The sequence below is a fragment of the Notamacropus eugenii genome, chromosome 3, assembly GCF_028372415.1.
Source record: "Notamacropus eugenii isolate mMacEug1 chromosome 3, mMacEug1.pri_v2, whole genome shotgun sequence".
In the NCBI taxonomy this organism is placed as follows: domain Eukaryota; kingdom Metazoa; phylum Chordata; class Mammalia; order Diprotodontia; family Macropodidae; genus Notamacropus; species Notamacropus eugenii.
The window spans coordinates 346,620,302-346,764,480 of NC_092874.1; the positions used below are offsets into that span (position 1 = coordinate 346,620,302).

The window sequence follows — 144,179 nt, forward strand, 5'->3', positions numbered from 1 at the left end:
GGAGAGGGAAAGTGGGAGAGAGAGGAGGGATGGAGAACTTAAATATCTGCCATTCTGCTCAGGGAGCACATGACATGAATCTGATCTCTCAGTTGGGTTCAGCTGCCAAATGTCTCCCACAATGTGAATGTCTTGCTGTACTGAATGTGATTCGAGAATCTCTCCTTTCATTGTACCTACAATCTGTTCATTCTGCTTAGGCTGACAGTGCTCATGACAACAGCCGTAGCTAGCTTTCCTAGCATTCCTGGTCTAATAAAAAGTGCCCTGCTGTATACCCTCTGACTTCCTTGTGTCTCTCTCTTGTCTCATGGTGAAACAGGAAGAATAGTTGTAGAGTGTGATCACACTCCAATATAAGCACATATAAGTGTGAAGCCATTTTTCCAAGAGTTTTTTCCTCCTAATCATCGTTTTGTCAGCTAAGTCTATTCATTTTTTTTTGAGAAGTCTCATTCTTTGCTTCTCACTTGATCAATGGCTACACTTAGTTGTAATGAAAATAAAATTTATAGCTATTTACATTAACCATCTCAACTACGTTCTCTAAATAGAGACCTTAGCCCCTTTCCAGCCACATACAATTGGTTAGAGACACTGTTCTGGACCTCAAGAGCAGTTTAAGGGATGTGCTTCCTAAAAATAATCTAGTCTCTCCACACCTGCCAAAGTGATATTCCTAAAGAGTGGGTCTGACCATGCCACACATCTTTCCTCCAGTGGCTCCCTATTACCTCCAGTATCAAACATAACGACCAATGTTCAGCATTAAAACCTTCACTATTTGACCCCTTTCTATCTTTCCAGTCTTGGACTCTACTTCCTTCCACATACTATATGACACAATTACACTGGCCTACTTGCTGTCCCTTGTACATGAACACTATAATTCAACTGTTACCATGCCTTTGCTATCTCCCATTTCTGAAATGTTCTCCCTTCTTACTTCTGCCTCTTAGCATATTTTCTCAAGATTCAGCTAAAATATTATCTTCTGCAGGCTTTTCCTGGTCCCTTCTTCCAGCTGTTATAGACCTTCCCCTCTCATTATACATCTACTCAGTGTTTATCTTGCATCCACTTATTTACAAGTTATCTTTCCATCAGAACGCAAATTCCTTGAGGGCAGGGACTAATACTTTTGCCTTTCTTTTTATCCTGAACTCTCAGCCTAGTGCCTGGCACAGGCTGTTCAGTCATGTCCTTTTCTGTGACCCCATGGACCATACTATTCACATTTTCTTGGCAAAGATACTAGAGTGGTTTGCCATTTCCTCTTGGCCTGGTCTTACTGTATCCAGTGTCTGAAGGCAGATTTGAACTCAGGTCTTTCAAACTACAGGCGCAGCACTTCAACCACTGGACCACCTAGCTGCTTTGATACTTAGTAAGAGCTTAATAAAACTTTGCTGAATGACCGCAATCCCCACTTGACTTCAAGGACCAGGTCAAATGCTGCATCCTAAAAAGCCCTTCACAATCTTCCTCAATTTGTTGGTGCTCTCCTACCTTTTTAATATTATTTTACATTTACTTTGTATATATTTTTCAGTGTAGAAATCGTTTCTGCTCAATAGAACATAAGCTCCTTGAAGGCTTGGAATATTTAATTTTTACCTTTGTATCCCCACTGCCTAACACTGTGCTTGAAACATACATAGTAACAGCTTAATACATACTTGTTGAATTGAATTGAGACAAGATGGGTTTTGCAGACAATAGAGATGATTACTATTTTTCATATGTCACTGTGCTGATAGCATCAATCATCAAAAGACAGTAAACTCTCCCAAAAGACATACATAATCACTCCATTTTGCAGAAGATTAATAGTCAGTCCCTTCTGGAACCTCCATTTTAGGAAGGGGCAGCAGGGGCAGAGTGATCTTTCAAGATGAGAAAGCTGCTGAGTTGTGATGGAGAAATACTAGAGTCAGAAATGGAACCCAAAAAGAAAATTTAGAATATGGCTGGCCTGGGTACTTTCCTTAAAAACAGAGGTTCTGGGCAGAAATGACCAATTAGAAGAGGGGACTACAGGGTAAGAAGTTAAAATGTAAGTTCCTTAAGGACAAGAACTGTTTTTGTCTTTGTACCTAGAACAGTGATTTCCAGAGAGTATGCTTAATAAAAGTTTGTTGAAATGATCTGAAAACATTGTACAAATCTCTTTTTATATTTATGTTATTCAAATTTTGAAGTGAAGCAGTGGATGAATATTCCCTGGGTTATAGCTGACCAATTCCTATGTTTAAAATTAGAGCACTTAAAAGCTTTCCATAGGACAAACACCAACATTCAAGAGATTATTCAATTTACTTTTTGTTATCAGAATTAAACGGTACTCATTTTAAATGGTCTTTAAATGATGTTTAATCCTCGAAGGAAAGGTACTATTATCATGCTTGAAGTACAATATCTTCTTATAACACTTGATTTGTAGGCTAAAGAAGCATTTCCATAGTCAAAAAGTAGAAACTTTAGAAACAGTTATTAATACAGTAAGATTTTAGCATGAAAGCATGAGTTAGCATGTAACTTGAAACATATTGTTTCCTTTAAAACCACATGCCAAGAACTAACACACTTTAATTGAGTTAGAGCACCTGTGTAGGAATGGTGACATCACAGTGCCTAGAAAAGGATGTTATAATCATACATGACGTCAACATGGCAGATTCCAGACTGTAATCTCAGTGTAAGTGATTAGGCGACTTTGGCAACAAACCGTTGAACCAGGTATCCTAGCTACTTTAAAAATACCTTAGGATAAACAGCTGGAAAAGCGTGTGACATCTACTTTTTCTTAAATACCATAAATTTACTTCAGAGAAGGCTCTTTCAAAGAACAATCTTGAAGGCTCTTGGCCACTAAGGGATGCCACCCTGGAATTATCTGCTTCTCATCTCAATCACTTGATCACTGCCTTCAAGAGACAATAGGCAATGAACATCTTAACCATATTTTGCCATTTTATGTATGAAGCAAACTGTTAATTCACCTATATTTATTCCCAACTGGATATAGAGATAAACAAGAAATATTTCCCCATCCCCCAATTACAGAAAACAAAAAAGCAAGCTTTAATTTTCAGTTGAAATATTTTTTTAAAAAAGAATCTTACTTCCCATGAAAAGCACTTAAAGAGATGTTACTATCTTGTTTTCTTACTTAAAGGCATAATCCACAATTCCAGAGAAGACTTATTTGCATACAAAATGGCTGATGCTGAAAGGGCCACACAAAGTATTAAAATATCAGACCCTCACCATCATAAGCAAAAGTATCTGCAGTATAAGCATGAGAGAAATTCAAAAATAACTACAGAAAGATGACATAAAACTAAACTTACCAAGAACATTTCACCCACACTATCTAGAAGCAAAAGGCAGTTATATAAACATACTACTTAAAAATTTAAAAGTGCATAAAATTCTGATTTTATTTGTTAATTTACATAGAAAAAAACCCATCACTTTTCCTCAGGCAAAGTAAACCACACACCCATTTTAAAATATTCTTTTTTCTTAGGCACCCTCTAGTGTTTGAAAATTGTCAAATCTAACACACAGAGAAACTGAAAGAAAATAATGATAATATTTTCAACAAGTTTTCCCTCAAACACACAAAAAGATTACAATTCCATTCAAGTGGCACAAAATCAATCAGAGAAAATATTCAACCATAATTAATATAACTCTTTTTAAGAAGTTACACACTTCTACCCCACACCCCCGCCCCCCAAAAAAGGAATTTAGGTTGATCTTCAAAATATCCTATTAATGACTTTAAGGGGGTTATTGGTAAGTAGAATATCTTTCCCCAAAGGGTCAAATTTTCAAATTACCCCATTTTGGAATTCATAAAACTGACCTAAACAATTAACTTTGCTATAAAAATTTTGAGTACACTGATAAAATATGTTGTAAAAAGGAGGTGAAAAATGTTGCTCTGGGAACTAAAACTTAAAAGAATTCTGAATCAGTACAATGCCTGGCTCTGAAGAAAACAACAGAAAGAAACACTTGGAGTTTTACAGACTTGGCACTATAGGAAGTCCAGTGAATTATTTTCATTTAAATAAAAAAAGGTTAAAATGGAGGGGAAAATTAGTATCAATTTTCATTCATTTATTTTCTCAGCTGAAACCTTTAAAATGTCTGTTTCCCCACTGAGGAAAAAGGATTTGCACTAGTATGTCACTATTACTGAAATAAGGGTTTTATCTCTAATTCTAAGAGAAAACAACTCCATCTTGTATGTAGGACTAGAAGAAAACACAAGTATCAAGATGTTTTTCTAAAAGGTTAGGAGTAAAATACTTAAAATGTGAACATGAGTTCAATGGATCTTGTAACTAAAAAAAAAAAATCAAAACCTTTTAAACTGTATTAAAACAAATAGACTGGGTTTTTATTATTGTGCAGCCGATTATTGAACATGGCTTCTCTGTACTGAACATACTGCTTCCTGCTTAAAGACATTATCTGCAACTGTTACACATTTGCAGAAAAAAAAGTTATACTGTCTAAAAAGAATTAAATAAAACTTACTGAATTTACAGTGGTCTCAACTTTAAGATATTTACATACATGTAACAGGACACAGCATTTATAAAGTGCAACATATATTTTTTGGCTCAATGTATAAAATTATGTCACTGGGAATTACTACAGTCATCTTTCCCTAGACAAATTTAATGAAAAGCTATTTTGAAAGTAAGCCATCAAATGATAGATTATGAGAAACACTGAAAAGTTGCTTAGTGAGTATATAAAAAGAAATTACAAATAAAACCAGTATGGGAGAGGTAGAATAGATTTAACGTAAATAAAAACCAAATAAATACTATGTAATAACAAAAAAAATCTTTTCATGGAGTGAAAAAAAACCAGCCTTTTAAACATTTTCCTGCTTTCAGAGTTTTACAATGAAATTAGAACTCAGATTTAAAGTCTTAGTAAAGATTTTCCAAATGTTATTAATTACTGGTACTGCTTTTGGCCAAAGCTTCTCTGATCTGACGATCCAGTTCACTTATTATCCGATCCTCATGATTATACACACCCGTTCTCATCAAAGTATCTCTTTCTTCTATTAGACGAGTCAGATAATCATCCAAATCTTCTTCAAAAGCTTTTCCACCCGGGCTCTCCTTTTTTCCACTTGCAATCTCTCTGGAATTCTGGAACTGTTCTGAGTCTTGTTTCCTTAACCTGATAAAACAGAAACAAATTCCACTTTGATAGGAAGCCACTTCTCTATTTTGGTATCGAGAAACTACATTCCAAATTATTTGATAGTAAAACAAGTCATAGTAAATCAAGCTGTTAGCAAAGGCTGAAAAAAAGGAAAGGTTAAGGAACGTCAGAGTCTCTCTCTGGCTTATCTAATTTCTGGAGGACACATCCTTTGCCTGGATATCACTTTTCCTTGTAATAGGTATTTTCATACCTGTCTTTCCCCCTGAGAGCAGGCTTCTGTTTCATATCTTTCATCTCTGGCATCTAGCACAGCACTGTGTACACAGAAGGCATTTAATATATATATTCAACTAAAATGACAGAGTACCTTGCTACTACATTATTTCTGTAAGTCATACTTTATGTTACAATCATTAATTTTTAAAAGTTGGGAGGGGGTCCTAGAAGATAGTAACAAAATTATATACCTTCTGCTTGAATACTTCTAATGACAGAGATCTTGGTGCTTTAGTCCATTTCATTTTTGGACAGCTCTTATGCTTACTCTATATATCAGTCCTAAGTCAGTCCAGTGGAGGAACATCTCATACCTGTATTACATTTTGACATAATAACCCATCAGAGGATCAAAAGTTTTGAGCTACGAAGGACCTTAGGGCTTATCTAGTTCAAGTCCTCCACTTTATAGATGAAGAAATCAAAGCTTAGTGAGAAGCAACGTGCCAAAGGTCACGTAGGAAGCAGAGAATCATGGGATTCTCTGACTCCAGATGTCCTGTGATTGTAAAATCCAGCACTTTTTCTACTATAGGCAGCTGGGTGGTACAGTGGGTACAGCACTGGATCTGGAGTCAGGAAGAACCTGAGTTCAAAACTTACTGGTTGAGTGACTCTGGGTAAGTCATTTAACCGCTGTTTGCCTCAGTTTCCTCATCTGTAAAATGGGGATAATAATAGCACCTACCTCCCAGGATTGTTGTGAGGATCAAATGAAAAACTAATTGCAAAGAACTGAGTACGATGCCTGACACACAATAAGAGCTATACAAACATTAACTACCATGTTATTATTATTACCACATGACCCTGTCTCAGTTATTTCAGGACACTTATCATCACCATTCACTTTGTCTCAGGCTAAAAAACTAGATCCTTCAACTACTATATGTTTTCCTGACCTTTCTTATACTGGTAGCTCTCCTCTGCACGTACTCTAATCTCCTAACTCTTCAAATATAATACTCAAATATAATACTCAATACTTCACATGTGGTCTGACCAGGGCAGAATCTATTACCCTCCTTTGAAATGGGCATTATATTATTACAAATGAAGCCCTTTTCTAAAGAAAACACAAAAAGTTGTACTGTGTAGTATCACAGCTGTGGTTACTGTTACTGTCACTATTTTTCAAATGAAATGCTGTCACATCAAGTCTTCTTTCTCTTAAATTTAAATAACTTTTTCAAAAAATTTAAACACAGGAACGATTTATACTATCCTATTAAACTTGTCTTGTTGGTTTCACCGAACATTCTGTGTTGAGATCTTTTAGAATCTTGGTTCTGTTGTCATTTTCAGTTGTTTTAGCTACAAATTTGACAAGCAAGTTCTCTATCTTTTCTTCAGAGTCACAGTTAAAAATATTTCATAGGACAGGGCAAAGAAGCTCTGTGGCCTACCCTAAGCTGACCACTGCATCAACTTGCACCCAGGCTGATATCCACCTACCTATTAGTCACCTCTCTTTTGGTTAGGGTGTCCAATCAGCATTAAATTCATCTAACTGTGCTATCATCTAAAGTATATTGCTTCAGCTTGGTCTTCTACAATATAATCAGATATTTTATTACATGAAATGAAGATAAATCATATCCAAAGCATTCCCATAGCTACCTAGCTAGTAACCATATTAAGAAAAGAAATAAAGTTGGTTTGATATAACGTTAGTGAACTCATGATGACTCTTAGTTATTATTTCTTTCTTTGGTAACATTAAAAATAGTCAAGAAGCAATTAACATACCCAAATGTTGAAACATATGACATTTAAAAAACTGCTTACCATCTAAATAGCTTATAATTTATGTAATTCAAAGTTACTTTAGCATAAAGTATCCCTTATAAGCAGTTTCTCATTTCAAGAGTCAATAGTTAGATCATACCTGTTGAGTTCATTTCTTATATCTAATAGTTCTTGTCGCTCAGTTTTCATCGTGTCTTTCTCTTCTGCTGCCAGATAACGTAATCTCATGTGTTCTAGTTCTTCCTGTTGTTTTTTAAGACGGGCCATTTGACTCTCTTGCTCACGCTAAAAAAAAAAAAAATTATTAAATACTTAATATTAAAAGTAAGCACATTTTAATTAGTCTTTAACTTGGAATTATAAACTTTTTTTTTTTTTTGCAATTCACATAGTAGTTAAGCCCCTCTGACTTTAAGATCAAACCACCCATAATGTCATTTCTTTGAGTAGAAAAACAGGTGAGTACTATTACAGGATTTTTGTGATAGGTTATGAGTCCCATTTGGTTATCTGTAGTTAGCTAGAGTGTTCCACTGACTATTGGAATGCCTCTAGTATACTATGTTGGCCCACTGTGGCAAATTTTTGGTAGAACATGGATGAGAACTGTATAGAGAATGCATGGGCTGTGATTTATGTCATTGACACAAACTCCAGAGATGATGAAATCACGTATTTATTTATGTATTTACTCAAATGAGTCAGTGAAATGGCAGGCCCATTTATATGTTCTCGTTGTAGAAGCTACAATATAATCTTCATAAATACAATTCTACGAATAAACATGATAAACAATAAAAAGCAACATCAAGCAGCACTGCCTACATTTCCTAATGCAAAAGAAAGCAAATTTACTTAGCTGGTACTCTAAAATACTTGATGATTGAACTCCTGAATTTCTAAGAGTTTAATTCAATAAGAATTCACAGAATAATCAGTAGCACAGATTCTGATCTTAAGCACTTTTATCCCTACTTTGAAGTCTTTCTAGGTCTTCTCTTTTCATGCTATACTGTCTCACTTGGTGATATCATCAGCTTCCCTGGATTTAATTATTATCTTTATGCAGACCAATTCCTAGATCTATGTATCCAGACTGAACCTCTCTTCTCAGGTTATCCTGCATCAAAAAAGGTGTCTTTCAATATCTCAAATTCGATAGCATCTCAAACTCACTACGTTTGCAAAAGAACTGATTTCCCTCCAAACTTTCCCTTTTGCAAACTTACATATTGCAGACACCATCATCTACTAAGTGTACAACCTCAGAGTCATCCTCAACTCCACACTCTCTCTCACACCATTTATCTAATTTGGTGCCAAGTCTTCTCATTTCTACCTTCATAACTCTCCTCTATTTTCCCTTCTTTCCCCCACATAAACATCACCTCCAGTTCAGGCCTTTACATCTCTAACCTGGACTACTGGAATACCTTTCTGCTTCAAATCTCTCCCCAGTTCAATACACGTTACATTCACTCAACTGTCAAAGTGATTTCTGTAAAGCACACAGGTAGAGCAGGTCACTCTTCTTTCCTTTTCTCTCTCCCCTCAGTCTATATACTCCAGGGGCTTCCTGTTAATTTCAGGATCAAATACTTTGGCCTTTAAAACAGCTTTCACAGCCTGGCACCTTTCTACCCTTGTCTTCTTAGAACCTGACTCCTCTCTATGTTCTCTGTTACCCAGTGACAGTGGCTTCCTCACTGCTCCTCAGACAAGTCCATCTCTCAACTCGATACATTTTTCAGTCTGTCCCCCATGCCTATAATTCTTTCCCTCCTCCTATCCATCTCTTGCCTTCTGCATGCCTTTCCTGGTCCCCTTTAACACTAATGCCTTTCCCTTGAGGTTTTCCCTATTTAATCCCTTATGTATCATATTTATACATAGTTTTTGTACATTCTCCTTCCAATTAGATGGTGAATCCCTTTCTTTGTACCCCTAAAGCTTAGCATAGTGCTTGGAACTTAAATGTTTCCTGACCTCTTTGAGATAAAAACCCAATAGTGGTATATCAACATATCTCAAACTGAACTCATTATCATTCCCCTAAAGCCCTTCCCTCTTTCTAGTTTTACTACTAAGGCACCACTATCCTCCCAATCATGCAGGCTTGAAACCTATATGTCACCTTCAAGTCCTCATTCTTTCCTCACTCCTATCCAACCAGCTGTCAAGTCCTGTTGTTTCTACCTGCATATTTCTCCTGTGCACGCGAGCATGTAAATGCACGCACACACACACGCATGCGCACACGCACACACAAGCACACACTATCTCTTTCTCTCCCACCACTTCTCCTCTGCCACTATCATCACCCTCCCTGGTGAAGGCCCTCATCATCTCATGCCTCAACTACTACGATAGCCTGCTGGTTGCTCTCCTTGCCTCAAGTCTCTCCCCACTCCAGTCCATCCTCCATTCAGCTACCAAAGGGATCTTCCTAAAGCACAGGTCAAAGACCTTCCCCTTCCCCCTCTTTCAATAAGCCTTAGTAACTCCACATAATCTCCAGGATCAAATTTAAAATATTCTGTTTGGCTTTTAAAGCCCCTCATAATCTGGCCCCTTCCTACCTTCTGGTTCTCTTATACTTTATTCCCTTCCACATGTACTCTGTAATCTGGTCAAACTAGCTTCCTTTGTATTTCTCCCAATTCCAGGCTTTTTCAACTGGCTGTCCCCCATGCCTGGAGTAATCTCCTTCCTCATTTCATTTACTGGCTTTTTACAAGGATCAGCTAAAATCCTACTCTCTCTGTCTTTCCCTAGTCCCTTTTATTTAATGCTAATGCCTTCCTTCTGAGATCACCTCCAATTTATCCAGAATAGACCGCATTTGTAGAGTTGTTCATATAATGTCTTCCCCATCAGAATGTGATCTCAGGATTCTGCTCAAGGGTTAGAGCAGCTTTTGCTTTTCACTGTACCCCCCGTGCTTAGCATAGAGCCTAGCACAGAGAAACTTCTTATGAATGCTTACTGGGGTCTTCTATAGATGAAAAAAGTAATTAATTTTCTTTTTACTATAACAGCTACAGGTAGAGGGATGTGGAATTAAAAGGAGTAAAGACACTGAAGTCCTCTTTCTATTCTCATACATTGATATATTTCATATACTTCAGCATCTAAAACATTGTACTGTGAAAAACTGGACTACAGGATTATATTCCTAATTCCTGTTAATTGATTTACCAGTTCTGTTGCAAAATTAAAAAAAAATAATCCTTTACTAGTTCTTCTATGAGACAGGAAGATGATAAAGTATTTGATTATATGACAATATGATATGAAATTCTTTAGCTAAAATCAGTCCCCAAGACCATCTACTAAATGAATGTCTAAAACAGTAAAAGGCTACCTATGAAATCAAGATTTCTGAAGCGAAGTTTTATACCAGCATCATGACTTACTTAAGATGACCACAAAACCACATTTTTAACGTCTTCCTTAAGTAAACCAAAAATCAAAATTAAACTAAAGAATGAAAATTTCTAAAATGTTTTGAAGACATTTTAGTTTATATTTTGAGAGTACTGCAGTTCTGGATAAGTATGCATAAAAATTAAAATGACTCAATTTATGTCTTCTATATTAAAATCTCACATTTTCTAAAGCACTTTGTAGTTCACTTCACAACTCTATGAAGTGGATAAATATTTTTATTTCCATTTTATAGATTTAGGACAATGGCTCATGGGGGCTAGGTGGCTTTTCAACATCATACAGCTATTAAGTGCCAGAGCTGGAATTCTGTCTGACATCTTCTGATTCCAAGTCCATTGTTCGTCCTACTTTATCACGTTACCACTTTCATCTCAATACAACTTTCTTGTAACAAGCTTTGTTTTTACTGCCGTTGAAATGACTAAATGTCAAAAGCAAAATCCATTGCTCTTTTTTAACTTTAGAAATTCACAAGCTAACAAGTTTGTGGAAGTGAAATTATTCTTTAAGTAGTTTATGAAAAGCAGACTTACCAATTTTAGTAATCCATGCTTTTCATGACGATATGAAATAAAAATGTGTATTATACTAATGCATGAATACAGTTATATGGGAAAAGTAGGGGGGAGATCTTAACAATAGCTTAATAATGCTACTATGAAAAAAATTATAGATAAAATTGCTTTGCCTTTCTACAAACCATAAGTGAAAACAAAGAAACCACAACAAAACTGGATACTTTTGTAGTACTGTCCACTTCCTAAATGCATCTCACTGGTGATATGCAAATGGAAGATACTCAATGAATATTAACTCAACTGAACCACTGGTTTGGTTCTTAGTATTAAATTCTATTAATCTTTGAGAAACTTATTTTGTCACTGGTTGAGGATTCTTCACCTAACCCAAATTGAATTACTTAATTTTAAAACAATTTCCTAATAATTAGATATTTTTCACCTTTCTCTAAAACTTATTGGGAATGATTTAAATGATTTAAAATTCTTATCACATTTAAAAAGAAAATAAAATTAAAAACTAGCAAAAGAAAGCCTCCCTGCTGCCAGGTGTTCTGGGTAAAAAGCTCTTCCATCAAGGGAGCACAAGCTTTATTTTGCCATTGCCGCCTATAAATCTGGAAGGAAGATGTAAACATACATATATACTAGACTAAACAATAGCTAAAAAGTGGCCACTACTCACTCTTCTACTCACAGATACCAAGCAAGTCTGTGGGAAAAACTTAGAACTGAAGCTAAGGAACTCAAGTCAAGTTTTCTGAAAATAACCCAGAGCTGACAAGTCAGTAGGAGGGCCTGGATGGTTTCAAGACACAGTTTTTAACCAAGACTTGGCCTTCCAACCGTTTTTTTTTCTCCAAACAAAGATTTATATCCTGTCCTTGGCTAAATTACTTATAAATTAATCAAATTAATTACTCTCAGTGGATAAGCAAGAGACTGGACAAGATAGCACCCATGTCAGCCAATGAAGTCTGTGTTTTTTAAACTTAATATATCAGCTTGTTTTTAAACAGTCTATAGTGAACATATATGGCAAAGAGCTTACATTTTTTTCCTGTTTCCTTTCTCAGAAAATATACTTCAACATACACACATATAATGGAAATGTTGAATTTTCTACATTAGAAAGGTAAAACTACTTATTTCTTTCAAAAGTGATTCACTTGAAAGAAAAAAGCATAGTTGCCCCTTTTTCACATGTAGCTAGGCCAATAAGATTCTAACAGGCACCCATAACACTTTTAGATATCTAAAGAATTGTTCAGTGCACTGAAGAAGTAACATACATATAGCCCATCACAGAATAGGAGGCACTGGGGAAACATTCTTTGCTTATTTTATTATGTTAATTGAGAGGTATATTTTGATTAAAAAAAACTTGAAAACACATCAAAGCTATTTCTACATGATCTCCTACCGTAGGGGGTAAAAAGAGAAAACTAAACTGCCTCTGAAGTTTTCAACAACTTATGTCACTTGTAACCATGTTACACTTCACCCCATGATAACAAACAGAATGTCTGGGTATCATTTATTTAATTTCAAAGTTAGAAAATATTTTTTGTGTTTCACTTATTTTTATGCTGTCACAGCTGTAGTTTAACTTAACAAAGAACAAAGAAATCTGATAATTTGGAAATAGTGACTTTTACGGTGGCAAAGCAGAGGAAAAGAGAATTTTTCTAAATACTTAGCTAGTAGATTATGCTTTTTTAATTCACAAATTGACTGTACTAGGTCACCTTTGAGTAATGGAAAGCTCTGTTTAAACATTTCTTTGGCAATGGGCATAAAGCATTAGATCTCATTTCTACAACTTGCCAGCTGGGTTTTGTCATTAACATTTATTAACCATCTACGATAGGGCTTTCAACGTCTAATCCGCACGATACAAATGTTTTGTATGGTCCTCCAGAGGGCTTTGGTGTGACAAATTACTGGCATGGATTACATCCCCGTGGCTATTCACCAGAGGCAACGCAAAATTAACATGGTACTAATCCAATTTAAACAAGAAATTGTACAAACTATCCTCTGAACAAAAACAGATCAGGAATTCCAATTTTATATTCAATCCACGATAAATGTGTTTTTAATCAAGAGTTTTTGGAAAAATTCTAAAGTGATTTTCACACCAATGAAAAGTGACAGCCTGTCCAAGTCCAAACTTAAACTTTCACCTATACAACATCATAATTTGTAACGCCCTGGTGCAGTTCACTGAGTTTCTTTACCCTTTTCCTAGAGTGGTGCTTCTCAAGCTGTGATCTAACACTTAGGTTACAGTACAATAGTGGAGAATAGACTGTTAAACAGTCATGAACTTTTCAGATTTTTTAAAACAACATAATTATTTTTTTCTTATGTTTTAAATTCTAAAGGTATGTTAAAAATTAGAGCAACTGATACATATAGGGTTATGAATGCTACTCAAAGGTGAAATTTTTTCCATGGATATTAGTTAAAAACATACATCATTATTTTAATTGCCATTAAATTAGGGCTTATAAATAAATTAATATTGTTGCACATTCCTCCAAAGTAAATTAACAAAGGAGGCAATGTAGCAGACTGAATGCTTGATTTAGAGTCAGATGGCCTGGCCCCCTATGTGTGAACTCAGGCAAGACAGCAACCATCTCTGGGCCTCAGTTTCTTCATCTCTAAAATGAAGGGGTTGGTTGGACTAAGGTGACCTATAATCCTTTAACACCTATTTTAATTACACTGATCAAAACTGCCACTTTATATTGACAGCACTCTTTTACTCCCTTACCATCACAATAGGTAGCACAAAAATACAAGTTACTTCTGTGAATTACTCTATTAAGAGATTAGTAACTCTCCAACTGCTCTGCACAACATTACTCAGCTCTTTGAATGGCTGTCTCCACTCCCTTACCACGTATTCTTTTCTTAACAATACAATCTGGCTTTCATCTTGGTCAGATTCAATAATAGGGCCTTTTCTTGGTTTCCTCCTTATTATTACAGCTATATCTGACACGCCTCCCCTATTTCCCCTTCCCCTTTCTAGATTTCTGTGACACTACAGCTGTCCAGGTTTCCTTCTATTTGCTAGACATTCTTTCTCTGGCTTTTCTGCTAGCTAGTTCTTCTTCTACTACCACCTGCACGTGTGTATCACCTTATAATTCACATGTTTTATTTAACCTCACATTAAATTTATTTATTCTCACTGTTCAAACTGTTTATTAATAATTCTCAAATCTATAATTTTATTCTTTCTAGCTTCTTAGCTGCAGTTGAATAGAGGACATTTCTTGAAATTAGTAGAGCTGAAAGAAAATGGATCTTTTCACTCCCAAACCACAGGCTTCCCAATTTCCTATTATTATTGTACCAAAATTCTCTAGGTTTCTTAAACCTTCCAAAAAAAATTATTTCAACTTTTCTCTTTCATCCTGAACATCTATTAACCTTGTCCTATTTTTTTAACGGTAATTTTTCATAGGTGCTTCTCAGCTTTTCTAGCCGTAGTAAGTAATTTCCTAGTACAGGCCCTTAGCACTTCTTGCCTAGAACAATCCAACAGCTTTAAAGTTGGTCACTTTGCATCTACTCATTCCTCACTAATGCAAAATTACTACGCTACAGGACTGTACTAAGATTTTTTGAACAATTTATAACCATACTCTTATGAATGCTATCCTAAATATTATTTCTTGCCTTCTCAATGGGAGGGGGAGGAAAGAGAGAGGGAGGAGGAAGAGAATTTGGAACTGAAAATAAACATTTTTAAAAACTTAAAAAAGAATGCTATCCCAGCAATGAAGTTTTTTCTTATTAAGAAAAAAAATTGACTATTACCCTCAATGTCATTAAATTATTTTGTCTTAGGTCAGTAATAACTTATTAAGCAAGACAAAGAACTCACAATGGTTCTCTACTCCATCGAAGCTCTGCTTCTCAGCAGCGCAGCATCTGAGACCATCAGGTAACATTTCTTTAACTTCCTTTGTCATTCTTGCAAAACGGGCTGATTATTGATTAACCCTATTTATGACTCTTCTCTCTTGTTCCATCAGTCCCTTCAGTACTGAGGTAGTCAGTTGGCAATATTTTATAAATTTTCCCATCTAAATAGTAGGCTCCTTGAAGGCAACTTAGCTTTTTCTTTTTTAAACAGCTTCCCATCATGGTACTTTGTAAATGCTGTTCAACAAAGTCTTTACTCATACTTAATACAGTATAACATTTTACATGTTAAATGCTATTTGATGATCATGAGGAAAGATTAGGGGGAAACAGAACAAAACAAAATAGCTTATATATTAGAACAAAAATATAGATACTGGACAAAAGCCAAGTTTAGGATAGGTTAAAAATGAATCATGACTAACTTTTAAGATGTTAAAATGTTTAGATCACCTAGATTAGCCTCAAAATAAAGAACCATGTTTGTACCTTATATCTCCCTCTACTTCACTGGGTATAACTTTGCCTATATGTTCCTTTGAAAGCTTTCCATCAGTAACTGTGTTTGGATATTTTTGTCTCATAATTGTAAACAGACCACAAATGTCTCTCTGACAGATGTCCCTACTCGAAGGCTCTTTGTCTCACATCACCCTTTTTCAGTAGTAGGAAGGAAAAAAAGCAAAAGAAAACAAACCAAGAAAAACTACGAGGTTTTCACACTTTACTTTTTCCCAACTACAGAACAATCTCGTTTATGTCCTTTACTCTATCCCAGTGAATTGACATATATCCCTATGAATTAAACATGTTATATTCTTAAATGGAAGACTATTTAACAATGCTTTTTTTCACATTAAAAAAAAAGACCCCAATACTCTCACTGGAAAAGAAACTCATTAAAAAAGGGGAGATGAACAGCAGTTAGTTGTAAGTAAAAGTGGAAGAAGAAAATACAACTTGGTGAATGGCCATTAAAATATATTCCCAACATCCCATAGGTGAGAGTAGAGAAAGATGGCTAACCAGTTAAAAATAGAAGCACCAAGTGGTTTTAGTTTCAAGTAAGGAAAGTAGCACTCTATACTTTAAAAGAAGAAAAAAATTCCTATACATAAAAATAAACTCTCAAATTTTAGAAGTTTGGACAAGAACTAATACCAAATGTATGAGTCTAAAAAAGTAAAAAGAAAAATTAAACATTAAAATAAAGACAAAGTTCAGCGAACGACACACCTGCTTTAATCTTGCAAGTTCTTTCAGAGCTCGACTCCATTGCTGCTTGTAATGTAGTTTAGACTTAGTTGCTGATTCCAACTTTCTTTCAAGTTCAACCTAATAGTAATTAAAATCATATCAAATGAAACGCTACGCCATAGTATACAATCACTGAAAGATAATATACACAAAGAGTCTGCCTAAAGAAAAGAGTTTATGTAGTGTAACAAATGACATAATCTAAAACTGTTACATAATTTAGTGTAAATATTATGGCACACGAACATTTTCTTGTTTAAAATATAGTCTTATTTTTATGGTCTAACAGTCTATACACAAAGGACCTAGATTAGTACAAGCCTCCAGACAGTTACCATAAATGTGTTTAATATATGTATATTATATAAAGATCTTTTGTGTGGTAAAAAAAAAATCCTTTTTTTCTATTAAAAAAACAGTTTGGTTAGCATTCCAGTTTAGCTGGCACTCTGAATTCTTAGAAACAAATTATTCCTTTGGATAAAAGCCTCCATGTGAAATCTGGTTCTATAATATAAAAGAAAATTAAGAGGGCTGGCATAGATTATTTTTATAATTGTATTTTGTAAAATCCTAGACCAGACAAAACAGTATGAATGTTTTATCAAAAGTCAGGTTACTAAGGAAAAGTGTAGTCAAAGGTACTTGAAGAATGCTCTAAAGTAAATACAAACAAAAAGGGAAAATGTCTTTGACAATATGCATGGCTTTTATTTTCAACTGTTTCTCAAACATATAAAGAAAAACACTAAAATTGTTTAATAAAAAATGATTATTTTTACTTGCAGCAGGCAATCTGTTGTGCATGAACTGGAGCCAACTTGGCTATGCTTTTGGAATGTACTTTCTCAAAGTTTCAAACCACGTACCAAGCAAATTAATGAAGCCAAAAGACAGTTTTACTATTTAAGTGATAATGTAAAAATGTGTCTGTTAGAGTAAAATAGTGATTTAACAAGCCAGCTTTTAATGCAAAATAATCCAATCTTTCCCACACCACTCCCAACGTTTTTACAGAATTAAGACTCTTCACTATCCAAAAAAATCAATCTTCAGAAAATTCATCTGTAAATCATATGATGGGAAAAGCCTAATGTCAAATTCTGGTTAATATTAACTATTTTGTTACCTATACACAAACATATTCACATACACACTTATCAGAAGTAATATACTCATTATTTTGTTATGGGTCTTTATGGTTAACAAATTTATAATACTTTATATTTCAAATTAAAATTTATTCATCCATGGTGAGTAATAAAATACTGGAGAAAGCACCATAAGGAAAAAAAGATTGATTTTTTTGGTTTGTCTCTCCTTCTTTAAAATGTGCAGAATAAGACTGGTCTCTTTTGGCTTCTAAAGGATTTACAATGAAATTTTGAGTACTCATAGACTTCTTATTCTATTCTGCAATTCACCAGAAAGGGTAAGTTCATATACAATTTCATTAAAACTTTAGTAGACAGTTCAATGATTGGTTCTTTTTTTCTGGCCTATTAAACAATTACACAGTTCTGCATATGCTATTAATCAAACAACAAGTGTTTATTATTAAACACCTAATATGTGCCAGACACTGTGCGAGGTGTTGGAAGATACCAATACAAAAACAAGAAAATTAGTACCCTCAAAGAACTTAAGATTTTACCAGGGGAATACACATCCAGAGGCAAATGAAAAAGAGATACAAATCAAATAGTTGGTTAGGGCCACTCACACCTGGAACAGACCTCTTCAAAAAGGTGGTACATGAGCTGAGCCTTGAAGGGAAGGGGACACAGAGGATGAGGGTACATTCCAGGCACGCAAGGGCATGGATAGAAGACAGATCATCATGTACTAGGAAATGCAAACAGACCAGACTAGTCTGAATATACAGTGCATGAGCAAGGGTAATATGTAATCAGTCAGGAAATGTAGGTTGGAGTAAGACTGTAAAGGGTTTTGAAATGTCAAACAAAGAGTCTGTATTTTATCTTAGAGGAAATAGGGAACCACTGGAACTCCTTGAGTAGGGGAGTGATTGTCACATCTGTATGTGAGAGGTGGGTGGAGTGGGGAAAGGCTGAAAGCTAGGAAACCTCGATCAGAAGTGATTTCTAATAGTCCAGGTAAGAAATGATGAGGGCCTGAATTAGGGTGGTGAATGTAAGAGATTCAGAGAAGGCAGAAATGATGAGACTGCACAACTGATGGAATATAAGTGAGGATGAGGGAAATGAGGAGTAAGTGAGAAAGAAGAGCCAAGAGTAGTTCCTAGGCTGTGAATCTGGATGACTAAAAGAAGAATGGGTGTTTCCTTCAACAAAATAAAGCAGTTACCATCTGCCCCGCAGCTGAGCTTTCCTACATGTTCTGTCCTCCTATATTTTCTGGCTCTGAGAATAGGGACTGGACTGATTTTCTATTTGTATCCCCAGGGCATTTAATGTTTAGTTTCATATCACCAACTGCCCATTCAACCTCTCCAAATGGTTATCCCATAAGCATCACAAACTCAACATCCAAAAAAAGCTCATTATCTCTCCTCCCCTAACCCTTTCTCTCGTAACTTCTTTGCTTATGCTGAGGGAACCATCATCATTCTTTTTAGTCACTCAGATCCACATCCTCAAATTCTTCCTTAACTCTTTCTTATTCACTCCCACTCAGTTGCCTGATATTGTTCTCCAAAAATTATCTTGGCATCAGTCTCATTCTCTTTATCACAAAGCAATTCACCTTAACACCTTTTACCTGGATACATGCAATAGTCTCCTAACTGGTCTGTGATCTATAATCCACCTCCCATAAAACTTCCAAATTAATATACCTAAAATAGAGGTATGTATGATCGTGTCACTTTCCTTCTCAAGAAAATACAAAAGCTTCCTCTTGAAGCTGGAATATAAGAGAAATTTCCTCTATTTGTCTTTCACGCCCTTCACAATCTGGCTCCAGGGGTACCTTTTTGTACATTATTCTTATTCATACACACTCAAATGAAACTCTTCCCCTCCCCCCCAAATTATTTTATATGTATTGTATGTCTAATTTCCTATGATTGTGACATATAGTATTCCCCCAAGAGAAGATATATTTCTTGAGAGCAGGCAACTGGTTTTTGTCTTTGTATATCCATCATCTGGCATGGTCCTTGATACACAGTAGGAATAGATTATCCCTAAGATTCTTTTCTGCTCTAACAGTTTGTGAATCTAGCTTTATATCTTACTATCCCCTCAGCTCCAAACAAATTAGGCAACGGTTGGCACCCATCATTTGCCTTTTGCTTCTTACATTTTCCCCCCTGCGTGAAATGTCCTTTCCCCATTCTCTACCTGTTCAATTCTGTCTGCTTCACAATACTGAACACAATACTTCTCCATTCATAATCTCTGCTTCTCTGAACTCCTAAAGTGCTGTACATCTCATACATCACTTCCAAATTCTAACTTTTCAAATAGTTATAACTAGACTGGGAGCCATTTAAGGCAAGGGTCGAGTTGTGTTCATCTTTGTATCCCCAATAATTATTAGAGTACAGTACCTTGTAAGAAAATGGTGTTAAATAAACATTTCTGAACAAATGAACCAATTAAAAATATCAGTTTATAATAAAAAGACAGTAAGAATTTCAAGAAGGCAGAACTTCTTGGAGTTTCCAAATGACCTACTAGATTACATGAAATTTAAATATTACATAAAGGAAACTGTTCCTCTAAAACTCAGGTCACCTAAATAGTGTCTATTTAAGGTAAAAAGTTCTAGGATTTGAGAAAAGCTGGTTACCAGTGTCACAACTTTTACCCAAACATCTTTTCACTATTCTGCTAATTCAGACCTAGAAAAGTGTCATTATTGGAAGGAAACATCTGATTTTAAAATGCATTGATAATTCTCCATGTTTAAAAAAAGCATGCCATGATATTTAAATAGAGAAGATTGATTAAAAAAAAAAAACCATCCTTAACATGTGGGCTCAGTGACAAAGATGTTGAGGATTTACACTATCTGGCACTGTGCCCCAATGAGCAGAATGGGAATGAGAAGAGAGGTGTGAAATGAGCACCAGTCAGGTCGATATCACTCTCTCCCTCACCTCCAGTAGCTTGACGACAAACTTCCCTTTAATGGGCAAAAAGTCATTTTTGAGCTGGAGGGTCATGATCTTGGCTGTGGGCTGGCCCTAGGAGAGGGCTTGTTTTGTTTTTCAAGAGGAAAACATAAAGAAGGTTCTACTCTTTTATCTGAATAATAACCACCCTTGCAGGAGCAAACACAACCATCATTACTAATTCTACAAACTATGTTAGAATTAGGGGTTTAAAATGTGAGGGGAAGAAAAGACCAGTGGCAGAAAGGGTACTTTAAATGGGCTTCCCATTTCTACATAAACTCTAGCTGCTTATATTATTACTCTCAAGTCAGTTTTTTAATTGATAAAGAATTATATTTTTAATAACAAGGAATATGAAGCATAGATTACATAAAACCTTAAGATCAAACCTAGATATAACCTGACCACTTAGTTATATAACCTATAGCACCACCTAGAGGTAAAAAAATCTTGAAAACTAACATAAAGGAAACAGCAATTAAACAACTAAGAGAAAATTCACAGTAGCTGGGAGTTACTGAATTTTAGATCTTGATAGTGGCTCCAAATAGTCCAATCTCCTTATTTTCCAGGTTAATCAACATTTGTATAGAATGCTACGTCAGCCCTTAGAGAGACAAGTACTGATGTTCTTTGCCCTTAAGTTTACATAAGTGACAATTTAAGGTACAAGATGAAACTTAATATTCCTAAAGATCTCAGTATCTGGCACCAGACCATGATTTCTACAAATCAGTTTCTGAATATTTTCTGAAAGAACTGGCTATATAACATTTACATGTAGAAAGGAATTTATATCTACTTATATCTTCTAACACTTTGAAGGAATCTATTACCTTTCTCACTAAACCTGAAGTTGGAAGATTTTTCAAAACAGCTAACTTTTAAAATTAGTCATAATCTAATATTTACATAGACGCAAGCATCTGGAAGGGGAAAGGTCAAAGTCCAACCTGTTGTGAGTAAACATATATGCATTTTGTTAAACAAACAAACAAAAGCCTTAATCCAGGAATCCCTTTGTGGAATTTCTCACAAGACAAAAGTGATAAGCCTCTCTAGCATTACATCCCTTTCCCTGTTGGAAACAATATGCCTCTTGCCTGACTTGTAAACTCTTGCTTCCATAGACCTGTCGTATCTCAAATCACTTTCTTAGCTGTAAACCCCTTCCACGTGAAAATCTATCTTTTATTCTCATTCCTCCGTAGCTCAGTTCCCACTTTCCACCAAGCTGCCTCTCTTACTTGAAGACCTAAAATGAAATCTTGCCTTAGACATTTACTAGCGGTGTGACTTTGGGGAAAGTCACTGAAGCATCTAAGTTTCAGTTTCATCCTCTGTAAAATGGGATATTACCTTTTTCAGTGTTATTCTAAAAAACAAATAAGATAATGCATGCAAACCACTATGCAAACATTCAAAAACTGTCAGCTATGTTTATTATCAAATTATGCCCTACTTTATGCTAATCAGATACCCTTACATCCTCAAGATTTTTGAAACTTAATCCCCTACACTACCACTCTCACTGAAACCTGGCTTCCCTAAAACACAACTTTTCCCATAGTCCTCTCCAATGAAGGTCATTCCTTCTCCCATTCCATTCCCTAGCATTTACTAGAATAGAAGGAGTTGGCCTGATCAATGTTTCCCTCCTCTTTTTCTGGAACAAGTCTACTTTTTGAAGTAGGGGGCAGCTAGGTGGTGCAGTGGGTACAGCACCAGTGCAGGAGTCAGGAGGACCTGAGTTCAAATCTCACCTTAGACACTTGACATTCACTAGCTGGGTGACCTTGGGCAAGTCACTTAACCCCAATTGCCTCATCCTGGGTCATCTCCAGTCATTCTGATGAAGATCTAGTCACTGGATTTAGATGGCTCTGGAGGAGAAGTGAGGCTGCACAGCCCTCCCTCACTCAAAACAAAGTCAAGTGCAAGTCATGTCATTATTTCTCTGATGCCATGGCCTTCTTCAGCAACGAAGAACAAACACACACTTTTTGAAGTTCATATCATACACTTATGCCACCTTCTCTACATCCCAATTATTGTCCTCTGGGACAATCACTTACCTCCATTTACTACCATAACAACCAGCTTACAATTTCTCTTCCATCCTGTCATCATGCTTGGCAACTTCAACATTTACCCTGATAATCTAACACTCAGAACTCAAGATGCCTTAATTTCTTCAAATTAAAGAATTCCCATCTGCATTTTACTTTCAGCATACACGGATACTTTTCCATCATCACTCAAAAATGCTATACTTCCAAACCCTGAACTCTTGTCCAACTTTCTGTCTCCTCCATTCTTTCAGACCAACAGAACATTACTGGCATCTCTGTCCCTTCAACCACCCCCTAATCTCCCACTCCATCAATTCCCTTAAAGCTCTTGTTTGCTCATCCAGGTTGATCCACACTCAGTCTTCAATTCTTACCTCTCAGCACTATGCAGTCCCTTAGCCTTCCAATATTCTGCCACGTTCGTGTTGCTGACCCCAGATTATGATTACCACCGTTAAACTGTTAGTTTCGTTCTTACGAAAATCATGACAATTCACCAGAAGCATGTCCCTTAGAAATCTCTATTATCTAATTTCTACCAGGCCCTCACTACAGCTCTGAAATGCTTTTTATTCACATTAAGTTTCGAGTGAACTACCCATAAAGACTAATCCAGACTTCTTCCATACTCCACAAACTCTCAGTTCTTCTTGATCTCAGCAGGCAACCTGACCTCTTATAAGATATACTAAGAAAATCAAGGTCATCAGTCAAAAGTTCCCTTCAACTTCCTTCCTTCTCACTTCAAAATATCTGTCACTAGACTCTCATCACTACCTCAAAGTATGCATCGTGACCCATCTGTGCCTCCTGTGACAAGGGAAAAGCTACTCCTTTTGATTTCCAAGGCTAACCTTTTCCTCTCTGGGTTGTGCATGTGTTGTTAATCTTACCTCCTCCCACCCACTGTGGGACTTTGGCCCATTCTTATACTTATTTCTTCTCCTTATTATAAAGTCTTCCTATCCACTGGCTCCTTACCTTCTACATTCAATTATGTTGAGATAAAGAGAGAGAGAGAGAAAGGGAGGAAAGGAGGGAGGGAGCGGGAGAGGAAGAGGAAGAGAGAGAGAAAGAAAGAAAACAGAAAGAAAGAAAAGAAAAGAAAGTTAAATTCTTACTAACCCTTGAGAATTACAGTTCCCTTTTCCTATCTTACAAAGATAAATTTCTTAAGGGAACAATTTATACATTCAATGTCTCACCCCACTCGTTTGGGGTTATACAAGTTGGCTTCGACTTTTCACCACTCCTAAAAGTTTAGAATGAACTTCTAATCAGCAACTTTAATGGTTTTTTTTAAATTCAGTCTTCTTCCTTTAATCCTCCAGCATTTAACAATTCTTATTGCTAATTGAAACTACTTTAAAAAAAAAAACCTACAGAATAATAGTGAGCATTCAATTCAGGTCGAATTACATTTTACACTGCATCATATTTGTCTTTGTATAGTGTCACACATGATTTTGTTATAATTATTGTAAACTCCTCAAAAGCAAGGATTTTGTTTTTTCATCTTTATATCCCTACTATCATTACAGTGCTTTATGTATAAAATATGTATTACATATAAGATGAATTTAATTTAATTTGTAAAGGACTCAGCAGCACACTTTTATGATTCTCTCCAAAAATTTTTAAGTCTCAAACCATGAGCACAAAGAATGCATGATCTTCTTTTATTTTATGAATGCTACACCCATTTGATGGGGAAATAAGACACTTAAAGTATCTACAGCTGTTAAACCATAACTTGAACAAGCAAGTTTAATTTGCAGCAAAATAGGGATTAATCAGGTAATTCATAGTCAGATATGCAAAATTCTAAATGTCTTAAGGTCCTGAATATATAACTGCAAAAGTAATCTTCTTACATATTCCACTGAAATAGTGCCAGTGTGGTCTGCAGTATTTGGAGTCAAAGGATAGCAATTTAAGTCCTACCTCTCTGTGCTTCAGTCTCCTCACCTATAAAATAAGAGGGTTTGTACCTAATAGCTCCTAATGTCCCATCCAGTTCTAGATGTATGTTCCAGTCATTAGCATGTATAAATTATTTATTGACTAGCATTCTTCAACTAGCTTAATTATTCCCAGTGATCTAGTAGTAAGTTAACTAAGATACCTTTTCCAGTGTAAGAAGATTAATTTCTGACTGCAGACGGATTTCTGGCTTGCTGTTTTGTTGGTCCTTGAAAAGCTGGAATTCTTTTTCCAAAGTTTTATATTTAATTTCAGCATCATAAAGCTGTAGTAAAAAGATAACAACAAACAACAAAAAACCTCAAACAATAAAATCCACGTAATCTAATAATAATATACAAGTAAAATATTACAAAACTCAGATCGGTCACAGCTTGTTTTAACTTGGTAAGTGAATTTCCTTTAAAAAGCAGACAAATCTTTTTTTTCAAGTATGGCGCTTCTTAGGGAGTGTTAAGATAATTTTCAGTCAGATTCAGAACTTTAAAAATTCACTCTTAACAAGGTGTAGCACTGGTATCTTCTTGAGGTTCCTGATTTAACTGAACACACTTCTTAGATACAGACTAGACCTCTTCATGAGAACGAGGGAAGACTCTGCGGTGTTATCATTTCTATGAATTTGATGACGAGAATGACTGGGTATGACAGTAAGCAAAGCAAACCAAAAGATCATATAAATCTGTAAATTATGAAAATTAGCAAGGTGAGGTGAAGAGAGTGATGGATTTGGAGACAGCAAGATTCGACCTGAATCTTATCTCTAATATTTAACTAAATAGCAAGTCTGAATCTTTCTGAACCAGTTTCCTCATTTGTAAAATGGAGATAATAGATGTAGTTGTCTACCTTATGAAGCAGTTATAAGGAACAGATATTTATAAGGTACTCTGTAAACTTAAAAGTGCTATAAAATGTCAGTGATTACTGTTAGTATCAAAAATAATAAAGATCTAAAGCATTATATAAAATAACCTTCCTCAAAACACAGAAAATATAAAGTAAATTTATAATTTAAGAATTTTTTTGGTAAGCACTGATAGGAAATAGGAAAGATATGACATTTATTAACTCATGGATATATCAAATATGTCATTAATTGAACTAATGGTCAAGTCTCTAAGTCTTTACCTTCCACTGTGTTTGAAACAGAAAATTTCTAACTGATATGGAACCTACACAGCAACTTTAAAGAAACTTTGAGAAGATTAGATTTTTATGCCCAAGTTAGAAAGAAACATCTCTAACTAAATAGTATACTAATAAATCCTTTATGTAGTTTCACTGAGGAACAAGGTGAATTTCCCAAATTAGCCTTTTAAGCTACAATATCTCTAACACTTTGATATATTTATGATTTCTTCAGTCTAAATACTTCTTCCTTAAATGCAGGTCACAACCTTTCCACATGTCCTCATTCTCTAGAGTTCTTTTCCACAAACCATTCTGGAAGTCTTCCTCTGATTTACTCTATAGGTTTGGGTGCCCGTAGAGCACTCAGATGCCGTGCCCTCAAGCTCACTGTGACTGGCCAACCTTCTTGTCCAGCTGCACATATATCTGAGGATGATGATGTCTTTCACGCACTTCTCTTGCTTTTACAAACATGTTACAGTCTTACTCCACTCAGTGCAAAAAAACTGTAATATTCTTGTGAAGACCTAAAATATCTTAAATGTTTAAGATTTTTTTTAAATTGAATGAGACAAAACATGGTTTAATCTTTTATTCATGACTGAAGGTCAGGTATATCATTATAATTATCAATTATTATAGTATACTGTTAGGGCACTTACTATACTAAAGTGTTCTGCAGTGGCCACTCCAGCGGCTTGTATCATGAGGTTTTCACTAAACAACCCCAGAAAGCCTGAGTATTCGGGTGTGCTTTTTATGTGCTTCTTTACTGTCAGGCTGCCATTGCTATTTATTGACTTAGCTTGTAAAAGTCTTTACCAACAATAAAGCCTGTCTCAACTGTATGTAAAATAAAAAATGAACAGGCCAAGTGAAGTCTTCAATTACAATAAGAGCAGACAGGCTTCGATATTTTGGTCTCTGAAAGGCCTTTTTTGCTTATTTCTATGTTCCTTGTTACATTCCAGATGACAAAAATTGCCACAAGTGTGATATTCAAATAAAGGGAAATGTTCCTGAAATGAATTTTCCCCCAAAAAACCAAAATATTTCCGTATGGGTTTAGAGTAGAGGAAGGTGAGAGACATAAACTTAGCATATATAGTTTTATAAGAAACGAAAAACAAAAAATAGGAAAATATTTATACCAACAATAGTTGCAAAATATTTCAGCTTTAATTTACCTAGAGAAGATCAAAATCAGTTGACTTGTCATTTAAAAAAATTTTTAACAGTCAAAGAAAATCCTTGCATGATTTAAGAATACAAAGCAATGTAACACTGAAGAGTTCAGATTTTAAAGAGAAACTTTTATAAAACAAAAATATACACTAAAAATTATACAAATTCAAAAGAAAACCATCTCATTTATTTTTACTAGTACTTGTTCAAAATTCTATTTCATATTTCAAAAATTCAGTTATCTACTAAAATACGTACTATGCCAGAATATTTTTCAAATTAAAAGCATTAGATGTTTTTCCTACCATATGGAATTGGTCAGACTAAGTTTCCTACAAAGAGCTATGAAGGAATGAAAAATAAAACCTACCATATGCAAGCCATCTTTATCTTCCAATTTCAAAAAGCAAGTGTAAATTAAAGGAGTAACTGTGAATCATAATGATGAATGAATACTATAAAACAAAATCACTTTTAATTGAATTTTCCCCCATCCATTTATTCTTCTTCTCTCAAAAAGGAAATAAACCTTCTCACAAATAAGAAATAGTAATAACAATATCTGACATTCTTATCATACTGCAAACAACATTACACGTTATTTCATTTGGGCCTCATGACATTTTGAGATAAGTCTAACAGGCATCGCCATCATTATTACTATTCTCACTTTAAAGAGGAGGAAACTGAGGCTCAGAAAGATTAAGTGACTTGACCCTGTGCCAGGGTGACCATCAGAGGTTCAACACTCTCTGCTGCTCTAGTGGCATCAAATTCCAGTAGAAATGGTCCCTCAAGGCCACATTATTGACTTGGAAAATCACATGTTAGCTTTATCTATGCTCTATTGCATAATCTTGTCAAACATTCCCAATTACATTTAATGGAGTTCATGGCACAGTCAGCCAGTGTTCTCTAACCTGCTGCTGAAGTCGTTGCTTTTCTCCTTCCAACTGCTTCATCTTTGATATCTCCAGTTCTACCTGATGAGCACACTCCTCTTTGATTCTCCGGATAGAATCCTGAAGTTCCTGAAGGTTTCTTTCATGGTCCAAGTGCAGCTCTTTCTTCTTTCTTTGTAGCTTAAAACAAATATATCTTTATGAAGAAGTGCCAAATTTTGAATGGCTAAGCAACCTAAATATTAAAATTTATATAAATGAGAAGGGAAGGTTATATATTTACAAACACTGATAAAGATATAATGTATGATCAAACATGGAATAAAGGAGATTATATGATTATATAAAAACCAAATAAACACTAGAATGAGAAAACAAATATTAAAATAATAGTCAAATATGAAACTTTTCAAAAAAAGAAATCGCTAATTATAAATAATCATTTAAAAACTGCTCAAAATCAGTATCAGAAGAATGCAAATTAAAACAACCTTTATGGATATCAACTGGACATTGGCAAATACTATAAACGATGGAAAAACGTATTAGTTTGATAAAGAGGTTCCCAAACTTATTTGGTCTACCACCCCTTTAAAAAAATTACTCAGCACCCCTCCCCACAAAATCTACTTTCTTTAACCCTTAAGTGGTTTTTAAAAATTATGCATCATTTTAAAAATATATAAACTATTTCCTCATGACATTTTATATAAAACATTTTAATGATATATTTAAAATTTAATAATTTATTGTAAATTTATGAGGTTTTTTCCTAAACTGAAATTTTGATGATATAATACTGCATCACGTAATCGTATGATATTATAAACATGTCATTACATGCTCATATTCCTGCCAATGTATGCCAGACTTCCTGACAACGTGTGACACAGTCACCCACCAATACTTGCTTGTTAACACCTGTCAGCAGACTTTACCACTGAATGGTTATAACTTGATTTTGTGTGTTTATTTGGAAAATAATCACTATGACTTTAACTCTGTTATACAACTGACGATGAAATATGTAGGAATGGTTTTTCAAAACTTTCTTCTCTTTTTTCCTTATGCTTCCCCCTCCCCCTTATTTTTATCCAACATCTCCCAACTGTACCCGAGGCTACTACTGCCCTCCTGGATCATTCCAGCACCCACTTTGGGAACTTCTGGAATACTTTGCTGATATGACTGTGAACTAACCTAAACATTTTGGAAGATGATTTAGAACTAGACATGAACAGTTAATAAACTTTTGACTCTGTGACTGCACTCAAGGACTTTTGTCCCAAGGATTTTAAAGACAGTGAGACCAATATGTACAAAAACATTCATAACAATAGTATTTTGTAATAACAAAAAAAGTTGAAAACAAAACAAGTAACCAACAATTCAGGAAGTGAGGAACAAGCTACTCACCATGTCATATGATTGGAATAAGATATTATTCTGCAGTAAGAGATGACAGATTTAAAGATTTCATAGAAACCTGGCAACAGTTATATGAAGTGATGGAGAATGAAGGAAAGCCAAAGTAACAACATACACAATGGTTACTTATGATACAATAAAAGCATGACAAATGCATGTTACATTTGCACCAAAGTACTGTTCCAGTCTCTCCAACTGCCAGCCTTCCCCTCTGTGCACACTTCTTGTTTCCCACATTAGAAAGTAAGCTTCTTGAGGGCAGGGACTGCTTTTGTTTTATTCTTTGTGTCCATAATGACAGACACAGTAATCACTGATTGATGAATCCAAGGTACTGACAAAAACGTTTAAAAAGAACCAGACAAAGCAGACTCACAGAAGCATGGCATTTTTGAGCTACAAGGGACCTTGGTAGCCATCCAACTGAACCCATAACAGAAAGGAATATCCACTACAATATTCCCAAAAAATTACAAAGATGGCCCTTCCTTATATGTGCTTTAATATGTATCTTCCACCATCTCCAAAAGAATATGACTTCAATCATTCCCCATCCACCCAATCTTCCACCTCTCCCTCTACAATGGTTCCTTCCCTACTTCCTTCACACATGTCCCAGATCACACCATTTTTAAAGATAACTTCGCAAGACCCTACATCCCCTTAAGTAATGATTGTGTACCTCTCCATTTCTCAGCCCACATCCTACAAAATGCTATCTACACTCATCACCTTACTTCCCTTAATCCTTTTGCATTTCTGGCTTCCAATCTCATCACTTTTCTCTTTCTACCTGTCTGATTTTTCCTTCTCAGTTCTGAAGCATCATCCATGTTATGATCCCTAATTTTGAGTATTAAACAAGGCTCTGACTTTGTCCTCCTCTCTCTACACTTGCTCTCTTGGTGAGCCCATCAGTCTCCATGAATTTAATTATCATCTCTGCAAATTATTCACAGGTCTATATATTCAGCCCTAGTCTCTTCCCTGAGCTTCAGTCTCACATCACCAACTGCCTGACTGCTGGGCACTCCAAGTGAATTTTCCCAGAGGCATCTCAAACTCAACATGTTTTTAGACATGTTTAGAGAACTCAATCCACTGACAAGTACTAATTAAGTCTCTATTAGATGTGGATACTTTTTTAGGTGCTTAGGATACAAATATAATGAAAGGAGTTTACATTCTAATGCAGCTATGATAAGTAGTATATATACCAACACAAGCTGGTACCTCCTCTGCAACTTATAGAGTTGCCTAGAGCACTAAGAAGTTAAGTGATTTGCCCAGGGTCACACAGCCATAGCCAGTGGGTGTCTGAAATGGGACTTGCCTTTTATATCAATATATACAAAAGAAGATAAATAAAAAATAAGATGTATTATTCCCTTCTGCCTGACCCCCTTCAACTCATTCCTCTCACAAACTTCTCTACATCTGACATAAGCCCCACTATTCTTCTAGTCTCCCAGGTTTATAACCTTGTTGTTATCCTGGACTCTTAACTCTCACCTCACATGTCCAATCAGTTGCCAAGTCATGCCATTTCTACCATTTAACTAAGGCCTTCATCACCTCTTGCCTAGATTACTGGAATAAGTCTCCCTACTTGGGCTACCTCAAGTTTCTCCACGGAAATCTATCCTCCACAGAGCTTCCACAATGATTTTCCTCAAGTGCTGATCTGATCAAGTCACTGAGCTGTTCAGTCAACTCCAGTGGCTCCCTATTGCCTTTTGCACAGAATATAAATTCCTCTTAACAGCATCACCATGTTACCTCTCCCTCCTTTTGTCCCTTCTCCTCCCACTATGATCCAAGCCAAATTGACTTTTTCTGCCTCTTACATATGATAATGTCTCAGTGTCTCTGTAATCTTTCCACTGACTATCTATAGTGTCTGAAATGCCTTCTTTGTGTTCACCATCATTCCCAATGAAGGGAACTGATTTATAATACAGTTGATAATGTAGTTTGAGGCCCAGGTTGGGAAGAGCTTTCAATGCCAAATAGGAGTTTAGACCTCTCTCCCACAACCTCCAAAGCACGCTTCTCTTCATCCATGTAAATACCACCCTAGTTCAGACTCCTCACTCTCACCTGAATTATTACAGTGGCAAGACTCTCCTACTTCCTGCATCCTTTCACACTGCTTCCAAAGAAATTGGCCTAAAATCCAGGTCTGTCCATGTTACATATAAGCTCTGATGCCTCCCTGTTGATGTTAGGATCAGATCTAAACTCCTTCCCCACCCCCAGGGAGTTTGCCAACTGCTATTTTCAAATCTGAAAGTGGATAAACAAAGGGTCTGCGATGAAAAAACAACTTGAATTGCTTTTCACAAACCTTTGAAAGTATCCAAAATAAATTATATCTGAAAATAATGAGCATATTCCAATGTATATTGGAATGTATATTACTTGTCACACAAACAGCAACTGACATAAATTTTTTCAAAATAACCCTATGAGATAGTACATAGTTCAAGTCTTATTACTTTTGATAAGGAAACTGAAATTCAAAGAAATCAAGTGACTTGCCTGCGGTAATTCTGTAAAAATAAAAACTTTCCCAGCATACCTAGCCCTTACCCCACCCAGAAAGATATCTCTTAGAAAAAATAATTTTTAAAGGAAAAAAAAGACAAGGGAAGAAGAGAAAAAGCAAGCAACAAAATCAATCCATACTTTGCAAAAGGCTGGAAATCCATGCAGGATCCCAAACCTGTGGCCTCTCGCTTCGGCTAGAGCGAGGAGGATCAGGGTACATTCTCCTCTCTCCTCAGTAGCCAGGCTCATCCTTTGTGACTCTGCAGGGCTCACTTTTGATTGTTTTGTGCTTGTTTTTCCAGTTACATTATTGTAGTCACTGTGCATACTGTTTTCTAGGCTCTGCTTACAGCACTTGTCAGTTCATATAAATCTTTCTATTTATCACACTTGTTGTGATATTTTATTACACTCATGTACTACTGTTTGTTTGGCCATTACTTAATTATGTGCATCTGCTTTGTTTCCAGTTCCACAGAAAGTATTGCTGGTTGGTACAGCAGCAGAAATGCTAAGGAAGATCTGAGTTCAAATCACGCCTCAGACGCTTACTTTGTGGCCTAGTCAATTGAACCTCTCAGCTTTAGCTTTTTAATTTGTAAAATGGGAATGACACTACACTTGAATAGGTTTGTTGTGAAGATCAAATGTTAGCTATTACTATTACAAATAGTTTAGCTTAAGGGGATTTTCCTCTTACAATAACTTCCTTTGGGTATATGCCAAAGTGTGGAACCTCTGGGTCAAAGAGAACATTTCAGTCATTCTATCTGCCTAACTCCAAACTGCTTATACTAATTCACAACTCCACCAACAATGTACCTGCCAGCGTTTACTGTTCTCAGCTCTTGTCATCTTTGCCGATCTGCTGGGTGTGAGATAAAACCTCAACTGTTCTAAACTACATTTCTCTTATCATTAATAAAATGGAGCATTCATTCACATGGCTAATAATAGTTTCCAACTGTATGCTGAGAACTGTTTGCTCATATCCTTTGAATACTCATCTATTAGGAAACAGTTCTTGATTATATTTATGTATACAATCACTTATTAAGCACCGACTATGTGGCAGGCACTAAGTGTTGAGTATACACACATACACATATCTATCCTGGTTCTCTTCCTACCTATCTGAGAACTTCTGAGTCTCCTTGGCTGGATCCTCATCCAGATCACACTCTCTAACCATAGGCGTGTCCCTCTATTCTACTTCATTTGGTAATCTCATCAGCTCCTATGAGTTTCATTATCATCTCTATGCTGACGATTCTCACATCTGCTTAACCTGGCCCAACCTTCTGCTGACCTCCAATTTCATATTTCAATTGCTTTTCAGACATCTCAGATTGCCAGACCTCCTAAACGAAACATGTCCAAAATAGAACTCATTGTCTTTCCCTCTAAACCCTCCCTGCTCCTACCTTCCCTTATTACCATCCTCCTCGTCCCTCAGATTCACAACCTAGGGGTTATGACGGACTCCTCATTATTTCTCACCATTAACACCCCCATATCCAATCTATTGCTAAGGCCTCTGCAACATGTCTCTTCTCTCTTCTGACACTACCACCACTCTAGTGCAGGCTCTTATCATGTCATGCCTGGAGTACTGCAATAGCCTCCTGGTAAGTTTGCCTGCATCTAGGTAGAGTGCAGTGGATAGAGCACCAGAAAGACTTAATCTTTCTCAGTTCAAGTCCAGCCTCAGATACTTACTAGCTGTATGACCCTGAGTGAGTAATGTAACCCTCTTTGTCTGTCTTCTCACGTGTAAAATGAACTGGAGAAGGAAATGGCAAACCACTTTAGTATTTTTGCCAAAAAAATCCAAATGGTGTCATGAAGAATCAGACATGACTGAAATGAGTGAACAACAGTCTGACTGCCTCAGTACAACCCATTTTTCATTCAGCCACCAAAGGGATCTTCCTAAAACACAGGTCTGACACCAAGTCATTTCCCTACTTAATGAACTCTAGTGGCTCCATCACCTCTAGGATCAAACACAAGATGCTCTGTTTGGCATTCACAACCTAATCTACCTCTTACCTTCAACCTTCTTATTCCGTATTCTCTGACACATACTCTTCAATCCAGGGACACTGGCCTTTCGACTTGTTCCATGAACAAGACACTCTATCTCTTGGCTTTGGGCATTTTCTTTGACTTTACCCTGTCTGGAATGCTAGCCTTCCTCATCTTTGCCTACTGAAGCCCCCAGTTTCCTTTAAGTCTCAAATAAAACCCCAACTTCTAAAGAAAGCCTGTCCCACAAAACTTACTTTTGGTGCCTTCTCCCTCTTAATTATTCACTGTTTATCCTGTACAGTTTGTTTATATAAATATATATTTGTTTGCACGCTGTCTCCCTAATTAAAGTGTAAGATTCTTGAGGTCAGGGGTTGTTTTTTGCCTCTTCATGAATCCTCAATGCATAGCATAGTGCCTGGCACATAGTAGGTGCTTAATAAATGCTTACAGATTACTTTTTCCCTGTCAGTTGTCAACATATCTTGGATATAAAACACTTATTTAAGAAATCTGATACAAAGATATTTTTCACCATTTGACTATTTCTTTCCTTAACCAAGATATACTAATTTTGTTTATGCAAAAGCTTTTCTATTTCATATAAACAAAACTAGCAGTTTTATTTTTTTGTAATTGCCTCTATTCCTTGTTTGGTTAAGAATTTATTTTCTCATAGTTGCAAAAAGTTTATGATCTCTCTTTTAATATTTAATATGAGGTAATTTTGAATTTATTGTGGAGTATGGTTTTAGTTACTGGTCTAAAATTAATTTGTCAAATTGCTTTCTTTTTATCAAATTGGGAGTTAGGTAATTTTTCAGTTTTATAAGACACTAGGCTACTGAAGTTCACTGTTTCTGATTCTCCTTTGAGTAGCATGTTCAGATGATGTATTTCTGTATTTATTTTTAAGTAACACCAAGCAGCTTTGATGACTGCTGCTTTGGAATACAGCTTGAGGACTGGAACCGCTACTCTCCCATCGTCTCTGCTTCCTTTTCATTGTTCCTCATTATATTCTAGATATTTTGTTTCTTCAAATGAATTCTGCTATTATTTTATTGAGTTTTGCAAAGTTGTTAGTAAGACTGGATGGCATTAAAACTATAAATTAACTTTGGTAGTATTGTCATTTTAAATTACGTTGTTATGGATCAATCGTGAGCACCTGATTATTCCTCTAGATATTTAAGTTGCTTTCTATGTTTAAGGAACAGTTTGTAATTGACTCTATAGATGTATTGTGTGTATTTTGGTAGATGATCCCCAAATATTTTATGTATTTTATAGTTATTTGGGATGGAATTTCCCTCTCTATTACTGACTCTTGGATTTTGTCATAATTATAAAGTAATTCTGTTGATTTTTGTGAGTTTATTTTGTAGAATACAACTTTATTAAAGGTATCATTTCAACAAGTATCTTTGCAGATTCCCTTGGTTTTTTTAAGTAAACCATTGTGCCATTAACAAATACGGAGGTTTATCTCTTCTTGCCTATCTTAATGCCTTTAATTTCTCTCACGTTATTGTTATTGCTAGCACTTATGGAACTATATCCAAAAATATTGGGGAGAGTGGACCCTGTTAACTTTACTGCTATTTATTGGGAAAGCTTCTAGGGATCTTTCACTTTATATGATGTTTGTTTTTGGTTTTAGATACTTTTAAAAATATTTAAAAAGTTCCTTTTATGACTATACTTTGTAGGGTTTTTAATATAAATGAAATGTTTATTTTGTCAAAGGCATTTCATTTACTGAGTTAATATAGTTTTGCATAGTTTTGTTTTTAATATGATAAATTATGCTGTTTGTCTAATGCTGAAAAACATCCTTACATTCCTAATGTAAATTCCACTTGGTCATAATAAATGAGGATGAATTTCTATAGTCTGACAGGATTGTATGTTGAATTTTTTTTAACATTCCTTAATTATATTGGTCTGTAGTTCTGTTCTTTATTATTCTCTGAATTAGGTATTAAGATTATATTGGTCTGATAAAAAGTAGTCTGGTAGAGGGCTTTCTGGTTCAGTTTTTGAGAATAACTTGTGCAGTGCTGGTATTAACTGTCCTTTAAAAATGTGAAAGAATTCTGGGAAACCATCAGGATCAGGAATTTTTTTCCTTTACAGCTAGTCCTATTCTCTTTTTCTGAGATTGGGTATTTTATATTTTTGAAAATATTCGTGTGTGTGTGCATGTGCGTGTGCGTGCATGTGTGTTCTTCAAGTTCTGTTAACATATAACTGCATATAAGTTCTGGTATTGTGACTTCTTGTTCTTTGCTGTTTTGTTGATGTGATTTTTCTGCCCTCTCCTTTTTAATCTTGTTAGCTGAAAGGGTTGTCAATTTTGTTAGTTTTCTACAAAGAAACAACTATTATTTATATCATTTTTACAAGCTTTTTATTTTGCTACTTATCTTTTTCTCCCCTATGTCTCTTTCTTCCATGTTTAATTTGGGCTTGTTTTTGTTGGTTTTCAAGTTTTTAAAAATGCATATTCAATTCCTTAATCCTCTTTTCTATTTTGTTAATGTATGTCTTTAAGGATTTCATTTTTCCCCAAAGTGCTGCCTGGGATGCACCCCAGAAATTCTGTTCACGTTTCATTATTATCCTCAGTGCTGCTCTGGTCCCATATCCTGCTGAGGCTCAGGCTTGGGCTTGCGAAGACTTAGTCTGAACCTCTCACCCACTATGGGACCTCGCTGCTTGTAAGCTTAGCCTTCCACCTATCTTAGCTCATCTCTGCTCAGAGCTTCCACAGGATTCTAGATGCCTGCTTTTATTTAAATTTTTTTATATTTTGGACTAGAAAGAGGAATCTGTAGTTTTAACACTGCTTTGGTTTTAACACTGTTCCTTATCGTAGATTTTTCTTCAGGTGTTTCTGGAGGAGTCAGCTTCCTCTAGGACCTGATACACTGTCATCTTCCCACAATCCAGAGGATATCTATATTACGAAACCACATTTGTCCTTCTCCCCTCACTGGAAGTATCACTGCTCTCACAAAATGGTTTGGTTTTTTTTTGTCCACTCAAATGAACAGCAATGAAAGTTCCATTATGGATCATACATTCAAATACATTCCATTTTATTCTATATAATACAGCATTTAAAGCTTCATGGTAATATATAGCATACGTTAAAAATAATTTGAAAAGCCCTTAATATTCAAGGAGTTAACCCTATTCAACAATGTTCTTGTTATTAATGTCCACCATGGCATAAAGGAAGGTAAAAACCGATGTTTAACAAAGGTATTCTCCTCCTTGGACTGGAAAATACCTGTCTTTTGGCCAAGTTTTATTGTCACCCCTAAAAAATTCTGTTTGAAAAAACAAAGCAAACCAGGGCTGAATATGAGGATCTGTGATACTAGCTGGAGGATTTTTTTTTTAAATAAGCATTTATGCATTGAACAGATGGATCTAAAGAATCAGTTCCTAAATTTTTTTGGATAAAAACAAGAGCCCAATAAAATAGCAAACATATGAGGCAACTTCTCAGAATCAAAATATCTACTAGGTTTCCAGAAGCTAAACAGGTTTAAAATATAATGTTTGGCTAAAATTTACTAGCCTAATGATGCAGTGTTAAGTGACCTAAGGGCACAGACTAACTTTTGACACCTTCTGTATCCTAAGATTTTAGCATAGTGGTTGGTATATAATTAGCACTTAATAAATGCTTACTGATTGATTGATAAATAAGGTATAAGTAGTAATGGCTCAGTCTAAAGAAAACTTGAGCGGGAACAACAGAAAAACCACAATATAGCACAGTTAACACTGTTTGATATAATCCATGCTAGGAAGGTTAGAAACGTAGACCTGCACCAAGAAGCAGTATGGGAAATGAACTGGGAGGCAAGAGAGAAGACGTGACTTCCATTCAGGCTTTATGCTCTGCTCTCGCTTGAATGTGTGGCTGAAAATAGGACAGGAATCGCAGCGTCGTGGCTAGCAGTGGTACTAATGTCTCTGCCCAGAACCTACATACTTGTGATATCCTGAGGATTCAACTAGGAAAAACTGTCATCCTTCAACAGTTGTTTTCAGAACCTAACAATGCATTCTAATTGCCTGACAAATTACAAACTACTAATCGTGTACTTCAGAAATCTCCACCTCTATTACTTCCTGCCTCATTATTTTCGACAAATTAAACCACACTGGTTTCCTTGTGCCGTTCTTCAAAACTTCCTATCTGCCACTTTTTCTATCTCAAATATTTATCTCTTCAAACTATGCTTTAATACCCTGTGCAAACATTCATAAAAGAGACACATATTCACCCACTTTGACTCATTACACTAGCAACTACGTTAGCATTTGCAAAAAGTATAAATAGCAATATTTTAAAATAAAATATAAACAATGAAACCTACATATTTCCTTTTGAAATTATCTCAAGTCCCCAATATGATTGAGGAGGTAAGTGGAACAGGAAAATTCAGTAGATAATCTGCCTAATATAGGAAAAATGGAAATTCAACCCAATATTTTATTTTAAAAAACTCTAGTTAAAAAAAAACACAGTGTATAATTTCATCTTTCACTCTCCAAACTTTGAATTGCCTGGACACATTTTTCATGTGGATTTTAGGGAATGTGCCTGCATTTTCAGACTATGCACCTTTTGATGCAGACAGCAGTAACCTATTTTCTTTCTGGTGACTGACAGAGAGAGAACCTGAATGAACTTTTTTTCCTCACACAAGTCAAACTCTATCCAAATTATTTTGAAAGCAAGTGAAGCAAAGATATAAATCTAGCTAAATCAGGTACCCCAATCAGTTTATATTTTCCTTATGTTTACTCAACTACTACTATGTTAGCAAATTCCAGGGTTTTTGAAGGTTCAATACACTCATTTTCCAGAAGCCTCATTGAAGTTCACAGTCCCACCATCTTATCGGATAATTTGTAATGCTGTTACAGTCATTTGTTTGCTTGTTTATCAGGAGGCTGCTGTCTCTCTTTAATAAGAGATAATAATAATTTTTAACTGTTCACCACAAGAATGAAACAGGTATATAACATTACTCTAAATCTTCGCTCTCTTCAACTCTCCCTAAAGGGGAATATACAAGATAGTGGCTCTTTTTGCAGCCCTGTTTCCATGAATTTTCTTGCTTGGCAAAAGATAATTCAGGAAAGAACCAGAAATATAAATTACTTCACATTTAACCTGTAATTTCCTCTTTTAACTTCCCTCATTTCTTAACTTCTTCCTTATTTCATAAAAAAAACATAATGCCTCCATTGGAATTGTAAGGAAAGATTACTAATTCATATGGAAAAAATCACTTTTTCACCTATTTCTTATCACCAAACACAGAAAATATACTCTGAATGTGAAAGTAATCATTTTGTTTATCCTGTTACAAATCCAGATTACAAAGAAGTCTGCTATATACACATTGATACAAGCTCTTCTAAAATTCAGTATATTTGTGGTATACCTCTGATTCTGCATTGGAAAGCTGCTGTTCACGCTTTTCTAAGTCATTCAAGGTTTTCTGAAGTTTTCCTTCCAAAATAGTATATTCTGTTACCTGAAAATTATATTTAAAAAGACGTGGTTATTTTTCTAAGAATTTTTAAAAATACATTTTATTATACGCTTTATGTAAATCTCAGAATCACAGAAACTCAGACCTGGAGGAGAAATATCAGAGAATACAAACAATCTACTTTCTTGACTTTTTCAGATTTAAAAAAAAAACTCAAAAAAGGTGAGAAAAGATGTGCAGTTACAAATATACTTACGATAGCTAAATAAATAGATAATAGATAACAGATAAATATTTTATTACCTTTTTCTTTACCAATGATTCTCTTTCTCTATCTCTTTTCTTCCATTCCTCTGCAAGAGCTTGCATGTGAGCTAGCTCCCTCTTTTTCAGCTATTGAAAAGAAAAAGAGTGCAGTGAAAAAAAAACAGAAACCAAAACTAATCAAGTAGTTCTATTTAAGCTAAATAGCAAACAGTTATCTCCCAAAAGATTTCTTTAAGCACTTTAACTCAAACTTTTAAAAAATGTGGCAGTGAAACTATGCAAGAGTTTCTGTAAGCATCATTGAACAGAGTACAAGGTCTCTTATTTTTGAGTATAGAATGTCAGTGCTACAAAGAAATTTACTTTAGGGCAGATCATCCTAAATTCTTAGCAGTTTTCTGAAACAGGCCTAGAGATGAAAAGAAATTAAGTCCTAACACGATTTCCTTGGATTTACTTTTTTAAACCCTCAAGAAGCCCTGGAAATCTTGATTTGGGGCAAGTGGGAGGGAGCCCTCACAACTGATTTGTGTTCCTTGTAGACAGAAACTAATTTTCATTTTAGTTTCTGCGTGTCTAGAGCCTAGCCCAGTTCTGTGCACCCAGGAGGGACTAAATAGATGTTTGTTTAATTAATTGGTTCACAAACATTTTTCATTGCCATTTTAAAAGTCATAACACATTCTGTTATGAGAAAGGAAAATATGAAGTCTCCAGTGAGACAAATAAATGCTGCTTAAATAAAAAGAAAGCATAGAAGACTGGACTACAAAGTAGTGTAATCAGTGCAACTGCACAAATATTCAGATCCCATGTAATTAGTAAGAACTGCCAAAGAAATGAGGTCTAACTGTAAAGAGGCAGAAGTAGCACAGAAAAAAAAACTAACAGGATCTGTGACCTAACTGTTTTGGGTATTTGCTTCAGAGATACAGAACACCTTCCATTCCTATTCATCCTAGAACTCTTGAACATGTTTTCCTACAGATGTACTAGCCTATATTCTGTAGGCCTTCCTTGTTTTCTTCCCTCATTCTTGCCAGGTAACCTGTCCATTTTCTCTTTATGTCATTCAATTCCTTGATAACATCCTTTACCCTTGTTTTTATCAGTTTCTCCTTAAGTTATAGCTTACACTAGCCTCATGGACCTCACAAATGTCCTCTGTGTGTTTCTCATCTTTAATTCTTTGGAGACAGTGGTGTTATATGGCTCACTATCAACACAGCAACACCCTGAAAAAGGGTAGTATTGAAAAGATGGGTCTTTACTTCCAGAGGAAGCTTAGGGTCTGTAAAGGGCTCTGTGATAATCTGAAAGCAATTTGCTCTTATCATTCTTATCAACTCTGGGCTCAGCTCCTCAGGCATCTAAACTAACAACTCTGAACAAGCTTAAATGGTGTCCATTCAAATGTATATTGAAATTTAGGCAAATGGCAATCTCTTTCAGGATTCTCTGCTGTGCCCTGGGGCTTGATGGAATGAATGATATAATGTGATCCAAAACAGAAGTATCTAAAGCAAAAGTGTCAAATAGGGCCCCCAATGCTCCCTCAAAACCAAATCAAAGGTTCAACAGAATAAAAATACAATACAATATAAATAATATTAATTTGTGGTTTTCTAAGTCAATATGTGCCCTATTATAGGGAATTGTTTCTATTTGAGTGTAATAGAGGATCAGGCACAGGGAATCCATCTTCTCCTTCAACTCTGCCTTGGATCTCTTCCACCAGTGGTCTACATTTAGTAAGACTACATCTCCCTGTTTTATGCTTGACCTATATTTATTATCAGAGAGTCACTGAACAGGGTTCTGTTGTTACATATTTTAAAGAATCTTCAAAGATCTAAATGCACACACATTTTTATATATAATATATACACACACACACATCCATATATGCATATATATGTATAGATACATATACACACACATAGTTTGCTATAAAAGAGGTTTATAAAATAGTGTTCTGTTCTACTACTTTAAGGACTGTTTTAATGATCAACAAACAATAATCAAAATGGGATTTTATATTCTCTACATTTTTCAGTTAATTTTGAAATGGTAGAGATGTGGTACATTACTGAGTACTGCTTACTAACTGCTGCTTATTCCTTTACAACTCACAGAGAAATGACTACAGCAGATTCTGTGTAGAAGGGAAAGGAGGCACATAAATTGGTAGTTATTGACTGGTGGTCAGTGGCCTTCTTTCCCCACCCCCTTCCTTGCTGAAACTGACAGTGAGAACTTTTCCCCACACCTTTGTTACCTTCCTTCTCCAGGCACCTTTTATATCATCCCCTATGATTTTTCTGATCATAGCAAAGTTACTTAATTTCTCCAAATGAATGAACTTACAATGAGTGTATTCATCTATAGATAGAAGTAACTCAATTGTGAGTTCACTAAAGGGCTGAAATAAAAGATATCTGTAGAGGAAGATACTAAAGGTGTAGAAAAAATCTCAGACCTCTCAATATTGGGGTACAGGGAAGGTCACTGACCAACAAACTGATTGTTACTCAATCAATAACTGGCAATCTATGTGACATATTTATAGCTTCTTTCCCCATCTTCATTCACTTTAGCTCCATTTCTACCTCTTGTAATGGCACCACAAAGACTGTGATGTCAGATTCTAAGTTTCATAATCTTTGATGGAGATAGCAATTTGTTAAAATGGCTTTTGCAGATCTTTTCCATTTCCCCGTTTGTAGCCCTCCTTTTATTTTCAAAATCCTGGATGCCTCTGGGAGGCCCCTGCCTAGCTGAATATGTTGCCACATTTTCTATAAACTGCTTTCTTTACACTGCTTGTCTTTGTTCTATGAGCTAACCCTTCTCAACGAGCATCCTTTTAAAAATTTTTTTATTTTAAATATTTCATTTTTTTTCCAATTACATGTAAAAAATGTTCAACAATCTTTTTTTAAAAATTTTGAATTCCAACTTCTTTCCATTCCTCTTGTATAACCTCTCCCCTCACCCATTAAGACAAGCAATTTGATGTAGGTTTTATGTATGCCATCATGCAAAACATATTTCCACATTAATCATGTTGTAAAAGAAAACACAGACCTCCCCCCCAAAAAAACAACCACCAAGGATTCAGACTCCATCAGGTCTTTCTCTGGAAGTGGACAGTACCTTCCAGCTTGAGTCCTTCAGAACTGCCTTAGAATAATTGAGAACAGAATTGCTGAGAATAGCCAAGTAAATGCACAGCTAATTATCATACAACATTGCTGTTACTGTGAACAATGTTTTCCTGGTTCTAATGTCTTCAGATTTTATAAACAAATTTATTTTCTAACTCGTACTGCATTTGGTAGCCATCTTTCTCCATTTTGCAAGTAAGTCAGATGACTCTTTTGGGCCCCTTGTTATGGCCATTAATTTACGTTGGTTACACTTCTAGATGATGTTGTTATCAGTGAGTCAGTTTGACCGTTGGTTTTTTTGTCGCTGGCAGCCCATTAGCATCTTAAGATTTAAAAAATGCTTTACCAACATTGCTTTCTTTCAAACTTCAGAACAACCCTGTGGACAACTACTTGGAGAAATTAAATAACTTGGACGTGATCAGAGAACTCATAAGTAACAGCAGCTGAACTTGAACCCAAATCTTTTCACCAATTTCCAGACTCAATCCTCTCTCTACCATACTCCAGTGCCTTGGTAGAAAGACTTCTGGACCTGGAATTGGAAGGAACCAGAGAGTGAAACCAAGCTCTGACCCTTTACGTGTGCTACCTTGGAAAGTCACTTTTTCTTCCTGCGCAAAATATAGATGGGAATATTTATAATACCTACCTACCACCCAGCATTGTTGTGAGCAAGTGTTGTATATAAATTTTTTTTTAATTGTGCACAATCATATTGCTTGATGTTCTATCTGGCCAAGTGTTCTCAGTGAGAGGAGACAGAATGCAATGAATATAGACTGCACCTTAATTTGAAGGGAAGGCCTGCCTTTTTAAATTTTAGTAGGACTGTGAAGGTCAAAATTTTTTATCTGAAAATATATCTGAAATTATAATAGGAATCAACAGCGAACAATCTAATATACACTTTAAATAAAAGTAGTCCACAAGGAACCTTGTTTTCCACTTTCTGTTTCCTTTTATGGCACTTAAGAAGAATGTTGGGACACAATACTAGCTATGCAAGTCACTTCCCCTTCCCATGGCACAGTTTCGTCGTCTATAAAATGAGGAGGTTGGACTAAATGATCTCTGGGGTCATTTCCAGTTCAAAATGTCTGATGATGCTAAGTTGGGAGACAAAGGTTGGAATCTTAGCTGTGACAATTATTAGCTGTAAGGCCACAGGCAAGTCAATTAACCTTTCAGTACCTCAGTTTCTTCCATCTGTAAACAAGGAAGAACAGATGACCGCGATTCCTATACTTTCTTAGCCAAACATTAGCCACGTGATCCTGCATAAATCACTTCACCTTTGGAGTCTCAGAAAATTTTCTAAGACTCTAAGTCACAGAACAGCTACACGGATCTCTATCAGTGAAGGAGGTTCCTGATTAGGAGTCCCACTAAAGAAATCACAAGGCCATTCCAATAAAAAATAAAAAGGACAAGGTTATGTACTCCCATATTATATAATACTTTCTGTGCTAGAACAATTTTTACAAGAGTCTCTTGCCATGTAGATTGGGCTAACTTTTCCTAAGGTCTTAACTCAAGCAATCTAGGCTAGCTTTTCCTCCAAATGTATTAAAACTGTTTAATTTAATTGGCCCAGAAAAGTAGGCTTGATCTACTGATGTAGCTTTCTGGGATCTAAATACAAGAACCAAGGCATAAAGAGTTAGGCGTTTTCCTTCCTTTAATACCATAATGGTAAATGAAAAGGCAAAAAACCGCACACTAAATTCTTGCTGAATTTCTTTCCATCCTATGGCTAAGTTCACTTCCTTCAGCTAATAGTTAAGATAATCTATACATATGGCTTCCATTTCAGGCTGAAATCTAAACCACATACCTAGCCTAAATTCTGGTCTAAAACACTAGCACTGCTTATATCACTGAACTGTTCTGGAGAAAGCATTGTGTGTCATATAGCTAATGAAGGCTTAATGTTATTAACATAAATGTGAATTATTAATTACTGGCATGATCAACCTGTCTTACATATGAACAAAATTTGTGGCTTAGATTTTGGGGATGCATACGGGTGGAGGCTCCAAAGCTCTACTATCTATGAAAATAAAAATACCTATAGGAAGGGCAATCCATTAAACCACTAGTGAAACAGCAGTCATTTTCACCTCAGTAAGAATGAGATATCAAAAGCAGAAATGGAAATGGGCTGGATGGGTAAAGGAATGGGGAGATTGCCACCAAACGAAAAAAGCTATTGAGAGTATCAAAAATAAGTTTCTGGTAGAGGGGGAAGTGCTAGATATGGAGTCAGACAACCTGGGTTCCAATTCTGGACATGCCACTTACAATCTGTGTGGCCCCAGGCAAGTCAAAACATCTCTGGACCTCAGCTGCCTCATCTGAAAAATGAGGAGGTTAGACTAGATGACCTCTGAGTTTCACTCCAGCTCCAAATCCATGGTGCATTCCCTTACTTGCTGATTCTCTCTATAGGTAACTCTGTAGTGAGTGATGGAATATGACCTGCTTAAATCACAGGGAAGACTAAGTCACAGGTGGTGGGAGGATTTTGCTGAATGGGTAGAATAGGAAGGGTGGAGCAGAACTGGGAGGAAGCTGGTGAGAGCAGTTAGACCAGAGGGCAGAGAGGACACAGAGCACAGGCAAGCCAACAGTTAGGCTTGTGTTGGTTTGTTTGTAAGAAGGCCCCAGCAGGTGGGAAAAAGCTTGGGAATGGCACTGTCTCCTGAAGGGCTGATGTGTATTGACTTCTTGGTTATTATGACAGATTTGGCTCTCCGGTGTGTGAGTAAACGTTTTTCTTCTGCCTTCTATATGGAGAGTCTTTCTATTTTGCGATTCAGAACTACACCGGCTTATTCATAGTCACCACCAATGCTGTGAATATTGCCTTGGTGATACAATGGTCAGGTCCAATTCCTGTATATTTAATACACACTAAATGTTTCTTTGTACAAATTTGATCCCAGGCAAATAAGTCACTTAAGATCTCAATGTCCTAAGCAACTCTCTGACACTAAAGATACAGAATTAGTGTAGGGGAGCTCTCTCACTGGGAGCTCCCTGCACCAGTGAAATCACAGGGCCTGGCAACAAAAACAACCAAAAAAATCTATGTATTGCTAAGAATTTTCTATCAGTCACTATGGCTCAGTTTTTCAAGTCAATTAAAATCTATAGGAAGACAAGTAGTACTATATAGTTATCAATATACTGGATTATAGTCAGCCACATAAACAGCTTACCTAATCATAAATAGAGCAACAGCTTGATTTTCTTTTTCACGGTACTATCATGTAGTTAGTGAAAGGAACATGAACTAATGATCAGGAGATAAATTTCTAATTCATTTACTCTTTCTGAGTTTCTCTTACCAATCAGATGTGGATAGCATCTCTATGCTCCCTCCAACCAGAGCTATTGTGAACAAGGAAATGAGACTGGATTTGAAAGTGCCTCACAAAGTCCAAGTATAAAAGTGCTATTCAAAAGGATATCATTAAAACATAGGAAAGTAAGAAAGGTTTTAAACAAATAAATAACCTGATTTTCAAAAAGGTCTTCTTGCATTTCTTTCCACATTTCCAACTCCAGAGCTGCTTTGTATTCTAGAGTTTCTCGGGGCTCTGCCTGTGTTTCGGTAACACAAAGTGCTTGAGGAGGAAGCGGATTTTTCTGAATTGCAGCCAAACCCTAGGCAGGAACATGGAGAAAATATTTTAACCAAAAAGGTTAAAATCAGGAATCAGACATCAGAAATATTTAAAAGCAAAAACCGGTATATAACTAAAAATATTATATATATATATATATATATATATATATATATATACATATATATATATATATAAAAAATATATATGTATATATCTTTTCACACATGCATATATTCATGTATATAGATATCTATACATGTATGTAATATGTACCTGGGCTGATTCAGATATCAGTATTTCACGTATTTTCACAAGTCCATGGTCTTCTAGAGTCAATGTATAAGAAAGATCTGCTATCCTGTTATTTGTCCTATAAATTAAAATTTTAAAAAAGTCTTACAATTTGTAATATAAAAATCCTAACATAATTTTGCTTTTCGTTTGAAATATTATTTGAAAGCAGAGGTTTGATGGAAAACAAAGAGCCCATATGCCATTACCCTAATACCACTGCTGCTGAAATTAGGGTAGCCTTTTAGTGGGCTCAGTGATTTCCATTCCACTTTAGTCTCTTGGCTTTCTACCCTTGCCTCAGCCTTTCCACTTCTATTTCAGTTTCCCTAAATGACAGATTTCGGGACATTTTGGACTCCAGGACAAGTCAATAAAATATGGACATTCCCTGGTACTCCTGTTATAGATTTCCCAGATGGAAGTTCCATGAACAATTTATCCAACTCCTATACAACAAATGTTACCTAGCACCATCTGGCAATCTCTACAACTGCTGATTTTGAGCTGCTTCTGTTTAAGGGATTCCAGGAAGTTACAGAAAAAAAAAGGAAACACAGAAGAAGTGAAGGGATAATTAGGCCAACTTTACCCAGATTCTCAAGTTTTTATAAATTATTGATCTTTGAAAAACCCTATGAGTCCATGAGGTATAATTTCTTATTACTGCTGCCATAATCAATAATAAATAAGACAATATAATACTGAGATTAATAGATAAAAAGTAAAAATTGAGCCATTATCAATTACTTATTTCGATGAATCTGCTATCTTGTCAATGTGCGTATTTCCTATCAGTGAAGGTCACAAATCTTCCATGCCTTCTTAATCTGTGTAATTCCTGTCTACAACTTTCCACAGAGGACGTACCCAATAAATTAGAGGTTCTGAAATTCTAACTAGACTAAACTCTGGGAAGGTGAAAATTGAGTTTTATTTATTATTTTATCTTCTCCCTAAGGCAGCACTCTGGTTCCTTTAATACTCTGGGTATACCAGGGTAAGATCTGAGTGGTCCATTTTCTTCAACCTGCCCTTGATAGAAGATCACCTTCCTTCTTTTCTGGTTTCTATGTCCCCTGCTAATACACTTTGTCTTACTTATCCCCATCATCTATCTTTCCATTTGAGTCACTTACAACTGTGATTCTAAATCTCCCCATCCAAAGACCAAGATGGAAAGATATGGCCTTAATAGGTTCAGAATTGTGGAACAATCATTAATCTGCCCATATCAGCTTGGAGATGAAAAGCAGTGTGACACTGGATAGAGGACTGCCCTAACAATCAAGAAGATCCACCAATAACACATCTGGGCAGTGTGGTCATTGGGCAAGTCACAGTCTCTCAGTGCTCTAGGACAGAGGTGACTGAGGCCCAAGTTCCCCAGTGCAATAAAAACCAGATTGAAATGTAACTAGGAAATGTTTAACAAAATAAACAAAAATACGACACAACACTGACAGCATTATTTTGTGATTTTCTGAGTTAATATGCCTCCTGCAAGGATCTGTTTCTCTGCTGTAGTGTGCAGTAGTTTGGCACTACTATTCTAATTTAAGACTATAAACTAAAGAGATGGAGCTAATCTACATTGGGGGAGGGGCTCTCCTCATCTGGGAGGTCTCTATACCAGTGAAATCACAAGTCCAGTTCCTCTATCAACTTGAAGAAAGACAGTTTCACATAGTAGATGACTTTAAGTCCTGCCTCTCTGTGATAATGGGCAAATCAATGAATCTTTCAGTGTCCTAGGCAAGGTTCTAATTTTTTTCTGCACTAGGAGTTTCCCCTATAAATCAAATTATAGCTCTGGTCCAAAATAAAATCAACATGAATGAAAATCTCCAAAGGAGTATTCTAGAGGAATCTCTGAATGACCCTAGTCTGTTTATTATTTCTACAAATGACTTTGCAAAAAGATGGCAAGTTTATCAAATCTGCTGACAAGACATAGTAGGAAAGTTATTTAACATGAGGGATAACCATCAGTATCCAAAAAGATTTCAAATATAGGTCAATCTAATAGGTCAAATCTAATAAAATTTGATACAGATAAATATAAAGTCCTAAAACTGGGTCAACCAACCCTGGAGGTAGAATGTATTAGAATTCTATCTAGATTGTAAACTTCAGGAGAATGGAGACAAAATCTTATCTAAACTATATTGATTCTGGGAGTGACATAAAGGACACACTGGAAGCTGGAAGATCTATTTGGAGGTACGTGCCTCCAAATATAAGTGGGTGGGAATGAAGGCCTGCACTGGGATGGTAGCCCAACAAATGCTTCCACAACAGAACTGTCAAGATTTGGTAACTGGTTAGCTATGAAAAGTAAAGGAGAGGCAGACCAACAGAGTAATATTGTATGGTAATACTTGTACACTAGGCAATGGTAAATGAAAAATTAGGACAACTGAGTGAAAAACCAGAAGTGCAAGCCTATGCCTGTAATCAGTAAGACCATTGAAGTCACAGCTGACGTTGTTTGGTGTTAACAATAAAAAGCCTAAAATATGTAACAAAGGCACTCACAGCATTCTGCCTGGCACACAAGTGCTTAATAAATGCTTACTGTTTGGGGAAAAAAAAAAACATATCTTTTCATAATACCTGATACAGTGTTCTATACATAGTAAATGCCATAATAAATGTTAAATTTATTCAAACTATAATTTTTCTTATTAATTATTTTAGGAACTTCATTATGTTTATACATCACTTCTTTGCATGATAAATCCCTAATCAAGCATGAAATGTCTCCAGCCAGTTGTTCATGTTTGCAAATATCCTTCCTAAAGTAGATTCTAATTCTACTGGTCAGTAGAAGTCAGTAGTAATACCAAAAGAAGTCAGTAATAACTACTTGATTAAGAAAAAACTCACTGAATTATAGTAACTGAAATGGTAATACAACCTTAATAGTTGGGGACCTCAACAAGCCTTTTTCAGACCCAGAAAAATCTAACAATATAAATGACAAAATGGTCTGAACAGAACTTTATAAAAATTTAAGATGCTGAACCTGTGGCAATTAATGAATGGGAATAAAAAAATAATATGCATATTTCTCAGCTGTATGAACCACCTTTACACGAATCTATCATGTGAAAGGGCAAAAAGACAATACAGAAATACAGAAAAGTAGAAATATTTAAAAAATCATCCTGGATCATACGTGCAATAAAAATCTTAATAAAGAGCACTGGACAAAAGGGATAAAATATGAATAGAGATGAAATAATGTTAAAGAAAGGGTGGATCAAAGAACAAATTATAGAAACATTAGATAATTCCATTAATAAAAATGAGACAACAGCTGGCATTCATATATGGTTTTAAGATTCACAAAGTACTTTATAAACAATATCTCATTTCATCTTCACAACAACCCTAGAAGGTAGATGCTACTGGTTCCACTTTACAGATGAGAAAACTATGGCAGAAAGAGTAACCTCTTTTGCTCAATGTCTCACAGCTTGTAAGCATCTGAGGTAGAATTTGAATTCAACTCAGTTCTTCCTGATTTCAAGTCTAGCACTATCCATTGCATGAGACAAAACAGTCTTAAGAGGAATATTTCTCTCTCTAAACACTTTCATCAAAAAAAGAGAGAAATAATAGATTGAAGAATTAAGCACATAACTAAAAAAATGAAAAGTTACAAATAAAAAACTTCCATCAAACACAAATATATATTTCATTTATAAGTCAGAAAAGAGATAAACCATTAAAAACAAAAAAAAAACTAGTCCCATCCTTTCTAGCTCTAAATCTATTATTCTAACTTTAAGTTTATCACAGAATTTTAATCCCCAAACAAGAGATAAGTAGGAGGAAAATGTATAAAAAAACAGTATGAGAGATTACTATACACTATACTAGTAATATTTTTACTTTGCATAGCCAGGATGAACATAGACATTGGAAGGTTACATTAAAATAGAAATGATAAAGATATTACCCTTGTGCTGCTGTAACAGGAACCTTTTCACTGTAAGTTTGTCGCCAACACTGCTCACCGTGAGCACCTAAAAATCGAGTTTTTTCTAAAGACAAAACACTTGAAAGCTGAATTCTTGCAATTCCTAGAAGTAAGTCTTTGGCCATTTTGTCCTTATGCCACAGTTCAACAAGCAGTGGTAATCTACAGAGAAAGAGAAAATGCTTTTACAAGAACATAGTTGAAATCACATAAGATAGAGATTTAACTTCACTGAATTAAATGAGTTGCATTTCCTTGGTTTATTTTGAGATAACCTTGCAATGTCTTCCTAATCATTTTGAATAAAAAGCACATGTAGCAAATATGAATAATTATTAATAACTGGATCTATATACCTCAAAGAAAAAATTATTTGCAATTTGTTTTTCTAATTCCTGGTTAAAGGTTCAAATTTTTAATTTTTCCCATTTTTCTTTTCAAAATGTGTAAATTTGAATGGAGTTTTGAGCAGAGAATGCTACCCCTAGGTAATTTCAACTTTTCTGTTATCTAGACATGAGGCATCTCCTCAATATTCCAGATAAAAAACTTGGGATATAAACAATCTGGATAAGATGCCAAGGACATACACGCACTTCATCAGTGACAGAGCCAGGAATTCATCTTTGTTCAGCTTTTCAACTCTACACATATACTGTTAGGAGTCAGCAACAGTACTTTTCAATAGTTCTTCCTCAGGTAAATCTTCTATTTCTGCTAATTCATCAATAAAAATCAGGGCAAATGAAATATTAAAAGTTAAAAACATCTTTATCCTTAAATAGAATACTAGAAGCACAACTGTTAGAGATTTTTTAAAAGAAAATCCCATCATTCTAAAAAATAAAATATTCAAAATGCTTTTGGTTCTTTCCTATGGGATTTCCTTTATATATGAATGCAAATTAGTAATTTTTCATATACAACACATTTATGAAACCTCATTCCTTAATCACATATATAGACAATACCTCAAGAAGGTATCCTGGAGCTGATGAGGCAAAGTAGCAAAATCAAATGCACAGTAAGACTGGGGAAGAAAAACCTCCATATTTTTCCGAACTTCTACAGGTGGATTGGTCATGATAGGAGCAGCACTTCCAAAGAATGGATAGGAATACCTAGTACCATATAAAAATTATGCAGATTGTTAAAAGATATGATTATAAGATGCAAATTCTAAGAGAAAAATCGAATTGGAAATAATAAAATAAAATGGAAGTAAAAATGAATAAAAAGGATAAGACTGATCCATCCTATATTTTCTTTATATAGGTCTCATCAACCTTTTGGATAAAATTACACTAACTTGAAAAGAAAAACATTTTAAAATTTCCTTACAACATAAGTGAATTTATGCAAATACATCAATAAATGATGTTTACTGAACATGAAACAGCATTAGTCACCCCTGCTTTAGTGTTCAAAAAAATTCCAAACAAGTACACTGGCTCTGGCATCCTGACACCTGTGCGTGTCTGAGTCTCAACAGTACTGATTCTGACTGTGAGTGTCTTAATCTGCGAGGTCTTAGTTTTCTTATCTGTAAACTGAGAGGACTGAGTTCAATGATTTCTTAAATTCCTTCCAACACTAAATCTATGATATCATGATCAATAACTATTGAATACAAAATAAAATCTTTAAATAAGCATAGGAAGAGTGTCTATTTCCACAGCATCAGTATTCCAAGAAGTTAGAAACTCAATATTCCCATTAGAGTAAGAGAAGTTTGACATTATGCTCTCATTTTTCACAGGTAAAGAAACATAATAATCATAACTTAAGTATGTAGAGTATAGTTCCAAAGGATTTTTATATCAATTCTCTTACTGACTCTCACAACCACCCTGCAAAGTAGGGGAGGAAGTGTGGTGTCGTGGAAGGAATCAAAAGACTGGAGAGTCTGAGGATTGGGTGGAAGGAAGGAAACAAGCTTACTATATTATCTCACTGGATCCTCATTATACTCCTAGCAGAGAGTTACTATTTACAGTTGATAAAAACTGAGGCAGACAGAGGTTTAAATGGCTTCTCAGGGTCACACAACTATTAGGTATCTAAGACTGAATTTCAACTCATATCTTCCTGACTCTAGACACAGAGGTCTATCCATTGAACTACCCAAATCCCTTCATACCTGGGTTCAAATCCCTACTCATGTGGACACAAAGTGCCCTAAGGGTCAGTAAGAATCACTTTCCCAGGCAATCTGAGGGGGTTTGCGGCTCATTCCATATAGCCCATCCTGTAACTTGAGGGTACCCTAATGCCCTTTCCCCTTTATTTTGAAATACCATGTAACTTGCACCAAAAGAATTGCTTTTGTCCCCCTTATCTGGTGTTCCCTATCCTATCATTCATCTTCCTCATCCTGGGTCATAACAATGTTTCCTTACCTTGCAAGCAACCACCTTCCCCATTCTGTCTGTACTTATCCTGTCCCTAGATCTCCAACCCCTATTAGAAACCCTAAAAGTTACATCATCATCCTACAGGCTGTCTAGCTTTCTGTCTGTATAAGTCTGGCTCTTCTCCTATATCAGTGTCTTTGTTTTAGCTCCTTGCTAAATCTCAGTCTTTTGCATCAATAAAGCTCCCAATGGCTACAGAGAATGTCTAAGTGAATTCGTTCACACTTGAACCAGCTCTAATAATTCTAAACCTGGTTGCTGCTGTCATTTATCTTTGTAACCTAGGGCAAATCGTTTAAATCGGGCTTAATTTCCTCATTTTTAAGAATAGGAGGTTAGACTCTGTGGCCTCTAAGATCCCTCCTTCCTTTAACACTATGGCACTAAGTATTATCTTGGTTTTACAGATTAACAATTTTAAAAAAAGTTTAGGCTTAAAGAGATTTACTTGCTAAAGACCAGAAAGCTTCTGAGGGCAACTGAAATACTTCTTTGACTATACTACACAGAAATGTTATTGTTTCAATATGCACCCCAAGTAAAAGAAAAAGTTGGTATAAGAACTAATATATTTCTAATTATCTGTGCCAATGCTGTAATTTCTACATTTGTCTTCTCTTTTAGCAGACTAAATGTCCCAATTACGTTTAGAGTAAAGAGCTTTAGTTAATTCTAAAAATATTCATTCATTTGTCCTAGCCTTAGAACAAAAGATGAAGACTGGGCTGAGGTAACAACTGGAATACAATGGAAGTAAAAAAAGGAAACTGCTTCACTTCCAGGTCACAAGAGCAACAAGACTGGCATAGCCATTTCATCCCACTCTCACCAACTCTTCAACCTTTCAAAAACAGAAATCAGGACAAAGACAAAGCAAACCCCAATCTGTTTCCATGGTCTAGGGCACTCAGAATCCAAAGGTTTAAAAGAAAAGCCTAAAAGCTATGAACATTCAACCCTGAGCTTCCCCATTGCTCCTTCTCCAAATCTCATGCTACCAGCCATGAAGCTGCAGTAGCACCAGGAGACCATAAATGCTCAGGAACAATAAGCCACACCATCGCGACATTAGTGCTGTAGGGTTCTGTAAGAAGAGATATTAGGGTATCTTGTTTTGCTTCCACAAAAGGTACTAAGACATAAGAGTTGTGGGGAAGTTTGCTTATTTTATTTTACTAAGACACTGACCATCGTTGGCTTGGGGGACTAGAAAGGTTAAACTGGAAAAACCGTGTCAACCCTGAGGAGTCATACTCCCATCACAAGTACCCACATGACCACGCCTCCATAATCTATATACAGAGGGAATGGAGGGAAAGGAATCTGAGAAATTAGACTAACCCTAACTCTAACAGGTGGGACAGAACTGTGTAACCTCATTCGCCTCTGTATTGGTATGGGGTACAGTCTCTCAGAACCTCCTTGAACTCCCCCTGAATCTTCTCACTTAACCTGGCCTTTCATACTCAAATCAGGTACCCTTAACCTTGTCTGGCTCTCCATTGTCTGTTACCTCTTGATTGCCCCACTAGCTTCCTACCCAAGCCCTGCATTGTCTGATATCCCCAATCACCCTCAGCTGTCTCCCACCACTGATTACATCCCAGTCTACTTGTCGACAACACCTGGATTCCTCCCTCAGTCTTTTCTGTATTTAAGTTCCATCTCGCCTCCATGAAGGCGCTCAGATTCAATCCAGCTCAAACTCTGTCTAGCTGTGATGGTATCTTGCCCACTTGTAAAAAGCATTACAAATGCTTAGACTCCTTAAGAGTCAATTCAATATGACGTATCTTTAGTAAACTTTGTTTTTCTTTGGCTTTAAGAAGGTTTGTGTCCAATTCATTCAAGCAGGACCTGGTGCATCAGTATTTCGGGGTCCCACTACCACGAACCTCAAAATTGGTATGGGTGTTTCTAGCGAGCACCACACCTGCTTTCTCAGGAGAAGCATAATAAATGCCTTCCTCTGCCCTCTCTGTTCCTGAGTTCTTTCAGTGAGAAGGGATTTGCTGTGCTAAGGGGCATATCACATGGATCTTTTTAAAGGCATGCTACCAGGGAAGCAGTGGGCAATGGCAGCTCATCCCGGGCTAACTCCCTGACTTGGCCTGGGAAATCCAGCGATCCCCATAGACATGCTAAGGAGAATCTTATGTGGATCTTAAGGGCATGATACCAGGGAAGCAGGCATATCATGTGGAGCTTCCTAAGGGCACACTACCAAGGAAGAAGTGGGCAGCTCATTCTGGGCTAACTTCCTAACCCTGCCTGGGAAGTCCTGTGATCCTCACAACTGAGTTTCTCACAATTCTAAACTGCCAGGCCAGGGAAGACAACCCTAAAGCACCAGCAAAGTCAGAGTCAAATCCACAATGTAATACTAAAAGAGCCAGTGATGAGGGGTAGTGAGGTGGGTGGGAACAAGAGCACTGTAAAGCTCTGAAATCGCCCACTCAGGTCAAAGAACCGAAGAAGAGAGGGAAAGGACACAGTGCATGTGGTGGGAGGAGGGGGAGCAGTGAGTAGAACTCAACTAAGCCTGAAAAAGGATTCACTAGGAAGCCGCTTTTGACCACTCAAAAGTCACTTGAACTATGTGCATTAACCAGCATGGGGAGAGGCTGAGATACTCTGAAATCCATCTCCCAAGAAAATCACAATCAGAGGGGAGGGGATCACAAGTGACTGATAGGAGGAAATAAAGAGGGGGAAAATGGAGGAAATAAAGAGGGGAAAAATGAATGAAATTACCAAAGACTCAGAAGAAGAAAACTCAAAAACGCTGAAGATAAATCAGCAGGAAAAGCAGTGACAACATAAGGAAATATATCCTCCAGATCCAGTAAATTAGTTCAGACATCTTTGAATAAACAAAGGAGAGGACCCTAATGAAATATGAGACACACATTCCCCAATTGATAAGTGGTCAAAGGACATGAACAGGCAGTTTTCAGAGGAAGAAATTAAAGATATCTATAGTAGTCATATGAAAAAATGCTCTACATCACTATTGATTAAAGAGATGCAAATCAAAACAACTCTGAGGTACCACGTCACATCTATGAGATTGGCAAACATGACAGGACAGCATGATGATAAATGTTGGAGAAGATGTGGGAAAGGTAGAACCCTAATTCATTGTTGGTGGAGATGTGAACTGATCCAACCACTCTGGAGAGCAATTTGGAACTATGCCCAAAGGGCTACAAAAATGTGCATACCCTTTGATCCAGCAATACCACTTCTCGTACCGCATCCCCAAGAGATCATAAAAATGGGAAAGTGTCCCACATTTACAAAAATATTTATAGCAGCTCTCTTTGTGGTGGACAAAAACTGGAAATCAAGGGGATACCCATCAATTGGGGAATAGCTGAATAAATTATGGTATATGAATGTAATGGAATACTATTGTGCTATAAGAAATGATGAACAGGAAGACTTCAGAGAGGCCTGGAAGGACTTATATGATCTGATGCTGAGTGAAAGGAGCAGAACCAGGAGAACTTTGTACACAGCAACAACCATAGTGTGCAAGGAATTTTTCTGGTAAGCTTAGTACTTCACTGCAATGCAAGAACTTAAAAATTTCCCAATGGTCTCTTAAAGCAAAATACCTTCCACATTCAGAGAAAGAACTATGGAATTCGGTCACAAATGAAGCAGATCATTTTCTTTTGTATTATGTTTTGGTTTGTTTTATGATTTCTCCCATTCAGTTTAATTCTTCTATAAAACATGACTAAGGTAAAATGTATTCAATAGGAACGTATGTGTAGAATCTGTCTCAGGGGAGGGGAAAAAATCTAAGTTATATGGAAGTGATTGTAGAACACCGAAAACAAAATAAAATTAAATTACAAAAGAAATATGAGACACAAAGAACTACAACATGATCTTCTCAAGTGATTCAAAAGGGTAATGAGAATTATGAGAACAGAATTAATGGCCTACACAGGAAGAACAATGGGTAGAGTAGAAAAACTGAAATCTTCAATGGCAAATAACAAAAGTAAAATAACAAAAGAGAATATAATAGATTGGGAAAGCAAATCCGCAGACTGAAAGACACTCTTGGAGAAGCAAAAAACAGTAACATTAAAAGGAAATATGCTCACTATGCAAGCGAAACATATTGATCTTGAAGATAGTATATGTAAAGAACAACCTAAGAAGCATAGGTCTCCTAGAAAAACACATCAGAACAAAACTTATTCCTGATATGAAGGAAAGAGAAAAGAGTTGTCTAGGACTTCTGAACACAGAAAATGAAATATCTATGGAAAGAATTTATAGATAGCCTCCAGAAAAAAAAAAACCAAAGCTGCCAACTACAAGACACATAATGGTTAAAGTTAACAATTCAATTCAGAAACAAGGCCTGCAAGCAATCGGGAGTAGGCCATTCAAATACAAAGCAAAGGACATGTGAACAATGCAAGACTATTCTGTACCTACCAGTAGATGTAACACAAAGTATAGCAAAGAGCAAAGAAGCTCAGGCTGCAAGCCCAGGGTAAGGTATCCTGCAAAATTGAGGTTAACCATGCATGAAAAAAGATGGATGTTCAATAATAAAGAGGGCATTTGAAACATTTTTAAAAAGAAAAAACTGAACTGAAGAAATTATTTGCTGCTTGAACATCTCAAACAGAAATGCAGAAAGAATTAATAAATCCAGCAGCCAAAGACAGCAACAGGATGACAGTAGAGAGACCAGTAATAGACTTCTTTCTAAATGTACACACAGAGTGAAGGCAGAAATCTGATTGAGATAATAATAATGAAGCAGACAAGGGACATTATGGACAGAACCCTGCTGACACTGCCTACAGCAAAACAATGTTTTTTTGTGGTACTACATTGAGCAGAGGGATAGAGAGCAGTGTGTGATGTGCCAGTGTTAAATCAAAGACTAGTATCGAGGAAGGTGACCCCTGTAGTCTCAGAAAGAGAAGAGAAAGGGGACTGGGTGACAAGGAGGGTAAAGACTGAAAAGGGGAAAGGAGGGAGGTATTATTTTGTTGGTGGGACAGGTTCCACTAATCCTATGAGTGAAGAGACATGGTCTGTGAAGGGAGATAGGAATCTTACACTGGGTGTGGCCTAAGGGAATTTGATGTTTGAAAAGTTGTTCGTCTTACTTTGGGAGGGGGGAGGAGTTAGAATTCCTGGGGGCAACTGGCATCTGTTGGAGTAGGAGAACATGGAGGAGAATTTCTAGAAATGGGGAACAAAAGGTAACCGGGGGGAATATAGATCAGTGATGGGTTGCATAGTAAGGGCCATGGTGAGGGAAGGGCTATTACCATGGACTAGGGTCTTCTCAGACATCTGCAACATTTGACTTCTGGAAGTGAGGGGAATCCCCAGGGTAAATTCTACAAGATAGTGGCAGAAACGCCTAGAATGGAGAGCCTAGAATGGATACCTTCGAAGTTCTGATTGAACGAGTAATACAGTGAAAAGAGAGAGAGCAGATAAATATTGCATTCATAAATCAGAGAATGCAGATCTAAAATAGACAGAAAAAGACTTATTAAACACAATCAGAGAAATCATTTTTAGAAAGGGGCACAAAAAATTAAATTAAAAAATGAAGAAGACTAGTAGAAGGGGAGGAGAGGAAAGAGAAATCTACTTGTCTAAATGAGAGTAATCATGTAACTATTTACAACCCAGAAAGAAAAAGGAATAAGCAAAATTCTAAAGGGAAAGGGGTAACAAAAGAGAGTAAGAGGGCTAACAGTGGGAACAGAGTTACCTTAAAAATAAGATGAAAGGAAAGTAACTAAAGAATATTAAGACTATGTTTACAGCAAAAGTGTGGGAAGGGGAGGAGCATAACTTGTATAAAAAAAATGAGACAGATGAAAGAACATATAAAAGGAAATCAGAAGTTTAAACATGAATGGATTAGTCAATCCAATAAAGTAAAAAGGGGACAAAGTGGATAAGAAAATAAAACTCTGCTTCTTGCTTACAAGAAACACATTTGAAAAACAAAGACATAAAATAAAACTGAGTTGGAAAAATTTTACCATGCAAGTTGCAATCATGAAAGCTGACAAAGCAAAAATAAAATAAGATAAACAAGGATAAACAACTATATTATGCTGAAAGGAACCATAGAAAACAAATCATTATCAGTAATAAACTTAGATGCTCTAAACGCCTTAGAAAGCAAATTCAGAGGGAAAATATCATCTGAGGTACAAGAAGACAGACAATAACACAGGCCTGCACAACATACAGCTCGCAGGTGCTTGCAGCCTACCAAAGAAATTCAGGCAGTCCATGAAAATTGTAGGGTTGCCACTGAGGACTCTCCTGCTTGTCATGTGGCCTGCAGTGAGCAACCATAATCACCACTTTGTCTCTAGCCTAACCTATCTGTGGCCAGAAGAAGTAGTGACAGAAGATTTCAATCTCTCTCTCTCTCTTCCCCTCCCCCCTCAATTCTGGACAAATCTAACAGAAAGATAAACAAAAGGGAAAACAAGAAACTTAACAAACTGCTAGAGAAACTAAGAATTAAAAGACTAAAGGCAACTTCTAAACGGAACGACAAAAGAATATAAGTATTTCTCAGGACCACATGAAACGCTTAAAACTGATCATGTACTAGGGCACAGGGATATTATAAACAAATATAAAAAGGTGGAAATAGCAAATATAGTCTTTACAGACCAAAATGCAAATAAAAACGCAACTGGTTCAAGCACCACAAAAGATACTGATCCAAATGGAGATTTAACAATGAAATCCTAAATAAGTAAATCAAGGAACAAATAAAAGACAATCATAAGTATGAAACAACATAGCAAAATTTCTAGGCTATAGTTTAAGTAGTCCTCAGGGGAAAAAAAATCAAACCATTAAAATACATTAACAAAACAGAAAAAGAAAATATTAATGAACTGAATATTCATTAAAAAATGAAATCCAACAAATAAACAAGCCTAAAATAAGCACAAAGAGATGTTAAGAAATTAGAAGTGAAATAAATTAGAAATGAAAAAAATCCACAGAAATGATAAATAAAAATAAAAGCTTGTTCTTTGAAAAGACTAATAAAATTGATAAACCCTTACATATTATGATTAAAAAGAAGTCAGCAAAAAAATCAAATTAATAGCATGTGAGCAACGTATAATCACGGAAAAATAAGAAATAAAAAGAATAATCAGAACACATTATGTACAGATACATGTTAACGAAACTGAGAACACAAAAGAACAAAGAAATACGTTCAAAATATAAACTACAGAAATACAAACTACAGAAACAAAATACAAACTACAGAAGACCAGATAGAGTTCTCAAATAACTCAAACTCAGAAAAGGAAATAGATCTAGCTGTAGAGGAACTACTAAAGTAAAAATATTCTTGGGTCCTCATGGAGTCACAGCAAAATTATATCAAACTTCTAAAGAACAGTTAGTATCCATATTTCACAAATCATTCTTCAAAACTGATAAATTGATAAAGTAGTACCAAAACAACTTTTATGAGAAAATGTTCCCTGGTTTCCCTAAACCAGGGAAAGATAAAACGCAGAAAGAAAATTATAGACTAATATCAAAGATGAATACTGACTCAAAAACTTTATAAACAAAATCTCAGAAAACAAACCATAGAAATTTATCTAAGAAATAATTCATTATGCCCAAGTGGGATTTTTAACAGTTATGAAAAGATGGTTCAACATTAAGAAAACAATCAACTAAATTAACCGTTAATATTAAAACCTAAAACATCCCAAACCACACCATCATCTCGACAGAAAAAGCCTCTGACAAAATACAACCCTGTTTTATGCCAAAAACCATACCAAGTATTGGCATTTTGAACCTTTTTGAAAATATAGTAAAAAGCATCTATCTAAAACGAAAAGCAAGCTGGCATAAACATCTAGAAACTTTTCCAATAAATATAGAAGTAAAGCAAGGATGCCCACTCCCCTCACTTATCATTCGATAATGCTAGCAATAGCAATAAAACAAGAGAAAGGAATTAAAGGAAAAAAAGATAGGTAAAGAGAAGAAAGGACCACACTTGGAAAACTCCAGGGAATCAGCAAAGATATTAACTGGGAGAATTAAAAGCTTCAGTAAAGTTGCAGGCTACAAAATAATCCTCAAAAATCAATAGCATTTCCATATAATAACAAAATATAAGAAACAATAACAAAGAGAAATCCTATTTCAAATAACTGCAAAATACATAAAATATCTGGGGATCAACCTTCCAAAGCATACAAAAGACTTGTATAGATTCAATTACAAAGTACTCCTAACGAAATAAAGAACAATTGAAATAGCTGGAGGAATACTCAGTGCCAATATGATAAAAATGACAACTTCACCAAAATTAGTTATCTTTTTCAACATTATACCAATCAAATTACCAAGGGGATACTTTACAGAACTTGATAAAAATAATAACAAAATTCATTTGAAATAAACTAAAGATCTAGAATATCATCAGAAATGATGAAAAGAAATACGGACAAAGAGAGGAACAGCTCTTTGAGATCTCAGACTATATAAAGCAGCAGTCATCAAAACCACTAGTATTGGGTTATACAACAGAGAAACAGATCAATGGAACAGACTAGACAAGGAAGATTATAGAACTCAATTTCCCAGTATTTGGTAAAATGGAAAATACAAATTAACTAGGGAAAAATTCTCTTTAATAAAAATTGCTAGGAAAAGTAGAAAGCAGTCTGACAGAAATTAGGCTCAGAGTAACTTATACCATGTTATACCATATTACACAATACATTCTAAATGTATATGCTAAATATTAAGTGTAATATTAACTTAATACTAAAGAACATGTTATAAAAACTAAGAAGGGAAACATTATATGCCTTTCACAACTTTGGGGAGGAGATATATTCTAAGATAGAGTCAATTACAAATAAAATAACTAACTGACTACTTGAAACTACAAAGCATTTTGCACAGATAAAATAAATGCATCTAGAATAAAGGAAGCAATCAAATGAGAAAAGTTTTTTATAGCAAACTGCTCTGATAAGGGTTTGGTATCGAAGATATATAAAGTATGCACTGTGTGTAAAATAGTCATTCCCCAATAGTTAAATGGTCAAAGATATGGAACAAATTATCAAAAGAAGAACTACAAAATATTCACAACTACATGAAAGCTTCAAATCACTAATAAGAGAAATGCAAATCAAAACAATCCTGAGGCTTTATCCCATACCTTGAAAATCAGCAAAAATGACAAAAAAGTGGCAACAGTCAATACTGAGGGAACTTAATGGAAGGCCAGGCACACTAATAAATTGCTGGTGGAGATGTAAAATGAAGCAACCATTTTGGAGAGAATTTGGAATTAAGGAAATTAAAAGATGTCCATACCCTTTCAGCCAAAGACCCATCACAAAGAAGACTATCAATAAGAAGAGAGTTCTCATATACTCCAAAAGACTTATAACAGCATTTTTTGTGATTAGCCAAGAAGCAGAAACACAGCAGATGCTGATCAACTGTGAATGGCTAAACAAATTATAGTTCATTAACATAATGGATTATTATTGTGCTGTGTGAGGAATACAGAGAATTATGGAAAGATCTATGTGAACTGATGAAGAGGAAAGTAAATAGAGCCAAGAAAACAAATGGAAAAAACTATATGCCAAAAAGCAAGTCAAGGGATCAAAATTTTGAAAATCAAAGAGATAGTATAGAGAGATGACAAGACATGCCCCAAGCCTACTCCACAAAGGAGAGAGTCCACAGGTGTTACATATCACATATGTTTTCAGACTTTTTCAATGTATCAAACAATTGTGGTTTGTTTTTTTTTTTTTACTCCCTAAAAAATTCAATTTGTCATATGGGATGACTGGGAACTAAGGTAATGTAAGAAACAGAAATTATCAATAAAAAGTTTGGGTTTTTTTTTTTTTTACAAAAAAAATGTATATTAATGACTTGTAATCCCAAAGCAGAGGTTAGAGCCTTTTTATTTTTGTCATTATCTCCTTGGGAACCATGATGAATCCTGTGGACCCATTCTCAGAATGTTTTTTGATGCATAAATTGAAATACAAAGGATTACAAAGAAAAAGTTATATTGAAAAAAAGCTATGAAAATATTTTTAAAAACGAGCTCACAGATTCAAGATTAAGAATCCCTATCCTAGAGATATGTTAGGTAAGAGAAAAATCGCATCAAATCCTAGGTTTGGAACTGCAAAGATCTTGTAAAATAATCGAGGTAATACAGCAATTTGAGGATTTGAACCCAAGTCCTCTGATTCTGTCCACATTTTTCCACCACCCATACAATCCTCAAAGCCCTTGAATAGATTGCTAAGGACAGAAACTAGACTGAAACTGATCCATTCAAAATCACTGACGACCTCACTGACAAATCCAAAGGCCTTTTTCTCAGTCTCCATATGCCCTGACTTCTCTGCAACACCTGACACTGCAGAGCACACCCACCTTCTGGACACTCTCCTCCCCTCAGCTTCCCTGACACTGCCCTCTCCTGGTTCTCATCCCACCTCTCAAATAGCTCCTTTTCTGTCTCCTTCACCAGCTCCTCTTCCTCTTCCCTCTCCAATATAGCCTTCACACCAATGCCAGAGAAAGTCAGGCCTGCACAAAGGAGGCAGGAAAGGGCAGGACAACATCCAATTACAGTGAGTATTTGTTTGGCTGGGACAGAGAATAACTAAAGGAGAACAGGATGCAACAAGCCTGGAAAAGCAGAACGCTAAGAGATTGTGGAAGGCCTTAAATGTCAGGCCAAGCAGTTTGTATTTTACGTGGTAAAGAAGGGCAGTTGTATTTTGCTTCATATTTGCATTATTATTGTACACTCTCTGTTGAATTTAGTTTTAACTTGTCCAAGGTCACACTGTTACTCAGTGTTAGAGCTGAAATGAAAAATTAGGTTTTCTAACACCTAGACCTGCATCTTTTCCATCACACCAGATCTCCCCTCTAAAAACAAAAGCCTTTCTTTGATTCTCCTAGGACTGCAAGCTTTACCTCATGGCTAAATTTCTACAAAGTATACTTTATATTTGTGACCACCACGCCTTTACTTTCTATCCTGTGTGTGCTGCACCCACTACTTTATCAAAAAATAATTTCTCAAGGTAAGGACCTGCCTGATCTTTTTATAACATTTGACACTGCCATGGCCCCTCCCTCCTTCAAATACCTTCCCCCAACTTAACTTCCTTAACTTTCCTGATACAGCACTCCATTTGGTTGTGCTCCTACCTCCCCTACCACTATGTCTTAGTTTCATTCATAATTCGTCTAATTTGTACCATCCTCTAAGTAATGATGCCTCTTGAGGCTCTCTCCTCTTCCAGGATGGGCTCCCATGCATGGCAGCCTGGTGGCACAATAGATAGAACACTGAGCCTAGAAGATCTGAGTTTAAATGTGGCTTCAGATGTTTACTAGCTAGGTGACCCTGGCTGAGTCACTTAACATGCTTGCCTCAATATCTTTCACATGCAAAAAAGAGAACAATAATAACATCAACCTCACAGGATTGTTGAGGATGAAAATTGGTATATTTGTGACGTACCCAGCACACACTGGTGCTCTATAAGTGTCAAGTTACTACTGGTTGTTACTTCACTGTTGGTCCTCTGGAATCCCGGCAGGTTACTCTACTGATCACAGTCCTTAAATCTCTTTCTGATTCCAGATCCAGCATTCTATCTACAATTTTTTGTATTCAATATAGGCAATAAAATTCTGTCATCTAAGCTCTACTGACATAATTTATTGACGTAAATTCTAAAACCAAGAATATTTCATCAACAGAATCAGTCACAGAATTTCAGAGTTGGAAAGAACCTCAGTGAATACTTAGTCCAATAAATACTTGTAAAAAGAGGTTTCCCCATTCCCCAAATGATACATGGCAAAAGGATATAAACAGACAGTTTTCAGAAGGAAAAAAATCAAAGCTATCTGTAGTCATATGAACAAAATGCTCTAAATCATCTGGCCACTAATCTTTTTCTCTCACCAAACCATCCTTTCACATATTTTCATACACAGCTGCCAAAATAACCTTCTCACTGTGTAGTTCTGAGGAGTCCCTCCCCCTCTCAGAATCCTTCAGTGACTCTTCCCGGTGTATAAAATACAAACCCATTGCTCTGCCATTGCCTTATCTTTGACAAAGCTTCAAACCAGGGAGATGAGCAGCATGTATAGAAAGAACACAGGTTCAGAATCAACAGCTGGAGGACTGAATCCTTGCCCTGCCACATGCTGTGTGACCTTGGGCAAATCATTTCACCCTTCTGGGCTTCGGTTTCTTCATCTGTAGAAGAAAAGACTGGAACAAAATCCCTGGAGCCTGACTTTCTAAGCTTATTTCATTCTATTCTTCAGACAGTTCTTGCTCCAGCCAAACATGACGAGTGTATGTGTTCCCTTGACCTGTCTCCCTTGTCCCCCTTTTGCAGCCGTGCAGGCCATGATCTATCCCTAGAACATGCTCCCTCCACATCCACACCTGCTAGAATCTTCCTTTTCCTTCACATTCTAGCTCAAGAGCTGTCTCCTTCATGATGCTGTACCTGGTTTCTAAAATGACATTTCTCTGGATCTCTACTATGCCCAGATCCCTCTCAACCCTGCATCAGACTCACATTCATGTTTCTATACCAGAATAAGTTGTAAGCTCTTTGTGTTTTCTCACTTTTGCATCTCTAGTGCCTATCACAGTGCCTTGTGCTTAACAGAGACCTAACAAATGCTTATTTAATTGAACTGAATACTCTTATTTCCTTTCTGAGGAAGGCTCTTGTTCAGGCAAGTTGCACAGAACAAGGCAATGTTTTGGAGGCCAGATGCTACTGAGGTTTGAAGAATAAGCTGGATTCATAATATGTTATCATGTTATCATGAAACTTACTGTGCATTTGCTTAGTTTTATAATCAGTTTGTTTTTGATTTGTGAATAATGTATTGAAAATTCTGATCTATGTTCTCTAAGAAACTGAAATTATACATCCTAAAAGTCACTAAAATGGTCATCCATTGTTTATTTATAAAATACCTTGCACCGTCTGGCACTTGGCATCAGTAAGATCTGAGAGCTCTGATAGATAAATAATATAAAATAAATAAATAGAATCTCTAGAAACCTTAAAATTCAGCTCAAATTCTTTAAAACAATGTAATACCAAAAGCAGAAAAAAAGAAAATGTTACCTTGATATTGCTAACATAAATAAGATTATATACTCAAGAATGCTATAAAGTTCTCCTTTTTTTAGCAAAGACATTTTTTAAAGTAAAATTTTCATGTCTTTTTTATTCTCTCAGCTCCCCAAAAGAAATTAAGAGGCATAGCTCCTTTGAAAGTGTCTAAAACAAGATTACACCATACCTTAACATACAGTTGACGGGAAAATCAACTTCTAGGTCATGGATACTCCTTAAATCTATTGAAAAGCAAAAGTGATGTGATGATGCTGGGACAGCAATCTTTTGTCCTGAAGTAATCTCAGAAGCACTGGATGTTGTCACCACATGGGCTTGAGAAACTGATGTAGGAGAATTCAAAGCTGACATGAACACAATAAAAGTTAAAATTTCAGTAAAAGTTTCACAAAGGTGTTCAATCCATTTCAATGTGATCACCTCATTTATCCTTATGTAGGGAACTGGAATATTTCCATTCTAGTTTTGAAAAAGAGGAAACAGAAACACAAAAATGTTTGACTGACTCGATCAAAGTTACCAGTTGCAAGGTTAGTCAAAGTTCAGCTGAACAATCTACGTCTCTAAACTCCTACTTCAGTATTTTAACTGACTATTCTACCTGCCAAAATGAAGAGAAAGAAGTTAACCTTAACTCAATCTTCCATTACCAAAGAAAATATTTTGTAAGACACATTGTACAAAAAGTATGATTTACTGTAAGAACCAGTTTAAGCACATTCATCACTCTGAATCCTTAAATGTATCTAGTATTGGCAGGAAGAAGATTTTCTACACTAAGCTTAATGTTATCTTTAGAGTGTATTGTGGATATAAAAAATACTATAAAAATATGTTGTTTGGCTTACCTTGGGGCAGACAAGAAATAATTCTTTTGAAACAAACTTCCTTTACTTCCTACTACAGTATCCTGAAAGTTGTTAGGCTTCTTTCTGCCTTTTTTTTATATTTGGTCCACATCCATCAGTGTAGGAAATTAGTGGTAAAAAAAACTTCCTCTACCAATAAAGGTAAACAGCAATTCTTCAACTTACAGTCTTAGAGAACTGCCTGCAACACTGATAATTACTTGTTCAGGGCCACATAACCGGTTAATATCAGAGATAGGACATGAATTCAGGACTTCCTATTTTGAAGGCTGACCTTATTCGGCCTCTCCTTTGATATATACTAAATGCTTAATAAATGTATGTTGACCCAAAGTGAATCACAAAAAATGAAAAAGTTTACAAAATCAAATATAAGTTTCAGGTTTTAGTCACTTCCTCTCAATAGGAATATGTAAGGAATTAAAAGAGTATTTGGCATGAAGAATCAACCATCACTATAAAACTGTATGACTAGATGAGGATTCCAAAAAGTGGCTTAATTCTTAATTCACAACACATTTTTTTTAGCTTGAAACAAATTCTATTTTAGAAATGCACTGAACTTTTTTTTAAATTCACTTCCTATGTTCAAGGCCTACCACAGCACTTTGCTCCTAGTAGTTAGTAGATTCTTATTGTCTGTTGAACTATTTAAAATTTTTCACCTAGAACACTGGTCAAATTAGATATTTTCAATCCTCAATTATTTTAAAACAAGAAAATACAATTTCCTGAACTTTTAAAGAAGTTATGACTTGGAAATGTGATTAAAGAGTTACTAAAAAACAAGCTTACCTTTCTGATTTACTTTTGTGTCCTTGTCATATTGTAAACTTTCTACTTCACTTTCTGTCGCATCGTCTTTAGTCGGTGGCGACTGGTTATTCGGAAGTTGAACAGGTGACTGAGGAGTTGAAGATTTCCCTTCAGCCAGTGGCTTCTCCTGGATAGGTGTTAAAGCTCTCTTCTTTAAATGCTCTTGCTCACACTGGGTTTTGAATTCAACTAAAGGCTAAAGAATTCACAGAGAAAGAGCAATTTAAAAATTATTTTCCTTTACGTTCATGGAAATCTGAGATTACTTTTAAAAATGGTAACATTATTTTCATCATTCTAGTTCTTCCTTAATATTTTTCGCATTTTAAATGTTCCTAAATCATTTTTGTTCATGATTTCTTAAGACATTCTAGGACGAGAAAAAAAGAGATGGCAAACAAAAAGGATTCTGATATTTAGAGTGCCAAAGTATTTCTAGTGGGGAAGACAAAATAATTTAGGAGAACAGTATACTTTAATTAACAGAATGTGAAGGAGATGACCTTTGTCCATGAATGAATGATAATTATCCTTGAAATGCTATTGAGTGAGAGAAAGTAAGGATGCTGAGAGGATTATACTTTCTTTCCTTGTATTTCACTTCTCTTTTCTTCCTCTGTTTTCTAATATTTCCTCAACAATCTTCTCAAGTTCATATCTTACTTTTCTCCCCTTTTATTAATCAGGCTACAAAGAACAACTGCTATAAGAAGCTAAGACACTAATGCAGCTACCATATAACAATGTATCTTGTTATTGTTCTTAAGTCATTTTTTCATGTGTCCAAGTCTCTATAGCCCCATTTGTGATCTTCTTGGCAGATGTACTGGAGCAGTTTGCCGTTTGCTAATCCAGCTCATTTTGAAGATGAAGAAACTGAGGCAGACAAGATTAAATGACTTGTCCAGTATCTGAGGCAGGATCTGAATTCCAGAAAACGAGTTTGATTCCAAGTCCAGTGCTCCATCAACTGAGCCACCTAGCTGCCCTATCAATATACTTAGGATGCTATAAAGCTTACACAGTATCTGTCAATAGTATCGGTCACAGTAAAACATTAATAGTGCCTTATTATAGTGCTGTGCCAAAGTGAATTCAATTTCCCTTACTAATTCTAGGCTTCCTCCCATGCATCAGGGCTTCCAGAATTTATGGAGTATATTCTCTCAACAGAAAACTTTCCCTCAAACTCACTGAAAATGAGGAACCAATAAAAGTGCAACTTTACTAAGAGAATTAATTCCTAAAGGAAAAAAAAAAGAATTCTCCCATCAAAATTGGTATTGCCTGGAGTTATTATTTTAGAGGAAATAATACAACCTGGGCCAATATCATAGAATAACAGTTTTAGGCTCACATTTATGCTGCAACATAAACTAGTTAATTTATATACTAGGAAAAGCAACTAAAGGCATCAATAAATAAGCATTTAGTAAGCACCTACTATGTGGTAGGCACTTTGCCGGGTACTAGGAATACAAACAGAAAGAATGAAATAACCTCTGCTAGGAGCTTACATTGGAAAGGGAGAGACATCAAGTACATACCTAAGTATAAAGAATAAATAGGAAGAGAATAAATACAAAGTCTTACAAGAGAGTTGGGAAGGAGGACAGGAGAAACTGTGGAGAAATAAGGGAAAATTTCACATAGAAGGTGGTACTTTCAGTACACCTACACAGAAGAGAGGAATTCTATGAAGTGCAGGTGAGGAAAAAGGCCATTCTAAGCATAGGGAGAGAGGAGAGAAAAGCTGTACTTGCCTGGGCATTTATGCCTTCTCTTTGTAAAGCCACAGATACTCCGACAGTAGGCGCCAATTCCAGTGGAATAGGGGGAAGTTTTTGTTTGGCTCTGTTTGGTGGGTCAAGGGTAAAAGCACCTTCAACTGCTACAGGGCGCTGGTTGATGTCTGTACTTCCTTTCTTCAACAACCCAGTTAGTGGAATTTCTGTGCTTCCAAGTGATTGGTCTCCACAGCAAAGATGAATCTTTTACATAAGAAGAATTCTCTAAAATAAATCTTCAAAAACGCTTCTCCCTCTCCATCCCCCACAACTCACTAAAAATATTTTAAATTTAATAGAATAAAAATATAAATTACTCTCCCCCAAAGGAAGCCATTTAATGTTATATACTTCCACAAGGTCATAGCCATGCAATAAATATTAAGTAAATTTAAAGAGATCTATACATGTGGTTTTGAAAAAAGCAAACATACAAAGTTATTAATAAATTCATTATTTCATTTTGCGTTTCTATATCTTTTTGGAAAAAGTTTTCCATCCACATTAAAAAACCAAATCTTAGATACTGATTTGCTAAACCACTTTATCACTAACATACACTGATCAACAACTGAAAAGTTATATTCCTTAAAATTCAGTCTTAGAATTAGGGTTTTAAGAAAACAGAAAAGTTAAATAAAATCAAAATGGCTATAATGAATAGGTCTTATTTAACTATATTAAGACTCAAGTTATGTCTTAAATAATATTTATAAATGTTCCATCTTAAAAATAATCAACAGTGTGATAAAAAGAAAATATTCCAAATGAGCACAAAAAAATGAAGTCTAAAGTAAATCCTTTATCTTCAGAAGAAAAACAAGAAATGATTATTAATACAATATATGAAAATAGATGATCAATAGGTATTAACATGAAAAATGTTACGTGATCATAAACTTTCAATAACTAACATAAAATGTGCGACATTCTTCACACAGAAAAGGAATTTAAAATGCCAGATTATAAAAACAGATAAATAGTGCCTAATAAACTTCTAATTCTAGAAATTACAAGCCAATGCTGTACATAAAACAAATATTTGGGGGAGGGGGAAGCGGGTAGGGAAGGGAAAAAAAGAGAAGACATTACATATTCAAATTTTTTTTAATTACATTTGGTGTTTATACTATATTTTGGTATGATTATATTTATTTTAACATTTTATTGTAGGAGTTTAACTATGAAATAATGAGAAAGATTTTACAATAGGGGAATGTCTCATTCACTTCTTTTTAAAACTTAAGTCTGACATAGAACTGTCCTGTTGAATCCATCAGGACTAGGAGTCTCCCCTCCTTCCCCTGAGTCCCCCTTCAATAATTCCTTTAGAGCTAATTCTATTTCCCTTTCTGAGACTGGGTTATTTATCTATTTGGTCTTCTATGTGGATGGATATTTTAGAATTTAAGTAATCAATTTTTTGTGTTATGTTTCACTAGCTTTTGCCATCTTACTGGTGATGTTTTTATGTCATCATAGTTTCCTCCAACATCTTTCTCCTCCCTCCCAGTGAACCATTCCAATATAACAAATAGTACCTTTTAAGAGATGAAAAAGGAATATCATCATGATCAAAAAAATCTAAAAATATGTGCCATGTTTCACTTATGGGGTGCCACCTCCTAGCTCTTCTTTTACATGTTTGTTCTTTATAATTTTGAATCACTCACTTTTTTGTTATTCTTTCCATTTACACTGTTATCGTTATTGTATATCTGTTTTATTTGCTTTGTTTACTTCATTCTGCATTAGTTCATGTAGATCTTGCTATGCTTTTAAGAATTCATCAGATTCATCATTTCTTATAGCAGAGAATGAAGATTCCATTACACTCACATATACCGCAATTTATTTAGTTATTCCTCAATTGACAAGCATCTGCTGTTTCCAACTCTTTGCTACCAGAAAAAAGTACACGATAAATACTTCAGTAAATGAAGTGACTGATTTATCAATGGCCTCCTTGGGGTATAAGCTTAGCAATGGAATCTTGGTCAAAAAGTACAGACATTTTCGTCACTGTAGCCTGCAAATTTTCTTTGGAGAACTGTTTGTTCACATTCTTGACCATTTCTCTCAGGAATTACTTCTGGTCACGCATGTGCATATATGATGTGTTTGTTGTCTGTATGAGACACCAAAACGTGATCAGTTATAATTTGATACAAAGATATTTTTCCCCATCTGGCCACTTTCCCCCCCGTCAAATACAGTAATTTTATTGCTGCAGAAGCTTTCAGTTTCACGTAATCAAAGTTGCTTGGTTAAGAATACATTTCCTTCCAATGACTTAAGAGGGGTACACAATCACCTCTTCTAATTTTTTTTATAGTACGATCTGCTATACTAATAGCTACCTTGAATCCTTTGTAGAGCATGGTGTAAAAAACTGGTCTAAGCCTAAATTCTACCAGATTGCTCTCTACATTTCTCAGTAGTATTCACCAAACAGGGAGTTTCTCCTAAGTGATTTGTTTTCTGGTTTATGGATATCTGGGTTATAAAGTTCCATCATTTCTGATTTTGTTTCAAGTATAAATGAGTTTTGTACTTTGTTAAAAACTTATCTATTTAGATAATCATATAATGTTTTAATATGATTATGTTGACTATTTTTACTAATTTTGAAATCCTACCCTTAGAATGAATCCAATATGATTATGACTAACAATTTATTAGATGAATCACTATAGCCTATGACAGGATTTTATTTACAATTTATGAATCTATATTCATTAATATTATTGGCCTAGAGTCTCTGTGCTTTCTCCTCCCCAGGTTTAGATATTAGGAATATATTTTTCTCATAAAATGAATTTGGTAAGGTGTAAGATGACATAGTAGATATAATGCTGGATATGGGGTCAAGAAGACTTGGGTTCAAATCCAGCCTTAGACACTAATTAGCTGTGTGACTCTGGGCAAGTCATTTTGCTGTATGCCTCAGCTCCCTCAAACTGTAAAACAGGGATCATAATAGCACTTTCCTTTATAAATATTTATAAATATCAAATGAGATAATACCAGTAAAGAGCTTGGCACAGTGACTGGTACATATTAGTGCTTAATCAATGATTGTTCCCTTTTCTCTTCAATATTTGAGAATAATTTATATAGCATGGGTACTAATTGTTCCTAAAGTCTGATATAGAACTGTCCTGTTGAATCCATCAGGACTAGGAGTCTCCCCTCCTTCCCCTGGGTCCCCCTTCAATAATTCCTTTAGAGCTAATTCTATTTCCCTTTCTGAGACTGGGTTATTTATCTATTTGGTCTTCTATGTGGACGGATATTTTAGAATTTAAGTTATCAGTTGTTTGTGTTATGTTTCACTAGGTTTTGCCACCTTACTGTCAATTTCCTTCCCTCTTCCTTTTAATCAAATTGGCTAAAGATTGATCAATTTACTGTTCTTTTCAAAGAAATAATATTCAGCTTTAGTTATTTCTACAAACTTTTTTGTTTTCAATTTATTTCTCCTCTAATTTTTAATGTATCTTTGTTTTCTAGATCTGTAAATTTTTTAAAAATGTATTTTGACTTCATTAATCCTTTTTTAAACTATTTAATGCATATTGGTAGGGATATGATTTTTCCCTGAGGACTACTTTGGTTGCATCCTAGAAATTTTGTTATGTTGTTTCTACAATTAGAACTTTGACCCATTTCATTATTTAGGATTTCATTCTTTTGGGGGGCTTTGGGATATTTATTTTAGGTATTCAATTTTTCCCATTAATGTAAATTTTTAACATTTAACAATGTAACAATTTTTAACATTTGTTTTAAAAACTTTGTGTTCCAAATTTTCTCCCTTCCTCCTTCTCCCCCCTCATTGAGAAGGCAGGCAACTCTATATAGGTTATATATGTGTAGTCATGCAAAACATATCAATAATAGTCATGTTGGGAAAGACAACATAGATTAACAAAAACTCAAGAAAAATAAAGTGAAAAAAAACAAAAACCAAAAGTTGCTTCAATCTGCATTCAGACCCCATCATTTCTTTCTCTGGGGATGGATAGTATTTTTCATTCTAAGTCCTTCAGAGTTGTCATGGATTGTTGTATTGCTGAGATGAGCTAAGTATTCACAGCTGATACTACAATACTGCCACTACTTTGTACCCAGGACATTTCACTTTGCATCAACCCATGTAAGTTTTTCTAGGCTTTTCTGAGAGCATCCTGCTCACCACTTCTTTTAGTACAACAGTACTGCATCTAGGATTTCACTGTGAAGTCTTATTTGGAGCTGTCTTTGTTTGTGGTCCCTGAGCTGATGAATATTTTTATTACATTTTGGTCTATAAAGGTTGTATTTGTTATTTCTGCTTTTTTACATGGCTGGCAATATATCTGTACCCTAAATACATGATCAATTTTTGTAAAATTTTAGTGTGGTGCTAAAAATATTCTTTAGCAATCTCATTTAGAAAAAACTATAAAGTTGTTTAGCTCTCCAGCCAATTCATTCAGGTCCTATATTTTTCCTCTTGTTTATCTTTTTGTTAGACTTAACCAAAGATGAGGTAAGAACACTGAAATCTCCTGTCACTATTATATTACTATGTATGTCTTCTCGTAGTTCAGTTAATGTTTCCTTTATAAATTTAGATGCTAAGGCAATTGGAGGATATACATTAACGCTGCTATTGCTTTGTTGTCTATAGTTCCTTTCCAGCAGAATGTGGTTCCTTTGTTTATTCCATTTTAGATTATGAATGTTTGTTTTTACTTTGATTTTAACTACTGCTTTTCTGGATTTACTTGTTATATAATAAAGTTATTCTGGCCCCTCAGTTTTATTCTGTGTATGTCTTGGTTTTCCAAATGCATTTCTCGTAAGCACTAGACTGTAAAATTTTATTTTCTCATCCAATCCTTCATTCTTTTTCATTTTATTAATTATTAATCAATTAACATTTAAAGTTAAGAGAGTTTATATTTTCACTCCATTTATTTCTATAATTTTCCCCATTTTCCTCTATAAGGAGAACATTTTCATTATTTATCTTCCCTTTCTGTCTATGCTACTTTTGTCCCTTATTAATTCAGCCCTTCTTTGATTTCTGTGTTACTCAATGGACTTAAAGCTTCTAGGGTTCTTCTAAATAATTTATTATTTTGTAGTTCTCCCTCCTCCCCCAGTTCCTTTTCTGTTGTCTCATTCTTAGAAATACCAATTTCTGCAGGTGACAGAAAAGATATTGCCCCAAGGTAAGAACCTTCCTATGTCCCTGGTTGTACAGAACTCATTATTGTCCTTTGCTCTCCTTTTGGTTATTTCCTCCCATGTGCTTCAAAATCTCTTCCCTGGGTCCGTACCATCCCACTCTTCTGGGTGTCATTTGCCCCCAAGGGCTCTGATTCCCTTTTCTGAGGCAGGATAAGTGGTTTCTCTAAATCCTGTAGACTATACCCATTGTAAATCCCCCATTTCCCTTTACAAAATAACTCTCTTTTCCCATCTAAGCATTCATCAGTAGTACTTCCACCACTGAAGCAAGATTTCTGCCCCTCTTTTTTAATCTCTCCCTTCACCCCTTGGTCTTATCTCTAGGAGTCTATCTTCTTCCACAGACATCACAGGAGTTAATTTTCCCTTCATTGTGAGCCTCTGACTTGATTAAGGTACATCACATAATCCCTTCTATCTTCTTCCTCTCCCTTTTATGCACCCTTCCATTATGTAGTTTAGTAACATAAAAAAGACAAACCAAATCAAAACAACACCACCTTGATTCACCACTAGATTTAATGGATGATGTTTCAGGACTCTTTCTCCACCATTACTTCTGACTTCTGCTTTCACCCTTGTCACTCTGCATGCATTGGGCAGCTAGGTGGTATGGTGGATGTAATTTTGGACCGTAAAAAGACCTTAGTTCAAATCTAGCCTAGACACTAGCTGCATGACTGTACTGATAATGTATTTTTGCTTACTGCGAATGTAATTTTGCTTCTTAATGGAAGATCTTTCCCATCCATTAACAGACTCATGTGACCTGCCTAGGTCATATGAAAGTCTGAGTCACAAGGAGCCTGGGGTAGGAGGAGCTTGCTGAAGGACAGAACAGAAAGAGGTGGAGCTAGAGCACAGCTGAGAAGAAGTTAGAGAACAGTGGAAAGTGATGGATGCAAGCAAGCAGGCAGCTGGCTGTGAGTGAGAGAAGAGCATTTTGCTTAAGGGAGCTGATTTGTGGGAAGCCTAACAGAGAGAACGCTTGGAGTTGGTGCTGCCCTCTCTCTGCTCTGTTACTGTGCACAGATTTCTTTGTTACTATGATGGAACTGGCTTTCTGGTATCTCCATAAATGTTTTGGTTCTGTCTTTCACATTGAGAGTCTGTTGTATTTCGCGATTCAGAACTGTGCTGACATATTCATGGCTCCTGTAGGCACTACAGTGACCGAAAGTCACTTACCTCTATTTGCTTTAGTTTTCTTAACTGTAAAATTCATACAGTGATGGTATCTACCTCTCCATAGTTGCTGTGAAGGTCAGATCAGGTAATATTTATAAAGAACTTAGCATGTTGCCTGGCACCCAGTACATATTATATAAATGTTAGTTGTCATTCTTATTATAAAATCTCTTAATGGTCTCTGTTGTTATTTTGTTGTTTTTGTATTTGTTTACCATTCTTTTGTTTCTGTTGTCTCAAGTGTTGCATATAAATTTCTTCAAGTATGAATTTTGCTCTGCTAATATTTAGAATGCCCTTAAAAAATACCCACCTATTTTCATTAATGATTAGGCTCAGGTTTGCTGCATGTTTCTCCTTGAAATAAATTATTAAATTCCCTCTTACAGTTTCTGATAAGTGCAGAATAATCTTGTCTTATTTGAATCTCCTTTCCTTTATTTTTGACAGTCTTTTTTCCAAGTTGTTTACAGAATGTAACATCTATCAATGAAATCATTTAATTTAACCACAATGAATGTTGGAGTCTGCAGGATAGGTTTGCTTGTCTTCTTCTTCTGGAGGCAGCCTCTTGTGTGGAATCTTCTGACACTTCGTTTTCCACGTTCAGAAGATCTGAGCCATTTTCCTTTTTATTTCTTGCATTACCGTGTTCAAATTATTTATCGTTATGTTCTTCTGAGCCCTACAGTAAATTGTTTCTACATATCCTTTCTTCAGCTGCTTGTATGGAAATCATGATTTCTTTTAATGTTAGTGCTTTTGCTTCTTTTTTTTTCCCAGATTGTCCTTTAGTTATATACATTTGCATTCTCATTCAGTTATTTTCCTTTTTATTTCTCTGATGAGATCTGACACCAGGGATTCAAGTTTTCCTATTCTGAAAATTATCTCTGAGCTGTGTCAATCATAAACTCTCCTTTTCAAAATTCTTCTCTTTCAAACAATCCAGGAACAGTATGCTGTAGTTCTATATCCTCTTCTTAATTCACAGGGTCCTCTGCCTCATCAAGTGGTGATTTATTTTCTCTTATCTTGCAATTATTCATAGATGCATAAAAACATTTTACTAATCTGAAGATCAAGGATCCAGAGGCCATTTTCCCATCTCTTACTAATTAGCTTCTCTATTGGTTTATCTGCTTGTGCTCCAAGTCTCTGGGTTTTCTTCCTCTTTAGATCTTTTGTAATTTCAGTCTTTTTTTCTTCATCTTCCTCTACTGTTCACTTTCTTACTCCTTTCCATTTGATGGCAGATTCCCTGGGAGATAGATCTCAAAGATGTCTCAGCTTCCTCCCATGCCAGGCAATTCATATATGGTTCACCAGCCCATGTATCTGCCCCAAGTGACTTCTAGGGGAACAGAAATGGTCCCAGCTGGATAGTGACCTCTTTCTTTAAATTGAATGAACTGTCATGTAGTTGCATACACATACTTGCTACACCAGTTCCCTCTATTCTCTGCTCTTTGGCAGAGTTCTGTTGTAGTACAGAGTACTACTACCCTTCTCCACGGCTACTGCAGCCTGAGCAAATTTTTGTCATATAGATATAAGTGGCACCAGGAATAGGTAGAGGAGTTAAGGGGTGTCAAGAGGGTAGAGTCGAATTCACTTACAAGCTCATAGTCCATTGTCATAGCACGTGAAAAGTGGGGAGAAGTTACTGAGTACATTAGGTTAATCAGGAATTAGCCTTTTCTGTTGCTAGTTCATCAAGTTACTACCTTGTTTGGGTTCTCAGAGTCCCTGACCATACGGACTGACGAAATTGCTTAAACTCTGTCACACAACTCCTATTTTGAAGATGTTTCAGAGACTGTGAGGACTGGAGAAAATATCTATTTCTTTATCTTGTAGGGCATATGATCCAGAAGAACTTTTTCATTCACTTCTAAACACAACTCATATACAGCAATGTATTCTTTCAACTACTTGACGTACCTGATCTCTTCAACAATAATGTAAGCTGATATCTGAGACTATGTCTCATACTCTTCTGTAATCTACGTTGCAGATGTATGGTGTTGTGCACAGACAGGACTGCAATAAATACTTACTGAAGTAAATTAAAATAGTGTAAATTCAATGAGAATAAATTTACAAGAACATAACCTGTGCGTTCTATTTTTGATTCTACTACCACTCAGTTTCTTTGTTACAAAAAAAACAATAATTTATTTACCACTACATCAACAAATGGTCTAAAAAGATGTAATGGGCAAAATAAAATGGTACAAAAAAAGATAAAATATAACTACAACAAATGTTGGGAAAAGAAAACTTCAAAATTTCTAAAACAAGCTTTGTTTGTCTTACTGCTTTAAGGAAAAAATCCCTTTAGTCATTTCCAAAACTTGTTTTCCCTAGTAACATCTAACAGCTTTAAAAGGACAACAGAAGGAAAATAATAAGGATAGGATAGAGCTTACTGAGATAAAATCATCTGCCTTACTTTTGAAGACCAAATCAAAGTAGCAATAGAAACAACTATCATTTAAGCTGTAAATGCTACAAAATCCTGACAGTCTTGCCTTGGTAAAAGTTACTGAAAAGAAACATTGCCCCATGCCAGAAACTACTGGCATCAGGATATGAGATGTGCCCTCACCCCTTTCTATAGATCACACATAGTTTTATAAAAAGATTGATAAACATGATGGTCCAATAAAAAGAATATGGAGGTCACTGCCATACTGTGGAATTAAAACAGTAGAAAAATAAATATTCAAGCATCTCTATACATTAAACATACTTTATAAGATGAATCTGAAACATTTACCTGTAGTTTTGAATGAAGAGAGAGATAAATACGAAGTACTTCAACACTGCTACGTATTCGAACAGATGCTCTCTCTGGCTCAAAATCAGGGTTTATCAAGTCACTGAAAGGCTCATTTGTAACATCATTTCCCAGTAGTGAATAATAAAAGAAAAATTCAGGCTGTCTCTCTGGAATTTTCATTGTACATGGAATTAACTATAAATTAATGAAAAAAGAAAAGCAAATTAATATCTAAATAATTCTAATCTTTTTCATAGTGAAAATTCTTAAAAATCCTCAAAATATAATCTCTAATTCTCTTCCAATTTCTAAGTATTTGTTTTGGAAAACATGCAAGTCTTTCTCATTAATCTCTATCAAAAGCACAAAAATTTTCAAAGTCTATACATAGTCTTCTAATTAAAAAAACTGATCCAAATGATACTTGAGTCACATGATGAAGAAAGTTCTTTTGATATTATTCTTGAAATTAGATACACAGGTCAAATATAAAACACTGGTCCCAATTCAGGCTGTGGAGGAAACATAACCAATTCTCAGAACCTTAGGGAAAAATATGAAATGCTAACAGGGGCAACCTAAACCTTCTTCTCTCCCTCAAGATATTTTCTTTATTCTATGGACAATAATTTTCAAGGTGTTATCTTATTTGCCACATTATAGTCTAAGAATATGATGGGATGCCCTGCATAATTTTAAAGTACAACCATATCATCATATCCAAGATTTTTAAGACATAATACAGATAAGAAGCTATATGGCTGACTGGAGAGTGTGCTGACCTAGTCAGGAGCCTTGAGTTTAAAGCTAGAGCTAACACTATTGGTATGAGCATAGGCAAATCATTTAGCTACTCTGTAAAATGGAATGTGTATTATTGGTGTGGAAAAAGCACTTTATGAATCTTTAAGGAACATGGAAATATGGGTTATAAAATTTGGACAAAATTATCATACGACAATAAAACCTAGATTTTGGCAGAACAGTTACATAATGCAATTTTTAAAAAAAATTTTAATGAGCAGTTAAAAGATGGCTAAGTGAACAGTAACAGAAGAATTCAACAAGTGTTCTATATCAAAGACCTAAAAATAGTATCAGACCAAATAATGATCATGAAATTCAAAGAGAAACAGGCCTTTACACAGTCAAAGATGGCACACACGTGCATGCACACACACACAAATGTGCACGGGTGTGCATGCCTGGAATCTCAACAAAACAGGAAAAAGGCCTGGCCAGAAAGGACGAGACAGTTTGCCAAGTAGCATTTACTAAGTATCTACTATGTACCAAACACTTCAGTGCTAAAAAAATCAAAGAAAGGCAAAAAATAGTTCCTGCTCTCAAAGGAGCACACAGTCTAACGGGGGAGAGAGGAGAAAACATGCAAACAATTATGCACAAATGGCCTATTCAGGACAAAATAAGCCTGAGGTTGTGACACCAGAGGCACGGAGACTGGAGGGTTCCTCTACTTTTTGGGAGGTGGGAGTGGACATTACTATCATTAGTTCCTCTCTCTAATCCTGCCTCCTCATTCAAAATAAAGGCAAATCACTTTTGGACAGTAACATAAAAGCATAGTTAAGCAAAAGAAATTCATGCACTGTCCATGTCTGAAAAGGTATATCTGAATCCACCATTTACTTCCCCAGCTCTCTGGGGATGGGTAGCAAGCTGCATCATTGGACCTCTGGAGTCATGGTCAGTCAATGCACTGATCTTTCTTGAATCTTTCAAATTTGATTTTCTTTCCAATGTTGTAGTTATTATTATTAATTGTTCTGCCCCCAAGTCTTTCCAGGTTTCTCTGAATGCACCCCTTTTCTCACTTCTTACAGTACTATATTCCATTACACTCATATACCATAACTTTTGTAATTTCCTAATTGATGAGTACTCTCTTTGTCTGCTATAACAAAAAGAACTGGGGATTAAAGATACATAGATATAGCTATATGCAGATACATGATATATGACCTATCTATATACAGTAGAACTACTAATCTTTAAAATGTTAATGTTTTACTATATTATCAATGATTATATATTAATGTATAATTAATGTAATATATTGGTATGTTGTATATTAATTGTGTAACTATTTATTATGTATAACTACTCCCTTTAAAAAAACTTTCATGACAGAAAAAACTCAAAGCTAATTTTGTTTCATGCTTTTCAAAGAATTTACAAAAGGTTCCCTAATCACACATAGCAAAAAGTCTTACCTGCTCCAACTGTGTGGCAAATGCAATAGTCACTGACATAACAAAGAAGTCTCTGCAATGTTCTACTGGTCCAATCTGATGGTAGCCTTCTTCTTCATTCAAGACAGCTACTATTTTCTTAGGATCAATTCCAGATAACACAACAGGCACTTTACATGGAGAAAATAATTGATTTAACTCTGTTATAGCCCTGCTAAAAGTTTTCTTATAGTATTGTGACTATGTTTTAAATGTTTCTCATAAATTTCTCCTCCCCTAATACCATGTACCCTTACTTAAAGGACAAACTGCTAATGTTACCAAACCACTTTATGATGAAGTCATGATAAATGGGTTTCTCATGGTTCAGCCACTCTGGATGATGCACAACTTAAACAATGGATTGCCTCCTTTCCCTCCCAACCCCACAAGGAGCAATGAGTTATGGACTCAGTTACTATCATGTATATTGGGATTTTCTATGAGAAGAGGTTAGGTCCTTAAAGGGAGCTAGTGTACCCAGAATGTCAAAGTTGTGCACATCCTTCAAGACTCAATTCAAATGCCAACTCATCAAACCTTCTTTCCCTCAGTCAGAAGCACTCTCTCCCTCTCACCTCATGTAACAGTTTATACCTCTCTCATGAAACATCTTTTTCTACTGCATTTGAGTTATTCTGTTTAATGTCTCAACTGTCTGACCATATTAAAATTTTTTAAAGGCTAGGACCATTTATCTTTATATGAAAGAAAACATGCACATTTATATAATCAAGAGAATACCACACACAGTGAGTATTCAAAAATACTTGTTAAAATGAATAAAATTATATTGAGCCCCTCTAGAAAACTGGATAATTTCTGAAATCTTGACAATAACCTGTACCCAACATACAAATGGATTATATTCCTAATATTCCAAAAGCTGTCATCCTTTCATAAAAACAATATCATAATGGAAGTTTACGTCCCAAGCCAGGATATAAAAAGTCTATTTAAGTTGTAATGTACCTGAATTGTAGTGATAAAAGTCCTATTTCCACTATACAATTAGAACAATGTTTCCAGAGGGAGCATAGCAGAGTAGATAGAGAAGTGACCTTAAAGCCAGGAAGATCTGACTCGACCTGTGGCCCTGGGCACATCATTTAATCTCAATGCTCTAGGTAATCCTTAACACCACAGGTTGTAGAGAAAATGTAGACCTGCATTGGGAGAATGAAGTCTTCAATCAGACATCACAAGCACAGTCCCATGTGGAGTCAAGACTGTGATGTGGGTATTCCTTACAGTGATGCACAGGTGAGTCATGCTTTCCTATCCTGTCCAATTCTTCTCCATTTCCTCTCAGAAGTTTGCCACTAGGGGTTCACCCAATGTACTGGGGGCCTTCCTCTATTTCAAGAGAATAATGGAGTACAAAGACTGACCATTAAAGTTATCTCTCATTCTTGCCATGTGACACCCTCCCCATCTTCTTTTGCATTCATATTCCCTTGATAAAATCTTTTACTCCACTTCTTTATAATTCTTTATTTTTCATGTTTTCCAGTTACTCATGCCTGTCATATAACTTTGCCTCTGCATGAAACTCATTTTCATTTCTCCTAAAACTGTCATTCTCTAATATAATTACCAAATCATGTTAAATATTCTTTATACTTAAACACAATCATCAGCTGTTGATGTGTGTAAATATAATCATGTTATTTATCAATGTTAAGTACTATAATGCAAATACAATATAAATAAGTTTTATGTATTTCACCATTCAAAACTGTTATGAAAAATAGTCAATTTAGCATATGTCAGAAAATACTGTTTTAATACATTTCTATTTCAACCCAAAGCTATGCCTATATTTCCTTTTAAGCATTACTTTTTGTGGGGGAAAAGTAGTCTTTTTGTTAAACTAGTTAAGATGCTTAAAAGAGTGGTATAAACAGTGTATCATATAGCCTGAATCCTTAGGATCATAGAAATAGAGTCAGAAGGGTCCTCAGGTCAGGTAGCCCAATGCCTGGATTTTACAGATAAGAAAACTGAAGCCCAGAAGGTTAAACAATTTGTGCTTAACACCTCTGTTCACATAAGTAATGAATATCACAGACAGGATCGGAACCCAGTTCCTCACATTCTAGAGCCAGGGCTCTTTCCACTGCACATTAGGCTACAATCAACCAATATTTCTTGGTATATTCCAGGCACTGAACATAAAGAAAGATAGCATAATTATCATAGAACTCTACTTTGTATATATTTATATTAAAATTTTATATTAATGTTGCATATTTTACATATAGTTACCCCTCTAAAATACGAGGTTCCTTACAAGCAGGGATTGGGCACAGTGATGGGATATAATATACACTTAAATATTTTTTGATTGGTCAATAAGCACCTTCTGTATTCAGCCTAGAAGGTTATTTTCCTAAGAAGCAATCTTAGGAATTATTAAGTAAGCTCTGTTGTTGTTCCGTATCATTATTTGTTTGCTTAAAGCCTCTTTTTGTTTCTGAGTTATGACACACAAGATCATGGAATCCCAATTTTGGAGCTAGGATGGATCTTCTTGTTCAGTTGTTTTTCAGTCATGTCTGACTATGCATGACCTTCTTTGGCAAAGGTACTGGAGTGGTTTGCCATTTTCTTCTCCAGTTCATTTCACAGATAAGGAAAACAAGGCAAACAGGGTTAAGTGACTTTCTCAGGGTTATACAGCTAGCGTCTGAAGCTAGATTTGAACTCAGGAGAATTAAACTTTATGACTCCAGGTGGGGTGCTCTATTCATTGCACCAACGAGCTGCCCTTCATTGATGTTAGAGGTCATCTAATCTAATTCTTAGAAAACTGAAGCCCAGTCTCTCCCTTTCTAAAGAAGGATAAATGACTTGCTCAAGGTCACAAAGGTAATGAGTTTCCAGAGATCTTGCCTACTGTACAAGGAAGATGGTAGAGGAGGGGAGCTGAGAAGGGATTAATCCATTCAGTTTTTGCCCACAGGCACAGTTGTCCCAAGTACTGGCTGGGGAGTAAGTCAACCTCACTTTGACCCTCCATAATTAGCCTATCTCAAACCAAGATTTATCCCATCATTCAGCTATCCTGCCAGAACACTGCCCATACACAGGCATTCTGCCAATTACCCATCTCCCATTTTACTCCTAGCTCAGGGAATAACAAATATAACATCTAGCAATATCGCTGTTACTGGAAAAGTAACGGCCATCTACTGCGCTACAGCTCTACTCAAGAACTTTGTGATTCCTTGCTCGCTACTTTCTATAAACCAAAGTTCTCTTCTTTGGCATTCCCTGGCTACCAATTCCCCACTCCCTCATACAATCCGTATAATGGTCTATCTCACCTGCGTATACAACTCAACTTTCTTCCTTCCACTGAGGCTTGAAGAATACTCATTCTATGGTTTTTCAAATTGTCCTTCACACATTAGACCTCTTCTTCTCATGCCTCTTTCATCTTGCAATCACAGAAACTTGGCTCCCAAATGAAGACCCTACATCCCTAGTTACCAGCTCTATTAATAGATATATCTTCTTTGCCCAAGTTGGGTAACAGGTGTGCTTCTAAACCTCCACCTTCCACCTTCACTCAGTAACTTCTCCTCCTTTGAGGTTCACTCCATTCAGATATTATCACCATATCCTGCTGGTGGCTATGTTCCAGTTAACCTGGTCACTCCTCCTCCTTTCTACAGAAGTACAGTAATGGCTTACTGGCTTTCACATTCCACTCCACTGCTTGCCTTTATCCTTGAAGATTTCAACATACAGGCTGATGTCTCATCAGATAGCTTTGTGCTCAATTTACTACTCTCCTCAACTGCGGCTCCTGTACATTTCCTGCCATGGCTCAGGAGGAGAAAGTGAGGCTTGTGACTTGGCACAAAGTCAAATGCAAGTCTTGTCATCACTTCTCTGATGGCATGGGCTTCAGCAATGAAGGACGAACACAACAATTTGTAAGTAGACTCAGCTCCGTCTCTCCTGTCAGTCTCCCCCTCCCCTTCCTTCTCCTCTCCAAAGGAAGGTAAATTTGGATGGCCAGACATGCCCAGTTAACTTGGGGCTTACCGGCCAGTTTAGCTTACCTTAACTTAGCTTAGCTTTCCTTTCCTTTCCTTCCCTTTCCCTTTCCTTCCCCTTTCCCTTCTCTTCCCTTTTCTTTCACTTTCCCCTCCCTTACCCTTCCCTTCCCCTTTCCTTTTCCCTTTCCCTTCCTTCCCTTTCACCTCTCTTCTCTTCTCTTCCCTTTCCCTTCCTTACCTTTCCCAAAAACTTAAACCTACTGCACTCTGAACCCCATAGATTGTACCACACTAGGTGCCCCCTTGCCCAAGCTCCACTTAAGGGCCATTTTCTGGACCCTCTTGGCTTAAGAGTAACTTAAGAGTATCAATAGTAACTGTCGCTGTTTCCCTCCCAGCTTGATTTAGTTATTTTTTTCTTTGGCTCATTAAAGGAGCCATCCCCTGACAACTTCTTAAACAGGACTATTCACTGAATGGGCATTACCTCACCTTAAGTGAGTACCTAAACAGGACTTGGCCTGAAGGGGCCAAGGTTTCCCATTACATCCTGGGTCATCTCCAGTCATCCTGATGAATATCAGGCCACTGGACCCAGATGGCTCAGGAGGAGAAAGTGAGGCTGGTGACCTTGTACAGACCTCCCTCACTCAAAACAAAGTCAAGTACAAGTCATGTCATCATTTCTCTGATGGCTTGGTCTTCTTCGGCAACGAAGGATGAACACAGTATTTCCTGCACCTCAACTAGAAAGGGATGCTCCTACCATTCATCTCCTTATCATCCACATCATAAGCCATAACTTTGAAATTCAACTTTTTGACCATAATCTGAACTCCTATTTCTCACTCACCCCTCCTCAACTATTCTTTACCCTCAAAATTGCTAGTCATTCAACCCTGCCCTGCTTCTTCCCCAGTCATCAGCCCTACTCTGGTCTCACTTTCCTCACTTCAAAATCTTACATTTTTTTAAGTTTACCAGTTCAATTTAGTCCTTGATTCCCTTACCCCATTGTCCTATTATCACTCAGCCTTTTCTAAACCCTAATCTTCTTCCCTCTCTGTTGCCACTTACATGCTGTCGAATACAGGCTGGATGAAGTCAAACAACTGTGCTACCTGGGTTCAGTATATATTTGTTAAAATAGTTGAAATTGAGGGCCTAACTACTGCACTGATATTCCAAAAGCATATGCCATTGTCCTGGCTCAAGAAGTATCAGTGGCTCTCCGTTGTTTTTAAAATATGTACTCCTCTAAATAGCATTCAAAATCCTTTACATATTCTCTCCCTTCACATATACTGTGTTGCAGCTAAACTTACTCAATCAATAAACATTTATTAAGCACCTACTACATACCTTACCCAGCATGGCATGCTCTTATCAAAGAAGGTATTGTGCTCTATGAGAAAAGTAGAACTGAAGTAGTTCAAAAGAAATGCAAGATGACAAATTTAAAGAACCCCCTCAAAATGTTCACATGGCCTATTTGTGCCCAAACTGTGGCAGAGCAGTCAGAGCTCACACTGGCATGGTCAGCCACAGTCAAACACTCTGTAACTTGACTCTAACATACACAGTGATGTCATTTTGGTCTTCTTCGAGAACAAAGGACAACAACCAACCAACTACCATGTAGCTACTGATCACTGCATATAACATTCCATCCACACATGTGTGCCTTTGCATGTGCTCTCTCCCATGCCTGGAATTTTCTCCCTGCTTACTTCTATCTCTTGAAATCCCTAGCTACCTTAAAGGTTTGGCTCAAGTAGAATCTTCTTTTAGAGATCTTTCCCAATTCACTAACTCAAAGTGCCCCCCAAGTAAAGTCAATACTTATCTGTATATATCCTACACACTGTATCTACCTAGCATATAAGCTTCTTGAAGGCAGGGACTATCTACTATCTCACTTTTGCATTTGGCACTGGTATGCTCTTGGCACACAGCAGGCATTTAATAAGTACTTGCTGGCTAAGGAAGAGAGCTGAGAAGTCAAGGATGTCTGGTTCCAAAGGCAACAGGTGGCAGCATAATTACTTCATACAGCGTTAAAATACAGTCTTCTAATCAATATCAAATCCTAGGCCAATAAATACAAATTCTCCGAATAATCCATCAGTACCAACCTTTTCCTTCTCTAGGTGGTGCCTCCTTTGCTTTAAAACCATCCACTGGTGCTTTTGGATCTGTTTCCAAAGCAATGCCTATCTGTACCTCAGATTTGAATTTTGTGTATTTATTACTCAGCAGCGCATACCACTTTGGTGCCTAGAGAATAAAAATAATATACTACAATTAGTAACCGATAGCGACATCAGCATTGTCTGCACCTACAAACGTTCTAACTTTCATATATTTTCGTTGTGTGGAATTAATCATGCTTAGAAAGTCATCAATTAACTTTCTCCTTAATGTAAACATGCCAAAGCCTCCTTTGTTTCTTTTCCCATTTTTTAAACTACTTACTTTTCCCTACTCTTTTCTCCAGAATGGAGTACAGCAAAGGGAAGTACAGAACCTTCTCCCTTCCCTCTCTGCCCTTCCCACTTTTAGGAGCAAAAAATTGCAGGAAAAATACACAGCAAGGATGGATAACCAACGGAGGATGAGAGGGAAGTTTTCTGGACTTTTCCATTTCTAACTGTCTTCTTCTGGCTGCTTCATTTTCTGGGCAGAAAACAGAGATTAACAATCCTAAGAATAGACATTTCTAGCTTTGAGGGTGACCTGATCTTTGAGTTTGAGGACTCCTGAAATCACATGGGTTCTGAGTTCAAGAGTAAGGCACTGGCCTCCTAAAAAGCAATTTCCACGACAGTTTGCAATTTGGAGAATGAAGAGGACTTTCACCAGCACATACTACTGTAGCTGAAGATCTAATGCCATACCATGAAGGGCTAAGTGTTCTGGACCCTCCCAGTCAGCCATGAAATTACTGTAAGTTACTCAGGCACTGGAGGTGGAAAGAAAATGAGATTTATTCTGGAGTCCGATAAATTATATTTACCTTCAGAGGGTTAGGGAGTCTAATGAATCTGATAGACTATGAAGTATTTATGGGACATGTGGACACGTCACCTTGCAGTGGATCAACAATGAGCATAACTGAAACATTACTAGTAAGTATAATATCTAATGCAGAGGATGAGGAGGTAATGAAATTACTTAAAACTACTTAAAAGAAAACAACCAAAAAACACTTGGTAACAATTTATAAATTACAAACTTATTTTCATACTTGGTGCCTTTGACAAAATGGTGAGCAATTGGGGAGATAGCAAAAATATGATGAAAAATATAGCTCAGAATAAAAAAAAGAAAAAGAGGATTATAGATGACTTAGAAGCTGCATAATTATATATCATGAATACTTTATTAAAGAAGATATCTATATTTTTCATATTTATATCTATGTTAATTCACACTGTCATATATGTCGTGCATGTATGACAGAGTGTGAATTAATACAGAACATGAAACCATGTCTCAAGAGGCAGGAGAGAACTCCTTACCAACATGGGACTCAGGCTGAAATACTTTATATTCCTTTATATTCAGTCAGACTACTGACTTATTAGAACAAGGTTCCAAATCAATACCAACTTAGAAGAATAAATATAGGAACTATTTTGCCAAGCCAACCTATATCAACAAGTTGAAAAATGAGAAATGAATACAGGACCCAACAATGACATAGATTACCACTATTTACTATATAAGCTTAATCAATGTAAAAAAATTATCAAAGTAAGGAGCATAAAAGAGCCTAGAACTTCAATAACTATTTACTAAGCACCCACTAGGTTCAAGGCACTGTTCTAGGTGTACAGTAAGAGAATACAAAAAAATCAAAAACAGTCCCTCACCTCAAGGAGCTTACGTTCTACTAGGACACTGCCTCAGACAGCAAATACTTGACACTTCTTTGTTAAATGGAGAGATTATGGCAGTCAAAGGTAATAGTAATGTATAATATAAATATATTTGCAAAATCTTAAGGAGGATGATGGAAGGTCATAACCAATGCTGCCTTACAAAATAGTGAAAAACAGTGTTCAAAACCACAAAGAATGAAAGAAGAGGAAGCTGCTGGAAACAAGGCAATCTTTAAGACACCAAGGGTTTAAAGCTCAAGCTATCTTCAAGAGAAAAATACCTAAAATTGGAAATAAACAGTTACTACCAGAAAAGGGGGGGAGAATTTGTGAGCATAGCAATAACAACTTTCTGATCTCTACAAAACTACTTAAATAATTTACATATGTATCAAAGGCATCTTTGAAAAAATTTTAGATGTATACAGAAAGGCTTCTGCAAATGACATTCTACAGTAGAATATATCTTTACAGCTTCAAAACTGTGTGCCATACCAGATCCCAAAGTGCTCACTGACTGCCAATTATAAAAAAGAGTTCAGAAAGGCTAAAGGAAGCCAAAAACTAGTTTCAAATAGCATTTCATTTAGGAGTAGCTAGGTGGTGCAGGGGATAGAAGAGTACAGGACCACGAGTCAGGAAGACCTGAGTTCAAATTCAGGCTCAGACTTACTATTTGTGTGACCCTGGGCAAGTCTCTTAACCTCTACACCTCAGTAAGGATTCAAATGGGATAAAAACTGTTCAGTAACTAGCATAGAGCCTAGCACACAGTAAGTGCTATATAAATGGTAGCTATTATTTCTCCTACTCATATCATACAATATGCCTTGAAAAAAACAAAAACAAAGATAGGACAATCCAGATTACCGGCATCAAGTAAGGTAAGGCATATAAGAAATATATGCTCACCAAAGATGCAAGCCATTGTCAAAGGAAGAGGGATTCTCAATAGGTAGTGAAGTCCTCCATATACTCCTATTTGCAGATGGTACAGTACTGATTGTTCCAAGCCCTCAAATACTTAAATGAGGCCCATATTAACTCTCAGGAATTCAGCCATTACTTACACAGGTCAGCTCTTCATCCACATAAATCAAATCAATGGAGATTGCTGGTTGTCCAGACTAAAATGTAGGGAAATGGACAGCTTATAGACTTGGTTGACCAGTAAGAATATCTAGGTCAGCAACAGCAGATAAATAAGCTGGTCCCAGAACCGATTAAAATGAAAACAGTGAGCCACACTGCACTGGTAAATTGAAGCAGCACTTTCAATTACCCCTCCCCAAGTTTCTCCAAGAAACAAAATTCCACCTTTTTAGAAGAAATGTTCTGGTTATGTTGTTATACAGATGTGAATCATGGAATGCCATATTCTTCACAAAAATCTAACAGGAACATCATATAAAGAATAATGGAGAGGTATATGGTGGGCCCTGAGCACACAACAAGGTGTAAAATCTATCACCCAAAAGAAGTATGACTACAAAAAAAGGCAGGCTAGTCACAGATATAAAAGACAACCTACATGCTGAACTGGTACCTGTGTACATCAAGCTAGAGGAAGGCTGCTATCCTACTGGAAGGACTTCCCATTAAAGGAGCTATGGATGGGCCAGTACATAGTAAGTACAGAATAAATGTTTTCTGATTAACATTATAGATCCACTGAAGTAGTCAAGTGTCAATATACAGTAATAAACTCCAGCAAGTTGCAAATCCCTTCCAGATGGACAAACTCTGCTGAATTTTCCTACTTTTCTAACTAATAAAAGTAAGCAAAATCTGAATATCCCACAAATAACTTCTTATGGGTTTCACTTTGCTACGTAATTTCCCATTTGTATCAATTGCTGCCCTCAATATATGAAAAAATTTAAATTGTTGCAAAAGGCTCTCATATGTTTATTACATGAAAGGCACTGTGCTAGGCACAGAGGATACAAAGACAAAACATGAAACAGTCCCAGCCCTCAAGGTTATTTTCTAATGGGAGAAAACAATATGTATATGGAGGAGTAAATATAATCTAAAGATCCTAGGATCAGATTTAGAGTCAGAAGGAATCATAACAGTCACCTGGTCTAATCCATTCATTCTGAAGACAAGGAAAGAAGAATAACAAGTGGGATAATTAAGAAAGAGTTTGAGTAAGAGTTGAGCTGAGCCCTGAAAAAAGCTAAGGATTCTAAGATGGAAAGTGAAAGGGCAATGAAACCCAAGTCTGGGGAAGTCTACGTAAAGGCACAGAAATGAGATGGGAATGACCAGATGAGAAAATAGTGGAGAGGTGAGACAGCAGGTCAAGGTGGCTGAAATGCAAAGTGAAGAAAGAAGAGAGATGTGAAATTCATCTAGAAGGCGTAAGCTAGATTGTAAAGGGTTTGAAATGCTAAGGCTGAAGAGTCTATATTGTATCTTAAAGGTAACAGGGGACTGCTGAAGTGTTTGGACAGTGAAGTTCCACAATCAGACCTGTGTTTTACAGGATCATTTTGGCACGCAAGCCAAAGAGAAGGGAGATGGAACAGGAAGAAGGAGAGCAACTAAAAGACTAGATGAGTCCCGGTGGGAGGGGATAGGACTGCAATAGGGTGGTGGATGTGTGTAAAATAAAAGCACAGAATGGGGCGGGGCAGGGGTGAGTAAAGAACACAGCAACCAATCGGATAGATGGAGTAAAGGAAAGGAAGAGTCAAAGCTGAGTCCAACAGTGAGAACTTGGGTCACTGACAGGATCCCAGTTCCCAGAACGGAAACAGAAAAATTGAGAGGGAGAGATTTAGGGGAAACAGTTAAATTCTGTATCAAGCATGTTGAGCTTAGGGGGCCAACTAGGTACTTTTCTTCCCAGAATTATAATGAAAGAAGCAATCTAAAGAAAACTGAAATTAATTCTTTAAAATTATTTTATAGATACTGGAATAAGAGAGGGGAAACAGGAAATATGTGTCAGCTTTTCACTTTTAAAAAAGGGTACTCTGACAAAAATGTTAGGGAAAAATTAAATGATAAGAAGGCAACATGACACAACATAAAGAATGCTAGACTTGGGGTCAGAAAGTCTTCAATTAAAATCCCACCTATGATGTTTCTTTGCTGCCTGACATTAGCAAGTCACTTCACCTCTTTGAGTCTCAGTTTCCTCATTTGTAAAATTGGAATAACAATAATAAACTATAAACCTCTCAGGGACATTGTGGGAAAAACACTTTCTTAAAGTTCTTTGTAAAGGGAGTATTTTAAAAATATCATACTAGTAGCAACATAGTGGACCATAAAGAGTCTTTGAGCTCTAGGACACCTGAGTTTTCATCACAGCTAAACAGCTATGTGACTTTCAAAAGGCTGTGATTTCACCCCAACTCACTTGTGAAGTCAGGAATGTTGGATTAGGGATGTCTAAGGGCCCTGTTAGGTCTAAAACACCAAGGGTTTAAGTCTAAAAAGAAGATATACCAAGGATGAAAAATCTCAGAAATACAAATTCTCTGGAGGAGAAGAAAAAGCTTCAGGGTGGAAAAGAAGCATTTTATAATGAATACTGAGAGCATAACAGGTCTTTACAGATAAAAAGGGAATAAAAGAAGCAGAAATCTCATGAGGTCACATACTCTAAGGAAATTAGGGACAGAAACAGTCAAAATAAAGCAGCATTTAATGTGGAGGAAACGTTGGAAACAATGCCAATGCTCTGATTGATGAATGACTAAACAAATTATGGCATATTACTAGACTGTAAGAAGCAATAAATATGAAGAATTTTTAAAAAGCAAGAAAAAACAAATGTAAACTGATATGGAATGAAGTAAGCAGTACAAAACAATACAAACCACTGATGTACAATGACTACAAGGGTATAAATGATACAGAACAAGGATGTATATGAAAAGAGTAAGACTAAGAAAATCAATACAGATTATGTGACCAAATTTGGCTTAAGAGAAGAGCTGAGAACATGTATATTCAATCCTTTTACAGTGTGAAACACTTTAATATGACTGATGTGTTGACTGGTTTTGCTAGACTGTTTTTTCTTTTCTCTTTAAATCTTTGATGGAAGGGTCAGATTACTGTGTAGAGTGGAGGAATATATGCAGAAATGAAGGTCATAAAAGCAAAAGCTCAATAAAAACAATCTTTTTAAAGAAAGTAACTGGCAAGCTGAATGAATGGTTTGCATCTGACTCTGGGAAAGTTCTACTTCCAAATCACCTGCTCAGACAGCCAGGTCTAAACTGACGGGGATCTTTCTGCATATATATTTGTTTATCAGAATACAGGTTACATTCCTCAGATAAACTGTAACTTCCTTAAGGACAGGGACTGTTTAATTTTGTCTTTGTATTTTTGGCGCATAGCAACAGAGTGTCTCGCATACAACAGTTTAACTGGAAAATAACAACAAAAAAGATTTGGACAATTTAAGAAAGAAGGAGTGAAATGCAGCTGAATTCAGGACATGGGATCTGTCTGGGGTAATACTCATTAACCAACCTATTTCTACATTTATTCCCATTTAAAAAGTGACAATGATATTTCCTATAGATAAAGCAAGTGTTATTAATTATTTCATAAATAGTAATTATACCTGACAGAAGTTCAGAAGTAGACAGACAAGCAGAGAAATACTGAAACATTTCAAACTGTTATATTTTATATATACCTTTTTTAAAAAGCAAACCACATTATGTGTTTCAAATAAAATCCTCTGTTTTCAGTTCTATACATATAAAATAATGCTCATATTTGTTGATGTTCTAGTGTATTTTAAAAAAAAATTTTTTTAAAGAGCAATACCTGCTTTGTTTCTTGGGCAGTTCTTAAGTCTAGAACAATGTACCCAATGAATTCTTTAGCTGTAGATAAAGAATCCAAAGCAAAACACTGGAGCTTGATAGGTGTGCGCTGTAACCTATAACATATAACAGATTTGTATAAAAAATTAAAGTTACAAATTATTGGTTAACATTTATTTTGCTTCCACAACATAAAAGGTTATAAAACATCCACTAGTCCACTCACCAAATAAGTTACCATTTTTATTAGCTATATCAAATGAATAAAATTATCATTACTGTCTATATATTTTTGGGGGATAAAGATGAATTTTGTTTCAATACATCAGCTGAAACTCACAATGTACTTGTGAGAACTCACAATATATTCATAATGAAACTTCAAAATGTACAATCTAAAGCAAAAAAGGCTTCATTTATAGGGTTGTATAATTTTTACATTACTCTTCTGGTTTATTCTTATCACTTTCTACAGGTCTTCACATTATTCTTTGCTCAACCATTCCTCAATTTTTGGTCAGACAGTTTATTTCTAAATTTTAGTATTACAAACAGCGGTTATATAAATATTTTCAAACAAATAAGATCTTTTTCCTTTTTGTCACTGTTAACAAGAAGTTGGGTATTAATAAACTCAATAGTGGGATCTCTGAGTCAAGAGGTATACAGAATTTTATAATTTTTCTTACATAAATTTAAAATGTATTTCCAAGAGGGTTGACAAGCTCACAGCTCCAGTGGACCACAGCAGGGAAACTGATATATTTTTTATCCAAAATCTCTGAAAACACTGTTTGAACCCAGCCAACAAGAACTATATGCAATAACTATAAACATGAACTTTCTTGGAACACTAAAAGTGATAACTGACTCTCTAGCTAGAACATCTAAGGGTGGGTTAAATAACAGGTACTAGGTGTCCTAGTTGGCTTGATGAAGCCTATATTCAGATCAAGCCATTAATGCTACAATTTTCCTGCGAAGGCAGTCATATCTCAGGGAGCTATCCGAGGCTTCCCCACTAGCAACTAGAGTAATAAGCTTACCCATTTAACTTTCAACACCTTTAATAAAGTTATTTTTGCTATTACTTTGTGGATCTCATGTACCGATATTCTTACAATTACAACTCAAATTCTTCATGGATAACCACCTCTTTTTTACTTAGTGGTCTGTTTTCCATATCTAAATCTCAGTATTCCACCACTATGGCACACAACTTGGAGCAATGATTCAGTAATTCCTTAAGTGATGCTTTCTATCCATGCTAATCAAATTTTTTCCACTTCAGGTAACAGTTGTCTATTGTCTATCCATTCTGTCCACATGTCCAGCTGGGCAAAGTTGCAATGAATATCACTATAATACTTACAGATTGGCTACGTTCTAAATCACACTGTTGGCAATCCTTTCAATGTTAGTTCTAGTGTCTAGGTGGTTATCTTCACAGAATTTCTGAGTATGAAAGGATTTCAATGGCCAATTTAGACTTAGTCCTGTCCCCTGAAGTCAGAAAACGTCCAATTCCTCTTCCATATGCAGCCTTTCAAATACTTAAATTTAAGCATCACCGAAGCTCTTCTCCAGGTTGAACACACCACGCTGCTTCAAACGAACCTCATACGACATAAACTCAAGGCCCTTTACTGCTCTGATTGTCATCTGGATGCTTCTTCATTCCCAAAATGTGGTGCCCAGAACAGAACACAAAGCTCCAGTGATGAAAGGCAGAATACAAGAGGACTATCACCTCCTTATTCTTGAAACAGCACAAAAGATCAAATATGACAACTACATGCTTTTTCTTAGTTGCAAGTAACATCAGGGAATAATAATAATAATAATAATTAATAATAATGACAACTATATATCAATCAATCAAAACAAACTTATTAAGCGCTAAGTAGATACAAATAAAAAGTTAAAACAGTTTTTGCCCCCAAGGAGTTCACAGGCAAGTCAAAGTGTCCATAAATAGGTAATATACAAGATACGTAAAAGAGTGGATAAAAGGGGCGGAGCCAAGATGGCGGAGTAGAAAGTCGCACACACGCTACCTCCGAACCCACTGCCCACAAAATATCTGTAAAAAAAGAACCACCGGTGAATTCTGGAGCAGCAGAAGCCACAGAACAATGGAGCGGAGGAGATTTCTGCTCCAGAGAGCCTGAAAACCTCTCGCAAAAGGTCCCTCACGCCCCGGACCCGGAGCAGAGCCCAACCCTGCCTCGCCGGCGCCGAAAAGGATCTGAGTAGGCTTCAGGGATGGAATCTCCAGCGGTTGCGTGGGTCCGCCACCCACAGGTGATGGGGGTCGGTGAAAGGGTCTCTTTGGCGGGTCGAGAGGGGAGTGGGGTGCCCCCATAACTCAGGTCCCCCAGGGAGGCAGCAGCAGAGGCAGGAGCAGACCAGGGCTCCCCAAGCAGGCAGGAGCTGGGATCCATTGTTGAAGGTTTCTGCATAAACCCCCTGAGGGAACTGAGCCCATGAGGTGGCCCTGCCCTGACCTGAGCACCTGAACTTGATCTCACACTGAATAGCAGCCCTGCCCCCGCCCAAAGCCCTGAAGCTGGGAAGCAGCATTTGAATCTCAGACCCCAAGTGCTGGCTGGGCGGATCTGGAGGCGAGGTGGGGGTGGAGAGGACAGTCAGAAGTCAAGTCACTGGCTGGGAAAATGCCTAGAAAAGGGAAAAAAAATAAGACTATAGAAGGTTACTTTCTTGGTGAACAGGCATTTCCTCCCTTCCTTTCTGATGAGGAAGAACAATGCTTACCATCAGGGAAAGACACAGAAGTCAAGGCTTCTGTATCCCAGACCACTCAATGGGCTCAGGCCATGGAAGAGCTCAAAAAGGATTTTGAAAATCAAGTTAGAGAGGTGAAAGAAAAACTGGGAAGAGAAACGAGTGACATGCAAGCAAAGCATGAAAAACAAGTAAACACCCTGCTAAAGGAGACCCAAAAAATGCTGAAGAAAATAACACCTTGAAAAATAGGCTAACTCAATTGGCAAAAGAGGTTCAAAAAGCCAATGAGGAGAAGAATGCTTTCAAAAGCAGAATTAGCCAAATGGAAAAGGAGATTCAAAAGCTCAATGAAGAAAATACTTCTTTCAAAATTAAAATGGAACAGATGGAGGCTAATGACTTTATGAGAAAGCAAGAAATCACAAAACAAAACCAAAAGAATGAAAAAATGGAAGATAATGTGAAATATCTCATTGGAAAAACAACTGACCTGGAAAATAGATCCAGGAGAGACAATTTAAAAATGATGGGCCTACCTGAAAGCCATGATCAAAAAAAGAGCCTAGACATCATCTTTCATGAAATTATCAAGGAAAACTGCCCTGAGATTCTAGAACCAGAGGGAAAAATAAGTATTCAAGGAATCCACAGATCACTGCCTGAAAGAGATCCAAAAAGAGAAACTCCTAGGAACATTGTGGCCAAATTCCAGAGTTCCCAGGTCAAGGAGAAAATATTGCATTCAACTAGAAAGAAACAATTCAAGTATTGTGGAAATACAATCAGGATAACATAAGATCTAGCAGCTTCTACATTAAGGGATCGAAAGGCATGGAATATGATATTCCAGAAGTCAGAGGAACTAGGACTAAAACCAAGAATCACCTACCCAGCAAAACTGAGTATAATACTTCAGGGGAAAAATTGGTCTTTCAATGAAATAGAGGACTTTCAAGCATTCTTGATGAAAAGACCAGAGCTGAAAAGAAAATCTGACTTTCAAACACAAGAATGAAGAGAAGCATGAAAAGGTAAATAGCAAAGAGAAGTCATAAGGGACTTTACTAAAGCTGAACTGTTTACATTCCTACATGGAAAGAAATATTTGTAACTCTTGAAACTATTCAGTATCTGGGTACTGGGTGGCATTATACACACACACATGCACACGCACACGTACACACACATAGAGACAGAGTGCGCAGAGTGAATTGAAGAGGATGGGATCATATCTTAAAAAAATGAAATCAAGTAGTGAGAGAGAAATATATTGGGAGGAGAAAGGGAGAAATGGAATGGGGCAAATTATCTCTCATAAAAGAGGCAAGCAAAAGACTTATTAGTGGAGGGATAAAGAGGGGAGGGGAGAGAAAAACATGAAGTTTACTCTCATCACATTCCACTAAAGGAAGGAATAAAATGCACACTCATTTTGGCATGAAAACCTATCTTACAATACAGGAAAGTGGGGGATAATGGGATAAGCAGGGTGGGGGGAATGATGGAAGGGAGGGCATGGGGAGGAGGGAGCAATTTGAGGTCAACACTCATGGGGAGAGACAGGATCAAAAGAGAAAACAGAAGTAATGGGGGACAGGATAGGATGGAGGGAAATATAATTAGTTCTTACATAACACTACTATTATGGAAGTCATTTGCAAAACTACACAGATTTGGCCTATATTGAATTGCTTGCCTTCCAAAGCGAAGGGGTGGGGAGGGAGGGAGGAAGAGAAGTTGAAACTCAAAGTTTTACGAACAACTGTCGAGTACTGTTCTTGCCACTAGGAAATAAGAAATACAGGTAAAGGGGTATAGGATGGAGACAAGGGCAGAGAGGGATGATAGATAGAAGAGAGGGGAGATTGGCAGATAGGGGCAATTAGAACGCTCGGTGTTTTGGGGTAGGGGGAGGGGACAAAAGGGGAGAAAATTTGGAACCCAAAATTTTGTGAAAATGAATGTTAAAAGTTAAAGAAATAAAGAAATAAAGAAAATAAATAAATAAATAAAATAAAAAGAGTGGATAAAAAAAAGCCTTGGTAAGGAAGGCACAAGAAGCTGGAGGGGCTGAGAATGGCCTCCCGCACACCGTGGCCTTGAGCTAAGTCCTGAAACAATCCAGGGTTTCTAAGAGGTGAAGGTGAAGAGCACCAGAGCCCAAGGTGGGAGATGAAGCACTGTTTGTGGGAAAGACATCAAACTGTCTGGACCATGGATAATGTTTTTAAAAGACTAGAAAAATTGAAAAGATCACATTGCAAAGAACTTTAAACAGTAAACGGAGGAGTTTATTTTTGATCTTAGAAGTAATAGGGAGCCAACAGAGTTGATGGATCAGAAAAGAGGGGGTATGAGGTGATCACATGGGCAGACATGCTTTAAGAAAATCTTTGCAGCTTTTGGAGACTAGAGAACTGAGGCAGGAAGACTAACTAGGGGCCACTCTAATTCAGGAAAAATATAGTGGAAGTGTGAATTAGGTCAGTCGTTGTATGAGTGAAGAGGATGGGATATATCCAAGAGATTTTGTGGAAAAACAAAAGATTTGGCAACTGCTTAGATACCGTATATTTCACGAGGTTACTAATTTAGAATTTATTGTGGGACAGTATATAAGGCAGTAATCAAAACCAATTTTCCACCAGTCTACTTTCCTGTTGATCTCATCAATTTGGCACATAGTAGAAACTTCATAAATGTTTAAGTAAAGAGTTTTTTCTTACCTTTATTTCATAAACTGTTTTCAAAGACAGAAAGAAAGAACTCTATGTTCTACTAGCTGCTAAACTAAGGAAGGCTAAAGTAGAAAAGGTTTTGGGTTCTGTCTGCCTATGTGACTTTGGGCAGGTCCTTTAAACACTTTAAAAATCAGTCTTCTTATCTGAAAAAATGAGGAGTTGCTCAGATGGCCTTTAAGGCTTTTTCCAAATTTAAATCTATAATTCCAGGATGCTTTGAACTATAAACCAGCATTACTGATGCATCCCAATAAAAAAAAATAACTACAATACTAACACAGACTAATGCAATACATCCAAAAAAATATTCATTACTGACTAAGCTGAATTTTAATACAATGAATGCAAGGATGACTTAACAATAAAATTCTTGGTGTAGTCATGTTAGTAATAAAAACAGTGATTACATAAGTGGATATAAAAAAGCCTTTGCTAAGTTAAGCTTGTTAAAAATTCTAAAAAGCACATTTTCTTTTCAACAGAACATAATAAAACAGATATTTACACAAGTTGTCGTAAGCTTTAAATACTTTAAATACAATTTAAAAATTGAACAACATTTTAAAAACAGTTATCTAATTTGAAACTCACAGCCAACCCAGGGGAAGGTAATAGGTATTATTACATTTAACAAATGAAGAAACAAAAAAAGTGATTTTTCCATATGAAAACCAGAATTCCATGCCAATTCAAATCCTGCCTCACACTCAATATCTTTGTGACCCTGGGCAACTTACTTAACCTCTCTGGGTCTCAGTTCCTTATGTGCTGTGTGTTTGTCCTTCATTGCCAAAGAAGACCATGCCATCAGAGAAATGATGACATGACTTGCACTTGACTTTGTTTTGAGGGAGGGAGGGCTGTGCAGGTCACCAGCCTCACTTCTCCTCCAGAGCCATCTGAATCCAGTGACCAGATATTCATCAGGATGACTGGAGATGACCCAGGATGAGGCAATTGGGGTTAAGTGACTTGCCCAAGGTCACACTGCTAGTGAGTGTCAAGTGTCTGGGGTGAGATTTGAACTCAGGTCCTCCTGACTGCTGCACTGGTGCTCTATCCACTACACCACCTAGCTGTCCCAGCTCCTTATTTGTAAAAGGAGAGAACATATACAATGTCTCTTAGGATCCCTTCTAGTTTAAATCTCATATCACTATCTAGTTCTAAATCTATAAACTCAGGATCTTCCTAACTCTACCCACTAAACCACAATTCTTTTTATTTCATTTAGTACTATGCAGATTAGTACTATGCAATTAGAGTTGGTGCCTTCTGATACCTTCCCTCGGGCTGAATGAAATTTTCTGTCATTAAAACTCTATAATTCGGTGAGTAATTTTCAGGATGGGTGAAGTTTGAAGCTCCTCTCTGTTGGCATTCTCTAGATTCTGTCAAATTGGAATTAGCCCCTTTGCTCCCAACACTTTCAGGCAATTTTCCTACGCAAATTCCTAGAATATAGAATTCAAACTCTTTGTATTTTTCTGGGAGATGAATAACTTTTAGTTTTTCTCACCTAGTTCTGTTGCTTTAGTTCATTGAGAACTAAAGTCTTTCATTTTGCTACTTTAAAAATTTTTATCTGATCTTCAATTTCAGCATTTTTTACCATTCTATTTAATTCTGCTCCTCAGGAAGTTAAATGTTTTACAGAGGTTTTTCCCACTGTCTTTTCAACATTGACAATTCTCAAAGTTCCTCTTCTTGAATTTTCCCTTCAGCAAGCTCACTTCCAATCTTATAGATGCCAGTTCTTCCCTTACATCTCAGTGTAATTCTACACCACTCTGGAGGTTGTTGTGGTAAGTTCTTTTTCTTTTCCAGAGTAGAGTGTAGCTTTTCTTTTTTCTTCTGGAGATTTTCCCTCAGGTTTTTATAACTTCCCAGTCCTCATTCATCATACCAGACCCTTTTTTTAGGTTTATTCATTTTTTTCATTCTGTGAGTTCTCCTGTGAGGATTTCTTTCCATTATCCCCTTTTTCAGCTGATCTTTTTATATGGCACCTTTGTCACGGCTTTGAAGTGGTACAGGGAGCTGGGTTTAGTCATGACCATTTATTCAGCCATCTTTCCCAAAATATCCCATATACCTCTATGGAAGGGAAAGACAGCTTATAAAAAATATTCATGCCTATTTAACATTCTGCTCCCTTATACATAATATATCCAGACTAAGATGGACATTTTACATATAATCTGACAAAGTCACTTCTCTACTTAAATTAATTCCAATAGCTCTCTATTGTCTCTAGTACAAAATGTAACTCCTCTATTTAGATTTAAAGCTCTCCATAATCAGGCTTCAACCCAACCTCACAGAATATGATTCTACCTTCTATCACTTAGAAAAACTGGTCTTGTCTTTGTTATTTACATGAGGTTTCATCTCTTGCTTCTGTGCTTTTGTACTGACCTTATCCACACTGGAATGATCCCCCTCCTCACCTCCTCCTCACAGAAGTCTCCTCTTCAAGATCCAGTTCAAACATCACCTTCTAGACCACCACCACCCTCTCCTCCAACAAATGCTAGGGTCTTCCTTCCTAAATTACCCTGTATTACATATATGTATATACATATTTGCATTCTCCCCAATTAGAATGTAAATTCCTCTAAGAGGAAATTGTTTTAATTTAGCAAAGTGTTTAGTACGCAATAGATACTTAAAAACTTGGTGACTGACAAGAAAACAAATTAATGGTAATCAAACAGTGACAGAGAATTAAGAGATCTGGTACTCTCAATTCAGACATTATCTGAGTAATATACATTAAACAAGTCACAACTTTCCTCAGCTTCATTTTCTTGTAAAAAAAAAAAAGAGCTTGGATTAGAATATCACTAATTTCTCTCTCAGCTCTAAAATTTTATGAATCCATAGTCTAATTTCATCTAAGGCATATCTTCATAACAAAATCAAAATATCTGTTATCTCATATGTCATGGCTAATTACAAATACGATTAAGGAAGTTTAAATATATTGTTTTTGCAGGCCTGAAAAGAAACACAAAACAAAAATGTTAAAGCAATTTTAGTTGGATCTGAGCATTAACAGTCACCTGTGCTGATGAAGTGCTTTTCTATCTATTTCCCAAGCTAATTCAGTGGCGAATTCTGGTTGGTCAGTGTGGTCCACAGGATCAGTAGCCAACTGTTCTCCATCAAACTTTGCTTCTATTACAAGCATATGTTTTGGACGCTTAGGAAAATGACGCCCTGCAAAAACATAGGCCTACATATTAATTTTACATGCATAAAATCACATGCTAGCCAATGTTAAATTTCAAGAATTCATAAAAATATAAAGGTATATGAAAAATGATGACAGTATTGAATTCTCACAAAGATGAATATTTTGTTTACATATAAACAATTCTTTCTTCAAATAAAAGGATTAACAGATTTCTGAATATGCTATAAACTGGAAGCACTTATTTGATATGCAATAATTCTGCAAACCTTTTCAAATTAAAATTTAAACATGAGCAGGGCAATATTACATGAAAATTAGATTAACTCCTTCCTAACAGTATGGCAAAAAGCTAAGTAAAGGGTTAGACAATTAACAGGATAACTGACCGAAGAATTACTTTAACCTCAATTTCCCCTTATAATTAAGGTAAAGTCATTTTCTCCCTTAAATTAGATGAGAAATGGCAAGAATCTATAATCTTTTATTTTATATGAGACAAATGTTGACCATTACATAAAAAAATCAAAAATCAGTTAAAGAAATTCTATCAATTCCTCTCTCAAACCATTTCTTTTTCCATTCTCACTGCTAGCACTCAAATTCTAAGTTTTTATTACCTCACTACTTACTGTATTACTATATTGGCCTCTAATTGTAGCCTGGCTAATTTTCCTAAAACATCATTTTCATCATGGCACTCCCTTGCTCAAGAACTTAGAATGGACTATTTCTCCACTGAAACAAATTTAACTCTTCCAAGCAGTTTCACCGTGCTACATAGTCTGGTTCCATGCTATCAATTCAAACACTTCCTATTACTCTAAAATGTACACCCTCTGCTCTAATCAAGGTAGACCCTCACTGTCCCATAAGGATACCATGGTCACTGCAAATTTTGATAATATATCCTTGCTGCCCTGTCCTCCTCTCACTTGTCTACTTGGCCACATAATATCTTACCTATGGTCCAACTCAAATCCAACTTTGTACATTAATCATTTCCTAACTGATCCAGCAATCACCAAAATGATCTCTCATCTAAATACTGCTTCTCACTTGGTCGCTTCAGATACTTTGAAATCAAACTCATAAAAAAACTGCCTCCATTTCCTCATATTCCTTTAAAAAAGGCATTTATCAATCAATCATTCAGCATTTATTAAGGACCTATTATGTGACAGGCACTAAGCATTAGAGACACAAAATAAAGCAAACGATACTCCCTGTCTTCAAAGAGCTTACAATCTAATGGGGGAAACAACATGTCAATAGAAAAAAAGCAAGTTATATGCAAGATAAAAAGGAAATGATTAACAGGGAGAAGGCATTAGAATTAAGAGGGACTGGGGAAGGTTTCCTAGACAAGTGGGACTTTAACTGAGACAAAGAAAGCCAGGGAAGTCAGGAGTAGAAGTAGAGGAGGAAGTCCAGGCATGGGGAAAAGTCAGAGAAAAATGCCAGAAGCCCAGTGTCTTAACTATCTATGGAACAGTCAAGAGGCCAGCATTACTTGGTTGAAGAGTATGGATGGGAGAATAAGTTGTAAGATTAGAAAGAAAAAAGGGACTACATTATGAAGGGCTTTGAAACGCAAACAGAGCATTTTTTATTTGATCTGAGAGGCAACTTGTGTATATGTGCATGACAGAGAGAGAGACAGAGACAGAGAGAGAGAGAGGATCAAGAAAATAACTTTAAAGGTTGAAAGGAAGATGGTTTGGAATGGGAAAGAACTTGAGGCAGACTGACCTACCAGCAAATTACTGCATAATCCCAAAGTAAGGCCTACCCAAGAGTGGTGACAGTGTCAGAGAAGAGGTTTCAGAGAGGTTGCAAAAGTGAGAAGTCTAAGATGACTCCTATATGAGTAGTCTAGGGTAACTCCCAAGTTGCAAGACTGAATAATGACCTGTTTCACTTCTGCATCCTACAGCTCATAGAACCTTTCCATATGACCGTCAGCTAAAACCTTCCATACGTGTCATCTCACCATCAGAATGTGAGATCCTTGAGATCAGGGACTGCCTTACTTTTCTGTCTATCTCCAGTACTAAGCACAGTACTTTAAATATGATTACATGCTCAATAAATGTTGTTCTCATTCAAATATTAATTCATTCGATCAGGCTTCCTGACTTTCCTGAAACTCTACAAGCTTTAAACTACTAAACCCAATGCCCTTTTCTCAGTCCTCATATCTTTAATGAGCTCTCTTCAGCTTTCAACACTGTCCAAATACACTTTCCACTGAGCACTTTTTTCTGCCTTGAGTTCTGTCACATTGTCCTTCATTCTCCTGACTAGTCCTTCACTGAAACATTTTCCTGGTCCCACTACTATGTCCTGTAAGATTCTGTTGTGGGCCCTCCTCTTTTTGATTTCCATACTCACTAGATTTCATGGGTCTATCATCTCTCTACAGATAAAAATACAGATACCCAAGCCTTATTTTTCTCTTGAACTCCAATAACATATTACCAATACCAGATGTCTTCTGGACAAAGGCAAAATAAAAAAATAAAAATTATTCCCCTAACAATCCCATCAACCAAACTTCTCCATTTCTGTTGAAAGGACAACAACATTTCTACTCAGCCTCGTTGGTTTCCATATTTGATGTCAATCTTAACTCTTACCTCTTCAATCCCCTTATCCAATCACTGTACAGGATCTACTGTGGGTCAGACTTTCATCACAATTTAGACTCTCCATCATCCCTCAAATGCATTATTGTTATAACTGGTTTCCCTGACTACACTTTCTTCTTTCACCAAACCATCTTCCACAGTTACCAAACGGATATTGCTAAAGCAGTTTGCACCATGTCACACACACCCCAACACATTTAACATTTTTCAGTAGATCCCTATTACCTCTACTATAAAATACAAGATCTCCAAACAGGCGTCTAAAGTCCTTCACCATGTAGTGCCTAGGTACCCTGGACCTTTCCCATCTTATTTCACATTACTCTCCATTAAGTACTCTATTTCAAACCAGTTTGCTAGCTGTTTCCTGAAATGTACAAGGTTAGAAGTCATATCCATAGCTACCTCCTACAGTGCCTAGCAAAGCAATGAGCAACGAAAATGTTGAGTAGCTTGGTTGCTTCAAGTGACAAAAAAAAATTTACAGGATGTACATTTCCTAACTTTAAATAATCAATGCCCTCCTTTTCACACAGTTAAGATTATCCATCATCTAACCTTCTGTAATTGGATACTGATCTTTTCCTTTCACTTTTTCTTGATTTGAAATTCTTGTTTCCATTTTTTCTCCAGAAACATGGATGTTTCTGTCCTTCCACTCATAATTTTTAAAAGTTCTACACAGCATTCGTAAGTTACCAAAAAAATAAAATACACAAGAAAAATATTTTTAAATCTACCAATTTTCCATCTAGTCTGGAAAAGAGGAGTGGTCCCACCACTAACAGCTCAAACCGCCCAGCAAGGTCTACATTTTGCAATGCCTAACACACACAGGGCAGGGTTGAAGAAAATGAGCCTTTAAGAGTCCGTTGTGATCAGAAAAGAAAGCGCATAAATAATACAACACTCGACACCACTCATTAAAACCTCTTCATGGGGGCGAGATGTTCCCATGTTCTGGAGTCAGGAATGTCTGAGACAGCTTTCCCCTTATTTCCAATTGATCTTAGGTGCTTAATAAATTCAATTCAAGTTAATGACTGAGTTCCAATCCAGCCACAGGCAACACTGACTTGCTTCAGTTGCACGTCCCCTAAGCTCCTCCTGCTACAATTTCCCTCATTAGAAAGGAGCTAATAACAGCACCTGCGCCCCGGGGGGACATGGGCGACGAGCCTCGCACCCCTTCAAGAGCTTTGATCACCGCCGCCAGGTGTGCTGGGGAAACCTAACTCCCGGAGCTCCTGAGAACCCTGGGGACTGGGCTCTAATGGCTGGTGTCAAAGCTTCTAAACTCTGAGTAAGGCTGCGCACAGCACGACACACACTTAGGTGTGTATATATATATATATATATATAATATATATATATACCTATCTATGGATAGATGATAGATAGATACGTACACGCACGCAGCCCCACGCTGCCCCTTTAACCTTTAAAGAGCCCCGGAAGGTGAGGAGGGGGAGGGGAGGACCCTGTCACCACCCCCAACCCCCCACCCCCGGCCCCCGCCAGCTGTCCCAGGAACAAGGAGCCGGGGTGGGGGCGGGGAGGGGGAAGGCCAGCTCACCTTCCAGGATGGAGACCACGATCAACAGCTGGTCGGACTTGGACACCATTTTTGCCGCTGGTTCCAGGAGGGAGAGAAGGATCTCGAATAAGAACAGGCCCCGAGAAGGAGGACCCCGGCTACACCCCGGTCCCTAAGCCCGAGGGCAGCCCTCTCCCGGGGGACCCTCCGGCCCGGGCCCGCCTCCCGGAGCCGCCGGCTCGGCCGTTGCCGCCGCTCTGCTCCCCCGCCCCCTCCGAGGAGGCTCGGCCAGCCGGGCCCGCGAAGGGAGCGCAGGGGCGGCAAGGCCGGGCGGAGCCTAGGCCCGCCGGCGTACCCGCTTTTCAAACCTCCCGGCAGGAGTCCCGCCGTCTATCCCGCCCGAGCCGCCGCAGTAGCCGCCTCGTTTCCGCCTAGCAACCCAGCCGCAGGGCCTGGCCTCCCAAGGGGGAGGCTGGAGGACAAAAGGCAATCGAGAGGAGCTCAGCGAGGGCTAGAGCGCCCCGATCCCGCCTCCCGGGCCGCTCTTTTCATTTGCCCGTAGTGCGGGACAACAGAGGGAGGAGGCGCGGAGGGAGAAAGCGGGTCGTGAATTATTTCGCAGCTCCCCCTGCAGCGAGCAAGAGGAAGCGCAGCTGATGTGACCGCCGCCTGTATGCGCAGGCGCACTGAGGAAATTCCCCCAGTTCGAAGGGCTTTTGCAGGTTCTGCTCGGGGAGTGGTTTTCTCCTACCCCTGCGAGTCCCAGGCGGCTGGGGCGAGGTAAAGAAACCCTCCAAGAGATCGTAAGCTGGGCACGTGCAAAAGTCTTGTGAAATAAAGCAGAAAATCCCCAGGTCTCCACCCCAGTGTGGCACAGGGTCCTTAATTTCCTTATTATTATTATCAGTTCCTAAAGTTCAAGCTAGAACCGCCCCTCGGTTTGCAGAGGGGGCATCGCAGGCACAGAGACGTTAAGTGACCAGCCTGGATCACACAGCCACTCCCCGTTCTGCAAGACTGCGGACCCGAGTGTCCTGGCTCCGGACACGCTGAGCTTGCGGGCTCGGGGCATCTCCTCTGACCGTCCCCAAGCCTGGGAAGCTCGCCCTCCGCGCTCCGACTGCGGACCCCACTTAAAGTCCCCTCTTTTACGGGCAGCCCTCCCCAGCCGCCCACTCACCCGAACTGCTTTTAGTTTCTTTGTATCCCGTTGTTTGCGTGTCTCCTCCTTTAGACCGTAAATTCCTGGAGGGCTGGGACTGTCCTCTCTTTTTGTATCCCCAGGGCTTAACACGTGACACACAGGAGGCTATTAATAAATGGATTGATGGATCATCCTGACTCCGAGTCATCCTATACACCGCATCATGCTGCCTCTACTTAAAAAAAAACTAGCCATTCCTTCATCCTCTCAGTCCCTACATAAGCCTAACAAGTTTTTCAACTCCTTGGAAATAACACCAAAAGAAATAAAATAAATGTATCAACACAGAACTGCTCCAGGGCCCAGCAGGGCAGGTGCACTCATCCTTTGTGTAATGGGACTTTGAGCTCTGCCCCAGGTGTATGCCCCAGGTTCAGTCCCGAGGGACCTTGGTCTCTAAAGGGAGGAGTCAGCTTTTTTTTTTTTTTTCTTTTACCATCTTCAACCCTAGTTCTTTATATCTCTGTCCCAGAACCCCACAGAGAATCAGTGAAAACTTAGGTTCGGCTGTTTCTGGGATCTGTTCAAAAAGGGAGCATAGAAAGCTTATTTAATGTACAATATAGGCCTGGATTAGAACAGTTATTTCCATCACAAAAGTGCTTAGGACACAGGCTCACAAACAAAAGACAAACATGAAGCAGAAATTTACAACTACTATACTATTACACTCTTCCGGGAACTGTCCACTTCAAGCATGAACTAACTGTTGAGTAGGCAATTTACCTTCATAGGCTGCGCATGGTGTGAAAAGCTCCCACAAAGTCCTTATGATCTGGTAAGCCAAAACAAAGCGTATCCCTTTATCAGGGATAATCTCCAAGAAATGCTGTAGTAGCTGTAGGGGGGATACTTCTCATAGTGAAGTGGTTACCAGCTGTGGGAGCAGAGAGACCCTAATCTCAAACTCATAAGGTTTTCCCCACAGCTGATAACTACAATCCAAGTATCCTTGTTTAGTCATCTATGCAAAGGCAAAAAAAAAAAAAAAAAAAAGCTCACTTCCCCAAGTACAGAGAGAGAGACACAGACACAGAGAGAGAAAGACAGAGGGAGAGAAAGTAGAACCTGTGTTATAAAACCAACACAGGGCCCCCACCCCTTCACAGTACCAAAAGTGTGAGTGGAGTATATGAGGAGTACCATCCAAGAGATCAATAAGGAGATTGCTTTGTAAGGAATAAATTGAGGGCTATAATGTAACAGTATGGTCTTAGGCATAGTCACCTAAAGTTCTTTAGCTGCCAAGAACAGATGCATGTACATGATCCGAACCTAAAGACTTTGTTCTGCCAAGTTCTTCAAACATTATTGCAGCAACTAAACCTTGAGAAATTTACATTTAAAAAAATCTGAAAAATAGTTGTGTTCTATAAGCGTTATTTTGGAATGCCTATACAAGTTATTTCTTTATGTATCTATGTGCATATGAATATGTTTATATTTTTTTAAATGCTGATTTTTTTCACAGTCTCTTTTAGACTGCCTATATGCATATACTCTAGCTGCCGCTATTTTCCTCTTTTCAATACATTTTCTATTATTTCAAGGATTGCTTATGTATAGTTTCTTTTCAGACTAACACTTAGACTTAGCTGGCAGGATTCTTAGGAACTGGAAGACCAGTGAGGAAACTGCCTGCAGGTATTTGTGGTCACTTTCTAGCAGATAAGAGACCTCGACTTTCTAAAAGTCTCCCTGCTGGGACTTAGCCCATACTTTGAGAGGTAAAGACCAGTAAGTAAATTGAAGACTAGACTTTGTGAGTGGTGGAAAATTGGTGGCTCTGGCTCTAAAGAGATTCCAACTGGTCTCCACTAGCTAAAATGGTGGAGAAATATGGGAAGTCTTAATGTTGCCTCTCTCTCTCTCTCTCTCTCTCTCTCTCTCTCTCTCTCTCTCTCTCTCCTCTTACTCTGTGTGTGTCTTCCCTCCTCCTCAAAAATATTTACTTCAAAAGGTGTAATCATAAATATACCAATATACAATTACTCCCCCAACACATGGGAGATATACTCCTCCTGAACCACCTTCATGCAGAATGATCATACTTATTAAAAGCCAGATTTGCAATGGCCAAAGAAAGGTTCAATTGAACTAGATAAGGGAGAAGAGAATGAGCATTTATATAGTACCTTTTATCTCATTTGATCCTGACAACAACCCTTCAAAGTATAGCTATAGCACTTTTTATTATCCTCATTTAACAGTTGAGGGAACAAAGGCTAAATGGCTTGCCCAAGGTCACATAGTTAGTAAGTATCTGAAGCAGGATTTGAGCTCTACTCTTCCTGATTCTTGCCTTTGCTAAAATTACCAGGTCTTTAATTTTGATGCTACATAATAACTCCCCTAATCTCTTAGAATGGGAAAAATAATATTAATAGACCTTTTTAACCTTGAAGGGAGCCATTACATCCCTTCTAGTTATAGATAGACCCAATTTTAATAAACCTTTCCATTTATCTTATGAGAAAGAAGTAGTAGCTAGTAGAATCTTCATTTAAAGATTACGGCCAGATTATGACCCTGGAGCATATTTTTCCATTCATATGTATCTTGGAGACCGGAGGATGCCAGTATGTCTGTGAATAGAGATGGCAGATGTTGTTATGATAGAGAAAGCACAAGTCTTACCCTGGGACATATGACCTGTCTGCATATTCCGCATTCAGTAATGGCTATACTGCAAGTCCATGAGCAACATCTTCGTAAAACATCAAACTACTTATGAGCAAGCCCTATTGTCCAATCCAAATATTAGTCTAGGGTGATATAATCTAACAAATCCCACTACTCTGTTTCCAGAAAACAAGGTCCTAGGGAATCACGATTGCATAGTGATAACTGAGGAAGAGAACTCTAGACCTAACCTTTCATATGTCTCTTTACAGAACCGTAATTTAATGTTATTCAAAGATGGATCTGGATAGACTTGCAAAAATATTGAAAAGTGAAATGAACAGAAGCAAGAGAATATTTGTATAAAATAACAGCAGTGTTTTTTAAGAACAACTTTGAGCAACTAAGTCATTTTGACTATTATAAATGCCCAAACTACCAAAGAGAGCCTATGAAGGAAGATAATGTCTGTTTCCAAAGAGAGAATTGATAAATAGAAGTATGTATAGAATGATTTTACATATTTATATTTTGTGGTAGCCATCTTTAGGGCTGGGGGGGTGGAGTAGGAAGAAAAAAAAGAAAGTTAAATGATCATTTCATTATATATTTTAAAGGAATAGCAAACTGTACACAATAGATTTGCAATTTCATGTGCTATTTTTTTCTATTCTCTGTTATGGAAATGCTTGTTTTATTTCATAAGTTCAGAATAAAATTAATAAATTTTTTTAAAAGAGAGTAAACGTATATACATATAGCAAATATGTTTTAGAGACTTACCATGGTACTGGACAAATTTGGAAAAAATCTAGGCTTTCTTACCTCCATGGAAACTAAGGTATCCCATGGATTATTGATTATCTCCTTGCAAAAAGCCTCCTAGTTGCTCCTGGAAATATCAATGATGAATTATAAAGCTCACACTAGGCAAGATAATCATATTTATAAATGAATTATTTTGCAGATAAAGCAGCAAGGAACATTGATAGAAAAGGGAATCCTCACCCATGAAAATCCTTTGGTAATTTGAGAGTCTTTCAAGAAGTTTCAAAATATTTCAGTAAAAAAGAACTTTGAAGATGAAAGGTTATGGAGAGCTTTAAAGGTAAAAAGTGGCATGTGGGAACTGTTCAATGGAATTCTACACATTTCTCAAACCTTATATGCCTAGATGGCATTACTTTGCCGTCAACAGATTCACACTGGTCTAAAGCTTACAGTAAATATTACACACCAGGTTTTCAGTATGCGTGGGATGGCGAGACCCCTACTCAAACTGACTACTTAGAGGCATCTAAAAGTACAAACAGAAAATCCTTTATTTGGTCCTTGCAAGAAGCCGACTATACCTTCTCTCAAACAGATTGAAGGAAGGGAAGTATTTTACAGAAGCAGATGCAAGGTTATATAGCAGAAAACCACAAATCCCCCCCTCTCCCGGCCCTTATCTTTTTGGTCAAGAGCCTGAGCAAGAAGTCTTTATTTTCAGAATGAAGGAAATGGAAGTCAACGAAACTGGGGAGAGGGCCGACAGATGGTTTCACAACTTCAAGTTTCTCCATATCATATGATTTTTGATACATTGAAACTCAGGCCTTATGTCTGCTTTACTTTAGACTTAGATCCCTGAGAAGTCTTCACTGACTTATCACATTCAAGTATATATTACTCTTGTCACAAGGAGAATAGTATAAAAGGAATTTTAATAAGATGTTTAGTCTGTCAAAAAAAAATTCCCTATGACCTAACCCAAATGTAAGACCTGCAGGATTTCTAAGACCTTCACTTCTTGGTACTTGTTGGCAAATGGACTTAACTGAACTTAATCCAAATGAAGATAAAAGATTCTGTCTAGTCCTTATGATGATGTCAGGTTGACATGAGGCTTTTTCAACCTCAAAGTCATATACCTAGGCAGTACTTAAGAACTATTATTATTCCTACTTTTGTAATACCAAACCATCTGGAATCTGACAGAGATAACTATTTTATAGCAAAATTCCTTCAAGAACTTTTCCATTGTCTACAATTCTTATTTTCTTTCATACTCGTTACCAACTCCAGTCACTGAGACAAATTGAAAGAGTCAATAGAAAACTAAAGAACTCCTTAACACAAATACAACAGTCTATAGGACTAATGCTACAGCTTTACCACTAACCTTTTTTGGGGGGTAAGGGAGCAATCAATTTTTTGGGGGGAGGAAAGCAATCAAGTAACTTGCCCAGGGCCACACCGCTAATAAGTCTCAAGTGTCTGAGATCACATTTGGACTCAGATCTGTCTGATTCCAGGACCAGAATTCTATCACTGTGCTACCTAGCTACCTCCAACCTTAATGAAGATTCATGCTACTCCTTAATGTTAGGGACGCACACTTTTCCTCTCCCAGATACTTTTGAAACCAGCCATAATCAAGTACAATATTTGAAGAGTTTGTTCCCTTCTATAGGAGAAGTATTACCACAAGTATGTCAAACCTAACAAGAGCCACTCAAGGAATTGTGTCATCAGTACCCACCGGAAACTGGAATGAATGTAAAGGTCTTCCGTTATCAGAATGGATTGATTGCCTATTGGGAAGGATCTTTCAAGTACTGCTGATAATCCACATGGTCATACAAGTTTCAGAGAGACCCATTTGTATACATTCCATTCATATGAAACCATCTCCAAACCAAGAGTGGACTATGATTCTTGTTAAAAGTATATATATATATATATATATATATATATATATATATATATATGTATATATGTATATATGTATATAAAAGCATATATATGTATGATTCTTGTTAAAAGTATATATCTTCACCCTTACAAAGAAATGAAGTCTGCTAAGAAGATCTATTCTAATGGGTTTATAGTAACTCAGATTGATTTCTTTGCTATTTTATTTTGACTGCATTAATAACTCCACCTGTAATTTTAAAATGCGTGCTTTTCATGTGCCCCAAAATGAAAATATTGAGTTTTCTGTTACTAATTTGATTTCTCCTATTTACTAGTGATGGTAGCTTTTATTTTTATTTATGTATTGATTCCCCAGAATGCAGAATCCCGTCTTGGTCTGTGGCAATAGAAGATGTAGATGAACGCACTCTGATATGGCAAATATAGCCACACTGACACATATGTATATCCATATAATATAATTCTATTGGTCAAATTTCGGCAGGGTACAAGTTACTAAGTGGACTTATTTGCAAATAGTAATATCACTTTGCCTAGCTTAAACTGTTCCTCATGGTCATTGAATATCTCTCAAATATGTATTCAAGAAGTCACATAATGGAGATGTGATTATATCCATCAGAAGGACCTAAATTACACCAGCATCACCAAATCTTCTGAGCTAGGACTCACCTAACTGTTGGGATTCTGTTTAATCACACTTGCAAAGATGACAGTAATAGAACTAGACCCAAATACTGTCTTTGATTTCATCAGGAAACAAAGTGTTACCCCAAGAAATGATGATCTTTCTATTTTCAGATCTTGGCAGACCCTAGTACCAATTTTAATAGCCCCTTGATTAATGAAGTGGACATTTTTGTTGAATGTTCAAAAGCCAATATTAATAGGTTCAAAACTTCATGTAGTCCTTGGTCAATGTCCTTGTGGAAAGCTTTTGTGAATGGTCCCAAGTGGGTTTGCATTCAGATCAAATGAGATTTGTGAGATACTGGCCTCGGGGTAAGAGACACAGGAACAGGTATTACTAATATCTTTGAAACAGAAACTTAATACATTGAGTGTTCTGGTTTAATTACGGAAACACATTATTTAAATGCAGACTAATTGAGATCATAACCTATGCAAAATATGATTTATAATGTCCAATGAGACTGGGACTTAAAGAGAACATGGAATTGGGCTGCCTAGAATACCCTATTGATTTTTCTGACAATGGAATTATGAAGTTGGATGGTTTTCTATTGTTGAAAAGGCTGACAGCCTTGTTGCTCAATGTTAATAGTATGTACATTCCGTAGAGGTGAGGTGGCAGTTGTATTTTTGTTTTGTTTTATTTTTGACCAAGATAAGTATCACGGAATTGAGTAATCTGGATCTATTCTTTGATGACTGTCAAATGAATGACCTCTGAGTATTTTGAGAAATCCTGTGACAAATAAGGAATGCTACCTTACTATCAGTAAGTCAATAAACATTTATTAAACCCTTGCTATGTGCCAGAAATGGTGCTAAATGCTGAGGATATAAATATGGGAAGAGTTCTTTGTTCTGCCCCCCAATCACAGGCGCAGAGAGTATTGAGGAGTGCCAAGGCTGATTCTATCTTATAGAGATCCCTGATGATGGTGTGCCTGGGGGCACGAGGGAGAAGTTCAAAGGAGTATAACTAGGTAGGAAATGTTCTACATGTCAGAATTCTAGATTTCCAGGAATTCAAACTTAAAAGAGTCAACCGAAATGTTAAAGAGAAATGGGGGTGCAAGACTTACAATATGTATTTCCGGGAGAATCAAAAAATTTAATTCAAATGTTGGTTTACAAACTGACAAGAAAGTTATGCCATCTCTAAGAGGAAGAAAAGTGATGAAGAATATTATAGTTGGTTCTAATAGTTTGATTAGATACCTACAGTAGAGAATGTAAATCAGAACCTGTAAAATGTGATGAAAAAGATGGAAAAGACCAGAGGTGTGCTGAGCCAGTTCTACTAGTACAGAAAAAGATGATTCCTCTGAAATGACAATCAGGGCTTGATTTATTACTTTGTTGACTAAACTTTAAAAATTGTTAGTAATGCAGATTAAACTTAAAGATAGGTCAAGGAGTACATTTTTTTTTGACAGAATTGTTAAATATTGACTACCTTAGCCCTGAAGAAAAAATAGTTGCTAATAGATTCTGACTACTGTGTTTAGAACATTTGAAACCTCTTAAAAGAAGTGGTTTTTAGATTTTTAAGGTTAATAACTTTAAGTGTTTTTAACGTTAATAACTTTATTCCTTTCATTAGTAGCAGCAAAAAGTTGCTTATAAGCCTTTTTGAAATGCTTGAAAATACCACTTTAAAATTCCACAATAAAAATTTTTAAATCAATTAAATGTCCATTTTCTGCAAATAGAATAAATAAAACTTTTAAAAAATAAAACAAAACAGAGGGATGATAGAGCAGAAGCTATTTCATAACATTTAGAGGTTTATGACTTCTTTTTAAAGAAAATATTTCATTCCTTTATAAATTATAGCAATCTTAAAATCCTCAAGAGATACATGTAGGCATCATTATCATATAGTATTTGTAGTAAATCCATATGGATCTTTTCTATCTGATGACTAAAGCTTACAAGTTAGACAGGTGCTCTAGGTGTGGCAGCCACTTTCCACACTAACTGAAATGCTGTGCCAAGAAAATTAAACCTTTTCTTCAATCAAAACATCAGAAGGACTTTGAATAACTATCTGCAGTGAATATCTTTAGAAACAATGAATAGGTCTATGCAGAAGGTATGGTAAAACCTGAGGTCTGATATTGCTTGGTGACATTGGCTGAAGTGCTATTAGTGATTAGGTCCTAAGGAGTGGGGAGTGTAAATGGAATAATACTTAAGAATTCTTAAGAATACTTGGACACAACTTTGGCAGTTGAAATCTTTTTAGATGATTCCATTAATTCCATTAGATGATTCCATCCCCTTTGTGTTTCAGAGAACTAGTCAAGTGCCTTACTGTGAAAGGAGGAAAAGATTTGTTATTATTATTAAATATCTTCCCCCCTAAAGAGGCAGTAAATTATTATGGAATAAAGGATGCATTGCCTCTGCTATCTATTGGTTGGATGAGCCTAAGCAAGATGAAAATTTTTTGATCATCAATTTTGTTGCCTGGAGAATAATTGTTCTATCACTGTCATAGGATAATATCTGTGTAGCAGGTATAAGTAGGATCTGAGTATGACCACATTCACCCCACTGAGCCTTCTACTTCATTCATTGTTATATTTCAGTTTATTACTTCTAACATCTACAGGTATCAAAGAGTGTGTTGGATAGTTTATTTCTCATTAATAAATTTGTAATCTCTTCTCATTAATTAATGTGAGCCCTTATTACAACTCATTAATTATAAATTATTTAATGAAATTACTAAATGTACAATTTGCTAACAAATTAGAACAATAATAAACATAAAATCATATTAATATGTTATTCCTCTCATTACTTAATATATACATATACCAATATATATACATGCATATGACCAGAAACTCAATTCTAAACCATTCAACTTCCTCTAGATTATAATTAAGTTCTATTAAGCTTTCTCATCATATTTCTGTTCAAGATTAGTTTTTTTCTCTTTCTTCTCTCCAATAAACCCAGGAAACAGTCCATGATGGGGAAAGGTTTTTCCTTACCTTCTTCTTGTCCCCTCCACAGCACCTTTTGTGTTGTTTATGGATCACAGATAAACCTTCTCTGTGACTCCATGGGAATAAGTATTTCATATTAACCTATATTCTGAATTGTCATTTTAAAACTGTCAAACCAGCTGGAACACACAAATTAATAGATAGAAATTTACTCCTTTTCTAGTTGTTTCTCTTCTAATAGAAATTTACTTCTTTTCTAGTTGTTTTTCTTCTAACATCATAGCTCTTAAGTAATAATACTTTCATCAGGAGTTTAAAAGAGGAAGTAACAGTCTCCATAATCTCTATAATCTAGACTTTAGGAATAAGGATTACATTTTCCCTGTGGCCAAAAATGTTCATTTATGGATGGATACATTAAACCCACAGTTCTTTCCTGTAACACAAAGAGCTGCTAAGAATAGTTTTGTTCATGTAGATACTTTTCCTCTTTCTTTGATTTTTGGGGTATAGACAGACCTAATATTGGTATCACAGTGAAAGGATATGCATGGTTTAGTAACTTTGAGGACATAGTTCCAAATTACTTTCTAGAGTGACTGGACCTATTTCTCTCTCCACTAGTGGTGAATTAAAGTGACTGTTCTCCCATTGGCCCCTCCAAAATTGTCATTTTCCATTTTTTTCTGCATCTATGCTAATCTGTATGAAGTGAAGTGGCAGAAATGTTTTAATATGCATTTCTCTAATTATTTATGATTTGGAACTTTTTTTCATATCGTTGGTGATAGCTTGGATTTTCTTCCTTTGAGAAGCTATTATTCATATCTTTTGACCATTGAGGAATGGCTCTTGTTCTCAATTTATAGGACCAAAAGTTTCTGCTTTTCTCTCAAGAATATTTCTTTACCTAACACTGGTTGGAATAGCCCTTTTACACAAGGCACAATGTCTTAAGAATATTGTCAAATAAATAATAGATCACTACCTACTTGTGCACAACAGAATCTTAGGTTTCTGATGGCCTTGAGGGGAAACTTCTCTAAGGAGACAGAAAGACAGAAGTGTGGTAAAGCCTTCAGGCTCCCTCCTTCTGCTGGGTAGTACTGAGAACAGAAAAATCCCTTCCAATTGAAAATAAGATAGTGTTTTAAAAAAGGTGAATTTGCCTTTGTGAATTTATCCTATTTATAAACAGCTGTTTTCATGTTGTCTACCCAATTAGACTGTGAGCTCCATAAAAGCAGGGACAGGTTTCTTTTTTCCCTTTCTCTGTAACATCAATGCTTAGCACAGTGCCTGACACATAGTAGGCACTTCATAAATGCCTGTTGATTGACACCTGAAATCTCTTTGTAGAGTGAGGATAGAAGTAGGGAGAAAAGCAGAAACAGAGACAATTACACGTGAGAGAGAAGCTTGAACCAGGAAACAACTGGGGGAGGAAGAGAGTAGCCCAAGCCAAGGACTGAATCAGGACAAACCAGAGCCAGCAGTGGTTGGTGAGAACAAATCAAGTCCAGTCCATAGCTCCTGGAGGCAATTGTTGTTGTGTTTGTCCTTCATTCTGGAAGAAGACCATTACATCAAGATGATGACGGGACTTGCAGTTGACTTAGATTTGAGCGAGGGAGGGCTGTGCAAGGTCACCAACTTCACTTTTCCTGAGCCTGGAGGCAATACAGCACAATGGAAGGAGCATTGACCCTAGGGTAAGAAAATACAGGCCCAGATCCTTCCTGGTATGACCTTAGGTAAATCATTTAACCTTCCTTGACCTGTTTCATCATTTTTAAAGTGAGAGGGGTTTGACTAGAGAACTTCTGAAATTGCTTCCAGCTTTATGGCTATGTTCCTATGATCCTTTCTGCTTCCCCTTCCCCAGGGTGCAACAAAGGGAAAAATTTAACTTAGGGTTTAAATCTTAATCCTTCTTCTTCAATATTCCTTCATACAAGCTAAGAGGAAGGATAAAGGAGGAAAGAATCTATCTTAATTGCAGCCTGTTATACATAAGACAGTGTATTGATATTAAAACAAGTGTGGATCCATGCTTACTATGCCATGATTCTCCTAACAAATTCCATGTCCATTTACAATACTCTTGTCTAATGCTATGAATTTGGGGATGTGCATTGAGGGGTGCAGCCATCTTGTGGGGGAAAATGTGATGTTAAATCAAGTGTGAGAGAGAGAAGAGGATAAAAGAAGAGAGAAAGAGAAGGGAGGAGAGGAAAGGAGAAAGAGAAGAGGGAGGAGGAGAAGGAAAGGAGGAAGAAGAAGAGGAAGAGTATTTTGAGTATATTCCAGAGCATCACTCTGAACCTAAGGGAAAGTTAATCCCAGATAAGCCTGGGGCAGATGTGGAAAGCATCAAGCTTGTCTCCAAGTGCTGCTTCTAGCTTAGTCTAGCCCTAGGCTGTCAGTAGAGTACTCTCCTGTTTCACCAATAATGTTTGAGTTTCTAGTTCCTTTATATTTTGCAGAATGCCTCATCATGATATGTCAGTAAATACAAAGCTGGAAAGGCTCTTGGTATGGCCTTAGTATGTCTATTATTTGAGGGTTTTGAAGAGGTTCATCACCAATCTGACTACAGTATGATTAATGTTTGGGGCCCAGCAACTCTTGAAGACCATCTACTAAGTCATGAAGAGTTGTAATTTGCATTGGACAAGATGATATACTAAAAAAACAAGCAAACAAAAACCCACCAACCCTCAAATGATTAAAATAATTTCCTAAAATATTCATTCATTCAAAATATCTAGAAGGCCCTATGACTAGCAAACTCCTGTTTCCTTCTCTTCTAATCTATGTGGTTGAGAGGCCCTGTCTGAAAACAGTCAGAACTGTTACCTGCTCTCTCCTGCCCATATACCTCCTTCCCCTTCCCATGTCCCTCTGCTGTTGTGTCCTTCCCTCCCATTGTTCTCTTTAGAACTCTTCCCCTATTATTAACAAATTTTCCAGCAAAGTTTCACCTCACTCACATCTGGAATCTCTTTAGAATCATTCTCCTTCTTGTCTGACATATTGCCAGCACCCACTCCTAATCCCTGCCTACACACACCCAAACACACACACACACACACACACACACACACACACACACACACACTTGTACCCCTTTATGTTAGCCTGCTAACAAAGTACCATACATCTCTTCACTGATGCCTGAATGATACTCATTTTTAATTCTTAAGACACTATACTATTGTGTACTACGATTGCCATTCTACACATGCCATTCTAGTAGTCCATTGCAATATTGCCACATTGGTTAAATGTCAGAGTTTTGCAATTTCTGCAGAGCAATCCATACTGTTCTCCTTCTCCTGTTTAATTTTAGGTCCAATTCATTTTGCATTTTTAAAAAGTGTTTGTCAAAGATACTAATGAGAGGGCTCTAAGACTCTTCCTCTAACTTTAAATCTCTCTAATGCCAAACTCCCTTATTGGTTCTGAATTGTCATCTGCCCAAGGCCCAGAGCTATACCATGCTGTTGGGAACACAAAAAGGGACCAAGAAGCATTTTTGATGACCTCTAACACCAGAAAGCACCAGTGTCCCTCCTTTGCTTTCAGATTCCCAGAGTAGAGTGTATTTACAGGAGGCAAGTCCACAGAGAATTAATTTCTTCACTCCTACATGCTGGGAATGGATTCAGGACAGGTGATTTTCACATTGGCTAGTAGCCATTAACTTTAGGAACTGGGATTATTGGACAGCAGCCCCTGCCACGGGCACAGAAAGATGTCCTATTGGTCAATATACTACCACTTCAGTATGGAAAACTGTACCAATCAATCTGGGAGTTCCTAGCTCACCAAGAAATTCCTGTGACCTTCATTCTCAACCAATGTGACCCAGCGGACAGCCAAAATAACTAGATTGTGACTAGGAGCCAGAGAAGTTAATGGAGGACCAAAGAACCACAAGAGGCAAGTCCAGATCCGGTGGTGAGAGAAAGGAGCTTCTGAAAATGTCAGCAGATAGTGAGAAAGTGGACCATCCACATCCCTCTATTCCCCTGTTTCTTTATGGCTTCCAAAATCATTGCTGTCCTAGTTCCAAACATGCAATTCCATTCCCTTGATTTTTTTTTTCATGATCTGTGAGGAATTATAATAAGTAATTCAAGTCTATCTCTCCTATATTCTGAGAAGTAAAGTCAGGATGTGGTTATGTATAGGATGGACCCTTGGGAGGTGGTTGGGCTGAGTATTCTATGAAGACAGCACTTAAGTAATATCCTTTACTTTTCCAATGCTAATAAATGATGTAACTATGGAAGGTTGATCGCCTGTGTTATATCAACATCAAGGGTGAGTCATATATCCTATAATCTCAGATTTTAAAGTAATATTAATTTTTTATCTCCTAGTATACGTTCAGAATCCAGAAATTTGATTGAACTGAGACTGAGGGACATTGCTGCTCGTTGAGACCAATGAAAAGATAGATAAGGCTTAACTCTCTTCACTCGTCCCTACTTTTACCCATAGTCAGCAGACAATCTATATTGTGTTTCCCAATTATTTAAGCAACTACTCCCCTATCTAGAGGCTTATAGTATCTCTCTCTCACCAGAAAAGTACCTGGGCAGAAAAGAGGTTCTCTGTGGCTCCTTAATTCCTTTTGAACATGCCCAGTTTTGACTCAGCAGAGAATCAATAGTCTGTCTCTTCACCATGTAGTTAGTATACCAAAGCCAGTTACAGAATGTCTTCATATGTTTCCAATCAGGGCCTTTCCATTACATATCTTCAGATTTCCCAGATTCTTTCTCAAGGACTTGCAGCAGGCAGAGTACACTTCTCATACTCAGAGGATGGAGCTCCATTGGCCAGGCTGCCATTACATAATTAGGTGCATCTAGAGGGAATGCAAAAGAATATTCAGAGACTTGAGAAACAGAAATCAAGAGGTAGAAAGGATGGATCTTTTCTATCTGACTGTAGGGATGGGTATTCTTCACAGCTCTCCTCCTACCCACTCTCAACCCCCAATCCCTACTAGGGGCTGAGCCAATGAAAAAGAATCTTACAGTTTTTATTTTATTAATACTTCATGCTTTTTTATTAACGCGCATGAGCTTCTGAATGGTAGGGATAGATGAACAATGAGACACAAGACCATTCATCTTTAAGCTACCCACTTGTACTAACAAACAGGACACAGGTTGCTGAAATTCTGAAGTTGGGAGCTAGGAATTCAGGTTTCTCTTGCACACCTAAACGTTCAAACGTTGCTGGATGGCACCATCTAGTGGCTGCAAGTGGGAACTTTAGAATTATTTTGGGGAATTTTTTTTTGTTTTTCTTCTCTGCTCTGAGGATTTAAAAACCATTTTTCTTCTCCCTTATTAAGTATAATTTCTTGCATTAAATGCTGAATCCACTTACTATGTCTAACTAAAATATAGTTCACATTTTTATGAAATTAAATTTTAAACATATATTAATTCATTATTTTTCCTTTATACCTTGAATGTAAAGTTTAATTTAACCTCAAATAATCCATTTTTAAGAATTATTGAATATGAAATTTCAATTTTGCATTTTAAAAAATATGCAGTTTTCTTTGGAAGTGTGTTTTCATTTTTTCTGTTATGCTATTTTCTCTCTTTGAAGTTATCAGGTTGTTTTTTTGAATGTTCTTTTATTGTTAGATCTATTTTGTTTTTTACGATGTTGCCTTCTTTCCTCTGTATAATAGTTTTCATTAAGTTTGATCTATTCCCATGTATTCCATATGTATAGTAATACTTATTATTTGATGATGCCAAAGTGGACTCTGTTATATAATTACCTGTAGATGTCATTATTGATATAGCTAGTTAGCTGTATGTTTGTCTGGCTGATTCTGGCTGTTATTGGAGGAAAGGAAGCGAGGGGAAGGGAATAAGCATTTATGTACTACTTACTATGTTCCAGGCACTGTGCTATGTGCTTTACAAATATTATCTTATTTGATCCTCATAAGCCTGTGAGGTTGTTATTATTATAGTTTTATTGTGTTGTTGTCATTACTATTTAGTCATTTTAGTTGTGTCTGACTCTTTGTGACACCATTTAGCATTTTCTTGCAAAGATGCTGGAGTGGTTTGCCATTTTCTTCTCCACTTCACTTACAAAGAGGAAATTGAGGCAAACAGGGTTAAGCAACTCGCCCAGGGTCACAGAGCTAGTAACTGTCTGAGGCAAGATTTGAACTCATGAAGATGAATCTTTCTGACACTAGACCTGCATTCTATCCACTGTGGCACCTAGCAGCACTTATTTTATAGTTGACAGTTACATAATTTCTTGAATGTCGTTGTCGTCGTATCTCTACTGGTTTTGAGCTTAGATTACTTGTTGGAACAGTTGGCAGATAACCCTCAGGTGATTATTTAAATATTGGGTTTATGGAACAATAGCATGAAAATATAAGAATGATACCATACCACAATGATAATGTTCATTTTCATAATATCATTGATCGTTGAAGTAGACCTTGTGTATAAGTCTGAGCTGCTCTGTTTTGAAGGACAAAATTCAAGAGCTGAAGATTTGTAAACCAGAGTAAGGTTGAGCCAATAAGGTGATCAGTGAGTGACTAGATCTCACCACTCGAAAGTACTTGACAAAATCTAGATGAGGGATAGTGTCTCAATATTGGCTTACAATCCTTCTCAGCAGTAGAAGAGTGCTATAGAAAACTTGCAACATTATGCAGTGCAGGTGATGACATAACATAGCAATCAAAAAACAAGCTTGATTCTAGACTTCTCACCTGTTACAGGAAGTTGAAGTAAGATCTTCACAATCAAAATCAGACACTTCATCTCTGCCCGAGGCTTATTCCATATTCTCTGTATTGGAAGGAAAAAGTCACATGTGAGAAATACTTTCCCTGAGCCATATAGTGGAACATCAGATGATGGATAAACCCTTTCAGTTGCACTGATTAGCCTTACCTGAGAACAGGTATGGGCCCATTCCTTTAAAAAGCTAAAGACTGCTCATTGGCTCTGGGGTGCAGGGGACCCCCCAAATTTGGGAACATAATTGGTGAGAGCTAGAGCCAATGGTAGAGAGAGACTGAATATTCCCCAAAACCCTATACCAGGCTTGTTACAAAGGACTACTGAATTGACTTTTCACTGTTGCCCAGCTTTGCACCATTCTTTCCAGATGCGTGTCTTCTTCCTAGCCAGGTCAGGAGTTTCTCTCATCTTTCTGGGGGTCATTTTCTCTAAGAAGTAGTTCTTGGGGTTCTTCCCTAAGTACTACTGTTACTATTTGTCATTCATTCTCATAAAGCGGGTAATGCCATGACATGCAAGTGAAGTGGATTTAAGTGAGGGAGGTCTCTGCAAAGTCACCAGCCTCACCTTCACCTCTATAGCCATCTGGGTCCAGTGTCAAGATAAAGATTAGGAGGACTGGAGATAGCCCTGGACAGACCTTGGCCGTTTTAAGCTAAGGTATTTAATAATCTCACTTTTAACTGAGGCAACACCCACTCAGTGATTAAGGCTAGAAAAGAAATGAGGCCAGCCTCTTTTGACTAGCCAAAAAATAAAAAAAAAAATAAAAAATCAGTCTGGCAGGGGAACATCCTCAGGGTTTCTGGCCAAAATAGAAACAATGGCTATTTACGTTTGCCAGCATTGGACATCCCAACCTCTCCAACTCACAGGATTGACTCCAAAACCAGAAACATTTATTTTAGGATCACTTCTCAGTCACTTATAATCAGAAAAGAAACAAAACAGAAGAGGCAGCATAAAATTCAAACTCAGAATTTGTGCCCTAAGCCTGGGGCAGGGCACTGGGGAGGGAACAGAACCCCACTCCTCATAGGACGTCCTAGATAGAGAGTCTTAAATATTTCATCTTCTGAAGAGAGAGGAGAGAAAAAGAGAAGGAAGGAGAAAGAGTGGGGAATGAAGATAGAGGAAAAGGGAAACTGAGGTGGAAAAGGGAAACTGAGGTCGCACCCTACTCCCTTGCTACTATTATGGGAAAGGAAGAGGAGGGAAGACTAAGAAATTCCACACCCAGAATTTGCTTCTTAAAGCACTGAGGCACAACCCAAATTTTCAGGGGAGCTCTTTGAATGAATTATAAGATAGTCTTTGAAGGTTCATCCTCATTCATGCTCTATGGAGCATACTCCAATCCAACCCTTAGGACACTTGTAAGACAAACATAGTTAAGTACAGTGTGTGAAATTATGTAATTATTATATTAGCAAGAGGTTATGGAAGGTTCAAATAAGACCGTTACTAATAGAGAACTCAGGGAAAGCTTTGTGGATTAAGTGGCCTGTGAGTTAGGCTTTAAGTAATGGGCAAAAATTAAACAGCTGAAGGGGGAGAGGAAGGACATTCCAGGCATATGTAATGATGTGAGCAAAAGCACTGAGATAAAGTGCAGAATATGTTTGGGTGGCAGAGTGCAGTTTAGTTTGGCAAGAATGTTGAGTGTGGTGATAGGAGATAAGTCTAGGTCAAGTGGTATCGAATCGTGGAGAGCCAGACTTAATGCAAAGCATGGGCTTGACTTTATGCATATTTCCATGAGGTATTTCCAGAGTTCTAATTGTGTAGGATTTCAGGGCTTGTATGCTTGTGTTATTCATTCACTCATTTCGTTTGTTTGGGATGTAGAAGAGAGGAAGAGAGGGGTGGCCAAGAAGAGAAAGGTAGGAATTTTTTCTCAGTTTGGTTGAAGAAAGAAGCAACATCTTTTCTTTTCAAGGAGTTCCAAGCGTCAAATATTATCAAGCTAATGTGCCCAGCACAGAGATATCTTTAACTATCACACCCGATACATGTCATGTGCTTGGCTTGTTTCAACATGATATGTCACATTTTAGAACAATGCAGAATACTTTGACAAAAAGCAAAGTAAACTATGCAATCTCTTGCATTCATGTGTAAATAGAAATATGAAAGTGCATTGTTGTGTTGGTGAACAACGCTCAGAATAGAAAATAATCTGCAAAGTTTGTCTTATCACTTGGGATATACCTTGTATTAGCCCCAAATATTCATGAAATCTGCTAAAATAATATTACAATGTTTTTCTATATAACACTTCTTTTTATCATCACAGATATCCTGGAAACTAAGCAGAATGTGTTAAAAAAAAAATCTCTATTTAAAAAACGGATTATAGGGTTTAAGGTTTAGAAGGGACCTTTGAGATCATCTAGTCTAATTTCCTTTTATTTACAGATGAGACAATTCAGAAATATTATGGCTGCACATGCAAATTCTGTATCCTAAAGTGCTCCTTCCACAACATCATGTAATGATTTTGTAAAAATTTGCCTGAAGAATTCCATTCAGTCTTCCTCTGTTCCATCTAGTCCAAACTTCTGAGTTCAGTATTTAAGACCCTTCATAACCTGAATCTGAACTATTTTCCATGTTACCTTCTGCTGCTTCCCTATGCATACCCTATGCTCCTACCTAGCCAAATTATTTTTATAAATAAATATATTTATTCTTCACTTTTCAACCTCTATACCTTTTTATAGTTTCTGACCTCAGATCTTCATTTCTTTTCTTCTTCCCATCTGAGATATTTGCAAAATATATCTATTGAAAATATATTTATTAAATATGTAAATTTATTGAAAGACAATATCCCATTACATTGATATACCATAGATTTGTTCAGTCATTCCACAATTGATAGGAACCCCCTTTGTTTCCACTTACTCACCACAAAACAAAGAGCTGCTATATTTTTTTCACATATGGGTAATTTCCTTTTTATTTTGATTTCTTTGAGTTACAATGGTATTTCTGGGTTGAAGAGAGAGTATGGTGTAAAAGCAAATATCCCGACATACACAGGAGGCCCTGCTATCGCAGGTTCTCAGATCGGCATTTTTAAAAGGAAAGTAACTTTTGAGGGGTCAACAATCACTTTAATCAAGCACATATATCATTCACTTAGTTCCAGGGAAAAAGCATCCTGAACTTCAGAAAAAATACAGAGAAATAAAGATCAACAGACAGGGCTTCCAGCTGCCTGACCATAAGCAATACATACATTACAGATCAACAGAGAGATCCGACTGTTTGATTATATATACATAGTTACCAGAACCCAACATTTCAAAGTTGGGGGGCTCCTTAACAGCTTCCCAGACTTTCATCTGGCACACAACTCTTCTTCCAAAAACTAAACCCAAAGTAAAACTTCACCTCAGAGTACTTATACATTTTTCAGAGCCAGAGGGCATCCCAACCCTTGAGAACCAGTGCATTAGAAATTAACAGAAGGTGTGGGCATCTGCTAATTGAGCTTTCCTTTACTGGTCAGGCCCATTAATGGATGGGAAAGATATTCAGCTCTCTGATTAGCATTACATATGGGTATTTTAGTTGCCTTTTGTCAGTAGTTCCCAGTTGGTTTCCAAAATGACTGGATCAATTTATGAAGCTAGAGATTCACATACATATCACATAAAGCCTTTATCAGAGTTATTTGCTTACCTAAAAGGTAATTTGATGTAGCAGAAAGTTTATCAGCTCTAGTCAGGTGGCCTGACTAATTTCTAATTCAGATACTTGCCACTTAATAATCTGGAGGTCAAAAATTTAACATTAGTTTCCCTATTCATAAAATGGAGGTCCTAGTCTTTGTACCGAAGGGACTCTAGAGTTTATAGATGAGAACAATAAGGTCCTCCATATGACTTGTTCAAGGACATGAAGATAATAAGGGGTAAAGCCAAAATTCAAATTCAGGTTTTCCACTCTAAATCTAATGCTACTTTCACTGTTCTAAGCTATCTCGTATGAAAATACCTCCACTAAATACCTTGCTCAATGGTTATATGAAAAGAACTTTGAAATTTTGAAAGTGCTACATATACGTGAGCTATTATTACATTTTGTTCCCTCTTTTAGAGTTAAAGGCAGGGGTGATGTTTTCTTCACCTTTGTAACTTCTAAAGGATTGAGCTACAAGATTGTGCATAGCAGGTGTGCTAGAATTTTTTTTTTCCTACATGAATATCAAGTAAGTCACCATCATCCCCCAAAGTATGTATTAAGAGCAGATTTGTGCCAGGTACTAATAAAAACTAAACAAATAGAGTATGCTTATAATATCTAACATGTAGAGTGCAGATAGGGAAAAATATGGATTTCCTCCCTCCTGTATCAAAGGATAAAGATTTGACATGTTTTAATTGCTTCTCAGAAAAGCCAGCAATGACTTTCTTATCTTGCTTCCATTTAGTTTGGGAGAAGTTTCTGTGGAGAAGGCAGGGTTTTGAGAACACTTTGGGGTTTTAGGAAAGAGATTCTGCCACAGTAGGATACACAAACAGAGTTTAATGTGGTTCTGGGATATTTGAACAAAATAGGGGATCTGGTTTAATTCACTGAGTAGATAAGAAGTAGAGCAATACAGGGAGAATCCTGCTAGTTTATAGCTGGATGAAAAACTTAAAGCTGTATTTTAGAATGCCTTCTTAGGAAGCATGGTTTTATAAAACAGCTATCAGTTTCTAACTCATAAGCACCAACATTTCATTGTGGGTTAAATAAATCTCACATAAAAGGCAAAGTGCTCTATAAGTTGATATACAACTTGATTCCAGATACTGCAAGTGTAGCCTTTATTTGTCTCATAAAACATGATAATAAAAGATTTATTTCAAGCAACCCTATGGATTTTAATAATTTTGAACGTTAGAAGTTTAGTCATTATTGTTTAGAAGACTTGCCTGCATACCTAAAGAAGCCTTTTCTTGTTAAAACTGTGATTAGAAGAATACCCAGAATTCTTTATCTTGAATTTTCCCTGTAACTTTCATTATTTCTGTTCTTTCCTTAGCAGATCTCATAATTAGCCAATCGTTTATTTCATTTTTCATTTGTTTCTCACTGAGGACAACTGTTTCTAATCACCTGCAAAGATGGGATTCTCAACTTATCAACCATGTGCTTAATTTTTTTTCTTTTATGTTTTATAACAAAGATAAAAGAGGGGGGAAAGCATCTTATATTAGAATCACTCCCTATTTGTGGACATATCTGTATAGTTTTTGTTTTTCAAAAACATAAATAGGGCAACTAGGTGGCTCAGTGGAGAGAACACTGGGCCAGGAAGATTTGAGTTCAAACCCAACCTCAGACACTTACCAGCTGTATGATCCTGGGCATTTGTTTGCTTCAGTTTCCTCATCTGTAAAATGAATTGTAAAGAAAATGGCAAATCACTCCAGTATCTTTGCCAAGAAAACCCCAAATGGGGTCATGAAGAGCTGGACATGACCAAAATGACTGAACAACAAAAACAGGGGACATTAAATCTGGTATTCTTTAGTTGTGTGGTCTTTGCTTGACAACAGAGTTGCAACCTTGCTTACTTAAAATATTCCATTAACCATCTTTGCTTTTTTAAGGTAATATTATGCCTTAAAGTTCTATCCTATGGACTCTGTCACCTGCTATGATAAAATGTACAGTAACAATATGCTTGAATCCATTATTTCAAAGAAGCATTTAGATAGATATAGATATACACATACATACACATAATATGTATGTGTATCTCTCTATGTTTTAGTGCCATACTTTTATTGTTTTCCAGTTGCATATACAGGGTAGCATGAATAAGGAAATAATATTCAATGAGAGTAAGAGGTAGTATCATATGTTAGAAATAGTATAGGATGGATAGTCCTAGAGTACCTAATTGAATCTTGGTTCTTCCACTTCTTAACTGTGTGACCTTGGGCATGTAATTTCTTTTGGCTTCAGTTTCATCATCTGTGAAATGAAGATGATTCATTAGAACACCTCCAAAACCTCTTTCACTTTCATTATTCTATTTTAAGGGGTTGAGATTTTGTATGTGTTCACCACCTCAGTTGAGATAATTACAAGAAGTGTTAATACACTATTATCCTTTTAGGAAATGTGTACCTCTTTCTGATTGAGTCTTAAGGCAGCAAGTAATTAGATGATAATGATTGGCCTTGCCCCTACGTGATCCTTAAAGATCTATCAAATCAGTTTGAGCCAACAGTCAGAGACAAACCCAGTTCTTCACCTTTTGGGAGATGACAAGATTTTCTCACCCTCTTTGCCTCTCAACCACCATGTATCTAGCAGTTGAACTACTCTCTAAGAAAGAGGCACCTCATCCAGCAGTTGGGAAGTCAATTGGAGAAATTCAAGGTACAGCTGATGGAAACATATATTCCAGACAGATACAGACACAGAGAGACTGTCATGAAAGGCTAGAAACAATCAACCAATAAGCATTTATTGTGCCAGGCACTGTGCTAGGATCTGGGAATACAAAGAGGCAAGAGACAAACTCTACCTCCAAGGAGCTTACAATTTAGTAGGGGGGACAACATGCAAAAAATTATACAAAACAAGGCATAAATAGGAAAAAAATATGATAGATAGGAAATAATTGACAGAAGGAAGGGACTAGAATTAAGAGAGATTGCAAAAAGCTTCCTGTAGAAGATGGGATTTTAGTTGGGACTTATAGGAAGTCAAAGAAAGCAGTAGGTAAAATGAAGAAGGAGAGAGGTGCAGGCCTGGGGAATACCAGAAAAGAATGCTGGGAGCCAAAAGATAAAATGTCTTTTTTTTTTTTTTTTTTTGGTGAAACAGCCGGGAGACAAGTGTCACTGGATTAAAGAGTCCATGTGAGGGAGCAAGGTATGAGAAGACTGGAAAGGTAGGAGGAGGTTTGATTATAAAGAGCTTTGAATAACATTTAAAAAATTTGATCCTTGAGGCCAGTGAGAGTCACTGGAGTTTATTGAGTAAAGTGATGACATAATCAAACCTACACTTTAGGAAATTAAATGGAAGATGGATTGGAGTGGGAAGAGACTTGAAGCAAGCGGATCCACCAGACTATTGCAATAGTTGAGGTGTAAGATGAGGAGAGCCTGACTACAGTGGTAGCAATGTCAGAGAAGAGAATGGAGCCATATTTGAGAGATGTTGCTAAGGCAAACTTCACAGGCCTTGGAAACTGATTGAATATGGGAGTGATATATAGGAAGGAGTAGAGGATTATTCTGAGGTTACAAATCTGAGGGACTGGGAGGATGGTTACTCCACTTTCTACCTACTAATTAGGGAAAGTAACAGGTGGGAGACATTTTGAGAGAGAAATTAATGAGTTCCTTTTTGGACATATTGAGTTTAAGACTTTCAGTTCAAGATGGCTGAAAGACAGGTGGAGATGTGAGATTGGAAATCAGCAGAGAGATTGGGGCAGGATGGGTAGATTTGAGAATCATCAGCATAAAGATGGTAATTAAATCCCTGGAACTGATGAGATCACCAAATGAAGCAATGTAGAGGGAGAAGAGAAGAGGACTCAAGACAGAACCCAAGGGACACCAATGGTTAGAGGGCGTGATCTGGATGAGAGTTCAGCAAAAGAGACTGAGAAGGAGCTTTCAGTTAGGTAAGAGGTGCACCAGGAGGGAGTGGTATTCTGAAAACCTAGAGAAAAAAGAGAATCAAGGGTGAGTGAGTGATCAATGATGTTAAGGACAAAAGAGAGATCAAGGAGAATGAGGACTGAGAAAAGACCACTGGATTTGACAACTAAGGATATTTTTTTTTTCAAACATGGGCATGTCTATAGACAGTAGAGAATGAAATTAAGTAAAGATTGAAATTAAATGAAAAAGTAGAGATTAAACGAGGGGCAATCTGTTGGAGGAGATGGCAGAGAATGGAATCACTTCAATAAATAGAGGAGTTAGTGTTGGTGAGGAATAAGGCAATTTTATTATGTGAGACAGGAATGGAAGAGGAAATAGTGGCAAAAAAGCATCTGAGTGATAGGAGGGGAGGAAGAAGGGAGAAAAGGGAGTTAATGACAAATGGCCTTAATTTTTTTTTAATGTGGAGCAAAGTTCTCAGTTGAGAGAGTGAGGGTGGGAGAACCATGGGAGGGATAAAAAGGTTTAGAAGAGCTGTGGTGGAGAGTGGGATAGTGAGTTAATAAAGGAGAATTGCCCAGCCACTGCTGGGCCCACAGCAATGAGGGCCCAGATGAGGCTGTGAAACATAAATCTATAGTGGACAAAGTCAGAACAGTTGCATGTGTAGAAGTAAAAGCAATGAATGGTGGGAGTGAACCAAGACTGAGGCTTGGCTGGGTGATCATTAATATAATAAGGAGGTAGGAATTTAAGAGAGAGGGATATTGCAGAATTGAATTGATTCAGCTAAGAGTCAAATGAGAAAAGAAAATGGAGGGAGTCCAGGATAGATGACCTGGGAGAGAATTGAATAGTCAAGGGATAGGACATCATTGTGAGGACAGAGCAGGATTTTGTAAGGTAAGGCAGAGGAAGAGGTGATGATAGATTATGGCAGGATAAGGAGATTTCAGAATTTTTGAACATAGAGGCATTACATGGAATGGCAAGCAAAATAAGATCTTTTGCTGTTTTTGTTTTAGTATAATCAAGAAGTATAATGCCTCTGTTTGAATGTTATTAAAGAGGATCTTTCCCACCCCTTTGTTGGGCCTAGGAAGATTTGTAGGAAGGTCCATGCCTTTTGTTAATGAGGCACTGGTTCTCAATGGTTGGGATGCCCTCTGGCTCTAAAAAACATGAGGTTTTACTTTGGGAGCTTACTGACTGGAAGTGTTTGTTTGGCCAGACAAGACTCTGCGAAGCTGCTAAAGGAGCCCTCCTGGCTTTGAGAATACAAATGTCAGTTCTTCCCTCTCTGGAAACTACAGTCAGACAGTTGGACTGTGTTGAATTATGGTCAGGCATAGGAAGCTGTGTCTGTTGATTTTTGATTTCTCTGTATTTTCTTTGAAGTTCAGGGTGCTGACTCCCCTGAACTATGTGTACTTGGTTAAAGGAATGATACATGTGCTTGATTAAAGTGATTGTTAATTCCTCAAAAGTTGTCTTTCCTTTTATGAATGCAGATCTAAGAACCTTTGATAGCAGGCCTCCTGTCTATGTTGAGATACTTGCAGTTAGAGTACATTTGTAGGTGATGGCAAGATCAAGAGTATGACCATCTTTTTGTGTGGCTGAGATGGTGCATTGTTAATGGAATAGGAAGATCTTTCCCATCCATTAACAGGCCTATGTGGCCTGCTTGAGTCTCATGGAAGCCTGAGTCATATGAATCTAAGTCACTTGGAGCAGGGAGGGCAGAGCAGAGCTGAGAGGAAGTGAGACAGAGCAGACAGAACTGGGAAAGAAAGAGGAAGCAAGGCAGGACTCTGTGAGTGAGAGAGGGATTGATTTTGCTTGAGGGAGTTGGTTTGTGGGAAGACTTGATAATGGGTGTAGACTTCTTGGTTACTATGATGGATTTCTTTGTTACTATGATGGATTTGGCTTTTTGGTGTTTGAATAAATATCTTAGCTTGGTTTTTGAAGAAGAGAATTTATATTTTTTTAATTTACCCTGGAAATACACCTCCATATCCATAGTTGCTGCTGTGGGTATCACACTGGCACTACAGGTGGGGTGGAGAAGCAGTTCATAGGGAGTTAGTAGGCTGAGGAACTGAGTTGTTAAGGTGTTTGAGGGATAGTCAATATATGTTGAAGTCCCCTAGTACCAAGGTGGGAGTTCGTGAAGAGTGAAAAATTGTGACCCAAATTCATTTTGCAAGGAAATACCAAATTTGCAAGAAAATATTCATATGAAACTCATTAAGTAAGGAAGGGAAGTGATCTGGTGGTGGGGGGGAAGGGGTTTTGTAGACAAAAACTACTAGGATTTTGATTGAACGGTAGATAGGAAAACACAAACCTCAAAGGAAGAGAGGTTATTGAGGAATGGAGGTTGTGGGAGCACCTGGAAGTGGCAGTGGGGGAACAAGAAATATTACAAGTCTCCTGTCTCTTCCCAACAGAGGTGTTAGATCAGATGGAGGGGAAGTGCAAAATAAGAAGGGGCAGTGCATAGTCAGATGATCAGATAGGAGACTATGCTTCACAACTTCTCCCTCTAAAAGTTGGAGATTACGTAGAAAAAGGGCTCTGCAATACCAACTTGAACTGAATAAGGACATAGAGATTAGACTCTATGTTTTCAAAGTTTCAGAACTTCAACAGAAAAGTTTTCACCCTTCCCCCACAATCCCCGTGTTGTCTTTTGGCTGATAGGGCCACAGGAAAAATTCAGCTGAATTTACCAAAACACAGAATACAGAGAATGTGGACAGAGCACACTCTACATTGCATAAAACACAAATAAAATACTACTCACTCTTAGGCTAACAATACTTTTTCCTCCTCAAAGCTACCAATAGTTTTGCTTAGAATAATGAACTTCCATAAACCCTTACAATAGATGAATTCTTCAATATCAAAACTCCCATCATCCACCCATTGCAGATGAGGGTTTTCATTAGTATATCCATTCCATATATGACACAGGGCTGATCAGTGCTTTAGGGATAAACCCTAAGGTAACTTTCCTAGTTGAGAGTAAATTTTTACCATGTAGTTAGAGATCCGGAATCTGGTTTCCTCTGTTTTTTTGTTTGTTTGTTTGTTTTTTTAAGAATGATTTAATTTTCTCTCCTCAAGTTGAATTGAGACTCCAATCCTTGGAGGTTGCCTTGGAGAGGGTTTGGTGTTTTTTTTTTTTTTAATTTACTTCTCTCATGTGCAAGAGTCTATAATCAGGTTCTCCCAACCCCCCTAATGCCATCCCTCTAGTGATTATTTCCAGTTTGTCCTGTGCAAAGTTTGTTTGTAAATAATTGTATGAATTTTGTCTTCTTCTTGTCTTCTTTGTGAACTCCTCAAGGACAGGGACTATCTTGTGTCTTTCTTTGTAATCTCAGCTATACATGCTTAATAGATACTGACTGAATAATCCTTACAACTCTTTGGAACAGATGCTATCAAAGTGACTTGCCAAAATACAATTTAAAAAAGAAAAAAAATTGAAACAAATTCAATTTTATGAAAAACAGTGTTTCAAAAGAAAAATAAAGTAACTTGCCCAAATTCACTCAATTAATAAATGTCTGAGGAAGCACTCAAACCTAGGTCCAAATTCATTACGCTTAACTGCCTCTCAAAAATGACTCATGTCTCATGTCTCTGTTTAAGCTGCCGTTGGTGGAGACTAAAAACAGTAGTTTTGAGATTTGACATGATCTAATAGGGGGAACAATGTAACAAAATGAGAAAGAATGTTTCTTATTCTTTTCCTCCCAGTTCCCCTTTCATTAGGAGAAGCTTCATAAAAGCAACAAAAGTGAAAATCAAAAGTTCACTTAATGTCCCTTCGTTGTCTGAAGTTTTTTGTTCAAAAGACAAGGCTTCCACTTTGAGTAAAACCTCATTTAAAGTACATAAACACGAAGAATAGTAACTCCAGTCAGTCTTTGTCCATCCCAGTTTAAGATCAGTCCCAACTTACAGATAGTAGAGTGTATAGAAAGCATAGCACTGTCAATATTCTATCAGGAAAAATAATGAGCATAATTTTTATTTTCCTGTATTCAAGATGCTACTAACTGCAACACAGTATATAATAGTGAACACCAAAAAAGAAAGAAAGAAAGAAAGAAAGAAAGAAAGAAAGAAAGAAAGAAAGAAAGAAAGAAAGAAAGAAAGGAAGGAAGAAAGAAAGAAAGAAAGAAAGAAAGAAAGAAAGAAAGAAAGAAAGAAAGAAAGAAAGAAAGAAAGAAAGAAAGAAAGAAAGAAAGGAAGAAAGAAAGGAAGGAAGGAAGGAAGGAAGGAAGGAAGGAAGGAAGGAAGGAAGGAAGGAAGGAAGGAGGGAAGGAAGGAAGGAAGAAACAAAGAGAAAGAAAAAAGAGACCAATTGCAATAGAACTTTCTAGAGTAGGAGTTCTTAATTTTTTTTTTTTTGTCATGAAACCCTTTAGCAGTCTGGTATAAAGCCTGGGAACCCCTTGTCAGAATAATACTTTTAAATGCAGAAAATATAGATAACAGAATTACAGAGGAAACCAATTATATTGTTATGATAGGTATAATAGTACATGTTATTATTAATAGTTATCAAAATATATTAAGAACCCTGTTCTAGAGATATTTATGTCTTTAATCTCTTTATCTGGTGCTGATTACTTATTAAAACACTTTTAACATATTTAATTTAAATCCATTGGTTTAATAAATAGAAAAATGAATCAGCAGTCTCTTGAGTGTTCCCCAGTTAGATCTTACTGCCTAGAATTCTCTTGTATTCTCAACTCACTTTATCACCTTGCATTACTATTTTTATATTTACCACTAGAGGTCTCCATTTTAAACTTTCTCTGCAAATAAGTTTGAGTCATTAGCAAAGAAGGCATTACCATTCTTAACATGGACCTGTTAAAATTTATAATTTTAATGATCATTTTGATTCTTAGGTCAAGACTCATTCATTAAGAATTCTTTAAAAATGTTCACTCTTGAAATGCTATTGCTTATCTAAAAATCTCTGAAAGTTCCCCTCACTATTTATAAATTTCTTCATTCTTTCCTGAGGAAATAAAGTATTCACCCTACTTGCTGGGGTAGGTGGGGGGGGAGGGGTGTTCTCTAGGTCTTTTACTATTCCATGCATATTAGTGAAGTATTTGTGATGTAATCCCTACATGACTAGCTCATTTCCTTTTCCAATAAAACATTTCTTAAATGAAAACTTTTCAGTCGCTTTATATACACTGATCATCATTGCAAACATATGCCAGCCTATTTACACCCACCATGTATGTCCATTATGAAATACCTGTTTGATTCTTTAGAAAATGTGATGGTCCATGATTTACAGGTGTAAAGCATGATTGGGAGACTACTGGTTTCAAAAAGATACCTTTTGTTTTAAGGCGAAGCTTGAGATCCATGAAAGCACTGTTCAGTTTTTAAAATGGAATCTAGTCCTATTCAATCATGGACCTATTCAGTCATGGGTCAATCTTCCATGTCTATTAAGAATGTACTACTGATTTAGCAATTATGTGAGCTGTCTATCTAATGTCATTTCACAATCTGAACAATAGACCATCTGCATCTACTTGCTTTTCCTATGTGAACAAGTGGGGTGATCTTATTTGAATAATCATAAATCAACTGAAGAGGCCTTGTGTTCTGTACTTTGATGCAATTATCATGATATTATTTTAAAACAGAAGGACCTCATTATCTATAAGGAATTCCTTTGATATTTGGATTCTGCTGTGGACATCCTACATCACAGTACACCTCCATATTTTATTCCTCTCCATATTTTTAATCAACAGCTAATTAAACAATATTATTTCTGTATTTGCTCTATCAAATAATCCAGCTTGCTCAATTAAATTCAACAACCTTTTTAAAGCTCTATTAACTCTGAAAATAAATGACCAAAGAGTCACAAAGATTATAACTGCTGTTAACTCTGAAAAAAACCCTAAAAAAAAACAATACAAAAAGCAAGGAGCTCACAGAAGTAATACCCCAATTGTTAACTCTGAAAAAGAAAACAAAATGAAATGAAATAAAGCCAAAGAGTTAATAGTGGTTATAAGCAAAAAGCTTTCTTTACTCCATTGGAAGAGAGAAGCTAGACAGGTATGCCAGGTTCCTCTTCTAGGAAGAGACCCACTTTAGTGAGGCCAAGCCTTGATACATATAGCGGTAGCTATGAAGTGAGCTGTACCCATGACAATGAGGGGTAACACAGCTGGGATTCATAACAAGAACATGACTGCTGCAGGTGCTTGTCTGAGCTTAGGGACCACCTGGAGCTGGTGCAAAACAATCCTGGGATTTTGCTGCAAGGGTTCATCCAGAAGGTGAGCACAAAGGATTGTTATTAAGCCAAACTCAGGGCATGGCTTGCTTGCTGGGTCTCAGCTCTGGAAAACAGGGTGTCTCCTAATAGTAAAAAGAGAGATGTAAAAATAGAGGGGTGGTTTTTGTATGGGGATGCTGACAGCACTTATTACATGAAAGACACTGTACTGGGGATACAAAGGCCAAAACAAAACTATTTCTGCCCACTAGGAGCTTAATGAATTCTAGTACATAAGATAAATTGAGACAGAGAAAACTCACTTGTTGGAGAAAGGAAAAAAAGTCACACTTGAGCTAAGTATTGAAGGAACACGGATTCTGAGGAATGGGACAAAAAAATGCATTCCAAGCATAGGGGTGTGTGTGTGTGTGTGTGTGTGTGTGTGTGTGTGTGTGTGTGTGTGTAGTTTATATGAATGCCCAGAAATGGGATATGTAGTACCAGGTTCAGGGAACAACTTGTATTCTGGTTTGACTGGAATGTACAATTCAGGTAGTTGAGTAGCATGGGATAACACAGTAGGAGAGCCTTTAAGGATACATTTCACACTAAAAAGTCAAATGTTTTCTTATAATAAACAAAAAAATGTTCTCACAAGAGGGAGAAGAGACAACAAATGGGGAAAGAAAGGGAGCCAGAGATATATTGCAGCCAAGTCTAGATCTGCTTCAGAAAGCAAAAGAAATTCTTGCAGAAGACTCAAAAATATGTCCCCCCAAAAAACGCCCAATCAAATAAATTAATATTGTGTTGTTAAAGGAAGTAAAAACTATCCAAAAGAAAAGTGTAGTACTATAACAACAGCTATAACTCATGAAGAATGGACATCAGATGGTGTGAAAAAATAAAGAAATATAAAAGAAGATCTGGCTTCTGGACTGAAAAATACCAACGAAAGAAGAGTTCTAAAACACAAACATGAAAACTGATGAGGTAGAAAAGACAGTGGAAAATCCTAGTGAAGCAGGAGTATTATTGAGGAGTAGAGTTCCTTAGAACAACAATCGATAAAATGATAAAATGATAAAATAATAATTCTTTTTTTTAGTGGAAGACCACAGCTAGATACAAATAAAAACAACAGTGCTGGAGGACAGATAAACAGATTCTTCCAGAAAACCATAAAATGAAGTAGATTCTGGATACTATGTTCTAGGAAACCGGGCAAGATTTAAGAAGTACTGAAAACAGCAGGGCAGAATACAAAACAGTAGGATTCATAGGATGTCTATCCTTGAAGTTTAACTACCCAGAAAGTCAGTCTTCAGGTTTCAAGGAAAAAGTCTCAGAATTTGCTAGGAGGAAGCATTTTACATATAAACCATATCAACAAACACACATTCAAATCATGCTAGATTTCTCATAAGGAAAACAAAATGAAAAGCAAGAGAAATTAACTCTACCACAAAATTACCTACCCCCCAAAACTAGCATATTCCTATATCAGAAAAGATGGTTTTTCAATAGCCACAAAATTTAATTCTTTCCTGATAAAGATATCCAAGAGTTTGCCGCTTGTAAGAAACACAAAGCAACCCATAAAAATTTCAAATGAAGGAATGAAATTTTAATTTTTTTACACCTCAAAAGCAGGATCCAAAAAGGCAAGAATTGTAATTATTTTAGATCAGGAAATAATAAACATATATCCCACTAAGGGAGAAAAGCAGGGAAGCTCCAGTATGATTAAAAGGAAAATAGTTACTGAAATTATAACTATTTGCAGCTTGTGATACAATGAGTAGAATAATGGACAGAAACTCAGGAACTCTGAGTTCAAATCCTCCTCATACCCTTAATAGTAATAGGACCCTCGGAAAGTCACTTTACCCTTCTTAGCATCCATTTTCTCATTTGAAATATGAGGTAGTTGGATTTGAAAGTCTCTAAGTCTCTTTCCACTCTAAAAATCTATAATCTTATTATCCTCTATTGATGGGCAAGAGTTTTGCCCTCACTGTAGGTGACACATTCTGGATACGGAATTATGCCAGTGAAGTCTGCAATTCCAGCAGCCAACATCAAAGTTCTTATAGAATATATTTGTTTTCCTTATGGTTTCCCTTAGGACATGGCTTCCTATTTGTGTATCTATTTTAACACAAAGAAGGTCTGAGATTAGGATCATCTCCATCACATTTCCTGGGCTTTTCCATCTTATGTACCATTGTTTTCAGGCAAGTGATCTTGTTGAGTTATGAAATAGACTTTAAAAACAATAGCTTTGTCTTTGTACCCTGATTGTAAAGGTTGGGTGTTTCACTTCATAGAGGCTGTGTCTTTGATAGATCAGCATTATCCAAGAAAAGGAAGACTTTGTAGTTGAGCAGTTTCTTGGATCCAGCCTTCATAAAGACTCTTTTGATAAGGATGAACTCCTTTTAGAAATAGTCCCAGTTAACCCTAATGTGTTCCGTTCCCTTTGTGGAATTTTCTGAGTCTTGAGGTCTTTGTCTTGTCAAAAGTTTCTATACAACCTAGGGAAGCAGTTCAGGTCCCTTTTAATTAGCAGACTTGACTTTTCCTGGAGATAATCCACACATCTTCCTAGAAAGGATTTAGGAAACCAAAGAGTGGAATTGGAAGATTTATTACTTTTTGATGATAAGTTAAAATTTCATTGTCTTTATTGTGAAATTGTCTTTTTTTATAATTATAGTGAACAAGCTTCACCAAGGAGAAATGGGATCCATTAGGTGACTTGGATGAGTTCCCATTCACCATCATTATGTAACACAGTGGAATTTTTACAAAAGAATAGGTAAAAGTTATTTTAAAAACCTATCCACTTTAAATTACTTTTAATCAAATACAAAGCAGATTTGACAATTACTGCTCCATAGTATAGTTTGAGATCTTACCCTTCCTTTGAGCTTCTTTATTATTTGTTGCTCCAGAAGAATTTTTTCTAATTCTATAAAGTAACATGCTGGTAGTTCAATTGTTATGGCATTGAAAAAGTAAATTAATATAGGTAGGATTGCTTGTTTATTATGTTGGCATAGATTAAAGATGAGTAATTATTATTACTCCAATTATTGGTCAGTCTTTACTTCTGTCAAGCATGCTTTAACTTTTATTCATATAACACCCTGAGCTTGAGCATTGTTGGTGGAGTTGTGATCTGATCCAGCCATTCTGGAAAACAATTCAGAACTATGCTCAAAGGACTATAAAACTGCTACTGCTGCTGCTACCTGAGCAAGCTGGAGAGGGGTGACTGAGGGTGGGGGGCAAAGAGGGAATACTGCTGCCTGCCCAAAGGAGAGTCAAATTTGAACTTAGAGAAAGCAAGAATGTCTATATACAGAAGCACAGAAAATTCTGTACATTTGTTTTATATTCTATATTTATATTCTGTATAATTTTATATTATATTTCTATATAATTTATATTCTCTGCCAAACTTATTATTCAAATTTTAGTTGAATTTCTAAGATTCCCTAACTAAGCCATCATATGACCTACAAAAAGAAATGCTTTTCTTTCTTATTTGCGTAGACTTATTCCCTTAAATTCTTTTTCTTGTTTTATTATTATACCTGGCATTTCTAGTACCTTTTCAGGTAACAGTAGTAACAATGCTTTAGCCACAACCCTATAGAAAAGGCTTCTAGTTTTTTTCTCCATCATACTGTCAGAAGTAAAATTGATAAAGACAGAAGAAGTATATTCTGAGCAAATCGATTTATTAGCAAGGCATTCAACTGCACAACAAATCAGATCCGAGGACCCTTAGTAGGTATAAGGATTCCAAAAAGTAGTCATTAAAGCTTTCTTATAGTCCATAATGAGAAACAAATTAAGTTATATAATCCTTGAGCAACAAGATCATTTATTCTTTGTGATCAGTGGGAGCATGACAAAACAAGAGGGTACAACTACAAGTTGTAGGAACATTTTGTGGTATTTCCCTAAATAACCGTAAACTGTCTCAGAACATTTCCCTTGAAATCTAATGAACTTAGTTTTTACAGGAATATAGAACTTCAAATTATAAAATGGATACTGTTTACAAGATGGAGTTGTTTTGCGTTCTTTCAGTAGATAATAGTAATTCTTCTTTTAGAAAGATGCTTTTCACCACATTAAGGAAATATCCATTAATTGGCAGATAATTAGTATTTTTTAAACATTAGTTGGTATTGTATGTTGTCCAAAGCTTTTTCTGCATATATTGATATAACTGTGATATTTATGGTTGTGTTTTTTAAATGGTCTATTATGGTCTTTTATGTTTATTATTTTCCTAATATTTAACCAACCCAATCTGGTCCAAGTATATCATTTTCTCAAATATTACTACAGTCTAATATTTTATTCAATATTTTGCATCAGGATATCGAGGCCATCTTTATATCATAGAAAAAAGTTGTTAAAAATTTTTTATTATCCTATTTTTGTGAAACATTTATGTAATACTAATTGTTCTCTGAATATCTGATGGAATCCAATTTTAGCAGGACCAACAGTTACTGCTTCCCTGTCGCCTCCTCCTCCTTTGGAAATTCATTTATTGAGATTAGATTAATTTAAATTCTCTATTTCTGGCTCTTAATTTGGGTATTTTAATTTTTAAAGTATCCATTAATATAATTTATCAGTTTTGTAACATATAATTGGACAAAATGGTTTCTAATAAATTTTTATTTCTTCTTCATTTGTTGTAAATTCCATTTTATTTTATGTTTTGTATACTATTCATTGATTAATTTTTTTTGCTCTTCTCTTTGATTTTAAATTTTTCCCCTTCTGTCTCCATGCAACTAGGAGTACAGTGGATAGTTTGATAGACCTGGAGCTGATATCTTTTGTTTTTCATCTCTTCTCCTTGCTAATGTATTCAAGTACTCTTAATCGTTGACCTGACAGCCAATGTCCTGGCTGTTGATTTGTTGTTGTTCAATTGAGTCTGACTCTGTGACCCCATTTAAGGTTTTCTTGGCAGGATTACTGGAGTGGGTGCCATTTCCTTCTCCAGCTCATTTTACAAATGAGGAAACTGAGGCAAACAGAGTTGAGCAACTTGCCCAAGGTCACACAGCCAGTAAGTGTCTGAGGCCAGATTTGAACTTAGGAGGAAGATTCTTCTTTCTGACTCCAGCCATAGCACTCCATGAGCTGTGCCACCTAGTTGCCATACTTTGTGGTTGTTACTGCAGTTTCCTATATTGACACTGAGTTCTACACATCCCTGTTCTTCCTACTGGGTCTGTGTATGATTTCTCCCTAATTCTCTGATCAGTGCCTTTACTTTGTACCCATTCTCTGCTACAACATACTGCCTTATAACCCTGAATAGCAAAAGATCTCTGAGATAAAACAAGAAGCTGGGATCCCAGGAAGGGTGGTAGGCAATCTAACTTAGAGTATTATTCATATCAAATGTTCAAGGTAGAGCAAGGGAGCATGACTCCAGAAAATGAAGAAACATGGGTACTGTGGATAAATTCAAAGCAAGAGGTTAAGACCAGGGTAACCAGCAATCAAGGTAACCAGGAAACAAGAGGATACAGAGACAGAAGGACATACCAAACTCTTCTAGTAATCAACCAGGCAAAACATTCAAACAAACAGTAATCAGGAGTTTAGATTCCCTAGTACACATAGATAAATAATAAATTTTATTTTTGAGACATAAATTTCTAACTTGGTGTGCTTTATATCCAATAAACATATAATTAAAAGAGTGAGATATGTTGTTTTTTATAAACAACTTTCTATTGTTTTTGGTTGATAATTTAATTATGTTAAGTAATTAAGAACTAGATGTTATATAGTCATTCATCCTCCAAAAATATGCTTTTAACAATCTGTTGGTGTTCCTTAGATAATAACATGCTAGGCAGTATAAATCAAATATATTTTTGAAGCTCTCAGTTGAAAATATTATACACACATACAATTTACAAATACTAGTATAGTTTATAAATACTAATCATAATTTAGTAGGTTTTGACTAGTTCTTTTATTACAAAAATGGAGTAGAAGCATAAAATTTATCATAATAAAAATAATTTGACAGTGAATATCATATAGTTTAAATATTAAATCTGACTGAGCTTAAAATGGTTATTTTGGGGAGGGAATAGACTGGCAGTATTGCTGGCAATCTACCAGATATAAAAGAACGAATTGGCTTTAAAGCCTGAATTATGCTTTCATTTCTAGAGAGGTCATGTGAAAAGTTCATAGGAGGTAGAATAATAGATTTTAGTGCTGGAAGGAACTTTAGATGTCATTTACTCCGATCTCTTCATTTTATAGATGAGGTATTGATGAGGGCTGAAGAGATGGAGGTACAGGAACCCCAAGACTGGAGTTTCTTACATGGGCTGTCTGGGAAAGAATTCACAGAC

The 144,179-nt window shown here is 36.5% G+C and overlaps 1 protein-coding gene across 9 annotated transcripts; it reads right to left on the reverse strand.

The window, feature by feature from the left end:
• Positions 1-3,417: 3,417 nt before the first annotated feature.
• Positions 3,418-108,158, reverse strand: CEP120 (centrosomal protein 120). Of its 9 annotated transcripts, none has more exons than XM_072597173.1 (21): positions 108,024-108,156; positions 106,883-106,939; positions 102,525-102,681; positions 93,972-94,086; positions 87,420-87,561; positions 81,257-81,405; positions 79,020-79,217; positions 69,785-70,012; positions 68,001-68,217; positions 66,503-66,680; positions 51,641-51,790; positions 50,649-50,831; positions 46,664-46,760; positions 46,278-46,427; positions 39,622-39,711; positions 39,268-39,360; positions 27,800-27,961; positions 24,703-24,825; positions 16,380-16,478; positions 7,370-7,515; positions 3,418-5,217 (listed from the first exon to the last, which is right to left on the reverse strand). In XM_072597173.1, the coding sequence occupies exons 2-21, from the start codon at positions 106,929-106,931 to the stop codon at positions 4,983-4,985; spliced, it is 2,961 nt and encodes a 986-aa protein (XP_072453274.1). In that variant the 5' UTR covers positions 106,932-106,939; positions 108,024-108,156; the 3' UTR covers positions 3,418-4,982. The 9 variants fall into 9 exon arrangements, with proteins under 9 accessions (XP_072453274.1, XP_072453277.1, XP_072453276.1 ...); XM_072597176.1 differs by lacking the exon at positions 108,024-108,156 and adding an exon at positions 107,199-107,983; XM_072597175.1 differs by lacking the exon at positions 16,380-16,478 and having other exon boundaries at positions 108,024-108,158.
• Between the last annotated feature and the right edge of the window lie 36,021 nt (positions 108,159-144,179).

Bases quoted from the DNA above. Each gene is read 5' to 3' on its own strand.
- CEP120 (XM_072597173.1), bottom strand. From the start codon at position 106,931: ATGGTGTCCAAGTCCGACCAGCTGTTGATCGTGGTCTCCATCCTGGAA. The intron at 70,013-79,019 runs GTAAATGTTTCA...CTTATGTAAAAG, and splicing joins CTCTTCATTCAAAACTACAG to ATTCATCTTTGCTGTGGAGA. The intron at 39,361-39,621 runs GTAATAAAATAT...TATAATTTTCAG, and splicing joins AATCATTGGTAAAGAAAAAG to GTAACAGAATATACTATTTT.